This window comes from Anopheles marshallii, chromosome 2 (genome assembly GCF_943734725.1).
Source record: "Anopheles marshallii chromosome 2, idAnoMarsDA_429_01, whole genome shotgun sequence".
Classification (NCBI taxonomy): Eukaryota; Metazoa; Arthropoda; class Insecta; order Diptera; family Culicidae; genus Anopheles; species Anopheles marshallii.
The window spans coordinates 28,156,638-28,300,816 of NC_071326.1; the positions used below are offsets into that span (position 1 = coordinate 28,156,638).

General features: G+C 46.9%; 4 protein-coding genes and 1 pseudogene across 4 annotated transcripts; 2 read left to right on the forward strand and 3 right to left on the reverse strand.

Annotated features, from left to right (window-relative positions):
* Positions 1 to 6,178: 6,178 nt before the first annotated feature.
* On the reverse strand, positions 6,179 to 14,010 carry LOC128717806 (uncharacterized; annotated as a pseudogene).
* A 6,950-nt stretch (positions 14,011 to 20,960) lies between these two features.
* On the forward strand, positions 20,961 to 23,505 carry LOC128706830 (uncharacterized). The gene is made up of 5 exons (XM_053801770.1): positions 20,961 to 21,027; positions 22,585 to 22,747; positions 22,837 to 22,979; positions 23,058 to 23,199; positions 23,271 to 23,505. The coding sequence occupies exons 1-5, from the start codon at positions 20,961 to 20,963 to the stop codon at positions 23,503 to 23,505; spliced, it is 750 nt and encodes a 249-aa protein (XP_053657745.1).
* Positions 23,506 to 24,984: 1,479 nt separating this feature from the next.
* LOC128709279 (uncharacterized) lies at positions 24,985 to 25,649 on the reverse strand. Its single transcript, XM_053804268.1, has 2 exons — positions 25,189 to 25,649; positions 24,985 to 25,120 (listed from the first exon to the last, which is right to left on the reverse strand). Exons 1-2 carry the CDS (start codon positions 25,647 to 25,649, stop codon positions 24,985 to 24,987), a joined length of 597 nt encoding a protein of 198 aa, XP_053660243.1.
* A 2,526-nt stretch (positions 25,650 to 28,175) lies between these two features.
* LOC128719835 (mucin-19) lies at positions 28,176 to 36,193 on the forward strand. Its single transcript, XM_053813474.1, has 6 exons — positions 28,176 to 28,664; positions 29,793 to 29,891; positions 29,985 to 30,665; positions 30,852 to 31,445; positions 31,511 to 35,972; positions 36,135 to 36,193. Exons 1-6 carry the CDS (start codon positions 28,176 to 28,178, stop codon positions 36,191 to 36,193), a joined length of 6,384 nt encoding a protein of 2,127 aa, XP_053669449.1.
* Positions 36,194 to 42,327: 6,134 nt separating this feature from the next.
* Positions 42,328 to 51,479, reverse strand: LOC128719710 (tetratricopeptide repeat protein 28). Its single transcript, XM_053813339.1, has 5 exons — positions 51,318 to 51,479; positions 46,950 to 50,977; positions 46,736 to 46,875; positions 46,475 to 46,657; positions 42,328 to 46,391 (listed from the first exon to the last, which is right to left on the reverse strand). Exons 1-5 carry the CDS (start codon positions 51,477 to 51,479, stop codon positions 42,328 to 42,330), a joined length of 8,577 nt encoding a protein of 2,858 aa, XP_053669314.1.
* Between the last annotated feature and the right edge of the window lie 92,700 nt (positions 51,480 to 144,179).

Sequence of the window (144,179 nt, forward strand, 5' to 3'; positions counted from 1 at the left end):
CGATTGGCGCGAACTCTTGGCTCGGACAACTTTCATTATTAAAACCGGGAGGGGAGGGGGGGAGGGTTGTATGTATCAGCTGCGGATGTGGCTCGTTATGGCCACCCCGTTTTTGCATAAAGTAATCAATCAACATAAACTGCCCACGATGATTGATGTTTGCCGATGGACTACTCCACTCCGTTACAATATATGTCCGTCATGGTGCGTAATTGCGGGTGGAGGGACTGTACAAAATGGCTGTGATTTTGTTTACTCAAAATTAGAATGTTGAGGCACACTCAATTATTTGTTGAGTTTGTATTCTATTTATTAGTATGTGGAAAAATACCTTGGACCCAATTCTTTTAATACAGCGAAGAGCCGTCATAATTATAATTAATAATAATAAAATAATAAACAAACATACATTTTAACGTCAATCTAACGGTGAAAGAGGAACATAATTTAAACATGCGAACATAAAGGAGTGTAGATCAGGAACAGAGGGAGATAGACAGGAGCGAAAAGATACTAAGAAAAGCTTAATGTCACAAAGGTTAGCCAAGTAATTAAAGGATTGGACTACACGGTGCAGAGGTTTATCATGACCAACGATAGAACGAAGAACTGAACTGCAACATTAGTACAATCGAGAAGCAGGGTAGTAATGAAGGAAGACTGGCACGACGGTTTTCTAGGGTTATTAACCGACATCTCTCCTCGTGCTGTGCTTATCGAGGATTTTCTTGGCGGTAAACCTAGTGAAAGCAGCTTTGCATCTACTCGACACCGTTGCTGTGAATTTTAGCCGAAGCAGAGGCAGATCGTCGCGGAACAAAATTTTTATGCATAAAGCGTTGGTGAAATCACGATCAACACTCCAAACGGGTCATCCGAGCCCCGCTGCCAATGGAGGCAATGTGACATTAAAAGGTTGGGAACAAAGGATCCTTGAACTCCAAACCTCGACCATCCAACAATGAATCGTAGTAACCGTTGGCATAATATGAAACGTCAAAATGTTACAAGCAAATGGTTCGTGGTTTTACATCAACCTATGGATAAGATTAGTGGAATATGGAATGTTCGTGAATCCACGTAGATCGCACCAATTCATTGATAAAAGCTATTACAAGCTACGAAAATTGGAGCATCGTTTAGCCGTACCGATTCACCTTTTATAAACATGTTACGAAGCGCATAGCTGTGCGTAAGTAGCGTTTACTTCCCGGTAAGGATGTGCAAAAACGCAAACAAACGATTCTATAATACGTCTGCCAGCTTTCTGCGTATCCGCAGCCGAGTGCTAGTTGTTGACATTTAACCCCGTCCGCTCCTCCCTTTTCCCCCCACACCAACCTTAACGGGACACGTGCCTCGAATGTAGCATGTCTTTAATACCATTCTCGCAATGCGGTGTACGATAGCAAATGTTGAACTACTCCGACACGTTACGTGTGAAATGCGTGCAACAATGATCCACCCTGCAAATGCGGTGTGTGTGGTATTTTCGTGGCCAAGAGAAAAGTGGGACGAAACGGGAAAAACGGGGTTCGTTCGATGTAAATCCGAATGTGCGTTTCCTACCACCACGTATTGGTAAATTCCGTTCTGGTTGGATTTGCAAATGGGGGTTAAGAAGCAATGTCTAGCCCGGGGTTGTGTTGTTACCGAGCGAAGGCGTTGTTTTTCTTTTTTTTGAGGATTTGTGAGACGGAATTTATATTATTTTCAAAGCTTCCAGGAACTGAAGCTACAAGCTGCGTGTTGATAGCAATATTAAACAAGCCGGGTGGCGTGTATCCTTGAACGGAACCGGAATCACCGTGGATATATCCTTCGAATATTTTATTTGAACACATATAAACATTTTAAAGCGTTCCAACTGTAGACACCTTGTGGAAGGTCTATACCTTTATTTAGAACGTTTTCTTTAGTGCCCTAAGCCCTTTACCCCTTGATTATGTACAATAAATTTTGGTTTTCTTAAAGCCACACGGTTGATTGAATTAATTAAGTTAATGTGTAGTAACAAAGGAAAAAAGGTCCATAAAGCATTATTAATAAAATCAACCACTGCGTAAAATCCAAGGCAAGCCCCACACAGCGAGCCAGCTTAGTTGAATGTGGAACAGCTTTAGAACGGTGCGTGTGACGATGGGGAACCCACGGTTCACGGAAACATCTCTGCGGTTGACAACTGACGCATCAAGCAACATTATTTGCCGTCTGCCGTGCGTAATTTGTATGACGTGGCAACGGTGCGGTTATCACCAAAAACACCTCAATCCGGTGTTAGCGTTGCGGAGGAGGGCTAGAAGCTGTTTACACACGGCACGGTCAAATGCAAAATCCGACAGGTGTTCTCCATCATCATCGCTTCCGCTAAAACGGCAGGAGAACCGTGAAGCTTACGGCGTTACGGTAATAAAGGAAAAGTTGCAAGGAAATCGTAAAACACTCACACACACACACACACACACACACACACAAAACGCAAGACGGGAGTTCGCGGGATGAAAGAACTGCGTGGCTAGGTGTGAAATGTTGTACGCATGATATGTTTTATGATGCCGAAAAAGAAGTTCTGTTGGCTCTTTTACGGGTTTACTTAACGGTTGAACGTATACTGTGACGGGTGTCGTGCTAATAATAATAATGCTGAGTGTGGTGTGAAACGTTAAAACGAACCTCGTCTTAAATCGCCTTCGGACAGGTAAGCATAATCATGCGGACAGTGTGTAAAATTGGTGGAATTTATGGTTTCTATGTCAATAAGTTCCTGGGGTCTTTTCTTTATGTTCGAACGCCCCAAATTTAATGGATGCTTAATTCCACCACACAATTTAATAATAAACATTTTTATACAGTCTGCAACACAAAATAGTACTTATTCTACATAAATCTTTGCCAGAAATTAGCTTAATTGAGAAAAAAATATAACTGTCCTTAAACCTACCAACAAAGTGGATCGAACTTATATTGAAGTTGAATTTTATTATGTTTCAATTTTAATTAAGATCGAAATTAAGCCACATGGCTCTCTTCAATCTGGCACTCTGGATCTCCATTTCACGATGTTTCATTTAAGCAGTCCCAAATTCAATCAACCTGAACTAATGCGCGTAAAGAAAACCTTTCAATTTGGCCTCAACTCAATCCATTCATTCCGTTATCCGGCGCCACAACCGCTTCGCGGTCTTGGCCTGCTGCAGGAGTCCTCTAAACCGCTCACGGTCGAGCGCCTTTGTCTGCCAATCCTTTCTGGCGGACGCATCAACATCATTCCATTTCAGCTTGGGCCTACCACGCCATGTGGACGCCCTAGAATGACTTTACGGGCCAGGTCGTCCGGTGTCATTCTCATGACGTAAACAGCCCACTGGAGCGTGGCGAATCTAATCCGCTGTACGACAGTAAGCTCATAGAGCTCGGCCTCAACCGTTGCACGGATAGCTCTTGATCTGCGATACCAGAACTCTTTTGTCGCAGGATTTACTTCACGTGGACCGGTTTACGTAGAATACTTATTCATCCGGAGACGGAGAGGGATTTAACTCCATGGAACTGTGTAGTATATTCCGCAGTTTTCATCTTCAAATTCAATCAATGGCAGTTATGCAAGCTCAGATGCTCAAAACAAAATAAGTTCATGTGTTGGGTTTTTTTGAAAGCTTTGTTATATATTGCATGGGAAGTATTTCCATTGTAAAATAACAAAAATAAGTAGAGCTAGTAATAATAATAAAAAGCATTTTTTTGATTCCAGATTTATCTCCATTTTACCTATTTTTCCATTAAAATAAAGAAAAAAATAATTTAGAAATAAATATGTACGCTCTGGTATTTTGGGTAAAGAATGTGCAATGGAAAATCCTTGTCGATTTGTTCACATGACTTGTTCCGGGAAATTTTGAGTAGTGATTTGTAAAACGATGCTTTGCGGAAAACACGTTTCAACATTGAACAATACACGTGAACGCATGGCGATGGATTAACTGGTTTGGCCGTAGTACCAAAACCGAGTCCGGATTGTGTTAGCAACGATCGGAAAACCAAAGTCGGCATTTGGATTCATAAATCCATCCCAATTTTTCCGTATCTTGATTACAGGGTGCCCTCCTGCCGCGACGCATTTTTATGCTTGATGGTAAAATTTCACTTGCCAAGAAACAATGAGCAACCTCAGTTCCTCGAAACAAGCCTCGCAACAACAACGAATGTCGGTCCATTCAACGTGCTCAGTAGTTGGGAATGTGTGAAATGAGAACTCTGGTCTGTTAAGAGTTGATTTCCACGTACTTTCCTTACAAAATGGTAGGCCGCTAAACAAATTATTGCGAATTGATAGGCTGCTTCACATGTGACTTATTAAAATATGGTTATAAATAAATCACTCTTTATGCGAAACACGCAAAAAATGATACAACTGTTGATTTGTATGGGTGGATTCTTCAGGTGACGAGTTGGCCTATGTCATTTTCAAATATGCAGCTAAATACTGCAAATTATCGTATTTTATTAAGATAAACGGTAAACAAAATTAACTGATTTTTATGATGTTTGAAAAGTAAAACGATAAACAATGGCTTCGTAGTACGACTATGTGGTACACCCTGTAGCAGTCAATTTTTGGGTCACATGAACAATATTTTCCGCATATTTTTTATATGATATGATCCGATTTCTGCGATTTATTCAGACAACAATTGAGGTTTCTATCAAATTTATTCTCGTGCACTGAATTGGCGGACGTATTCTGCCCGTGGGACTTACGCTTGACATGTCCTGACAGTGCAATCAAGGGACACGTCTTCACCATTTCGTTATTCATTTCTTCAATGCATAATCACATCGTACTTCGGTTTGATTTTCCTTACTGCTAATGCTCGTGCTTAACCCATTACAACCCACGGGTTGCCAACTCTTACACCAAATGGCATGAAACTTGGTGGTCCTTCTTGGAATGTCCCAAATTGATGTACTAACCGTCTGCGGCAGTCAGCCTATCTCGAGGGTAAAATTATTCCTACGGCTGTGTATGGTCTATTATCATATTATTACGGTCATATTATCTCAACTTAATGCAATATGGAAGCCTTTTTAATTTTTTTGATTATCATTTCTTAGATTTCATTTCATGGGGCCTGTGGTATCCAAAATCCCATCCGGACCAATCCCCCATAGGCAGCATTGACTATCCAGCTCACACGGGTAAATAAATTCAAAGTAAACCAGCAATGGTACACCTATACATCTCTTGAGCTGAACGCTTCAGTTTGATTAATACAGCCTTTAAAAAAGGTACTATTTTTGTAAGGACATATAATGGGTTCAAGTTGATACTAATGTAGCGCTAGTGCTAATGTTAATCGTAACATCTTTAGCGATCGACAAACACCATTAGTGTGACGAACTTTCCAGCACACCCAATCACACCACCAACGTACGCACCACCAGCGTGTGCAGAAAGTGCAGAAGCCACCGTTGAATGTCAATAAATCGTAACAATCTTGTGTTTTACCAAACTATAAGCCCGCAAAAACTATCCGCCCAAGAAACATTCCGCGAAAAGGATCGTTCCCTGCGCCGTCGCTCGGTTTATCTCCCGGTCACGGTTGCACATTTCGGTGAAAATTTATAGCCATTTTCCTGTTGGCAAGCTCGGTGGTAATATGTTTAACGTTGCGAGCACGGTACAACCGCTGCAGTCCGAAAATGTAGTCTACACCGGCCGCACCGAGCTCGAGCTTAAATGAATGTGTAAGTGCATTCCCTTCAAATGTCGGCCACCGTGTGGTGGGTTAATTTAATTTCCCGCCGTTTTTTTGCCGTTGTTTGTATCCATTGGGGGCGATGCTTGCGATGCGATGAAAGAAGATGTTCAAGAAGAAGAAGTGAATTGGAGTGGTCGTGCGGAAGGGAAGTGGAAATTATCATACTTGAACTGGCAAGCAGCAAGTCTAGGGACAGGACAGGGTACCATCACCACTCCCACTGGTTTGTCTTGCCAGTCAATTATAGTTGTATCATGTCTTCTGCTGTCATCATGCCGGATGCCAAAGTCACCATTTGGCCAGGATGCAGCATATTGTCCTTAAATAGACCCGTGCGACCGTAATCGCATCGTTGATGAAACCAATAGAATCGCTGTTGTGGATAAGGCAAATTTGAATTTTCTTCCCACCGGTTACCGTTAGCACGGACGCAACGTTGGGTTTTCTTTTTTCTCCATCATTTCCTTCTCGGCATCAATCTCACAAAGGGCGTGCTGCGGTTGATGCTGGAGAGGCTGATGATTGATTTTTCCACTGGGACGACTGGTGCAAACCGTCAAACGGCAGACACGGGACAGATGGTTACAGCACTACCGTAAGGGTGATGGTTAGAAGATATTCTGCATGTCTAGCCAATAAATCACGGCCAGTTTCCCTTAAATCTCTAGTGCAGCCTCTGAATAATGCGCAGCGAATATTGCAGAGTAGAAATTTTGATGGAATATTCAACAGGGAGAGCTTCGGCGAACGATCCGCACGGAATTGACGCAAAAAGCATTGCCTTATTTGATGTTTGCTTAATGAGGTTTGTGTTTTTTTGCAATGCTGCATGCTGAAATGAAGTTTAATAGCGTTTTGAGTTTCTTTGTGAAATTTTGCAATGAGCATTAAACATTCATAGCACTAACAACGCTGGAGTGAATGACTCACAGTGAACGCGTTACTTATCATCACATTAAAGCTCGCAACTCGCGCAAAACCAAGGGACAACAGTGCTTGTTCTACGGAGGCACAACGTGCTCCTTCCCGATCATTTACTGAACACGGATACCGACGGTTGTTATTATTTACCTGTCGAACGGTTCGAGAAGATGCGGTATAAAACAACGGAGACGGAGAGGGCTATCAGGCGAAGAAAATAAGGCAAAAGGTTCGGGAAATGAAAAGGATCAAAGGTAGACAATAAGGTGGGAGGAACAAATTTTACGCTACCTTTGGAGCTTAATTTCGTCAGATGCTTCGGCATCACTTTTTCCGTAACTTAATCTTTTGCCAAAGTTTATACACGGGGGTCCAAAGAGATCGTATGTGTACTTATTGGAAACTTAGCGCGCTCAAGTAAATATACCTACTTGGTTTTTGTTCTGTATTGGCACAATGGTTTTTTTCACAGCTTTAAGCGTGGAGCGAGGTTTTGCATGAGTCAAAACGTGCAAATAAAACTTCGGCAATGCGATGGTGCTTTTATGCATTTGTGTATTGTATATATTGAGCGTTATCCCGTTTAAATAACTTGGATTCAACCCTACCGGATTTATTAAAAAAATTCTGGCTGCATTTAAAAGAATTAATTATTTGTTTGCAAAAATTAGACACCAGGCGCCTCCATTAGGCATAAAGCACCATGCGCCTCCATTAGGGATAAAGCACCATGCGCCTCCATTAGCTTCTAACAAACGTCATCAAACGTCAAGGCACGACATTGGACAAAATATTTATGCTAATTTACTACTCTCGTTCATTGTTCATCAACGGAAAAATTGGCAAATATTTCAACATTTGTTGAAAATTAAATTTATCAAAAAATTAACCTAGAAAATCAATCAACATGACATATTGCAATGCGAAGGAAACGGATGGAAACAAACAAAACTCAATTGAATAGAATAATTCAATCAACATTTTGATCAGTTCCTAGTATCGAATGTATATACAATTTATCAATACTGGTCGGAGAATGATCATAGGTTGAAACAGTGTGTGTGTATTTTTTGTAGTACAGAAAAAAAAACAGGTGTAACGAATATGTAGCGGTTTATTGTTTATTCATGAGAAAAACACCTTACATCATCCGGATGGTATTAATTTCACACAAAACTTTATGTAGCACTCAAATATGCTTTTGAGTGGTCGACCATAACTAATACTTTGCACGATGGAGGCCTGTAAAATAAATAACTTCTTTGGCGAAAACTCATCCCATAACCCGGCTCGGGAAATCCCGCTAATATGATTTTGCGAAACTTCAACCCTGCCATCATGGGTTTTTCCCGCTGAAAGAGAGAAGTGTATAGACAGGGAGAGTGCGAGAGAGAGAGAGAGAAAGAAAGACAGAAGGAAACAATAAATCTACCACTGTTTGTCATGTTTCGTTGTTTCGCTGCCTGTAACTTTTGTTTGGCATGCTGCCAACGTTGTATCATCGCAGCCTGATGCTGTGTTGGAGGACTGGAAAATATGTTACAACAAAGCTGTCCAACCACGGTTTGCACGGTTCTGCTTGGTCGCTTCCTTGTGCAGACAGAATGCAGTATGGATTAATGTGCTCAGAAACACACGAAATAATCAAACGAAAGATGTAAAAGTAGCGTTCGCGCATCCATTTTCTTTCTTGCCTTTCTTGCCACACAATTCACAGCACGGTACCGGAAGCTTCGATTGTATTAAGTGTGTTTTTTTGTGGTTTGTTTTATTTCACCATTCCAACTACAAAGTTAACACATTGTCCACGCTCCATCTTTAACAACTAGCAATTCCTTACAGGACGCCAAAGCACACCAACGTTCCGGAAACGGAAGTGACACTGAATGTACGATTGATCGCCGTGTGCGGAGGGGGGGGGGGGGGGGGGGGGGAGGGGCTGACAATCGGATTACGCCGTTCAGCTTCATGTACCGCCGATCGAATTGGATCCACATTTCGCATCACTTCCTAGACGGTAACTACGAGTGGTAGCGAAAGCATCAAGATGGCTACGGACCACCATTCGACGGCAAGAACCGTCCGGCCGGAAGAGCAAACTTCATTTTCGATCTTATCACAGTTGAGGAAGTGCTTCTCGGTGGACATTAGCTTGGCGATGCGGCGTAGAAATATGGCCGAGCTCGGTTTGCACTTGTAGCGGGCACTGTTGTACACACAGTTCTCGTACGCATACCGAGCACTGGAACATGTGGAGGGGAATACGAGGGAGAGAGAGAAGAGAAGAGACACGTAAAATTAACTGAATGATTCGAGAATATGTCGAGAATGCAATATGCTTACCAGCAAAAGTGCATGTACTGTTGGTTGAAGGACTGTTTGGTGGTTTTGGTCATTTCCTCCTTCAGGATGGAGACGAACCTTTTCGAACAGGAGTCTAAATCTCGGTGCACCAACTGGAAGCATCCTTTGTGCCAGAGGAATTCTGTAATTGAAAGATACAGTTCGACCTTTGATGCGTGTCTCACTGTTCAAAGGTTGGGTGCTTCGCAACCCTCTAATGCCTCTCAATAGCTGCCGTCCGACCACCATCCGAAACATAAGCCTCAAAATAACACCATTTTGTTAGACGCATTGCATACATTGTGGGGATCTGCGTTGAGAACCAAAATGGTCTTATTCGGGCTTTATTTAGCAGCCTGTTTGCCACATTCAACAGGGACCGTGTGGCTGTGTGGCCGGTTAACGCACCTTGCTGGAAGGCCGCATCACGGCATAGGAACTCGTACAAACGCTTCGCCCCGTACACCTCATTGTCAATGATGAACCGCTCCTTGGCGTCTACGCACACGTCTAGGTACCGCTGGACGCATTCCATGCCCCGATTGAACAATCTGGAATTTACGTAAAACAACCGGGAAATGTGCAAAAAAAAAGAAAAGGACACCTTGCGGTTGCGGTGGTTGCGATGGTATGTTGCTCCATCGTGCAAACCACACGCAAAGACGCACGGAAAAAGGGCCGAATGATGCAATGAGTCAAGCAGAACACGAACAAACAAAGCAAAACCCATCCTGCTACGTACAGACATCGGCCGTTGATCTGCTCGATGGTTTCCGGAATCTGCACACTGTACAGCAGCTCCACGGCAATGTTGGGTGTTGAGTTGTGAAAGCATTCGTCAAGCATCTGAGCAATTTGTCCGCAGACCGGTTCGGGGAAGGCTTCCGGTGCGTTGCCCGGCTCTGGAATGGCAATGAGAAAAAAGCACTGCTAAAGAGGGGTGTTAAATACACACACACATACGGAACGATGATTCTTCCGTTACGATGGTTTCTTGCCGCACGAAATGAAAGAACTTTCTTTCCGTTGCAATGAATTTTGCGTTGCATATTCTGCCCATGCGGCCGACTCTTTCGGCGGGAGTTTTAATCCGGTAAAAGTAGTGCTTTGAGTTGTGTCAAAGAGCAGCAAAAGGAAATTACAGGCGGACAAAACATCGTTGAGCGAATACTATTTGTCAACATCCATGCCATCCATCACAGCACCGCCGACTGGCCGAATCGAACAGGTGACAGCGTTATTTTTGTCGGTGGCCATTGCCTTCTTCCGTTCCATTTCCTCCAAAAAAAAAGCAGCAAAAAACTTCCTTCCCGAAGTGGCAGCAATACCATCTGTCGTGATATTTTTACGACCACGTTAATGCTTGCTCGTTGATCCCTCCCTCTCGGCCTCCCCCGTTACCATTTCAACCATTCCCCCAAAGGCTTTGGCTCCGGTGTGTTTGATCCCATTGATGATCAAATACTTTTCTTCCGGCGTGTACTTATCGGCCCTCCTACTCCGAGTGTTGCGTTCGGGAGGGAAACACGCACAGACCGCACACGCCACACGCGTCTTGTGGATGGCCCGTGTGGGTGGAACGTACTGGGTTCAAAACGTTATTATCATAGGAATTAGAGGTAGCATCATGGGTGAAGTAACAACAAGTGTGCCGATGACAGGACCCAACCCAACTCGAAGGGTATTATTTCCCTAAGTTTCTTTATGGCTTTACTTCTTCACCGCGTGGAATCGTTTCAATTGCGGGACACACAAACCGCAACCACTACTTTCGACAACTGTAATGCAAGCTAATGCAGTAAAGCGGTAGCGATGATGATGATGATGATGCTAGCAGTACATGCAATAGCTTTTTGTACGGCATAAACCTCGTATGTTACCCACACTAAAGGGACGGCTGGCATAAATCATGGTAGAAGTGTCCTTTAAATCATCAAAAACCACTGTAAAGGTTCTTCTCGCCTGTACCGGACGGACGCTTGACGCTTGAAGCCGGCTTGTAGGAAAGATTTCAATAGTAACATTGTTAAGGATGGAAGAAATGAAAGGCATAAGCACCGCCCAGTCGTGTGCCCGTACAGTTAAGAATCATCTGGGCGGCTTTATTAGGACTGTCTGAAATAGTAAAGGTTAAATAGATTGGGTACAGTAAAGTAACGACGACATTTATGAATAATGCAGTTATGTTTTGTACAGTCAAGTCTCTTCCAAGGAGTTTGATCCGTTTCAGCGTTTTGGTCGTCGTACGAAATGCTCAGTATGCTGGAAGTTCTTTACCATACAATTTCAATTCCATCCGTTAATTCGTTCCGTACCGAATAAAATGCTTTTTCAGAGTAAATACAATTTGTTTCTAACTCTATCAAGTTGATACAGGGTTTTTTGAGATGACAGGACAACGCAAGTACCTATCACCACAAGCGATCATCGTCTGGCTGTGAAAATTCAACCTAGGGCCTGTTTATACTCCTCGGATTGCAGGCTGGATTGGTGCGGATGCTCCTCAGTCCCGCGTAGGCCGGATTGGTCCAGATGGGATTTAGATGAACGAACTGGTGTGAAAACCGGCGCCGCTACCATCATGCCACCGGGCCGCCCCGATTGCGTTGTTCTGTGGTCTATAAAACCCTTTATTCTATCAATTAATTCTAGTAAGTAGTAATGAATGTACCTCTGCGATTCCTGAAAGGAACACAATTGTCTCATACTCGACATTCCTTTTGTAGAGTCACTACTTCATCTGGTTCTTTAGAACATCTTTAGAATGTTTTCTAGAGACAGGGGATTGGTTCATCAGTTGACCTCACAAGTTGTTCAGGTGATTCGAGGGAATGCGTTGAGCTTCGTTAGAAGCTCTTCAATACCATTGTTTCTACTGTCTAACCTATGCTAGCGTTGAACGTCACAAGTACATTAACGATTAGTTTTCCGCTGGTACTGATCTGACCTGCTTCCTAATGTTCCATATTAGGTGTATTCATGGTTTCCATTTCTATACACCAAGCAAACAAAAGAAGTCGATCCAGAAACTAAAATGATTGTTTTGATGATTGATCACTTGCTAATTGAAAGGGATATTTTCACAGCGTATAGATTTGCCCGTTATGCGAAAATCTCATTAAAAGGGACGAGTATCCGTTGACTAGGCTTAGGTTGAGTGGGGTTGATTTTAAATGGACTGCTATACACGATATTCCCCGCTATAATGGCAAGCTCTATGAGCTGTACGGAAAACTTCCAGTCGTACTGCGGATTAGACTAGCCAGGCTCCGGTGGGCTGGTTACGTCATGAGAATGACACCGGATGACCCAGCCCGTAAAGTCCTTTTAGATCGTCCACGTGGACAGAGGAGGCGTGGTAGGCCCAAATTGAGATGGAGTGATGTCGTTGATGCGTCCGTCAGAAAGGTCGAGATAATGGATTGGCAGGCGAATGTGCTCGGCCGTGAGCGATTTACAGGACTCCTACAGCAGGACAAGACCACGGAGCGATTGTAAAAACGCCGGATAAGTAAGTAGTATACTGGGTATTTCAATATTTATCAGTTCAAATCAGTTCGTTTATTTACCTAATTTAAAATTTACGTTCTCGACGTATTCCTCAAAAAAAGCTTACCAAACGCGTGCGTGACTTACTCTAAAGCAGTCTGTTTATTTTGTTTAAATTATTAAACATTGTATAAGTATTATTTTCAACTTAACTTTCAATATGTTCGTAACAATGAACAAACAGCCAAGTAGGAGAGATTCCTACGAAATAACATGCACTTTAAACGTTAATATAACGACGAAATTCTAATCGCATCTTCAGATATTATCAAATCTTTCCAGTTATTTGTTTGTTTTTTATCGAATTATAGAAAAAATTTAGAATTTTTTTTTTAGAATTTTATCGAATTATAGAAAAATAATAGGCATGAAGTTTTCACATTCCATTGTAGTTCGTACTATAGAAGAGATTTGTAAAAACCATGCATCAACTACCTTAGTCTATTGTTTCAACTCGAAAAGTAATGTATCTCAAATGAGCCATTCCAGAGAATATTGATGGACTGGTAGGTCTTAAAACTATCCTTAAAAGCATTAACATTGAACAAGGTTCAATGTAAATGTCTGCTCTATAGAGCAGAGCTAATGATACCGGCGGCATCACCAGTAGATTAGACCTTTTAACACCTGGTAATGAAATTACAATCCGTTGATAAGAGTGTCGTTATTAGAATTGCAAATTTATTACATTTCCCGGTTGATTTGTTAGTTCAATTGTTACGGCCTTTCGGGTGTGGTATCGTGAAAAACATTCTTTGTTCCATTCCGAGAACAGAACGGAAGCTTTAGGATTCAGCCTACGCGCTTGAGCCACCGTTGGGAATCGCGGTAGGTAACAGAGCACTTTTCGTTGAATCGTTTGCTGCCGTACTTTTCTTCGCCTCGCAAATATCATAAATTTAATTAACATGGTTTCCAAATATATGCTCTTCCAAAAGTAAATTTAATAAAAACATTTGCCTCGCGAGCCGTTTGCTTCAAGCATCACGCACACACAGGGCTGGAGAATACTCCCTTATCTTTGTTTGTTTACTGTTGCCGCACACCGCGAATGTTCGCATTTCGCCATATCAACACCCACCGATAATGCCCGATGGGCATTATTTCCCGTTTACAGCAAGGATCAATGAATTCCATTATTTTGGAGGTTATTTTTCTTGTTGTGCCGTTACGGGGAACGGGAAGATCGTTGCACTGTTTGGTGATCCTGTCCTGGAGGCACTTCACTGTCCACACGGTGAATGTTTCGCATGGGCTTCGGTAGTTAACCACGGACCAGGAATGTGTTTTGCCCTCACGCAAACAGAACCTTTATCAGAGTGTCACGTTTTCGGATGCGTTCTAATCTGCCATTCTCGGCTTTTGTTTGCTTACCACAGTAAGTGATGGAAAAAATATAGCAAAACATTGCTATCCTTCGCAGGGTGTGCTGTTGCATATCTGCTTCGTATCCGTTATGATGTTGTAGATAAGCTTAAGATGAGCGTGAGATAAAATGTTAGTTTATTTCACTTCACTGTTCACCAACGCATTTGTGGTACACAGACAACATATTTTAACACACATTCATTTTTACATTATACGTCGTAACGAGCATAACAAGTAATTCCATCAAATCCTTTCGCTCGAAACAACTGACACGATAACACTATTGTCGTAGTGGCTACATGCGTATCTTAGGGACCGGATGCTGCACCGACCCGTTTCGATAGAGTGAGTAGTGGAAACTGAGCTTTTCCATGAAAAGCTACAGCACGCTCGGTACGATGATAGCGCGTTGCCATGCCTACGGTCGGGCTGATGAACATATCACTCATTCGTTTCTGGCTCACACTGCACAGTGAAAGCAGGCCGGGACAAACATGATTTTTTAATGTTTCAGATATCGGTACTGACCGTATTTTTCAATTAAAGTAGATAATTTACAGTAAGAATGCCAAAAAATGAGATGATGAAACCCCGTACTCCCGGAGAAACAAATGTACGAAACATGTCTGAACGATAATATTTCCTAAAGTACAGCTGCGAATTCAATGAATGGCACTGTTTTAGAATGGTTATTTATCATCCTTTCAAAAACAGTTCTTGAATTGAAAATTAATTACATTTTGAGATAGACAACAGATATAAACGTTGTATATAATCATATAATTGTATACACAGGTAGTTGTATAAAGTGCAGAGCAGGAAGTCGATTCTGTAAGTATGAAGTATAAACGATATTGCACCAGGATTCGTCTTTCGCGAAAATTCTTGATATGCAGATATTTCCCGGATTGCCATAATAGCGTATTTCAGGGGCTACCTGTATTGGATTTACAATTTTCTCTCTTTGACATACGGAAAATAATAGAATTTTGTTCATTTGCGTATGCCCGTCGTAATATAAGTTAAAGAACAATTAATTATAAAGCTTGTGCCCAAAACTCAAGTTGCATTATTTGCATGTTTAAAAGATACTTCACTTTGTGTAGGTATGTCCTAAGAACAATGGCGCGAGCCAAACCAAAAAGATAACAGACATCGGTTTAAGCTTTATTAAATAATTTTGAAATCATCTTAATGCAGTAAAATAAATGTTCCTACAAACACAATACAATTCAAACCAAAACTACAAAAATTCATGAGCGCATATGATTGGATTATCGTTTTAAATCAGATGTAATGCAAAAGAAAAACCATAACAAATATAAACCGTCCTAAAATTGCGTGAAATATGAAACGATTTGGCCAACAAAACTATGATGATTTTTGGACATTTCTTTAGCATTTTTAATTTTTTTAAATCTTTGAGATTATAATTTTTGGTTTTTATCCCGGTGTTTATGTAGACAGCGCTCACTGTGCAGTGAGTTACCCGAACGTCCGGAACAAACTCGCAACAAATCCTTCAAAGAAAACGCGTATTTGTTGGTTCACATTGGAACGGCTGTGTGAAGAGCGTTGGTGGATAACTTCGGAAAAGTAAAAGAGAAACAAAAAATGTGACCAACTTAAAGCGAAATCAGCAATCAAACACTCACCGCTCACTCGTACAAACAAACGGCAGTCTACAATCGACAAGTGCTTAACGCCAGCTTACTTCGGACGCGTGTTATCGCTTACGTGTGTTGTTGATTGATGGGATTGAAACAACAAAAAAGCGTTTCATCTTTACTGCTTTTACGAATGGCAATTTTTCATCTGTTTCCGCACTCCCGGAATGTCTAGTTGAATTTCAAGCTAAGAAAACTGGTTAGAAACGCCCTCACGTCACGTATAAGTACCGACACAGTGGCAGACCACTTCTAACAACAACATTGCCCTTTAAAAGGAAAAGGAGCTACCCAGAAATTTCAAACTATATGATTTTACATTTTCGCAAATCAGATCCCTGTCCAAAAGAATCAGCAAATTATCCATTCAACACAGTTCTCGCCCAGTCGGGTCGGAACGGATTCCGCATTTTCGTCACGTGCCTGCCACCGTGACCGTTGGGATGAGAATACTCTGAATTCACTTGTCGCGCGTGAAATCAAATGAGCTACACGGTTGGCCCAGGGTAAGCACAGCAAGTGCCATGGCTTTGTTGTAATCAGCAGACCAGAACCGGATGTGAAGATTTCTTCTGCGTTTTTATCGTTATCGTTTCAGCTCCTTCCCCCATTTCCGCGAAGGGCTGTACACCGGTACATTTCCGGTCAGTCTTTCGGGTACCTTGTTTAACTTTTTTTGTTGTTGTCGTCGTTTTGTTTTGACCTAGCGCGATGATAGGTGGGGCGTTGTTTGTTTTCCTTTCTACGAAATCTGAGTGAAAGGTAAGTTAATTAATATATACACCATTTGCGAGGGAAACGTGTGGGCGGCAAGCGTGGCCACAGCGTGGCTGCAAATGTGGTGTGAAAAATGTTTTAATGAAATGAAAAGCGGACGCGCACCACCGTTCATATTGCCTGGTTACTGCGTTATTTTTATGACGGCATTTGTTTTTTGGGCCAATGTTCTTTTTTTTTAGATTTAAATTTTAAAGTTCCCTTGCTGCAGCTCCGTCTCATTTTTTAAAGCTTAGATTGCGCTCTAATGATTAGCATGCCACAACCGGTGTCTGGTTGACGTGTGTAAAACTATTCGTAAAGCTACTTAAGCAACCATCTGTTTGCCCAACTAAGTGTAAGCACATAAGGCGGATAGTGCTTAAAAGTTCTCCTGAACGATAACAAAAGTTTGATAACCAATGCAAAGCGTCGCATATGTTGCTCTCCGGGCATTGGTTGGGAAAATTCTTTGCTAAATTACCTCGAGCCATGCTGTGTGATTTGTGCATGTACATTATTTTTCGGAAACCATGTGCACAAACACAGTTCTTCCCCGCTCGCACCATAGTTCCGCGTAAAAACGGAATAGATTTAATTATCGTTACAGTTTCAGTGAAGCGTTGCTAACAAACAGCTTCCAGCAGATAATATCGATATTAAAGCTGATTCGTTCGTTACCCACTTTCGGGGGGGGAGATGTTACACAAAAATATAGCGCAAATCCAAAATTTCCCACACTATCGCAGACATTAAAATTAATTTCATTTTATCTTGCTTGTCATAAACGTGGCGTTCTGCGAATATTCCCGAGAGGATGACAAAAAAGCGCTAGCGGAATGTTTTTCGGCGGAATACCTTAACCGTTTGCTGATGTTGCACGAACCGTAAAGGAACTCGGGTATCTGCTGTGAGCGAAGTCCATGCTGTGAATTGTAATGGACGGTGGTGCTTTCTATCATACATCTGTCACGTCTCGTTACCGATTTTGGGATGCGTTTTTTTTTTGTTTGCTATTTGTTTTCGATGTTTTCAATCAAGCAGGATGAACTTTTCCTGTGTCCTTCACTGTGCCGGCTGTTGGTTCGGGAGCTTTAATGGCACTGATGCCATTATCTCACTGTTTGGATGGTTCTTTGGGTGGCAGAGACTTAGTAGAAAGAAAGCACGGGATTTATTTGTACCCTTCGTAAGAAAGGTTCTAAAAACGAATTCGTTAGCAATGGGTAAAGCACTCTAACCTCTTGTTGAGCTAAAGCAAACAATTAGGATGAGGAAAATTAATTCAAACCTCTGTTTGAAGCTTATCATTACCAACGAAGCTTTGTGCAGTTGAAATTGTAATGAAAGAATATGGCATATAATGTCAATTTATCAATGAAGACACCTTTACATACCAATCCCCGGTCACGATTAGATGCGATTGGGATTAAATATTCGCTTATTGTGCAGTACAGCTGGTTTGCATGGCGGTAATTTATGCGTGTGTGGGACACCGTGAGACATTTAATTTACGGAAAATGTACCATTTCCCCCTGGGAGTGCTAAATAAACGCCACCTGATTAATACGTCCGTGTTCGTGGAGCTTTGGTTCGAATGAATGGAATTTGCTAAGATGATGCGTGCGGTAAGCGACATGCAGCAAATGATCGATATCGAATGTATGAGATACAAAAAAAAAAACAATATCAATCAACCATATACATACTGTATCTAAAAGTATGCGAAACATCTATGTTGAAGCAGCAAAACACCCAAATGAAATTCATAACCTTTATAGGCCCCCCAAAAATGTACAAAAAAATGACCTTGAATACGCAGTGAGTTTATGAATGGTTGAATATTTCGTCGTCGATTTCTATTCTTAACACTTTGTTTTTGCAATCTTTTCCCGCTATCGGTAGGACACAAACGGAACAAAACACAACCCATTAAGGAAAAGTTTCATTCGACGCCGACATCTGGAGGGAAGATTAACGTTTGGAACTGGTTGCTTGTCAATCAGCGTTGCCCTGCAGTTTCCACCCAGCATCTGCACCGGACAGATTCACCGAGATAGCTGATGGTAAAAGTTTCACGCAATTCCATTTGGCCATTGAAATTGGGGTAGGTTTGGGGCAAGTTTCGACTCGCTTCCCGGTACGCTTAGTGCGCGTAAAATATGATCCGTCTAAGTTAAGCAGCTACGTTAAGCTGCCTGTCAGGCAGCGTTACGGAAGCAATTTATTAAAAACGGGCAGAAAAGCGTTGGAGAAGCTTCTCCTAAGATACGTTTTGTGCCGTGTGTCCGGCAAAATGGATCTGGTTCACGATATAATCACGATCGTGGGAGTAATTGTTCCGTGGTGGAAGATTTTTCAAGGTTATTTTTACCTCGTAGCTCATCGGCCATTTATCATCAGCACCATACTATGATGGTTCATTATATGCTAGTTGTGGATCAATCAATGTTGATCACGGTACAGTGATGTATAGAGCGTGCATCGATCATGGTGTGTGGAGTATTAAAAATGATGCTCGGTTCCATAGGGTTAAGCACGTACCATCCTGGTGGAAGACGAATGTGCATTATTAGTTGAAAAAAATATATAAATATAAGTGATTGCAATCAACACTAACTAACCAACTTCAATGTTCACCATCGTAAAGTTGTCTCGTGGTGCCTCGATAAAACGGCCAGGTAGTAGGTTCCTGGAAACAAACCGGATGCTTACCTTCAATAGGTTCTTTATCTTACCATATTTATTTTGCCACTTTTCAGCAAAGGAAATGTGGGTTTTTCGCAAGAGTCTTTGAAAACTTTATTGTTGTACAGTTTCTACAGAAACAATCTAAACACCAATCTATAGCCTACGGCAATCGGCGAGCAAACATAGTGTATCAGCCTTTCACTTTCAGACCTTTCCGAAAGCACGCAATAAGTGTGGGCATGAGCCCATGGAAACGGGTTTATTTCGCAGAGAAAATGCTGATGTTATGTTATGATTTCGTTCGCTAAGGGTAAGGTGATACAAACGCGTGTAATGATACTTTTTTTTTTTGGTCAGAAGGAATCAATTGCCAGAAGGAATTCAATAGTTCCAATGGTTAGTGCTTTTTTTTCGATAGTAAGAATTTATCTCATTCATTCATTTTTTCATATTGTGGTGGTAAAAATGTTCAAATAGAAATAAAAGTGATGCAAGATGAAATGAAGGTAAAAGTGATGAATGAAAGGTGTCCCTCTGCACTTCATTTATTCAGCAAATCAGCCGACTTTTAGATAGAGTGCATTAAAATAATTAGAAAACAAATATTTTAAACAAGAAAAGAAGGTATTTTCGGCCAATTTGTTACATTTTTGCTTCGATTGTGTGCTATAAACTAACCCAGCTGTCTGCGTATCTCCGAAACTGCGTATAAGAGGAACCGTGTATCTCGGGGACTGTCTGTATGTCTAATATAGTGAATATAAAGTATATAGCTATAGTTTTTAATGTAAGTAAGTTTATCAAAGCTTAGCACAAAGTACAAATAAAAATGTAAACGAACCTTCTAAAATTGAAACAATCGAAAGCGAGAAAACCCTTCGCAGAGTCGCAAAAATTATAGAGAATCCATACAAAGTACACAAGAACCTTTTTTGGTTGGTCATTTGCAGTAAGGTTTTTGAACAGATCTTTTTGCATATGCAAAACATCATAAAAGCAACAAAAAAAAGTCAAACGATATTACTCTAAAAAGCAGAACAGAAAAGGTTCCAACCACACATTATAGCGTGTACCTTTGGCCTAATGATGCTATTCTATATTCAGCTCAACCGCAAAACCGTCCGTAATTGATGAAGTTTTCACATAAAATTAAATACTGAAAATGAGGCGATGCTTTGGTGAGGTGAGGTGGCGTTTGTAGCAGCATGTTTAAAAATAAACTAAACTTCATGAAATTGTCAGCACACTGATTGGGTTTTATTCGAATCATTTGTTTTACCAAACAAAAAACACAATATAAAAACCACTCCGATAAGGTTTAATTGTTCTAACCGTTCTTGTCTAACCCGCGAATGATAAACCAATCAAACGCACAAACATTCACAACTTTCACGTCCTTTCCGAAAGCACACTTGCCGGCAGGAGTATGCGCGCGATCACGGTTGAAAGAGCAGGATGCAAGCAAAAGAAAAAGCCGTTCGGCACACTCACGAACCTTCGGTCTACGGTTCGGGTCACTTCGGAAAGCGTGCCGGGTTCGCGATGAACCCTGCACACTATGCTACCGTGGCCATTGTATTCCACCGTGTGCCAGACAAATTTGATGCGCGATTGTGAGTGGTAATAAATTTTCCTTCGCGAATGTCGATGGGTTTCCGGTTGCTGATTAACTGGCTCGCGGATACTTGGTGTGCCGTACTGTGCCAGCACCGTTCCACGAGTGATAAATGTGTTTAAACGCAACGTTGTTGAACGCCTTTGAATGAGCAATGTGCAAATTAAGATGTGGAAGTGGCCTCCGGATTGCGTGTCAATGGAAAGGGGAAAGATCATTGTGTTGTAGAGTACATTGGGATTGAATTGCGCACGTGTGTTGATCATCATCATTCCATCCAACTGCTAAACAATGTCGGGTTATCGTACGCAGCATCGATTGCGAACCATTTGGTGGATTTGGTGTACATTGTGGGGATGTAAGTATAGCAACGGGAGCGTCTTTTAAACGGTTTTATCCGTCAAGAAACAGCAATGTGCCACCGAAATGCATTCAACAGTTAGTGGAAAAACCTTTTTCCCATCAAACAGTGAGCCCCAAGTGTTTAATTGAATGACTAACGAGACGTTAACACCTTTCGCTTTTATAGCGTCCCACTGGGAGTGCTGTGTAAAGCATAAAAGAGGACGGTGTGGCAAAAACAGCAAGTCCCAAGCCGGGCTTGCTCGAGGAAAGTTTCACTTGATTAACTACGGTAAATTATCTGCCCAGGAAAACGACTCAATTAGTGTGAAACAATCTGATCCTGAAGCTTTGTGGGGGGGGATAACTGGCAGGCTGCAGGCACACTGAATGATGTTTTGGCATTTGTTATTGGTAAAGCGAACGAGTTGAAGATTTTAGCCGTGAACGGTGGCGCCGGTAGTCAAAACTATCTCATTTTTGCCAACACGCCGCTGGCGGTGGAATTGTCAATCGACGAAGCGTTTACTCACGCTAATGCGAAACATCTAGAAATATGTTTGGTTGAAAGCCCTAAACGATGGACGTAAAGGTAATTGATCCGTATCGTTCCAACACGTTCGGATGTTCGGTTACGATCCAGTCAATCAATCGATTACGCACTGCTTCAAAATTCCCGGAAGCCTAGACGCTTTGTTAATCGATTAAAGTAAAGTGATTAAAAACTTACTGATGGTAATTTGAAAGTAGCTTCAAAAACCTTTTCACATAACCCTTAAGTATGCATTTAAAAATTGGACCGTTTTCAGAGATTTTCTCTTTTCTTGAGAGTTCCCTGTCACCTAGTGAAGTACCTAGCAGTGAGTCGTATTTTGTAGCTATGCTGAAGTGTACAAACAAAATGTGACAACGTTATCAGTTTACTGGTAATAGTAAAAGAAAAAAAAGTTAGAAGAAAGTAAAGCAATTGCTTTATAAACTTTGCCCGAACTGCCTGCGTCGCAATGGGGCGAAGAACTTGGTAAGACGCATCGTATCCGTTAGATATAACCGAAATGACATCGATGATATTTTACCCATGTGAAGAATGAAACACCAGACGATACCAGAAAAGGTAGCAAAATCTAAAGCTGTAGATCGAGGGCAAATTTTGTAGCTCGAAGCAATTGGCTGAACAGTGAAGAAGTTATCGAAAAAGATGAACTTTGATGTCTGACGTATCTGACCAACAGCAGCACCTGGAGAAACGTTTAATAAAGTCTTAATAATCTTCCCAATAAGATGGGTAAGATGCGAAGGACAGAACTGTTTTGGGCGAATTCTTCAAACGGAGCATCTAATCCAATAGTTTCGAGATCCCAAGCGACGTTTCGTTTGCCGACAAATATTAATGGAAAAGAAATACTTAAGCATACATTACTCAAATTGTTCACATTAAAAATCTCCATTCGGCATAAGAATTGCCGTCAATCGGCTAATCAAATTTTTGCAAAAACCTACGACTCCTCCGTGACAGGAATTTACCTACAAAACTGCAGGCAGCTCCATCAACTGTCATTAAATTCTATTTTAGCCTACTTGCCGTTCGCCGACAGTGCCATTTCCGAAACGGTGTGTGGCCAGGCCGGACATCTGCTGGGCAATTGTTTCCGAAATTTCACTCCAACCGTTGCCGTGGAGGCGTTGCACGCTAGCAAAATTCCCGACTCGCTAGAGGAAATCAACCACCGGTGTCTGTAGGTATCGGGCCCGAAAGCAGGCTGCCCAATTCCGATTCCGGTCAGCATGGTATTTTATTCGTTCGTCTTGTGCTCTCCGCCGGCAGGATCTTCAATCGTGGAATGGAATGCGTGGGCCAGTATCTGAAGGAGTGTGTGAACGCGCGGCAGCGGAAAATAATTGAAAACGAAGTGTACGGCGCCCAAAAGCTGTACGAGTTTTTATGCTACGACCAGGCATTCCAGCGAGGTATGTGTCCATTCCATGTTTCGGCACGCATGAGCGACCAATGCGCTAAATGTCCTGCGGGCGACGCTTCCGTTGCAGAGTTTTTACGGCACAAAAGCTGCTTCCAGTTGGTCCATCCCGAGTGGGATCTCTGCTCGAACCAGTTTATAGGCGTGCTGAAGGATGAAATGACCAGAACCACCAAACAGTCCATAAACGTTCAATACATACACTTTTGCTGGTAAGCTGGTTTGTTCACCACCGGTATTCTGTTACTACCCTTGAGCATGTCTTCGCTGCTTCCTCCTACAGTGCCCGCTACGCGTACGAGAATTGCGTGTACAGCAGTGCCCGGTTCATCTGTAAACCGGACTCGGCCATATTTTTGCGCCGGATCGCGAAGCTTCTGTCGACCGATAAGCACTTTCTCAACTGTGATAAGATTGAAAATCAGCTTTGCTCCGGTGCGATACGACAGCTGGCCGGTGACTGGACGGTGTACGCCACATTCCTTGGTTCGGTGATCGTACTGATGATGGGGCGGTAGTTGAGACCAGACTGGTGAGCTTGTGTGGTTGATGCAAACGGGCTTTTTTTTTACAGGGTGTTATCTTATAGCTGTGTAGAATATATTCCCTCTGTACGACTGAAATGATCATCAGATAAATAAAATATATTGGTATGTGTCATATTTTAAGATGTAGACAACTTTAAAGTAGACGAAAAATAAGGGTAAGGTAAGGTTGTATAGTTTGTACTTACTACCATTAAATGGCGCAGGGTCATCTTATACATGTGGCTAAAGTGGGCTGCGGGGGGGATAGTGACCCGCTGTGTAACAAACCATCCGCAAATATGTCAACCTTTCCATGTTTCCATGACAGCTGTCCCGGTTCTTCTCTGGGACATGTTCGTCTTGATTTACAATTCGATTAGCATTCCTTCGTAACCATTTCCCCAAACAATCTACACGGTAATGAGGATGTTCTGAACAGAAAAGTGCTCTTATTGCCCGACCATACCAACACGAACTCCGAAGGATGACGAAGGGAACAACCAACAGGGAGTGTAATGTGCAACGAAACAGGAAATTGAAACCGAGAGCAATTTACGTACCTCTTCCTTCAGATGTATGCTGTTTCCTGTTCGTACGGCATGTCCACGTTGTGGTGGACAATGACCTCAATTGCTTTCAAGACCGTTACCTTGTTTCCTTGCGCGTGTGTTTTTTTTTTGTATCTTGACTCTCCTTCTCTGATTGGTTATGCTTGGTGAAAAATGATATCACATAAATAGACAGGCGGCCCACATGCAAGGATACTTTCCTCTTGAGCTTTAGAATTAAACATAATTGTGGTAGGGCAAACGCGTTGGCATTAACCAGGACACGCAAATTGAGTTTTTCTAAATCTCCAAGTTTTTTGCTTATTTTTTCCTCGCGCAATTTATTATTTTCCATGCACCTCCAAACATTTGGTTCCCGTACCGCAGGCCATAGGTTGACGCTCACTCAATAATGTTGTTTGTTTTTCCTACAATCATCATTCATTTTTCCTACAATCATCCTACAATCGCTTATTCATAAAAAAAAAATGTTTACGGCCCTTTCTATTTGGCGACTTGTAAAATGTGTTTCTCTCCCCACCAAAACGGCCATGCATGGGGAGAGGCGTGCTTTGAATGATGCTTTTTTTATTGGTTCCAGTTCCGAATGGCATTGGCACCATGCTGTTGATCTGTTGATGGTTTGCAAGTAAATTCCCACGCGTAGGTATAGATGAAGGATGCAAGTAGATTGGTTTTTTATAGAACCATATTTCTATAAATTAAACAAAAGAATAAAAAAGAATGTCCTAGAGAGGTGTACGCGGTTAAAGTTATTGGTGGTTAAATTCCTTTTATTTTGTTTCAAGAGAGCTCTGGTGTTGGATTTATTTCTTAAGCTACAGTACTACAGTACAGCGCCGAAAGTGTTATTGGTGCAAGCTCAGCACCAGATGTGTTATTAACATTGTTCAAAATATGGTTAAAGAGTATTCATGAATTCGATCAACGAGTCACACATTGGATTCGATAGATTTTGGTTAAATAATAAAATATCAGCCAAAAGACTCATATCTTCGTCTATTGTCGGAACAACCGATTCTAAGTCGGGTGGAAAACTAGAAAGAAAGAATAAATAGGTTGCTACAATTGAAGTCACAAGCATTGCGCAACTGAGCCAACTTACCAAACTTTTGGAGGAATCTGCCCATATTGGTTCACGGGATCCTGATTTTTCTTCGGCACCGCGTAAAAGCTTTGAGTACCGTCTGCACTAAGCTCCGAATAGATATCATAAAGCACGGGTATGCTGGCCGGACCGTGCACGGCTTTGGCCGCGAGTTTGCGTTCCTGCTGCTGGATGTCATGTGTGGTCGCGATTCGCATTGCCGAGTGTCCCTCCGCTTCGAAAATTCGCATCAGTATAGGCTTCATTATTGAAAGATGTAGCATACCGAACCACAGCTCGTCTTGAAGTTGGTTCTGCATTACCATTTCCTCCAAAAACGGCAGTGCCGGTAAATCAATCAGCAGCCCGAGCGTACTATGATACCTACGGTAGTGTTGTTTAAATAGGTACATTTTACTAAACCAATAGCAACAATTTTCGCATTTCAGTCCTTCGTACGGTTTGTTATTTTGCTCCATTTTTGGTAATTGCAGCTCAATCGAGACCCACGTTGAATGTAAGTTTGAACAATTTGATAAAATGCTGTCAGTCAGTCAGGGTTGCAGTCAGTTGTACCGCGGCGCCAGGAGACAGTTTTCAAGAAATGTCAAAGAGGTATTGGTTGTGTAGGAATTAGTTGGTGGGAAGAAATTAACTGTTGCGAAGGTGGCAATAAGTTTAAGTTAATAAGGTAACATTATTCAGTTTGACCAACCGTATGGCATAGCACAGTAAGTTTAGAGATCGTACGACGAAAAAAATATGTTTTCACGGCGGTTCTGATGAAGCATTTGAATTTTAATTTGCTTGAAATTATAAGCAGTACAAGATATTTTCCTTTGCGATGTTTTTTTCCAACGCGATTGCACAATGGTTTACCGTGAATACGCAAGGAGAAATGAATTAAACTGGTTATTTTTCAAGGTTCTTTATTTCTCAATTTAGCGGAAAAAATAAGCTTCGTTTCAGCGCGTGAAACGTTCCGGTTGTGAGATCCGGACAATTCTGTTTGGTAAAATAAAGCCAAATTTCGTAGACGTTCGTTTCAGCTGTCAGATTTGACATCAGGCAGAATTCAGTGGTGTCATGTTTCACGATTGCAAATTTGCATCGTCCTCAGTGTGTAATTCGGTAAAAAGAACGGATTTCCCGTCGAAAAAAGCTGCAAACTGAACAATAGCACCGTGTGTGAAAGGGGCCGCTATCCGGAATTGTGTTTGCGTGCGACCGCCAGACGACGGTAGAAAATGCAGCAGAAGTGAACCATCCGTGCAGTGCGCTTCTTGCAGCAGAGATGTGTCAGACAGGGAGAGTGTAGTAGTGTGTAGAATTCTACGGCCATGGCGGGTTGCCGTCAAAGTTGGCCTAACGAGTTAGGAGCCCTATTTCTTTAGCTCGTCGCGAACCGCAGAACGGCAGGGCAATATTTGGTGTGCTTGCTTCCGCTGCTGCACGAGAAACTGTATCACTTCCACGGCATTTCCTACTCGTGCACCTGGTGGGTTCCGGAGCGAGAAAAAATTCCAAATACGGGTAATGTCTACGGCTGTGGGGCAACCCGTCTACCCATAGTGGTGTGGTGGTGGTGGTGGTGTTCATCGGTGGTGTGTGCGAAAACGTACCGTGCCCCCAACCCCGTGCATTTTCAGTTGGTAGATATTTGGGGGGCAGGCCCAGTCCGATGCGAAAGAAAAATAAGACGATTGGCATGGAAAACTTGTGGAAGGAATAAATGGTGTGCTGTGCGCGATAGTGTGCGAGTGTGTATATGAGTGAGTTCAGTTGTGTGTGTGTGTGTGTTTGTGTATGAAGACGTCGCGGCGCTGGTATCAGCAACAGCAGCAACAGCAGCAGCAGCAGCTAGCAAGCGAGTGAGGTAGACCAGACGCAGGAACGTTGAAAAGGGGGCATAGAAGAAAAGGCAGGTTTCCCGAACCGACGTCGTCTTCGAAGCGTACCAACACTAGCACATCCCGTACACGCACACGAGCACGTACACAGCCACAACTGATCTAAGTAAGTGGCGGTCTCGCGCGGCTGTCAAGTACGTAGTGCGATGAATATTGCAAACAGCAGCGGAAGTGCGGGAGTGCGGATGGATGGTGGCAAATGGTGAGGAGTGATTTTCTGGCACGTCGGCTTCTTCTCCGAGCAGCCGGTGGTGTACGGTGGAGACAGCGGCAGCAGCTGCAGCACTGCCAGGAAAGAACACATACGAACGCACGCATAAGACCGTCTTCCCGTGCGTGGAAAATGTGCTGAAGCAAAAAGGAAGAAGCATTTTACCAAGAGTTTGGGAAATCCGGATCCGGTGCGTTACGAGCGGAAAACCCACACAGGAAATCGCTCGCTCGACGTAGCGAGAGCTTATATATATGTACATTAATATATAGCAAGTATATACATATATATGCGACTGCGATCTGTGTGTATATATACGGGACACATCGGGTGTCAGCAGAGTGTCGAGTCGAAATTGTTGTATGTGCCCCGAAGTCACCCGGCTGTGTATGCGTTATAGCTGGGGTTCAAGTGGAGTTAGAAACCCCCCGGCCAGTATAGTGAGGTTACGATGAAGATTTCATCCTAAAAGGATTAGTTTCGTTTCGATCTCTTCTTCGCCGGAAAACCGAACGTTTGTGCCTAATGTGATGTATTAGTATGTAAGAGTTTGAACCGTGGCGAATACCGTTTCACATTTACCCCGCAAACTGTGTGGAGACTTCATGGTTGAATTTGTATTTTCCATCTAGGTCGTGACGTGCCTGGTTGGTGGTTAAAAGACATTTTTGCTAGTAACCGGTGCAGGATAGCGAGCTAGTGGCTTGGTGAGTTTATCCGGTTTTATTTGTACAACGAAGGCACGTGCGGGTATTGTCTAGTGGTCGGGGTAATTGGTTAAGACAAGACATACACCCTTCAGCAAGTGGTGGGCGATTCCCATACGGGAGGCGGAGGACACTTCCGCCACCGGACGGTTGTGGAATCGTTGTCGGAATCGTACGATGGCACCCTCGCCAGAACTTGGACAGCCGAAAGCGCCCGACAAACCGGGCACAGATGAGGCACAGCATGTGGAACCATCGACTTCCGGCGAAGTGACCGAACGTACGTGCACCACAGCTGCTCCTGCAGGAAGTGCTAGCAGTGAGCCAGATGTTAATAATAGCTCCAATGCGGTAGGCGGTACCACGAGCTCTTCAATCAACAGCAGCAACATGAAGGCTGGTACGAGCGCTGCCCCGGTCGGAGTTCCACCCGTCATTAGTACGATGGCCATGTCGGCAGCAACAACGACCACTACCACCACTCCGGCTACGGCGGTGAAGGTATCATCGTCTACAACATCATCCGCCCTAACGCCAACATCTGCCGCATCATCCGCCTCCAATAGTAGCCATGGTAAAGCTGCGGAAAGCAGTAAGAATTCATCATCCAGTACCGCCGGTAACAACAAAGACAACCACCAGCAGTCCTCGTTTGCACAGGAACCGGTACGTAGGATTCCGTCCAGAGAGTATACATTTTGATGAAGTAGAGGGAAGACAAAATCGACCCTTTACTGACACCTAATTGTTGCTATTGGAAGTGGAAGAATGTTTTTAAGAAAAAATGTTATTTTTTAGCATGAAATAGCAAAAAATCGGCCATATTTGTTGTTTGACGTTTGAAGTAACACACTGTCAGATGGGGTTCTGCTTTTTTTGCCGAATGTTTTCTGTTGGCTGAATCGTTGTGTATGGATGTTTTGTGCGTGTGTGAGTGCGCCCATCTTGTCATTCTCTTTCAAATAGGTTCGATGCAATTTATCGTATTTTGTACATCGTGTTGTGTACAAATGTACGTGTGTGTGTGGGTAGCAGGTTGCATTTTTGTTCGGGAAAGAGATGAAAACACATACATACGCCTCCCGTCAAAAGTGCATTGCAGAAATGTCAAAAACATTTTCCAATTTGGCGACGTGAAATGAAGAAATTAAATTAAAGCGAATATTTGTCTGTATCATGAAAATATCAAGGTTGCAAATAGCGAAAAATGGTAAAATAGGCTTTATTCGTATATTATTTTTGTGTCGGATAATACATACACAACGAAAGAGATTTCTCTGTGCGATGAATTCGATGTTTTCATGTGTCATCAACCATATCAGATGAATGTGGTTGTGTGGTGTTCGGGACAATGTTGGTTGGTGTGTGTTGGAGGTTTGGATTTTATTTTGAACACCTTCAAACTAGGATACGGCGAAAGCAGGAGGATGTTCACAGCACGTGCCTGCATTATATGCAATTTTGGACCCAGATGCACGAAACCCCCTTCTAAGATTTCTGCACAAGATGGCAATCGTGGTAATATTAAAATATAGCTATACAAATAAAACCATTTACAGTGTGTAATTGTATCTTGATGGTTTCTATTTTTTATCCATCTTCATATATTTTGTTGTAACTCCAAAATTTAAATTTATTTTTTGTTAGGAATTGTACGAAGGCGGGTTATTAAGAAATATTCTCCTTTCGTGTGCCTACATTGGCTATGTTAATTGCATGTTTTTTCTTGTTTAAAATCTTTCACCTAATTCCAGATTCTTTAATAATGAACCCTTTCGCACAATTTCATTTCAGCTCGCAACCATGAATGAAGATGCTCTAAAAGCTTTGCTGGATGAAGCGATCACTTACAAATGCCCGAAGGATCGTGAGCATAAGAGCGCGACATTTAATGTTCGTAATTTTCATTACAATGATCTATATACTGAGGATTAGAAACCTTTATTCAATTCTTTCTTTATCCCTTTGTATCCTTAATAAATATAGGAACTGTTGAGCAAAACGGAACGCGAAGACCAAGAACAAAATTTTTCCTTCACCAGTCGGCCAGTACACAGCAAACGAGCCTCCGCCCGTCCGACGCAGGGCGGTTCACTGCAGGACATAACAGAAGCCACCAAGCAAGAGTATGGATACACAGAGTACTGTTCTGGTTCGAGCCTTTCTCACAAACGGCATGGTGGCGGCGGTCATGGTGGTTCCCGCAGCAAGCGTCAAATATCGTCGGTTTCCTCGAGGCAGCGCGAGGGTGGCAGTCTGCCTAGTAACGTGAACGAAACAACCACACCGTCCTACATCAGCGAGCAACCGTTCCTGAACGAAGTGCGCCGTCCGCTTAAATCGACGTCGGCAAAGTTTTCCGCCAAAAGCAACGACTATGGAGCGCTACTGCAATCGGCCCCGCTGAATGCGATCGGGGCAAGCGATTGGGGCGGTATTAGTGGTCTGGCTGGTGAGGAATCTCAATCGAATGTTGCCAGTGGCGAGACCGGAGTTGAAAGCACGAGTATTGGTTTTATACGGGGTGGCGGGGTCGTTGTTACGGGACCTGCAGCAGCAGCACATACTGTCATCAATATGGGCGAGCTAGATTCAGATGAGGGGCCGTCCGGTAATCGGGGTTTCCGGGAGATATTTTCCGGTCACGCAAACAACGCACTACAACAGGTAAGTAAGAAACGCTGGGCATTGGCGATGGTGGTCAGATGTACAGGATTCGAACAGTCACTGTTGAAACACATTGCTACTCGGAATTCTCTGTCTGCATCTGGCTACATCAGCATTACCCGCGTTGGCTAGGCATTAGGCGGAAGGTAAAAACCACACCCACACCCATCTGGTTAATGTATTCAGTTGTGTATGTTTGTGTCTCAGAACAATCACTACGAATCCAGCGCGGACGAAATCGAAATGACGGGCATGGGCGCTTCCGCCAACAGTACGTCTGCGACCGGCGGCATAGGCTGCACTGCTGCGAGCGCTGGCAGCGGCAGCGGGATTGGCGGTGCAACTGTATCCACCGGAACAACCATTACATACGGCGGATCGGGAGCAGATACGTATGGCAACGGGGGCACTAATAGCAACAGCAGCACATCCAGCAGCATCAGTAGCAGTAGCGGGGCCAACCTTGTAGGATCAGCTCCGGGAGCGGGCGGAGGACTTTCTTCGTCAAAGAAAACGTTCTGCTACTCTAAAGCACAGTACACGACGCAGGCATGCCTGGAAATAGGGCAGGCAACTAATAGGCCGTCGGCGGTACATCATGTTGATACGACCGTTTCGTTACCGATGCTAGAGGCAGTTCAGCTCGGTTCCACATATCCGGCGGTAAAGTGTATGATAGACAGCAGCAAAGTGGATCAATCCACCATTAAGTCGGTACTTTCGTCAAGCAATCAGTTCATATCGACAACGAGAAGTAGCCTCACTTATCCGACAATACAGGTAAGCTGGAAGAAAATCGAAAATATCCATTATTACTTGACCGCTTTCTGTCTTCTATTTTTTAGCAAAAGTTTGATGAGAATGGAAACTCTGTTTCGCAGTTTGGCGGTAGCGGAAGCGGCGGTGGTCTCGGTTCATCCGGTAGCGGCAATCAGATGGGAGTCGGTGGTTCGGGCAGTGGCTCTGGAAGCAAAAAATCTCGTAAACCTAAATCCGATCGCAACACGGTAGTGGTTGTACCAGAAAATATAGCCGGCTATCGAGGCAAATCCGATATCGAGGCCCTCGTCAGCTACATCGAAAATACTGATAATGATAAGTCACACCAACCGCAACATCAACTATCTCAGCAGCAACAATTGCAGCTTCAACAGCAGCAATTACAATCATCGCAACATTCGTCCTCGAAAGGTGGTAGTGTCGGTGGTGGCAACAATGCGCCTGGTGGAGCTTCAGGAATAAATTCCAAAAATACCAACGCCAAACAGATGGGTATCGCGAGCAACAGCTTAACGAGTGGTGGCTTAGGAACGGTCGATAATGGAGGGGAGGAAAAATCGAAACGGAAGAATGATAAGAAACGTGATCGAGCGGCCAAGATGAAGAAAAGCAATTCTCTCGAAGAGCTAAGCAGTTGTAGCCGGAAAAAGGTTGAGGAGGAAAACACACGACAGAATCATGTGGAAAAGGCCCGTGCACAGGAAACGGATCCGGCCGTAACGTTGCGCAACAGCAAGTCGAAAAAGTCTGCCCAAACTGCAGCGAATGCCGGCAGTGCAAGTGGTGGTGCTTCCGTTGCATCTGCATCGAGTCTGGCCGGAACGAAGGACGCTAGTGGAGGGAAACGTTCCGAGAGAAGATCCTGGGGAACGGAAGAGTTGAGTTTCTTCGGTAACGATGCAACGGCTGCATCATCGATTCAGGCGAGCGGCGACGATGGTGGTTTGTCAACGACTGTTGCTCCCCCAGCTGTTGGCGGAGGAAAGGGTAAAAAGGCCAAAGATCAGAATGTAACAACTGTTGTGCTGAATAGCAATAACGGCAGTAAGAATAGCAGCTCCACTGCAACCGTATCCGATGTGTGCGCAGCGGTAAATCATAACAATAAGAAGCGCGATTCGTTGCGTATGTCAGTGGAATCATTGTCGGCCCTCGGTGGCAGCGTCGGCGCTAGTGGAGAATCGTCCGATTTTCTCGTGGTAACAAAAAAGAAAAAAACGAAAAAGAAGACTCAAGCTCTCGGTTCGGAGGAATTGAGTAATTCTAACTCAGCCGGCAACTCGTTGATCAATCGCCGATATCAAGGAGCGGGTATTGCTGGCGGAAATTACGGACGAAACGTATCCAACAGTGGCAACAACGGTGGTGGTAATGGTGGCAACGGTGGCAGATATCAGCCCAGCAGCCATTTCACCGCAGATCGTGAGGTTTACATGAACAACGACGTATCGAGACGAAAATCGACGTCTTCTGTGCCACCTTCCGAGAAGTCAGATTCCAGCGATGCAGATTCGGTCCACTCGTTACCGATCGAAACGAACGCGTCCCGTAAGCAACAGCAGAAGCAACAGAATCAACAGTCTAAAGGTAAAAGCAATCAGCAACAGCCACAGCAACAGCAGCAGACTAGTCAACAGCGGCAGGGTTCGGGCTTGGCGGCAACATCCCAATCCTATGCAGCAATTGCACGGATCGCGAATGTGGAAAAAGCTGGAACCGGTGCCGGTGCGAGTGCCAGTGGTTCGATTGCTGGTATTGGGGATGGTTCGGGTAATCATGCCGAAGGCACCTCGAACGCGTCCACCAACGTGAACATGATACAAGATCTCAACTCATCGGAAGCCTTCCCGCAACTAGTCGAATCGCAGCAATTCCATCCGCATCCGGCTTCGTTGTCGTCGAGCCAACAGCAAGCTCAGCTGCAATCACTATCGCATGTTTCGTGCAATAATAGCGGCGGCAATGTACATAGCAGCGCTCCAAATACCAATAGCGCCGTTAGCAATAGTAGCATAAGTAATAATAGTCATACACTAGTGGGTAGTACCACAACACGGGCGACGTACTCACAAAGTTTGCTCACGGCTGTGAACAACTCGAACGATGAGGGTAACAAACAGCAGTACGCTTCGACCAGTAGTGCTGCCACGGGTACAGCAGCAGGAACAAACGGCAACAGCAGCAACGAAATGGTGATCGTTGGATCAGCCGCTGCAAATAATGGAGGCCATCCATCGAAGAGCGTTCCTGACAGCACCAAAGCGTCACTTCACAAGTCAAAGAGTGTCGATAATAATGATATCTACTACTCGAACGAGCATTACCCAGCGCTGGAGAAAACGGTTAAGAGCTACCACCATACCAGGGCGAACAACAGTGCCGATCCTAGCGCGGTTGGATCGTCTGCTGTGAACCCCACCAATATTGCCAATAGTAAAAATGCATCGAAGACATCAGCTACGGTAGTATCTAGCAGCAGCGCAAATTCCTCCTTGAACACGTTAAGCTTTGGGCAGGTTGCTGCTTCCACCGTATCCAGCACACAATCGGCAATGTCTAGTGCCACTGCGACAGTCAACCTTGCCGGTACGAAGAAAGGCAAGGCGAAAAAGGATCTCAGTGGAAACGTTATGACGGTAGCTACGGCAACACCAGTACAGCAACAGCATACAGATGCTGAATCTGCCAGCTGTAACGAATCCTGGAATCATGCCAGTGCGATGGTGATCGACACTGACTCACAAACTAGTACCATGTTACCGTTTGATACGCGAAGCCCTATGAACGGTGGTCCGGGTGTAAATACTATTAATTTCATTCAAACATCGCCCCAACCGCAGCAACAGCTTGGGCCCGCCGTCAGTGGCATTTCATCCGGGTCGCAGAATGTTGCTACGAACATGAACATGACGGGATCTTCAACAACATCGGGTAAGCGGCAGAAAAAGGACAAACATCAGCATCACTCCATCTCCACGTCAGTGGCGGATAAAAAGACGGGAGGTAACTCGGCCAGTTCGGGTACGGCAATCAACAATCCCAACAACAATCAGGTAACCAGAAACAAGAATCGTCCTGCCGTAATAATCGTGAACGACAACGAACCAAAGTCAAACGAATTTACGTTCGGGTTCGACATCGATCAGGAACTGCTTTTTGGCGACTTTAGTGAGGAAGATCGTAAGCTGCTCGAAGGTGATGATAATTGTCCCGAACCACCGAAAAGCAATGGTAAACAACAGCGCCGTAACAGTGCGGCAACGGGTGTCGAGCATCCGGTTCAGTCACAGTCGGTAACGATTTTGCCGAACAACAACAGCAGTGCTGCGGTACAAACAACGGACCTCGATTACGCGCTGGTGCAGCAGCAACAATCAACCGCTTCCTTATCGCCAACTGTGACACTAAATGATACGCGCAACAGTAGTATCAGCAAAGCGTCACCTTCATCAGGATCCTCATCCGTTTCGTCTTCATCGGCTTCCCTCTCCTCGGCTACCACGTGCAACAGTTACCAGCAGCAGCAACAGCCACAACCTTCACTCCCGATGGTACAAATGGCGATCGTTGATCAACCGATCGATGCAACCGAAACGCCAGCTGATGCAACGATGACGGGAACGAACATATACCATCCGCCTCCACCGGTTGCTTCCACCTTGCTATTGCGCGCGATTTACACACAGCCACCACCCACTCTTCCACCACAACATCTGACCCCACAGCCCGCGCCATCGGCCACCGCGACCGGGCCAGTACGACATCATCAACAGCAACCTCAACCGCCATTGCATCACCAGCAACATCATCACAACCAGTACGCTCTTCCACCACCGGTAATGACACCAGTGGTTGGTGCTGTACCAACGGTCAGCGCTACCGTGGCAGTACCGGTTAAGGATGTGAACGCAAACGCAGCAGCCCCTCCCGTGGTTGCGGTACCAGCGGGTCATCTCATCACCGTTCCTCCACCACCTCTATCGTCGCTGGCAATTGTTCCAAACTATGGTGCGGCAGTACTTTTGCCAGCAGCATCCGCTCTTCCACCGATCGCTGTTACCGCACCGCTCGTTGTTCCTGCAGCGCCTACCACCACGCTGATCGTTGCCCAACCGCTAGAAAGTAGTAAAGAGCTCGTTGCGAGCACGGCACCGACTGTGCAGAACGATATAACAAACAACAACTGTGCTCCACACAACAATTCGTCGCAAACGAATGCAGTTACACACAACAATAGTGTTGCTCAAAGCTATCATCAACAGCAGCAGCTACAGCAGCAGCAGCAGCAACAGCAACAACTGTCCAAGATTCAAATAATGACAGTTGACACTGCCGCACAGACCCAATCGATACCGTCACCATCGCAACAGTCTTCGTCTACGTTGACCACTGTGGAACCGACGAAGACTAACGCCCAACCGATGGTGCTCGAAAAGATGAAAGAGATCAATCTGCGATTTATCGCACCGGAAGATGTACACACGACGGAATACAATCATGATAAGATTGTGTTTTTCGTAGGAACAGGTAGGTCACGCAATGATGCTTTGTTCATGTATGGGTTTTTTTTTTGTTTGCATGATGCTTTTAATGTAAATCGAACAAATTTGCCAAAAAGAATGACAATTAAAATTGGCTTAGAAAACATTAATCAAACCCAGCACACTAATCCATTCTCTATTGTTTCAGCATGGGAGGATGCCATCTGCGGCAGCAATGGTACCACAAAGTACTACGAAGGCCAGTAATCGTGTGAGTGCCGGTATAAACTAATTCAACAGCAATAGTGTGTAGTGCAAGTGGGGTTAAACATTAGCCGTATCAGTGTATCCAACTCGCTAAGTCAGATTAGTTTGTAAATACAAGAGCAACAAACAGTGCGCGCTTGCTGTGAAACGTCTAGGTCAAAAACTATGGTTTACGAAATCGAGACAAAAACAAAAAAAAAATGCTTAGCATTCGCAACATAAGAAACAAAACAAAACAAAAAATGGGGAGGGAAACGATAAACGAGCAGTCGAAGAGCTGAAAATTGAACAGGGTTCAGGATGCACAACAAACTGCGGGTGTGTTGTATAGTTTAAGGGCAAAAAGTATATATATATATACATGTAGGTAAACATCATAAGAGTACGTTTAAAAACGCTAAAAAGCAGCAAAACCAGTATGCATCTTCGATTACGCACGGAATGAGTTGTTGTTTACTACTAGCGTCGCAGCGTCTCCGTTTGCGGATGCGGTGAGCGCACGGAGAGAGCAAATCATGTTTTTCGTATTTTTTTTTTTATTGTTTACACAACATTGTAAGTTACCCTCACACCCGATCTGTTTCTTTTATCGTTTGCACGTTTGCATCAGGGTTCGCTATCCGCATCGTACCATACGCCACATGCCCTATTGTAATATCCTTAGGAATCATGCTACAAGGTTATATACGGATAGGCTCTCCGTATCCGTGCCATTGTCGATTGTCGGTGTTGTCTCTTTGTGGCGAAAAGGATTTCTTCTATGCTTATGCAAACAAAGAACAGAGATGCAAAAAATACCAACCAAAATAAGTGCTGTTATCCCCGATTTCGCATTGTACTGAAATTCAACTACACAAACCACACACACACGTACACATTTAAGTGACTGCTAGGGAATGCTCGAATGGTAGGGAAGAAAGGATGACCAATTGTTTTTTTTTTTTTACTTTTCGTTGTTAAACATGCTTATCAATTCTCTCGTTTGTTTCGTATTGCTTTGTTTTAGACAACCCTGAAACAGCGTATTGTTACATGGACAATATAGGATACGTTTACAGATATAGAAACCCTACGTTGTGTCCGATGTAGATTTCGGAGTTGTTCTCCCGTTGCTTCACAGTATGTTGTTAGGGTGAAGCGATGATAAATGGAAGTTAGAGAACCGACAAGCAAAGAAGAGACGTCAGTTTGTGGATACTAGGCACCTGCATACCAAGTGGTGGGGCATAAATGTGTAGGATGGCTATAAAATAAGCAAAAACCCCAACAAAAAAAAAGCTTAAGAAAAACAGCTTAAAGTCAAAAAGCTAATTGAAAAGCACGACGTAACCAGTTAGTATGTTTAAAACACAAAAAGAGAGGGAAATATGTTCAATGTCGCATTGGCGTGTGTGTGAGTGAACAGTTTGTGTCGGTAATCTAGAATGAATGCGAGAAGCATGTGTGCGAGGTTTCGTCAATGTGTACCGTACCGGCAGAACAAACAGCAATCGGGTGCAATGTGTATTGAGTTTTCTGAAAGCAGCGATTGTGGGTGGTACGAGAAAAACGCGCTCTGTACATAAGAGAAACCGCGTGTGTGCATGCGACTGTTGTGTGTGTTTGTAAAGTAGTGCGAATAAATTATTAATACTAAAAAAAAAGTGGAAAAAAGAAGGTAACATAACAACCAATGTGATTTTAGTAACTAAACAATGTAGAGACGAGAGCAAATACTGAAAAAAAAACTTATTAAAGGAAGGAAAAACACGAGCGCCAGGTAGAGAGATAGGGTTATATAAAATATTACACACTAGGAGGATGTAAAAATATATGGAAATGCGATTGCGGGGGATAGTAGCAGACGTGCAGCACTTATAATCTGCCGAGGCACCATCCAGTGGGAAAATTAAGATGAAAAAGATCAAACCGTGCAAGGTGCAACAGCAGCGTGATAGGATGTAGAGAGCGATTTTCTCGTAATAATGCAGAATCATCATCTTTTCTCGCGTGTCGCACAAAACGGTGGCCAAGAGTGTATAATAGGCGCCTCCGGTGCAAACGACCGTTAAGGCGCAAAAGTTTGTGAAGACACGGGAAAGAACAATGAGTCAATCAGGAAGAAAAACGAAGCTTGTCCAGATAAGCTGCGTCAGTGGCGACGACGAGTATCGAGTTAACAATCGAATTTGTGTAGTCGTGGAACGAAAGCGCATATGAGGCACACAGCCGAAAGTCGTAGTATGCTAGTGAAACACAGTGCGCGATGTGCGCTGCTAGGGGTTAATAAGGGGTGAGGAACGCGCATACATAGCAGCATTAGGGTAGTACCGGGGGTAACGCGATGGAGGTGAATGTCGACGTGTAGGCAAACCAACACAGCGAGAAAGCAACAGTGGCAAACTCGTATTGTTCAGAAGGAAAAAGCATTCTTCCTGCCGGGATGCAGCATGCCTTGCTGAACAGTATAGAGCTTTTGTTGTTGTTTTTTTTTTCTCGTGCAACAAGCCATGCCCCGTAAATAATCGATCTATAAGGACTGCAAACCGATCAGAGCTACTGTAACTGTAATTAAGAGTTATATTATATATACAATATTTAAAGCGAAAACTTTCGTTACGGTCCCGCTGGGTAGGCAAGGGAGGGGTGGGGATGTGGGAGCGGCAAGTGTGTTACGGACAGGAAAGGAAAGTAAGTCAAAGGTTTGTAGAAGCTTATTAGTGTTGATGTGTAACGTGTAAAGTTTATGTACGAGCCAAGAAACATAACACGTAAAAGTACTCAAAAACAAAAAAGAACAAAAAAAACAACAACAAGAAAAGTGGTTATAAAAATCATACAAAAGTAACAAAAAAAAAAACACTCACACGATAAGTCACACGGAAAAGGGCTTTTGCTAGGAGAGGTTATTAGAGGGAAAGCGGATCGCAAATGGTTTAGGACCGACGGTGAAGGAGAGAGAGAGAGAGAAAGCTTAAAATCTATTACTATAGTCATTAGGAATCTTAGGAAAATCGATAAAATCAATGAATGACGGCAAAAATCGAGAAGCTAGGGAGGAAAGAATTAAGTTGAATGAATAGCAGAGCGGATGATGGGGTCCGTATGTGTTCGATTAAAAATAAGCTACCTTCACGCTATCAAAGGTGGGAAAAACACAAAAAAAAATCAAGTAAGGAATACGTGAACCCGCAGCCAAAACCACCAAAACGAGAAGAGAATTAAAGTCGTTAGGCGAGGTAGAGAAGAAAAAGTGTCCCCGGAACTGGATAATATGTAATATGGGGTTGAAGAACAAAGGAACAAAACAAAGAAAAAAAAAACGAAAGGAAACAAACCATACCGACACAAAAACACACACTCATATTAGGAACCAACCCTTCATGAGTCACAGGATGAATGTGTGTGTGTGTGTGAAATACGGAAGCAAGAAAAAAAAAACGTAAAGGTAGTGAAGGTATGCGAGACAAAATACACACATTTATTAGATAGTTTCGGAAAAACAAAGCAAATGAAATGAAAAAAAAAAATAAACGCAGCGGAAGGTAAAACCAGTAATAAGTTATATTAGGAAGCGCGAAACTGAAACAATATAAATACACAATATGTAACGAAAGAGAATGGAGAAGAAAAAGAAGAAACCACACAACACATACAGATACACACATAAAACCCTTCCTTCCCGTGTAAACGTGTGCACACGCACGCACACACCCACACACAAATGAATGCGCATCCACAGCGTTGCAAAATGTGACGATGGTAGATGATGGTGTTCTGCATTGTAAACCCAAAGCTCTGGTGTAAGAAGTGTGGCTAGTGTGTGGCAAGAAGTGCGGGGTGGTAGGAAGGCAAGGGAAGATTCATTTTTTGTTGTTGTTGCATAATGGCAAAACGCGCGCGCTATTACGAAGAAGAAAGGGGGTTGAAAGAGGGGGATCGCATCCGGGGGGTAAGCTAATGAACCGGACGAAGAAAAAGTAAGTAAGTTAGGAAAGAGAATAAACTGCGGAAAAGTGGAAAGTGAAAGAATGAAGAAGAAAAAGAGAGGAGAGAAGAAGAAAAAAAAAGAAAGAGAGAGAGCAAGCAAGAAACAGATAGGATATTAAAAGTCAGCTTCAACAAAAACCAATACCGCAATAGACAACACTGCAATAGAACAGCGCATACACACGTGCATGCACACACCAAAAAAACACACATACAAACGTACACACATAGACACAAGTGCAGTTTGGGTCGAAAATTAAAGTCACAGCCAGGATTCAAAATCTAATGTAGTAGTTAAGCTGACACGTTAAAAGCGGAAAATGGAAGAAAGTTCAGTAGGAATGGAATACTACTGCTGCACATTGCAAGCCCCTCTCCTTATGCTATGGATTTAGCTTTCATTGGCTTTCACGTTCATTATCAAGTGTCATTAGCACGTTATGCTTTTATCTGTTTCTTTTTTTATCGTAGTTCTGCTACTATCAACACTTACACAATTTGTTATAAAAATCAACCACTTATTGGTAGTTGTTACATGTATGTTTTCCCCTTTTTCTACCTCTTTTTGCACGCCGCAAATACACTTCGTACACACTACGAAGGAGTTATTTTGTTCTGAAACCTTCACAAGGGACGTTGAAGTAATTTTCTGGCAAGCCAAAACTGCTAAACGATAGCAGAGTCTTAATGAGTAGAAGTGGTTGAAGTTAAAAAAAAAACCCATTAGAGATGTGCCCCCTCAACTGTTTGTTGTTTTTCGGTCATCCCATCTTTTTGCCCACAGTTGTGTACGTGTGACATAGATAACGAGTGAGAAGGGGGGAATGTGCAGCAGAGAATTCCAAGGAAAAGAGGAAAAATAAATGGAAGAAACTTTTTTTTTATTTATGTTTGTAAATTATTATTGAAGAAAAGAAAACCGCAAGAAAATAGAATAAAAAAAAAAAGTCAAAGCAAAAACAAGTGGTAACATTGTGTGGTGCGTTCGTCATTGTTCTAAACTGCTATACATCCAGAATTGTTCCGCGTGTTCATCGGAAAGTGTGTTCGGTACGGTTAAATCCTCCTGTTTCGCTGGTGGATCTTACTTACGTCCTTGTATCCTGTCAATCGTGGACCATTCCGCGTTTTATCCCTGACCGTTTATTCAAAAAAAGATTGACGTTTCTAGTAATCGACTCAGCTACAAACAAGCTACAAATATCCTATGCAAACCTAATTAGAACTCTCGAGGAAACCTCCAATACCGTATTCGAATGCTTCGGAAAACCCAAAAAAAAAATGATCGAAATATTTTCTTTAATTCGAAACTTCCAAACTCAACTAACACCCCCGTCCTGTCGGAAAGCTTTGCAAGCGCGTGAGTGAAGAAAACCGTTCCACAGATTCCATTGGTCTCCTGCAATTAGTGCAAAAGTTGCCAACAATTAGCAATGATTCCAAACCTACCTCGTCACATTGCACCTTAACTGGTACAGATAGTGGCGAATGAAGCTGCCCAGCTCAAAGTCTCTATAAAAACAATAAACAACACCTGGTACAGATTCCAGAAATTGTTCCCACTTAAACAATTTAATTGGAAAACCCTGTAATTACCAGTTTGCGCTTCATAGTAGGATATCTATTCACGAGTGTTTCTTTCGATTATGCGGGCTTGGAAACCAAGTAACAACCGGTTTAAAAAATGGGATGGATTTTGTTGACCCATCTGTAATCTTTAATAACTTAACGTAAGCGTTTAAGTACAGCGTGGTACCTCAGCCGAACATAAATATCATGTTAAACTGTAGTTTAATAGTCATTCCTGCGCGCGAACTTTACGCTAAGTAACGTGTACCGCCGTTTGCTACCGAAAGAAGTCCAGTTACCTGAACAATCTCTGTACAGAAATGGTTGGTGGGGTCGGGAGGATAAAATACTTTTTACGCGCTACCTAGCAAATGCGAATGGCTACGTTAGGGTGCTTAAAAAACAAACTTATAAAACCTTTCGTATATGGTACACAATGCAACTCCCTTATCTACACAAACAAAACACAATGTACACAAAACATTTTTATAAAACAAACAACGCACTTGCACGTATCCTACACCTAGCAGTCTTTCTCTATCTTGGGCAGTTTGCTTACAACACACACGTAACTAAAACCTTTCTGCTACCATCGATCACGTATCGATGATGTACTTGCCCCGTTGCTGCGTTACGGTCGTCGTGGTGACGGATGGGCCGGTTGCACTGTGCTGTTCACTACCACCAGTCTGCTGTTGCTGCGATGGTTGCTGTTGTTTCTGGTGTTGCTGCTGCGATGGTTGCTGCTGTTGTTGCTGCTGCTGCTGCTGGGACGACACCATCTGTTGCTGACTCTTGGAGGTGGTTACGGTGGAACCGGTAATGTCGGTCCGGAAGCTACCGGAACACTGCGAATCGGCAACGCTACGACCGTCACCCTCGTCACGGCGCGATAAATCGGAAAACGGTGAGCCGCTCCGTTTCACCACGGTCGAGAGCGAGTTCTCCGTGGAGGAGGACAGATTGCTCGTCAGCCCGCTGCTGACGGACGATTTCAGCTGCTTCTGCTGCTCGAGTATGTCGGCGGTGGTAAGATCGCTCGCCTTCACGATGTTGGGCGACACGTTACTGAGCCAGGGTTTGTTGGAGCTCGGCTTTTTGGCCATGGTCGTGGTGTTGGCACCGAGGGCAGCCGTCATGGCGGCAACGGCCGCTACGGTCGAGGTGGCACTGCACCCGCACAGCAGATCGGACGGCGAGTGACAGATCGCACAGGCGCCCTCGTCCAGCTTGCCCGCGGTGGTCGCATTCATCTCGATCTCGTTCATCGCCTCGGCCAGATTGCCCACCGTCAGGGCGGCGCTCGGTTTGTTCAGCATCGAGGCAGCGGCAGCCGCAGCCGAAGCTGCCGCCACCGTCACGGCGTTGCTACCCTTACCACCCAATTCCGGCGCTTCGTCGTAGTTTTTGCTGAGCAGCAGCTTGGACAGTGACGGTGCCAACCCGAGCCCGATATTGCGCTCGTGGTACACCTCCGAGATGGTTGGCGTCATCTCGCGCGACATATGGCGCAGGATCGAGTCCTGGATCGTTTTCTGGTTCGATTTCGTACCGTCCTTGGCGGTGGTGCCCGGTACGCCGAGGCTGCCGACACCTGCCGATCCCACCATCGGTGGACCGATGGACGGGGCGTGCGATTTGGTGCCCAGGCCCAGGTCGGATGGGGACGCTTCCGCCAGCGGAAGCATCTCGGCGTCGGTCGGTGAGAAGTAGAGCTTGTTGGCGTTCAGGTTGAGCGTCCGCTCATCGTCCGGAAGCGTGGAGAGTGGCTTCCGGGGTGGGGCAACGTGACTGCCGAGGGTGGCGGAGGAGGAAATCTCCGTCCGGCAGCTGAGCCGGTCGAGGAAACCGAACTGATCGACCGGGTGCTTCGAGCGGGACATCGTCGTGGCCGATCCCGCCGACGTACCGTGCAGCTGATGCTGACCGTGCAGCTGGCCGTGTGATTGCTGTTGGCCGTGCAGTTGTTGGTGTTGTTGCTGCTGCTGCTGCTGCTGTGGCGGGAGATGCTGTCCGTGGGGCGCCGGACCCAGTTTCAGCTTGTTGCGCGTTCGCATGCTCTGCAGACTGTGCGCCAACGATGTCAGCTTGCTGCTGATGGACGCAGCATTGGACGCACCGGAACCGGGCAGATCAAACGAACGCTCGAACTCCGAATCGGAACTGGTCGACTCCAGCACCGAGAGTGATTTTTGGCCCCCGTTCGGGACGGAACTCTTGCCGGCGGGACCGGCCGGACCGACCGCACCGTTAATGTTGTTGTACACCGGGGCGAGCGGTGCCAGCGGCCGTAAGCTTTCCACCATCGGGAGCGTTTGGCGCGGTGGTGGCAATGGCGGCAGGTGATGGCCTTGGTGTGCCGCCCGTCGCAGAACGGTCGCATGGCCCGAACCCTCCCAATCGGTTGCCGAGCTTGCCGAGCTGGAACTATCCGGCCGCCGGTGATGGCCCGGATTCGGGTGATGGTGAACGCCGTCGCGCAGCGTATCCGGGAGCGTGTATGACCCGGCGCCACCCATCACCATACCGGTGGCGGTCGCCGGACCGTGCACACCATTCAACGCACCGGCCACACCGTGCACGGTGCCATTGTTCGTGTAGAGATTCTTGATGCGCGTCTGGTGCGCCAACGCCAGCGACACGTTTTGGTCCACGTTCTGTATCGTTACCGGTGGGCTCGGTGTGAACGCGGCATCGCTTTCCCCGCCGCCACCCGGTCGCGACACCTTGATCGTGCCGCGCAGGCTCGAGTACCCGAGGCCCTTCGCGAGATGGTCGCTTTTCAGCAGTATCTGCTGCGTCGTATACCCATCGGACAGCTCGCTGTCGGTCGTGTTGGCCAGGCTCGTATCGAGCACGTTCCCGTTCGGGACGCCATTCCCGTTCGGCACGGACTGCGCACTGTCCGTTTGTCCCCCGTCCGGTTCACCACGGCGCCGGACGTACGAGATGAAGGCACTGCGGGTGCTCAGGAACGGTACGCGACGCAGGGGTAGCGGTGGGCGCGAGAAGTTGTAACTCGTCTGCGACTTTACCGTCACCGCCGGGGAGATGCTCCGCTGCTGCGAATCACCGCTCGTCGGCGTTGGGCTCGCGCCGGACGACGGTTTCAACTGCTGCTGCTGCTGCTGGGACTGTTGCGAAGATTGCTGCTGTTGCTGCTGTTGTGCGGTTTGTTGCGATTGCTGCGACTGCTGGACGGATTGCTGCTGGTGCGCACTTTGCTCGTCGGCCTGCTCCTCTTCGTTCAGCGACTCCGAGCTGCTGCTCGACTCGATGCCCAGGCTCTTCGGTGCTTCCTGCGTGTCGAACAGCGCCAACAGGGCTTGCAGCACGAACTGGCAGTTGCGCCGGTTCGCCTGTTTGCCGGTGCGCAGTGTCACCTGGTCTTGGCCCACCTCCATCAGGTCGAAACCGAGCGACGCGAGCAGCTCGTGACATCCGGACACACGCCACAGCCGTACGCTGAGCGGTACATCGATCGCACCCTCGCTATCGGTCGCTTTCGATGGGAACTGTGCGACCACGTTCCGCATCACGCCTATGATCTCGTCCGCTATTTCCGCCCCGTGCACCAGCTTGGACAGCGCGTGCAGTGTCGTCGGGGACAAGCCGAGCAATGCCTGCAGGCTGGCGGAACACTGCGACAGCCGGTCCTCCGGATCGCTCTGCGGGAAGAACACGCTCGACGGGATGCCGTTGGCGGCCGGTTCGAAGCGAAACCCGACCGCCATCAGCAGATCCTTCCACCCGCTTACCGGGCCCGCCTTGTTGTCGATGCTCTTCTGCGTGGTGTACATCGCGTTCTTCTGTCCGCGGTGTATGCGCTGCAGGCTCTTCTCCACCAGATGCAAACACACGCGCAACGCATCGCGACACTTGTCCGGGGTGCGCATCAGCTCGCACAGCGCCTGCCCGATGAGCGCAACCTTGTTCGAGAGCCGCACGTTACCGCCGATCAGTATGAAACCGGCCCAGTTCGCCGGATGGGCGAAGTGTTTCGTGTGCTGTACGGTTTGCATCGCTTCCGCTAGGGCCCGTGCGGCGCGCGTACCCTGCAGCAGCGCTGAGTAGAAGGCGCGCAGCAAAATTTTGGCCGCCGTTTCCGGCACGGGCCACAGCGATACGAGTACGGCGCCCGTACCGGCAAACAGCCAGCTGCCGGCCAGATTGGCCACACCACTGCCGGTGATGGGTTCCACCGAATGGTACGAGCTCAGCACGACCAGCTTCGCGGTCAGCTTCATCGATAGCAGATCGGCCGCACTGAGAATGAAGTCGGACAGCGGCGGTATCTCCATGTTCGAGGTGGACAGATCGGTCGTCTCCTCATCGTTGTCGCCGCCCAGCAGCTCGCCGGCCGCGTTCGGGTAGAAGCGCTTCTGCGACTGCGAATCGAGCACCTCGCCGGGGCTGAGCACGACCGCACCGAGCTTCCAGCTAACGTTCGCCGCAAAGTGGACACATTCCGCCGCGGGCAGCTCGGACACGATCGACTCTTTGGTGGCACTCGAGCTGACCAGCGGTTTCGTGTTGAGCATATCGGACACCATGGCCGCTTCCTGCAGTGAGGCGGGCGAATCCGACCAGCCCCAGGTTTCGGACAGCGCGGACGGTATCTTCGGTCCACCGATTACGAGCGCACTGTTGAGTCCGTCCGCTTAAAGGGGAGATGCACAAAAGGGGGGGAGTTGTTAGACAAGATCACACGACAAAAAACTAAGCGGAGGTCAAACGTCTTACCAGGTTCACGCGTTTTGATGCGACTCTTTTGCCGCAGTGTGTGCAACGACGGGACGGTCAGCAACGAGCAACGTTCGGACAGATATTCGCCATCCTCATCGCCGCTGCGCAGGATAGCAAACGGGACCAGGTAGAGTTCCTTCTCCAGTACTAGAATCAACTCGCGACGTCCAATTCGAGCAGCTGCAATAGAATGCGGGTGCGGTTAATTTAACGGAGGTTGGTGCTAGAGGTCCACAAAAAAAGGACGACCATTCTTACTTGTGCTGATATCCGGCAGCAGATCTTCGAACGGAGCTAGCAGCAGATTGTACAGGACGTGTAAACAGGACGGTCCTTGCCACGGTGGCAGCATGTTCGACCGTCTCGACCGTGTCGATCCCTGCAGGCTTCCAATAGACCTGCGGAAGATGTAGAAACTTGTAGCTGGGTTCTCCAGGCCCCAACGAAACGGTCGGGCGCTAAAAACACCTACCTTGTTGAACCCTGCAGACTTGCGACCGAGCCACCGACACTGCCGAGACTGAAGAGCGAACTCAGCGAGTAGTTGCTCGAGTTGAGCAGATGGTTCCGGTTGACCATGCGCAGAAACCCAGCCCGCTCGTTCGTGAAGTCATCGATCAGGTTCTCGTTCGACGACTTCCACCCGCTCCCATCGCCCTCCTGCAACACGCTGCCCGAGTTCACGCCCAAACAGTCGCGCACAAAGTTGATGTACTGCTCCAGCAGGCTGTGGTGCTCACCCGTCCCGTCCTCCAGCGCGGTCGCTTTCTTGTCCGACGGAACCGTCCCCGACGCCCCTAGCAGCGCCTTCTTCTTCACCATCGGTAGCGTTTGCTCGTCGAGTTTGGTCGCGTGGAAGCGCACGATGCGCTTCTGGGGCTGCAGGAACCACGCGTACAGATCGGTACCGGCGAGGCTGTAGTAGATGATGCTCGTCTTGCTGCGATTGACCGTGTCGAAGATGTACTCGCTGCAGGTGAGCAACGTTTTCCGGTTGTTGAGCGAATTCTCCGCGCTCTGGTTCGAGTCGGCACCCATACGGGACCGGCAGCGTTCGGCCGCGACCAGCGCCTCCTCCGTGCGGCCCAACCCAACCAGAACGCGCTGCAGCGTCTGGTAGCAGGACGTTTGCAGGTCGTACAGCTGGGTACGCGCCTCCGGCGTGACCTGGTCGCTGCGTATCGACTCGAGGATCTGTGCGGCACTCTCCATCTGCTGGCGTGCCGCATCGTCATCACCGGAGGCGACCAACGAGAGGCCGAGACGGTACCGGAGCTTTGCCTCGTCCTCTAGCTTGTTGAGCGATTGGGCGATGGCTAGACCCTGGCGTAGGAAACCGACGGCTTGCGGTACTTGCTCCATCGAGTGATAGACTCGGCCCAGCGCGAGGCAGGCGTGGGCCTTCGTCTGCCGATCGGACGTCAGCGTGAGTTGCTTCTCGTAGTACCGGGCGGACTCCGCGTAGTTCCGCAGTGCATCGTACACGGAGCCGAGGTTTCCGCAGGCGCGCGCCTGCAGCGTGCTATGGCTGATGGTCTCGCCCAGCTCGAGGTCCTGCTTGTGCAGCCGCAGCGACTCGTCGTAGTCGCCCATCTGCTGGAACACCGCCCCCAGGCCACTGATCGCGTCCGACGTCAGGACACGATCGCCGAGCTCGCGGGCAATGTCACGCTGATGCTCGAGACAGTTGATCGCCTGCTCGTAGTTGCCCAGCGCACTGTGTATGCCGCCCAGATCACCGTACGCAGCCGCCTTTGCTTCCGGGTTGCCCAGCTCGTGCGATACCACGAGCCGTTTCTCCAGGCACACAAGCGCCTCCTGCAGGTTGCCGACGGATTTGTAGCAGTTGCCGAGCCCCCGGTACGCCCGTTCCTGGTCACGGGGGCTCTGCAGTGCGATGGCGAGCTGCAGGTGGCGCTCGTGACACTTGATCGCTTCCGTGTGGTAGTCGCCGAGCGCGTCGTAACAGTCGCCCAGATGCCCGAGGGCCCTCGCCCGATCGTGCTGTGCCGTGGGGGTGTTCACCTGCTCCAGCGTGCCCAGCTGCTGCTCGAGATACCCGATCGCATCCTCGTAGTGGCCCATATTGAGCCGCGCGATACCAAGGTTGCCGAAGGCTTGCGCTTCGACCGCAGAGTCTTGCAGCTCTTGGGCGCGTTCCAGCTGCTCCTGGTAGCATTTGACCGCGTGCGTATAGTTACCGAGCGCCATGTGCACCGCCCCGAGATGCCCGTGTGCCCGGCACTCGCCCGGCAGATCGCTCATCTCCTGCCGCAGCGTCAGCTCCTGCGTGTGGTAACCGAGCGCCTTGTCGAGCTTTTTCAGCAGCCGATGGGCGAGCCCGAGTGCGCCGCAGGCTGCCGCTTCCATGCCCCGCTCGCGGGTTTGTCTGGCGAGTGCCAGCTGCCGTTGGTACATCTTGATCGCCTCATCCACATCGCCCATCCGGATCAGCACATCGCCAATGTTGCCGAGTGCCCGAAACTTCCCCGGCAGATGGTTGGTCATGTGGGCGATGGCGAGGAAATACTTCTGGCACTCCAGCGCACCGCCGGTGTTGCCGAGGGCCAGATGCGCTAGCCCCAGGTTGCAGTACGCCCGGCCCATGTTCATCTTGTTCTGGAGATCCTTCGCGAGCGCCAGATCCTGATCGTAGTACCGCACCGCTTCCCGGTAGTTGCCGATGCAGTAGTGTGCGTAGCCGAGAAAGTGGCACGCCTTACCTTCGGCCGCCACATCACCCAGCTCCTGCGAGAGCATCAGGTACTGCTCGTAGTACGGCACGGCTTGGGCAAACTCTTGCCTCGAGCTCAGACAGTTGCCCAAGTTGAGCAATGCGCACGCCTCGCCGGCCGTGTCTTTCAGCTCGCGGGCAATGTTGAGGTGGGCCCGGTAGTGCATCAGCGCCATGTCGTGTGCACCGAGTGCCTGATACGCGACCGCCAGGTTCCCGTGCGTGGACGCTTCCGCGCTACGGTCGTGCACCTCCTTGCTGATGATGAGCTCCTGCTTGTGGTACTTGATCGCGGACTCGTAGTACCCGGCGGCCGAGTACGCGTTGCCGATGTTACCGTACGCCCGACCCATGCCGGCCTTGTCCTGCAGCTGGCGTGCGATCGTGAGATGCGCTTGGTGCAGCTTGAGTGCCGCATCGTGCTCCCCGAGCAGCTGATACACGATGCCCAGGTTGGAACAGGCCCGCCCCTCACCCACCTTATCACGGGCGGCCAGCGCCATCTCGAGCTGCTTCTCGTGCCACCGCTTCGCCTGCACAAAGTCATGGCCGCAGCGTGCCGCGTGTCCGAGACCGGCGTAGGCCCGCGCCTCGATCGCACGGTCCCCAAGCTGCTGCGCTATCCGCAGCACGCTTTCGTGGTAGGTGATCGCCTGCGTGAAGTTGCGCTTGTAGTGGTAGCTCGACCCGAGATTGCTGTACGCCCGGGCCTCCTCCACCTGGTTGCCAAGCTTCCGGGCCAGCCGCAGATGCTGCGTGTGGCAGTCGACCGCAGAGTCGAACTCGCCCATCGCCAAGTACACTGCACCGACGTTGCCGATCTCGCGCGCCTCCTGCAACCGATCGCCCATCTGTTTCACCAGCTGCACGCACTGCTTGTGGGAGGCGAGCGCATTCGGATAGTCACCGATCGCCGTGTAGACGTGGCCGAGCGAGGTAAGGGCAGCGGCAGCCGCCTGCGTATCCTTACACTTCATCGCCAGCACCAGCTGGTACCGGTGGGACGTGAGCGCCTCCTTGTACGAACCCTGGCTGAAGTAGGCCGAGCCGAGGTTACCGTGCGCCCGACACTCACCCGCGGTATCGCCGAGGCTTTTGGCCACCGCCAGGTCCTGCTGCATGTAAGCGATCGCCTTGTCCAGCTGGTTCAGCGCCCAGTGGGCGGAACTCAGCGCGGAAAACACGGACCCGCGCAGCTTCAGCGAGCAGGAACCGATCCGGAGCGCCGACTCGAGCACGGTAACGGCGGCGTGGTACTGACCGGCACCGAGCAGCTCCTGCCCGACCACCGATATCACGACGAACGGCGACTGGTCGAGTTTCATCGCCTTCAGCTGCTGGAACGTTGGTTCGAGTGCGTGCCGCAGCGGGCTCTTGATCGAGGCCTCCACCAGCCCGGCCAGCAGCTGTTTGCTGTTCGGATCTTGCGCGAGGCCGGCGCTGAACGCGGCGAGCGCCTCGCCGTACCGGCCGAGACACTGCAGCGCGACACCCTGCCGGAAGTACGCCTTGGGCCACTGCGGGCACAGTTCCCGGGCGCGCGTTGCGTCCTGCAGGGCGAGCGCAAACTGGCCCTGCTTTAACCGGGCCGCCGAACGGTTGCTGTAGAGGATGTGGTTGCCCGGGTCCAGCCCGAGCGCGTCCGTGTACAGCTGGACGGCGGTACTGAAGTCACCATTCTGGCACGCGGTATTTGACTGGCGCACCTTCTCGAGGAAGAGGGCCCTGTTGGCCGCTGGCAGTTCCGGCGTACCTTCCGGTTCGTTCTACGGGCCGCACACAAATGGGGGCAGCGAGATGACAGCGAGAGTGCGGGAGAAGGAAAATGAAAATGAAAGAATGCAAGAAAAACCTCCCATTAGTTGCACATTTACGGCCTTTTTTTTTCTTTATCAATCACACGCACACAATCTCATTCATACACGCACACACACACACACACACACACACACACACGGGAACGCTGTGCTGCTGTGCCTGGGCCAGTCGACGATAAGGACGAGCCAACAGAAGGCAGCAGCAGCTACAACGGCTTCACCGCGCACTGTATAATTAGCGACCAGCGCGCGGACGGCCGGGCCGAAGAGAAACGCGCGATTACGGTACCGAAAGGATCAGCTCGGCGGACAGTATCTCCCAGACGGTGGGATGGATGGCGGGCTGCTGCGCTGTGATGGCGGTGGCCGTGATCGCGTTGGTACCGCCGGTAGTCTGATGCCCGGTCACCGTACCACGGCCCCGATGGCGATGTCGCCGCTCCGTGTGCATGGTAGCTGGTGGGAATTGATGGCAGACTCACACACACACACATACGTACAAACGCACAACACCCGGCACTGCACACAGTGGTGTCCGTGTCTCGATCGCGAACGCGCGACCCCGGACCGTCCGGCAATGACGATCGTGTTCACGCGGCGGTTCACCTTAAACTGAGAGCGCGTACGCGCTAGAAATCGCTTCGAGCGCGTACCTCGTGCTCCATTCGAGAGATCGAGAGAGACACAGAGAGAGAGAGTACCCGATCGATGCGAGAGAAATCTCGCGATCGCATCTTTACCGAGGGGGTGTGTGAGTGCGCACCCCCGTGTGGCTGCCTGTCTGTCGCTCGCTCAGGTATTTCTTCGCATTGTCTTTCCGTCGCCACAAGATTGCCCATCATCCCCCAAACCCACCTGCTTTCCCTTACACTTTGCTGTGTTGTTCCGCAATTTTTTACTCTCACCCACTCTCTCTCTCTCTCCCTCCTTCTCTTTATTTTGCTCTTTCTCATCCCGTTCGCGGGTCCGCTTTTTGAACGAAAAGTCAAGCCAAACGATTGGAACGATGGGAATGAAATCGCTCTTTTCTGGCTGTGTGTTACATTCGAGACCGCCGTCCTGTACGGAAATCGGTTGCCACCGTCATCTTTGTCTTGCTTCGCTTCGCCTATCTATCCTATCGCATTCCTCCCCTGCACCCGCTGCTCGTCCCAAAACCCCGGCTCGACTGTCCGGTGGCTGAAGAAGACACACCGCACTGTGTACCTTCTTACCACAACCACACACACACACACACACGGTCGGTAGTACCTGTCCAACTCAAGGGTGAGTGGTGCACGGTCTTACGAATAGGGGTATCGATGTTGATTTTGCCCTTCCGCTGACGTGCCTTTTCGGTACCGAATGATGAGCGTGCGGATGCCCCGGGTGCCTCGGAAGTGTTGCCAAGTCGCGTTCTCGCAGCAAAACCCCTCCAAGCAGCATGGAAATGTGCTCCCGTTTTTTTTTTTTGTTGTGGAACCGTGAGGTGGCGGGTGGCAGAATTCTGCGCTCGGGAGAAGAATTTTGATTGCTTCACAGTTTTGTAAATTTCGGTTTCATTCAATCATGAAGCAAACAAAAAAACTATGCCTTTGCCAGCTGAACTGAGCGGTTTCTGTGTGGAAGTTTGTCATTGCGTACCAACTATTGTTTGGCTTAGGGACACTTTTGTGAGGGACATTGAGGTACACGAATCGATACTCAACAGATTCATAAGAAGGTTCATGAATCTTCAAAGTTCCTTGAAACCCCAGAGAATCAATTTATAAATATTCGTTTAGAAAGGTTAAATCATTTTATTTAGCCGCATTTTTAGGGTTTTGATTATGACGTCTAAGAAAAAATCTTCGTCTTTGAGGATTAATTAATCTTTAAGGATTCTGCATCTTTGAGAAATCTTGAGGACTTCTGTATCTTTTTGGTCCCTAAACCTTTGATGGATCTTCAAAGATTCATGAATTTTTGAGGATTCCAAAATCCTTCATGTTGCTGAATTTTAGAAGAATAATGAACCTTTGAGAATTTCTAAATCTTTGAGGTTCCCAAATCTTTGAGCACTCTCAGTCCTTCGAGGTTCCTAAATCTCTGAGAAGACTCAGTCCTTTAATGTTCCTAAATCTTTGAGAATTCATAGACCTTCAAGGATACCAGAATTCATAAACCTTTGAGGATTCCTGAATCTTTAATTATTACTGAATCGTTGAGGATTCATGCATCTTTAGAAGAGAGTTTCGGAATTATTCAGTCGATTCACAGATTCATTGAGATTTATGAATCCGAATCAAATCAATAGTTCCACCTGCAAAAGAGAAGCAAGAATTCTTGTAAAGTTCAACCTTTTTTTTTTGTTAGCGTCTGTGTTTAGCAAAAAATAAAAATAAATGGGACGCTGGCACGGTAAAGATAACCCAGTTATGATTTTCTGTACGAAGGTGTGCCTCCATCCATAATACAAAAATGAGTTACGACCTTGCTCTAGGCATCAGAATATGTAAAACATGATCAGGGCCAAACACACAAACACACACACACACACAAACTGGCCGATAATCAACCAAGCTTCTATCGCAGTCGGTGGAACACATGGAAGAAACGAGCGCTTAAAAAAACGCACCCAAAAGTAATACATCTTCACCCAGCGAACAGAATCGTGCCCGTAACGCTGCGGCCCCACGGCTGTGGTACAGTTTTCGTTTGCTCGAGATCGAGAGCACACTGTCCCGGTATATCAGTGTAATGGAATTTGGTAGTAATAAGGCGCAGCACTGCACCGGACCCGGGAAGCAAAGGAAAAAAGCACTCGGCAAACGTGCATTTGCAAAGCATCGCGTCCGAAAAACAAAAGCAAGGCACGGGGGAAAAAAAAACAACAACAACGCCAACCAAACCAAACGCACAAAATTTAGGACTCTTTGGAGAAGAGAAACTAGTGGTGGAAACCATCACCACCTAATGCAGCCACAGACACATACACCTACCGGTGGAGTTGCGCGCACACAACCGCAACCGGGGTGGATTGCTTTTTGGGGAAGATTTTGTATAAATAAATTGAAGGAGGTATACGTGTAATCAATTATTATGATTGCTATCATCTTTGCCGCGCACCGTTTTCTGCGTTTGTACGTGGTGGTGCTTGTGTACGGGAAACGTAAGCTATTTCCACCAACCAGTGCCAACCGCATCCATTCCGCGCTGTACTCGATTTTCCCCATCACCATTGGCACAGGCAAATGGTTCCACCGGTTTGGACTCATTTACCGTGGGCTTTCGGTTTTAAGTCGGGTCATTTTTTACGTTTTCCACAGCATTCCACCCGCGCGGTTACATCTCCACACCATCGGCACCGTGGCCGTGGGGGAATGGTCAATTTCCCTTGCGGGTGAGTGAGTGAATCGGAAAGAAAAACAGACTCTCAAACACGCATTAGTTTGTATCGCTAGATAAGGGATGTGTTTTTTTTTGGTTCTCATATGGAGGAAGGCCACCGTGAAGCGCGTTATCGACAAAAAAAAAAGGACACCAGGACGGAGGATTTGTTTTTCACGCCCCTGCACACACATCCACGGCCGGCGGAACGGAACGGTTGGCGGAATGTTTATTAACAAGCCGATAGATCGGTGGAAGTAAATGTTCTGCACGCGGCCAAGGTGACGGAACGTTTCATCATTTCCACCCCGGTGAAGGGGGTTCGTCGCTTGCCGACATGGCACGGCGGTGTGGGCAAGGCAGCAAATAATGTCGGCAGTGGTTGGGAACAATTTTTCAACCCTTTGCACCGTCTAGCGGGGCCGGTGTGGGTAGGAACTGGAAACGGCACCGTGCCCAGATTAGTGGCCAGTCGATGGTGGATGCGCTGCCGTTCCGAAAAGGGACATTGCGAGAAGGTGTGTGCCGGGTCGGGATCGGTCGGCCGGCACCGATTTCCGGAGGTAACGATGATCCTAATCATTGCTAATTAATCTGCGGCCGGCTGTTGCCGGGCGCAATCACAAGCACATACACGCACGGGCACCGGGAAAGCTGAAACCGAACTAGATAATGGAATTTTGATAACGCGTGCGAGTGCGCGTACTGACCGAGATGATCTCACTGCCCCCGAAGACGACCGACGGCCGGGCGATCGTATCCCCGGGTTGAAAATCAATTTAACCAACCGAACGACCCTGAAAGTGCTTTGTCTTACGCCGGGTGTTTGTGGTGTAACTGTCGCAACTCCTCCGGGTCCGAAGATCGATCGATCTTTCGCGCAGAGCCGCCTCCCCCGATCGGTTGTCCCTTTTTTTTTTTGAGGGCCCGTGATTGCAAAAATGAAATTAATTTGCAACCAAATTGCAGCCGACAATCTAGCTGTAACTGTAGTGAAAGGTGTTGCATTCTACGTGTGTTGCTTGAGCAAAAAAAAACGGGACAGATTTGCAGTTTCGTCGTTGCGAACGATCTACCAAATCGTGCAGCAATCATAAACCATCCTGCGACCAGCACCGGGAACACCAATATCGATAGGAATGGGCGCATATTAACTCTGCTCCGAATAAAGTGCACTTTTTCTCATTTGGCCGCGTACATCGCACAGCGGCATCGTCGGTGGCGTCAAGCAACCAAGTTTGGTCCGGTTTTTGTTGTTGTTGTTAGTGTCTTTATCTTTCCCTTTCCAGCAGGACTCCCTTTAAAGCCACGATGTAATTACACCTTACCCATCATCAGCCAGCACAATACCGGCACGACGTCCCGGGTGCACCACCGGCAACTTTCCTTCTGTTCTGCTAGCAAATCGGCGGCAAAAATAATAAAGCCCACATCATGCGCGAAAGGATCATCGCACCCGTGGAAGCACCCCAGGAACAGTAAATGAAAAGAAATTCCACCCTTCGCTTCGGGTGATGAGGTGAACGCGTGTTGAAGCGTGCAAACGACGCTTTGCCACATACACGAAAAATGGAATATGGAAGTGGCCAAAACCGCGAGCCAAAGCTTGCCGATCGGTTGGAAGCTCATCCTTAGATCAGGCGCACCGGACCGCACCGTCGTGGTTTTGTGCACCGGTAATACGATCGAACCCCGATCGCCGTTTTCACTCGTTGGCTTCCCGTACGGGGGCACCGAAGAATAGGGTACGAATCCGCGTAGGGGGAGTGCAAACGGATGATTTGCTGGATGAGGATGCATCCGTCCGGATGACGATGAATTGCACTAACCGCAACAGATGGAATCTCTTCGTTCGTTTCTGTCCCGTTGTCTTGTTCCTTCGGTTCCCTCCTCCACGCATGGACACAGAACAATCGTGGTGTTTTTTTGTTGTTGTTGTTTGGTTCAACAACTCTGTGCCTTCTGCTTGCCGACCGCTCTTTGCAGGCGGGTTACGAGCGGCAGCTATGCTCCCACAGAGGACAGGACGGTTCGTCGTTTGTCCATCATCGTCGCGCGGTAGGTCACGGGAAAGTTGAATGAAATTCATCAACACGTTCCCTTTTTCCACCGTAGCATCGTTCGGTGAAACGTCAGAACAAAGATTCTTGCCCAACGGCTGGGGTTGTGGCGCTGTTGTGAAGGCGATCTAATGCTCTTGGTCATATTGCTGAAGGTATAACGAAGGATTGTTGATTGCAAAAAGCCGCTGTAAAGCAGGAAAAACATCATGTTTGTAAAATTATTTCTTGCCAAATAACACATAAAGAGCCAAATGACACATAGAGAGACGAAATATTAAATTTAAACAAAAGGACTTCAACGGTGCATCAAGCGAGGAACTTCTGCAATAAGTTTTATGGCTTTATCGTAGTAAATCATTTCCATTTAAATGTAAAAAATTGGAACATGGCCAGGAAGTCCATTGTGGAAAAAATGTAAAGTTTTGGTAGTTTGAAATAGAAAGACTTCAACTATCAGGCAAGCGAGGAACCTTTCCAAATGGTTTGTTTCACTGATCATACAAACTATTAATATTTCTTCTGCATTATAAGTAAAAATATGTGCAAAATTCGATCACACCGTCTTTCTTAAAAAAAATCAAAAAGGAAAAAAAGTGGAGCATTTTTAAATTCGAATCGAAAGACTTCAACGACGCAGCAGACGAGGAACCTCTGGAAAAGATTTGTTTGATTTGTCGTATTGATTTTTTATTTCTGTGAGCATGGTCAGGCATATAAGTTTTAATAGTTGTTTTACAATAAGAAATGAAAGGAAACCCCAAATGACTGCTCCACTATTGTGAAGCACACTAGAAAAAAAACGTTCATTTAATCCTGTGAAAATAGAATCTGCCTGATCATAGGTTTTGCGGTTTCACTTTCTAGCTCTTCTTCAATCGCTCGCGTTCCTTTGCCATTGCCTGGCCGGGTATCGATTACAGGAAATCGAACCTAATGCTAGCGAGCGCCCTAAAGTGTCCGATACTTGAACCGTATAAAGATGCTCCATCGATTGCAGGACGCTACTCCCTCCAACCGCATTGAGAACACAGACCAAAACAGAGACACACTGAAGAAAAGAAGGAAAAAAAGTCGATTACGCCGAAAAATGGTAGTCTTATCCCGTGCGCGCATATCCGTTTTTGCCTGCCGGACCATTCCGGGGCTCGAGAGAATGATTAAACACTCAACCAAAAATTAGAAGCCTCCCCGGACCGGGGACCGGGGCTGCCACACAGCGGTTTAAGTGGTCGGCGGGCAGAAAAACGCGAGAGAACCAACATCAAAGCATCCCTTTTCGGGAACGGCTGAGAAGCTTTTAAAATGCCGGGAAATCGGAGTGACGACATAACCCGGCGAAGTGGAGTGGCGGGGAAGGCGAGCGATCGGTGCGGATGGAGGGATGCATGTATGAAAACGAAATAGAAATGATTACGCAGCATGATTGCTGGTTTGCCGTGGGTGAAGAAGCCAACAAGTCGCCGAGTCATGGTTCGGGTCCGCGGTTACGGTGGCGGCCAGCAGAAAAGCCATCACCAGCCGGTACAAGAAACTGAAACGCTTCCGCGTGTGGATGTGCGCTCTCGATCGCTTTGTGCTTGTCTAGTTTGTGCAAAAATTGATGCAGGTACCAGCGATGTACAAACAACCAAGCATACAAGCAAGCAAGCAAACAGGGATCATTTAGAGTAAAGGGATGTCTTTTTTTTGTGAAAGCAATTATTTTAGATTTCACGTGCAAAACAAACAAAAGCGCAAGATTCCGCAAATGGTTTCTTTTACTTCGGCAAGCAGGAAAACGACCGTCCACCTTCACCACCGGCGGGAAATTATGCTCCTTTCGCGCCCACTTTGGTCGGTAGAAAACTTTGCAACGGAGCACAACGGGAGAAAACGGTTTTAATTAATGTGAGCAGCGAATCAAATGGTCAATAAATCACTTCAATTTTAATTGCCAGCTCACGTCATCGTTAGCCTGAATGAAGCAATCTATTAGCCCGTATGGGAAAGTGCAAACAAACATCGGGCGGACAAGCGTCCGGCAGGGAAGGCAAAAGAATTTTAACATATAAGCTATTACTCTTTTTCGATTTGAGGGTTGATTTTGTGGCACCATAAGGTAGGGTGGTGCTTGGAAAATACCATGCCAGTGAAATGTAAGCCCAACGGCCGGGGACCGCATTGGGTAGAATGGAATGAATTTTCCCGCAATGCACTTTTCCCGCATTAGCAGCGGCAGGCGCTTTCTCTCGCTGCAAACCTGGCTATTTTCCTTCTAGAAGTTGAGCTTAATTATACCATCATACACACAGCCGGCAGGCAGGCAGGCCATCTAGCATACGGCAAAATAAACACATCATCATTTCCAAGCCCATCGTGGCCAGCTTCTTTGCCACGATGAAAGAAATGCACCACGGTGGAGCTGCAGGGCACAACGCACGAGCCCCAGCAGCAACAGCACCATCCTTGTTAGCTACCACAATCCGGTGGCCAAAAGCGAACGCAAACACACACAGTAATTAGCATAGTTTTGCGTTACGGTGGTTCCCTGTGCCAAGGGCAGACAGTTGTGCTGCTGTCGACATTTCCACCGAAGGGCCAATTCATTTGTCCGACAAACGGTGCTAATGCAGTTGCACAAAGGGGCAAAAACGAGGGCCCTAAATGGATGAGCACCGGCGGTGCACTCTATGGTTCGACTTTTCCACGCTTATCGAACAGATCACGGGGATGGACTGTGCTGGAGCGAAGAAAAATGTCAGCACAAACCCGGCGAAGGGTCAGATGGGTTAAAACGCGGAAACGCTACAATCAATTCTATTGCTTTCTTCACGAGCTACGCGAGGACAAAAAAGAGAGTCCTGGGGGGAAAGACAACACTTGTCAAAGGGCATAGATTAATCAAACAAGTGCTAGATTATCGTTCCGTGGCTACGAACCGTGCTCCATACACCCCGGTGGTGACTGGCGGTGGTGTTCCAATTGGCGGACAAAAAACAAAAATGCACCACAGAGTGGAGTGCAATCCTACCCTTGCCAATCGATAATTACTGGCGCAAAATATTTGCTTCCTCTGTTAGTTTTTTTTTCTTCTTACTTGGTGAACTTCAATGAGGAAAGTACACTTTCTCCCGGGAAACTGGCTTTTCACCTGCGCGCTGCGAAATGGAAAACGGAGAAAAGATGATGGCATCGTGGAAAACTGCACTAGCGACCGTTTGCAATCTATTTTCCCGCCCTCAAGCCAAAAAGAAAAGTTCAAAAACAAAAAAAAGGCCAGAAACAACAACAAAAAAGATCCGGAAAAAGTTCCTCATTGACCGCTCAAGGTTACACCCTGCTTGATGAGGCATTCAAGTCTTTCGTTTCAAACTGGGTCCGTCCTATTGGTTTGGACTCGCTCTGATCCGATTGGAATGAACCACACGGACGATCGCTTAGGAAGAGAAACGTTACATTTTCCTTCACTCAATACCACCTCCTCTTCCCTTCCCTTCCCTACCCTACCGCTTACTCCACCCTTTTCAGTGGACCACTTGAAGTTGGCATCATATCATGTAGCAGCATCGGGAGCGCTTTACGCGCTGGCCGAAAAATGCAAACGTTGCCCAGCACCGGACAGGTATAACATAAATGAGTCTTAATGAAACGCAAACATTAACACCGGCGGTGGCAAGTGCGGTCGATTGAAGGCCAGAACCGAAAGCACAAAAGCTGAACATGGTCGTAGTGGGTGAGCCACTTCCAGGGGAGCAAAAAAAAAACACACAGAGGAATCGAACGTTCGGAACTATTGTAAGATGCTTTTGCCATCATAATAGTAGTGGAAGCGATACATAAAGAGCGAAAGAGAGATAGAGAGAGAGAGAGGGCAACAAAAATAAAGCAAAAGACAAAAAAAAAACACACGGAAAATACAGTAAAGCAGACACCGTTGGAAAGAAGACCGGTTTCAAATTAATCTATTAATGTACCATTAATTGAACCATTTTTTCTCTTCTTTATTTCTAAGCGCACTGGTCAATAGTGGCTGTTCTAAGTCATTTTTTTTTCGTTCGATGAACGATCGACTAGACACTCGCATATGTGTATGGGAAACGTCACTAGCCGACTACGCGCCGGCACACTGCGCACTACCTACTACTCCATTACAGGTTCGCCCATACGAGAAGTTAAATTGAGGATGCGCTCTGATCAAGTGACACACTTTGCCGCAAGGGGGTTGGCGTGGTAGCCAAACGGCAGATAGGCCCCTTCCTTCCTGGGAGCGCGCAGCAGCTAGCGACCGTTTCCCGAAATCATTAGTGCACTAATAGTTCCCAAGGGTTCCTTCTCATCTTACCGCCAGATGAAAACGATGATGACGATCGCGATGATGACGACGACGACGACGAACGCCGGTGGTTCACCTGGTGGCTGCTGCTACACCCTAACCTGTCGTCCACCCTAATGTGTTGCCCGGCTTTTTCCCCTGTGCTCGGGTGACGCGATCGCCCGAGAGTGAGTGCTGAGTGAGGGGGCAATTAAAAAATTGGAAGCATTCTTCCACCCGAACGCGCGCTTTCTGAGCGCTGGGTGGTAATTAAGCTTCACGTCGGTTGATCGGTTGGCGCACAGCATAGGTACGTGCTGTGGGAACAAATTTCATGTATGTCACGTCGACCGATTGTGACGTTAACCGCGTGTATTACCCCGACTTGCCACCTTTCCTCATTTGTCCCCATTGGCCGTGATAAGGGGGAGGCTTTCTGAACGAGAAGATAGGGCAGGAAGTTCACAACTACAAAACCGGTGACATTTGTTTGCTGCAAAGTAAGTGAACTGTGGCCTAATACGGAGCAGCGAGTTTGCTACAAAGTAGCAGCAGGCACACGAACGCGAACCTCGACAACTCAACATCCATTACCCGGTAATCTTCACCGGGCGATCGACAAATCGCGTCGACGGTGAGGCGAGCATATTTTTAATACCGATTTGACAGCCGGACGGGAACCGGGTGCTCCGGCGCAAGAAAGTGATCGCTTCTGCGCGAGGTCAGCTCGTGCGATGTAATTCATTTATCATGCGTGCCACCTCTGCCCTGTGGTGGTGCCCCCTTGGGTCAATCAAACGAGTTCCGCACCACATTAGTGCCGTGGCAGTTTAGAGCTGTACCGCATGCGCGAATCTAGTGTGTGGGTTTGATGCCGAACCGAAAAAGGGACCTCCGGCTCCGGTGCGTGGAATGGAATTTTCAAACTCGATCATCAATATCGGTCTAGGCGTAACGTATGATTTTCCGACAGGTTTCTTCTGCATCATGATGCGCTGTTGCAATTGCAACAAATTGTTGCCACCGACCGTTACAATGAACGGGCAACAAAATGACCGGTGAGAGCTTTCTCGCTAACCGGGCGGTGACTTGTACAAAATAAATAATTTGCAATACGTGTTATGATGGCGTCGTTGCACTCACCATGGGAAAACCTTTTCCAATTTCATCATAAATACTTACTCGCGGATACCATTAGCTATCCGCTCATGCTAAGAGATGAAAAGAATTTCTAGCGATTTTAGTGACTAATACTAATACTTTACTAATACTATTATGAAAAGTACGAAATTTCTGGCGTATCTTGAGTTTCGGTCAGTTTTCAAAATGACAGCTAGAGGAAGAGAAAACCCGAAGATGACACTTCTAAATGGAAGTGTTGCCAGATTCCACCAAAACTGAATAGTGGGGTTATTAGACCTGACCGATTGTGCCAAATGATTTAGTCGTCTATCTGTCAAACCGGGCTCTGGCAGGGCGATTGACAGATAGATGCTGTCCGCTAGTGTAATAACGGAACGAAACGCATCATCAATAAATTTCGTTTTATCACCGATTTTATATGACAACTATTTTTTTTTTCATTTGTTTCATTGCGTTTCCGAGTAGCCAGAATTGTCATTTGCAGCATTTCACTGATAATCCAGGAGCTTTAGAAACTGTTAGGATAGATAGGACTTGCTTTAAAAAATTCCAAAAATGATCTTTGAATTTGAAAAAATGATCAAAAGTGGCTTGGAGGTTTTGAGTGCAAGTCTTCCGCTTCAGAGTAACGATCATAAAATACCCTTTTTCGCATATAATATCATCTAACGATGAGAAGTTAACATCAAACTATTTCTTTTGCTTATGGAAAGAATCACACGGATATCACTCTCACTACATTCTAGCCAACGTTAGGCACAACTCGGCGTAACTCAACGAAATGGGTTCAATCTTGTTCACGCTTCACGCGTGTGTAACACTTTTGAACTTCTTGTGCTGTCTGACATTCGAGGTTAAACGGGCGGTGTACCGCATTTTCACGATCTCCATTCTTCGTGGGTTGTTTTTACGCGCTCCGGCTACAGGACGTTTGCCTAGCAGTAGCGCACACTACACGCTGGTGTGCCCTTCCATCCACTCCGCATGGTTGGAAAATCTGAGCAAAAAAAAAAAAGCAAACGGCAAAAGTGTCTTTACTTAATGGGCTTAATTGGATGTTAGATTGCCGCAGAGGCCGATGCTGTCCGCCCCCGAAGACCACTCTCGCGACCCGAAGAGGTCAACTCCCGGGGTATCCGGATGAGTTTTTATTCAAATTAACTCTGCACACACTGGATGCGGGGTGAAGCCACAAAGCCGTTTGGAAAACTTTCCATGTCCATGTGCGAACGAACCATTTCTATGCGGCATCGGTAACTTCCCATCGATTGAGCAGCCCACATTGGATGCGGAGTACGTTGGGAGAAGGGAAGGGAGGAGCAGTTATATTTGGTTGGACTCGTTTGGAACTCACGATCCGGACCGTTGGGGGCACTGTTCTAGGATTGCAGGATTGGGCTCTGACCTCTTCCCGGTCCGCCACCACAACCTCGACCGTGGCAGAGGAATTCTCAGGAGGATTTGTGGCGAGAACAAAAAAAAAAACGCTCCGTAACCAAAGTCGCCCACCGATGATGGCCTAACGATGGCCGCATGGGAGGTTCCATACCGGTGGTTTCGCATTAGCTACTTCCTCTTCCCCCTCGGGGGTCACATTCTCCACCCCAGCCTTTCAGCGCTTGTCGTGATGGGTGCCCTGTGCCCACCGGCATCCTGCCTCCTGCCCCCGTTAGCTACTACCAGTGTGGCCGCACTGGAATGATTTATTAGTTGGCCGAGAGTGTACCGAGTTGGAGAAGAGAGCAGCAAACAAAAATCCTCCCAACCAGGAGTTCGATTTCAGTGCCAAGGGGGCAAGGATTTTGCTGACGCAGAAACGGAAAAGTGCGCCACACGGGCGGCGTAATAGAAGCGCGTGCCCACGACCGTCCGTCGTGGGGGCGTGTAAAGTTCGTGCGCTGCCGAGCATGGCGGCGGCGACGAACCCTAACTAGACGCGAGACCGCGCTCGGTCGCGCGCACCCTTCACCCGGAGACAAACCATCGATGCGCCTTTGCCTTTGCTAGTGCGATGAAAACCGGTAAAGACTGTCTTTAAAGAGCGATGAATTATAGACGGTTTCTGTTCGGAGCAGTGGCCCATCCTTCCCAGCTCCGGATTCCCTGGTGGATGGCGGGTGGAGTCCCGAACCCGAGCCGGTGGTCGTGCTCTAATTTACAGACTACCGACCCCATCCCTGCTGGATGGGATCTTGCGGGTGCCCGTTGGCACACGATGATCAATCCAGGCATCCACAGCGAGATGATCATCTTTCGCCACCTTATCCCGCAGCAAGGCAGGGCAGGGATGGTTTAAATGGTCACTTCCGAATGATCACGATTTGGCGTTCCCTTGTCCGTCCGAGCAGCCGATCACTCATTGCTGAAATCCGATCGATGTGCGCGGGAAGCAATGCCAACATCTCTGCCGGCCGAAGCGAATGCAATTCTGCACGCCGATGGAATGCACCTCACGGACCCGGCAGGTTCAGTAACCTTTCGTGAGATAGCTAGGCAGCAGCTTCTTCTGGGAACGTAGCTGTTGAAGGTGCCCGTTTGAATGTTGGACAGAGCTAATTAGCCGCGCAGTTTTTTATATGTTTCGCAATTGCACGATCCGGCATCTCGAAAGTGCAAGGAAGGCGATAAGCTAGGCAAGCTGCTAGGTTAATTTTCGATCGTTGTGCGATTGATGGAATGTGGTTGAAAGTTGTAATTTTCTTTACTTCTTTTCTAGTGATTGGTATCTATTGAGTTAAACGCTTCTAATTACATACTAACACTAACTGGGATGTGTACTAACAAAGAGCGCCATCTACAGTAAATTCGCTCAAACACATATGAAGTCTCTTGTAAGCGATTCAAATTCAACTAATTCGTGTGCAACGTGGGCTGAAAACATCCTGCTGCTCCACTTATATTACCCAAAAATGGCCATGGGAGAAATGTTTCTCCTTTGCTCCTGTACGACTCGTCCAATCGGTACCGGCTTCGCCAAAGCATCCTAGACGTCATGGAAGCCTTTAGCCACACTCGGAAAGGTGGCAAAATTGCCAATTCTTCCACTTTCGGCAAAAAAAAAATCGGTGGTACGCTTTAGTGGTACGTCAACAGCAGCAAAATAGCATTCCCCACTCAGTGGGGCACTCGGTGGCGTCACAGACACGGAGAATTTCACCCCGTCTAAAAATCTATTAAACCAATCAAGCGTATCGAATTTCGGCAAGCCACACGCGGACGCGGACGCAGCAATTATGATAATCATACACATTTTGGCCATCGGGCAAATGCCGCGCAAAACCGAACGTTTTACCAAAGACCCCGGGGGACGGAGACTGATTCGGGGTGCCAGTAGGGTAAGGAGGGTCTCCACTCGCTATGCTGACCCCGTGTACACTCCTCATCTTTCCTCTCCATCCCTCTGCATCGAGTGCACCATCACCTGTCCACAAGTCCTTCCCTCCCAAACCTCTCGCACCAGATCACTGCACCGCAGGTCGTCCGCAAAGTGATCGAAAGCGCAGGGGGAAGAAAAATTACTTTTTAACGAAATTATAGATTTTCACTTAGAGCGAAGCGGGTTCCCATTCGGTTCGGAGTTCGTACTGGCAAAACGGAACGATGATGACGATGATGATAATGATGGCGATGTTAAACCAGTTGGTGAGAATTGTTTCGTTACATTGTTGCATTTTTTGTTTGTTTGTTTGCGAGCAATTCTTTTTGCGACAAGTCCGCAACGACGGCATAGCAGTGAGTTGTTGCTGTATAGATTTTCGAAATGCAAACTGGTAAGCATTTTCAACATGCAAGCGTTTTGCTGGAATATTGGCACAGAAATTACTGACCGGGTTCCTATGATCTCGTAAAAAAAAACGAAAAAAAAGGTTCCTATGATCTCGCAAACTATTTCACTATTTTTTATTAAGGCAGGGGAAGAGAGCTGGGTACTTGCCATCTCCTGAGAACAACAATATTCATTAACTCCTTGTCAGAGAATATAGCTTCTGTAGGTGAATAAATTTATTAGACAATCCTTACAACGCTTATAACACCTGTCTATAAAGATAACAGCAGAATACATCTGTTTTTTTTTTGGCAGTGGTTTGTCCAGCCCAAATGCTAGTTTGTCTGTCATTTGAACTAACCGCAACCAATTAGTTGACCAATCTTGGGTAAAATGGACGAATGGGCATCGTCCAAAACTGAGGAAAAACTCTTGGTCGAGTTGCAGAGGAGTCCTTCTACTGATGAGGTCTACAAGGTGTACAATGACCTCGCTATTGTACAACGATTTATACTCGCTTGGTTTTGATAGGCTGGTCATGTCATCAGAATCATACCGGACGACCTGGGACGTAAAGTCATTTTAGGTCGTCCATATAGTTCATAAGTTGCTTGGAAGGACCCAAATTGAGATAATTGGCATTGTCTGATGATGGCGCTCGCTAGTATTTCTGTAGTAAATCAATAAGACGATGCGATTATCGTCATTTCTTCAAAGAAAAAAGAATGCTTATCCTTTAGTGGAGAACTATCGTACAACTTATGCTTATTTATGAAAAAAGAATGCTTATCCTTTAGTGGAGAACGGTCGTACAACATTTAAAATTGGTATTATTTTTGCAGAAATACGGTCCCATAGACGAGTACAACATATAATCTGAGCGTATTCTTGCCTATTTGCTCTATTCGTCAAAGGTATTTCGGATTGATTTTAAGTCGGAAAATTGTCTCATTTGCTCTTTCTTCCTTCATCGCTCACATCAACTCGCTCGCTCGCTACGGTAAAGTCTCGAAAACGGTTCCCACCACTAACTAAAGCTCCTAAACGCACGCTAGCGCTTCGATCCGTGTAGGAAGTGTGAAACGTAGAGGCCGCACAGCGTAGTATCGTTAATTTATCCGGTGCCGCTAGCCCGACCCGAGCTCCGTTAGCTTGCGCCAAACTGTTACATACGGACAGCGGTGGCTCCGGTTCCTTCCCGTCCAGCACCGCGCGCGATTGTTGATTTGTGGCAACCTTGCACGTACAAAATCCCTTGGATCCCCCGCGTAATCGTTATTTACTGAGCAATTTTGATAATTTATCTTCCAGCGCTTCCATCGGCATGGAAAAAAAAATAAAACCGATACACACACACACACAAACCGAAAAGGAGTCACTAGTCTAACCCGATTTGTTAAGCTTGTTTGTGGAGCAACAACAAAAAAAAAGCGAGACGGGCACAAAAAAAAAACCATTAAAGCACACAGGGGTATAATTTTTGGAAGCACCAGGCAATGACGTTCGTGCCGATCGAACTGCGGAGGACTCGCGTACAGTACAGTACACAACTGCCGGCTACCAAAATGCGATCCGCTTCGGTTCGCAGTTCGCGTTTTCGGATCGTTTTGGGGGTTAGTAATATTTAGAAAGAATTCAGTTGTGCTTATGTCCGGGCTGGGCCGGCTCCCCCTCCCTATTCGCTGGGAGCCGGGAGGGTTAAGAGGGCGCAAACATGGCGAAATTCTTTTGCACGGACCCTGACAGTAATCAATTTTCAATTACCACGGCACTTACAGAGCGTTTGGTGCGTTGGTATTACTCCTACCAAGGGGGAGTGAGAGATAGGGGTGAGAGAGGGAGCGAGAGTGACGGCGAGTTGGTACGATCGAGCAGGAACATAGATTAGGTATTGAATGGTTGAAATCGCGCAACCTCAGCCAAGCTACCATTTAAATAATTACAAGCATGAGATTAAAACCGTACTGGCACTGGGGTCTTGCTGACCCCTGCCAGCCACCGATCGGGATGATAATTAAATTAATATTCTATCCCAATCGTCTCCGCGCAATTAGCCGGAATTTTGTTCGTCTCTTACTATGGCCACGGTAAAGCGGAAGCGCGCAATTAGCGTGGCAGTATCAAAAATTGCAGTACCAGCTGTAAACGGAATCGGTTAGAATCTCGATACCAGTGCGCACGTGTTAGCTTAATACACCGATCGGTAGGATGGGCGAACCATTATTAAACCATTAAACCACACAATGAGGTACGCTGTATTGCTTAGCCTGCAGCCGTCCGCACGAGGTGCATACTAATTTCGTTACCAGTCTGTTATCGCTTATTCGTCATGCGAATTTCTGGTTTGTGTCCTTTTTTTCCCCTTCCTTTCCCTAGCTGGGTATCTCGTAGGGGTGGGGGGGTTTTGCGGGGTGAATGATTACAACCGCGATTACCACCACCGAAAACCACCGTCAGCAAGCAGACGCGCGCACGGGGGGGCACTGATCTACCCTGCCCGTTGTTTGCTTTTGCATAATACACACTGGGGTTTGGTGCGTTGTTCTGTATTATCTTTAGCCCCTTTTTTCTTATCGAACCACTCATCTCGACCGTCCATTCCACCAACCCCTCGGTCCCCGTGGTCTGGAAGAAGCAGCACACACATACATCTCATTATCCCTCCGGTTCGATGCCGGTTGCATGTGTGTAGCGCGGTAGCCATCTTTCCCCAGGCGGTGCACTGGCGCATGCAATTGTGCATTGCAAAAACTCGTGGCTCGCCGACAACGGATCGCCGCGGCTCGAAGGACGAACCTTTTTTTTTTTGCTTGAACCCGATCCCGATCTGAGGACCGTCCGTCCGGGGTTCGATGTGTAAAATCAACACTCCAACGGTGCACAGGACGATCATCATCATCATCACGAGGCCGTATCGAGATTAAATCACTATCCGAGTACCATTCTCCTCCCGAAATCTTTCAGAAATTCTCACCTTTCGCACATTTGGACGGGCCCCGAAGGAAATGGATAGGATGCTCGTCCGGAACTTCTTCGCCAACCGATCGTTTTTGTTATGCTTTATTCAAATTGGAACCAGGCAAACCTTTCTCTTCTACGCACCCGTCGACTTATCTGGATCTTTCCCGCTCCCTTGCAATCAGATTTGATATCACATTTATTTTAATTGCAAGCAGCATCTCGGCAAACCCGAACCGAGAAGCATAATTCCAAAATCGTGCGGCCTGACGGTGCACCGAAGTTCGGCGTACGTGGAAAATGTTGAATTATTATGCTACTGCTGCTCTTGCTGGTGGTGCTGCTGATGCAGTCGGAAGCTATCCGCTACAAACAGCTACATCTGTTGTGATGCTGTTAAATCAACACCAGTCCAATCCGAGCCCCCGGGAGCCTTCATCACCATTCGCGGCGTGGCGTGTTAACTGCGGAGATGCGCGGCAACCCGGGACGGTTCGCTTATCTGTGTGTTCCTGCGCTGTGCTGTAGGTAGCGTGTTTACTCCAAACTGCGAACAGCCATGTTTTGTGGACCGAAATGCACCGCTTTTCTGTTTCTTGTTGGTACAGCGAGCGAAATATGCTGCACGCACGTCTCCCGCGACCAGGGAGACCACCGAGAAACGCAACGAGAATTAAAAAAAACGAAAGACACAAGGTGTGGCGTACGAGAACGTCCTTTACATGTCGTTATTTTTGGTCTTATTAGCTGCCGAAAACGAATGGCCGAATGGGAACCGTTGGCCCGAAAGGTGAAAGAGCTGCGCAGGCGATCAAGCGACGAACGCCGAGGGTTCGACGATCGGATTAGATTAGATACAGATTAAAATTTATCGTGCGCAGGTTTCGCTGACAAAATAACGACTGCGGAGGTTGCTGCCACACACCGCAAAAGGCGGTGTAGGCGATGGTGTAGATTAATTACAGCAAGGGAACACACACCGCATTGGTTGATTGTTACTTTTTTTTTTTGACAGAAAGGAATTCGTTTGTACAAGCATAAACTTTTGGTGGAAAAATTGTGTTGATACCAGTGAAATTTGAAGTCCTTTACGCCACACAAAACATCCCAGGTTGGCATTGCTAATGGTAGTGCGGCACCGTGATCCGCGTGACGGAAAGAGAGATTAGACGCTTTGGTAGAATTAATCGCTGTGTTGAAAGTTAAAAATGCCTATTCGCTGGCCGTGATCTATGTCCCGGCGATGGATTAATCTCATGCTCCGCTCTAGTGACATCATCACAACCAAGCGAACAACACAGCATCACGCTCCTATTTTCGTTGCGGGGTTTTTTTTTTAAATAATGTGATCATTTTGTTAATTTCCACCCTAACTAGCACCGGCAGATCGTCCGGTAGATGCCGGTTGCTTAATGGCGTGTGATACGTTTTGTTCGCCTGCTCCACGGTGGGCCTAGCCACGTCCCGCGATCAATCTCTGTCGGTGGTGGTAATCGATCCGCCTATCATCACTCAGGTTGATGATGATATCCGCTATCACGCTTGACATTTTGCTATTGGAAACGGGCAACGGAGATCACAGATCGGTTTGTAAATGCGTGCCAGATGGAAGAATAACGCATGGGATTGACACATTTGTTTTCGAAGAAAACGAATGCATTTGCACGATATAAATTTCGCACCGGAATTTCTTCCATTCTGCGGTACTATTTACAAACGCCAAACAGAAGGGCAAGAACAAAACAAGAGACAAAAAGAAAAGCCAAACAAAACAACAACAAAAAACCACCCCAACACTCAAGAACATTTCGCACGATCAGTCTCCCGAACCAGTCATTCACTAGTCCGTCACGATTTGCTTCGTTTGCTGCCCTCCCCGAGTTCCGATATACCGATCCCCGCCCCTCCCGGGGAAACCAGTTAGCCGCGAAAGGCAATCCTTTGTGAGCTGGGCGAGCGAGCAGCAAAGTTTCACCGTTCCCACTCACTCCTCCCCATGCACGGGAGGGTGCTTTCCTTTGTGTTGGTGCTGGAGTTTCTTAAATTGCAAATAATTACCACCTAGGCCGTGTCGGGACCATGCTCCCCCCTGCCGGCCGATTCCTTGGGTCACCGGCAGCATCGTTACTGGCCGGCTGCATCTTCACGGTACTGCATTCTTGGGACGCAGTTCCGTCGAGTTTGGTTGTTGTTGTGGTTGTTGCTTTTGTTGCCTCCCCCCACAAGGCTCCCTTTTCCTCCCATCGTTTCCCGTCCCGTCCATCGATTTCGCACGCCAAGCACTGGGAGGTTAACAAGATACGAAAATTACATTCCCGATGGAGCGCGAGCAAAACCCCAAAGAAAACCCGCGTTCGACCATCCTTCTCACGGTTCGTGTGGTTTTTTTTTCTGTACTTAGCCACCCCAAAACAAAGCGCCATTTGGATGGAAGGCTTGGCCGCTGCAGGAGCGCGCCCGTGCAGCGTGGCTTGCAGTTGGATAATGCACAGCAGCTCAGCATCAAATAAATTTCTTCTGCTCCTTTGGACGCTTTAGAAATTGCGCCCGAAATAACATCCGACTGGGGGGGGGGTTCATCGCTTATCCCGAACGTGTAAATCGTTACGCAGCGAAACAACATCTGGCAATCGCGTAAAATAGGCCTAAAATTACAACGTCCTACAACGAGCGAGGGGTTTGCGAACCACAACTGTTTGCATCGCCAAATGGCAGGACGAGAACACTAGGTGCGATATATAAATTACGTAATACGAGGGTTATGTTCGCTAAATTCCATTCCACGGGTAGTTACACACCCTAGAATCTCGGCACCTCGGCATGCGTCACCACCCCCTGCCGGGAACCACGCATAGGATAGGGGGCTGCCTCTCTCTCCCACTCTCTCCCACAGACGAGCGAACTTTATCGCAATTTTAACACTTCGCATAAATAGCGGAAACAAAACAAAAAAAGGAACGAAGACAGAAACGAACATCAGCATGCACCGTGTAGGTATCTTCTCGCACAAAGGCTTGTAACTGCACCGGCCAGGTCCGATACCGGGGCGGAAATGGAAAATAGCTTGACGATCGACGGACGCCGCACAACGAAAAGCACTTCGGACGGTTGGTGTTTGCTGTGATATTTTGTGTGTGTTGGCCACATTAGTGTGCTTATGTGCTGGAGAGGGATTTAGGTAGCATCGATCGCACCACTGCGCGAGGACGCGTGTGGGCGAGGATAATGCTACGCCGGCTCGCTTATGCTCGCATGCCCGCGGTCCTGCATCCTGCAGGCAGCCATCGCGCACCATCATCCGGGCCTGTTATCTGTCGCTGTAGGTTGTGCGTTTGTTTGTTCACCCACCGAGCGTCACGTGCGCACTGGGGGAGCGGGTTTTATTGGGATGACTCACTCGCGGACAAGCAAAAACCGTTAAGGTACCGTTGCAGTTTGGCAGGTCGCGGGAGTTATGTTGCACTTACGCGTACCGGCGCGTTCCATCGCAATATACGACACCGATAAATGGGGGATGGGGGTGGGAACCTTACCTGAAAGGGAAAAAAATAAGGAGATGAAAATTATTGAGCTGTTCAGTTGACCCACAAATTGAAATGGATGCATTGTGGCCGAACAAAGCCAGTCCACTGGGTGGAAAGCGGCGAATATCGCCGGTGGTAGATAAAGTAAGATGATATGTAAATCTTCGCTACGAGTTGTTTTGTTTTATAACCCCGGAATGTATAATTAAACTGAGCATTTTTGCTGGAAAAAGAGCTGACCAACATTGCAGACCTTTGAATAATAAAAAAAATATAACATTTCTCAGTAAGTACCGAGTCGCTCAAACTTCAACAATTCCGCCAAGTTCACCGAGCAAATACGATAAGAATGTCGCATCTTCTAGGCGGCAGGGCATTGTCACAAGCGCCTTTCATGAAAGCAACCTTACTGTAACCGATCGCATCTCAGCTCCCGATCGTTCGTCCAGATAAACACATCGCAGAAAATCGCAACCGGCACCGGTTATGGAATGCGCAACGGAAATGGTCAGGGTGACACCTGAATGCAAGCGTCCTGGAGATGGTACGACCACCCATTACAGAGTACGTCACCGTTCCGTCGTGCTAATCTACGTGCATCGGGCGAAAATCGGGCTCCGCGTCACCGTGATGGAAGCCTGATCTGATGATGAGCGGTCCTCAAAGTGTCAATCATCGCTGTCATAACACTATCGGTCCGTATCGGAACGCGCGGGAGCCCGACCCCAAAAAAGGGTAAACATCCTTGCGCGCGGAGCCCTAGACGAGGCCACCCCAACCCTCCAATATCTTTCGCACCGCTATGAGGAATGGGGAAGGAAAGGGCTTCGTTTGGCGGTAGGCAAAGTTCGATCACCTCCAACATGGACCTGTAAATGCTGTAAATGAAAATGCAACACTCCCCAGCCCTGATGGTGGCTGCCAAACGGGAGTTTTCCATCGCGTAAGTGCATGCCAGCTGTCAAGGAACTTATCACTGATCCACACCGGCTACCTGTTGATTCGATTCCGAATCATTGCTGAGCTGCGGGCACGAAGGGACACACACGGCAGGACGTTTGAAGATGGACGTGTCGATGCTGTTGTTGCTGGGAGGTTCGCGTTGTTCCGCCCGCACGGTTCCCTCCTCACCTACCGACACCAATCCTCTTCTTCATGTCACACTGCCCCGTTTGATCGACATTTCAAAGGAGTAATCTACCAATGCGGAAACATCTGCCCTCCTCGCGCATCACCGATCGCGTGCCGCAACTGCAACGGCCTCCCGGTGGTGACAAGTTTCCCAGATTTCATCGACGAGATACGCGAACCGGGGTGCCGGGTTCGTGTAAATGCGCTCGCGCGCGCTTGTTTCCACTAAACAATGGGTTATCGCGTCCCATTTCCCCCACTCTTCCCACCTTCCAAACGTCGATTTCTGGGTTGGAGGGGGAATGGGAAATGTTGTCCTTCACCTTCACAATTCACCGGCTGAGACGAGAGCTGAAAGCTGACACTAATGAATTTTCCGCACCTTCACCCGAAACGAATCGATTTTCGCTTGATACGGGCAGATGCAGTGGGGTGCACCGGGAAAGATAAAACATCATAAAACAACACTCGGTGCACTCTAATGAGCCCCTAATAAACAATGCTATCTGGGAAATTTTGTGCTCTCGGGCACGGCCAGGCTTGCGGGATCTAGAATGCACCCAGTGGTCAGACCTTCTATATCGTGGTGATCATAATCCGGCATTATGTGGACGGGTCTCCACTGCAGCCGAATGGAACAGTCTAACGCCAGAGCGCAACAGACAGAGAGAGAGACGAAGTGTCATATCTTGTCGGGGAGGTTGATAGGCGTAGATGTGTGTCACTTAGGAATGTTTTACGACAGTACTAAGCTTACCTCACTTTAGAACCACTTTTTACCCCAACAAGTCCACCCCGGGAGCGACCCGCTTGTGCATTGCAATGGAGAACTATCTGACGAGCTGTTAGATAATTCGTCCAGCAGTTCAACATACGACCATAACGATCATCGGTAAGATATATTAGCAGAAACGGCATTTGAATAAGCGGTACGCAGAAAGCTTAACGACAACACGCGATCTAGATTGCGCATTCACTGCACCGGAATCAATCGCCGGTCCGGTGGAACCGATTTACCATTTTCCAATTTTCAAAAGAAGACATATCTCCTAACTGTATGACTTCGTCCGTAGTAGTGCCAACCGGACCGGATCGATTGTGTAAATCTTGTCAAAATGCACACTCGGCTCACGGGCGACGTTGGCCATTGTGGGACACTGATAATCGCGGTACGCGCGAAATGAAGGGCTTCTGTCAAATCGTCAATCGTAGCAACTTTATGCATTCGGTCCGGATTCTATCATACACCGCCGTACGGGAGGGGGATCGGGCGCGCACAATCGAAGGAAGCGCAAGAGCGAGAACTAACGTGCAATGTGTCATGATCGGATCATCATCTTTCATCATGCGCCCCGGATGGAAGCATGTGGCGATGAGAGCATTTGCCAGTGCACGTTACGCGGCCTGTCTTGTCTTCCGTGCGCGTTTGCCTGCAGTCCCGGATCGACCGTCCGCAGATGAAGAAAGATCAGCACAACAAACAGTGCATTAGTTATTAATTTCTCAAGCTTATCAAATTTATTGCTTTGACTGCACCGAGTATAAATCCAAGGCTTGTTCCGCTTGTACACACGGGGCGCACTCTCAACCCAGCGGCCGGAAGGATGAACAACGGTCGCTTTCAGATTGCGAACCCAACAACAACACTCACCACCAAAGCCGCTTGTCGGGTTGAAGCGTCGTGAGTAGACGTAAATAAAGGCACTATTTTTATCGATTTATTTTATAATTGTATGTCCATCAACATTCCGCAGAGCATTCCACACCGGCACGGATGCCTACCATCAGCATCATCATCGTGCCCGGTTTGTGGGTTGAGGCGTGGGGACGTGGGGAAGAAAGCGATCGCAGCGAACGATTCTTGGCGTTGGGGTGTATGATTGCAGCGCTGGCAGTGCTGTACATCGAAGTACACTTCAGCCCGTTGTCCATCAGTGCAGCATCAAACTGTGCGCCCTCATGACGAACCGTTGCGCCTTTCGTCGCTAGTGCTTCTGGCCGAGTGCACAAAAAGGAGCTAGCGAAGCAGCGATAGCGGATGACGGGGCCGTTGGATTTCTGCATTGCGAATTGGGTAGTACGAAGTGCAATGGGGTTGATATTCGAGTGCATAACATATGGCCATCTGGTACGAGTATTGGGCGGTAGCAAACACTGGCACTGGTACGGGTCATTCTTCTCGTTGGGATTTATTGTTAACTAGTTTATTTTTTAAGTTTTTTAATACTGCGTTTCTGCTTGGTTTTTAAAAAAAACCTTGACCAAAACCATAGCACAATAAATCGTCCTACAGTACGCAGCAAAGATAATGTGCACTGTTCGTACAATCTTTCCGAATCTGATGGGAAGAATAATATTTTTGCCCCGTTATGATTTTGGGTGGATTGATGTATTGCCTAAGAGGTGAAAAGCCGTAACCGTTGGCTCCCGCTAGCTCATCCCGCCAGCACAACAGGTTGAACCCTCTTACCCCATCTTAAGCGATAAGCCCTGGCGCAGAGTACAGCGCGCAAGACCCCGTTATGGCCACTCAACATAAGCCCCGCAAACCACACGAAGCGAACCAAATCAACCACAGCAACAGCGAGCGAGCGCTGGCGACTTGGGAAAAATGCTTGCAAGAGAGAGAGAGGAAAAAAAATTATTTCACGCTGGATTAGCCCTATGATAAATGCATTTTTAATTGAAAATATATCTAATTGATGTTATTGGCGGGCTAAAATTATATTTTATGCCTTCACCCGACCCGGCTGAAATGGCTACCCTGCTTCGGTTCGTGGGGTACTTCGGATTGGTCAGGGGTACGCGACCGGGGCGAATTCTTCGCGGTGGCTTTTTACACTGATTGCGGAAGATTTATACCCCCTAACTATCCTCCTCCTCACCCATGCTATCGTGCGGCTGATAGTAACACCTTCGGACCACGAGGTACGATGAGGTGCTGCTGCAGTCATTATGACCCAACGGGGCGGACACAATGCAACATCTTCATAGGCCTTCCCCCACTTTGGTTAGTTATGGGACAATAAAGTTTTACGACTCACTGGCCCCCACGCGATGCAACCTTGGGCCGCCGGTGCAGATGTGCAGCACAACGCAGTAGTTCCACAAACGAGTAGCAGGTCGTTTTAGAAGCATCAACACCTCTTTATCCACCTCAGGCCGCAGGTGCATTATTTCGCGAATATTGGCGAAGAACATCAATGTCGCGAATGGTTGTTACCCGCTGTTGGTGGTAATGATGCGCATTCGCTGCTTATGTTTTATCGCAGCCAAGAGTTAAACAAAAAAAAAAAATGGATCAAAGGTTGTGCCAGCACAGTGGGAGGGCAGTACGTTGGCTGTGTGATACGTTGTAGTCAATTGTTTTCGCTGATTGGGCTTTCTTGCTTGTCTCTGCTGCTGCTACTGTCTGCTAGCACGTTGACAATTGTTTGACCGAATAAATCAAGTCAGCTGTCAGCGTTGTCGGCTGCGCAGGCTCCGGAGGGTTTCGGTTGACAATTCTAAGCACCGGAAGGGATCGATAAATCAGGTCGATCTGCAGGTTGAACCTGGAGCGATTTTGGCGCAGCATTAGAACAATGTTCGCGGGCAACTGTCGCTTGACGTCAGCGGGGAATGTAGCGATTTTATTTATCGACTTGCCGCGGGCCGGTTCAATCGGTCCGCACGCCTTCCGGTGCAATGGGAGCAGGCTAATTTGTAGCTTAATAATATTTGCTCGTTGAATAGAAATTTCAATTCAGCGTGCAATTGATTTGCGATCGCGAAGTCTGCCGATTTGCCGGGAAAGAAAGACCCGACCAACGATAACGATCTGTCAATTATCGAAAGTACCAAGAGCAGACAAAAGTCGACCAGTGTGCCCAGCAAAAGGGGGCCAGGTAAGGGGACACGAACCTATTGGGAACGGAGTTTATGTACGTTTTAAGTGCGCATCGCCTTAGCACAAATTACGCGCGCGCCGATTATCGAATGAGGAGCATCACATTTAAATGCAATTGGATTGCAACAACAACAAAAAAAATACCCCCGTGGCAAAACATGCCCACGATTGTGCTTTGATCACCTGCTGCTGCGCGGAGCGAATAGAATGTCGTTTTCGGAACCGATCGTTCTGCATCAAGATAAAGCCATTCTGTTCGTTTTCTACTTGCTGGTAGGTTCAGGTAGCTTAAACAAGCCGCCAAAAGAGTCGCCACAACTGCGCTAGGCAAACACAATGAACCATTCTCCCCGGTGGGTGATGATTTCGTTAACGGTTGGCTGCAGGCAGGTTATTGCACTTCCAGACAGGCAGCAAGATCATCCGACCCTTTTTAATCCTGCTGACTAGTTTCTGTGCTGAACGTGTCAGTACGACAGAAGCGTTCAAAGTTGCTACCCCGGGTTTGCTTTACCGCACGGAGGCAGCGTTGCTGATAGTGATGCAGTTTTTTTTATTGCACGAAATCGTAGCTCAATTCCACCTCGGCATTTCAATTGCTACCACAATTATGATACATCATTTGCGCTGGCGACTTTCGGATGAGTAGCAGCCGCGGCCGGAACGCTCCCTGCATTTGGCCCGGCCCGGGAGCGTTTGGCGCGCAATTACCATCCCGACGGGTTGCAAATGCAATAAAAGCGGTGGCCACATTGATTGAACTATCGCTGGGTGGCAATTAAATAACGCTCGATCGTGCCCGACCGTGTGAGGAATTCGCCGACCCCGGGGGAGAGCCTGGAATTAGTGCACTAGCAATCATCGGACGATCACGATTCGTACGCATCATCATCAATACGCCTGCGCGGACGCAAAACTCCATTGCCTGCACCATATACAATGTACCACATCGATATGTATACCACTCCGTGGTTGGCCGAACGAAGAAGAATCTGCTCCGCATTCCACACGCCGATCAAGATTGACCTTCGCCGACAACAACTGCAGTGTCGGGTGGGAGCTCAAATAAGCATAATTTAACACCTTTTGCATTCCCCTTTTTGCCGTTTGCACCATGCAGGAACAAAATGCAGCTAAAGCATCACTCATCGGCCATGATATTGGGTGTTGTGCAACGGGACGGTATTGCCGCGTGTAAAAACGCAGTCGTCGAGATGAAAATGGCCGGAATGGAACCCGCATCCAGCCGGCCGGTAAGCTGTGCTGTGCATTTTAAAAGGGGCAAATGAAAATTCTTCATCGCGCGTGTTCCTCGCCGACGGTAGCGTTGAAGTCTCTGTGACCAAAACAACGCGTTTCCTTCCTGTGTCCATGTTGATATGGGTTTCCTTTGGTCGATCATTATGCCCGTACCCTGTGCCACTGTTTCAGATCAAGAAGAGAGAGAGAGAGTGGGACAAATGGATAGACACACGGGTGCAACGATGTTTGGCACCCGGGTCGTGCCCCGGGATGATGCTCCAGGAATTTCAATTAGTCCGACAGATAATAACTGTATATCAAGCGGGTTGTGCGGGGTAGCGAACCAACCCGTTCTGGCATCTCCGTTTCATTCGTTGTCACATTCCCATCAGATTCCAGGCTCGGAATATGCCGAATCCCGCATCGACATCTCCATCGTGCATCCGTGTGGGGTTTTTTTTTCTCCCTCTTAGGTGAGCCAAGACACATGTCACGCCACACCCGCGAACGGTTCCGCGATCGCAGCAGATTATCCAACCCGGGGCCGTTTCGCTTTGTTTAGATGTCATCAGCACATTGTGACGATGCACGGTGTTCTTACATCGTTTTTCATCCGACGCTTCCCGGATAAAGCTTCCTACGACACCGAGCGCGCGAGATGCTAGTTCCAACTAGAATGTCGGCTGGTAAAAGTTCGCCAATCCGCCGGCTAGAGGTAGCAAACAAAAAAACCGAAAGAAACATCCCACACAACGCCCTCGATATCTTCATTATGATTAAGCGGGCGGGCCTCGATTCTGCCATCGATGCATGCTGTGACGTGGCTTCCGTTCCGTTTGGGGTCGTCGGTTTTACAAAAGCTAATGTTCTCTAGTGCGGGCGCCTAGTGCGACTCCTCTTATCCACGGTGCAACCCGCTAATGGAACTCTAATCTTGCCACCTTGCTTGCTGCCCGGAACCGTCCAGGCCTTTGTAATTGGTTGGTTACGGAAGCATTACCCCCGGCACAAATGATGTCCGTTATCCTCCGGAGCAAGACAAACAAAAAATAGCTTGCACAAGCGCTGCACTCCGCTGGAACGAGCGCGCGGCACGAGTTCTTATCGGGCCGGTCCAATCGGTTCCTAGCAAGGAAGGCATTACACGGAAACGTTCAACCTTCCCGGTTCGCATCCGTTCGCATGTGGCAAAAGGAATTCTTTGGCCGTTTTTTTGTTTTGTTTTGTTTTACTTTCGTGCCTGGTGTATCTCAAAGATGCTGGCCACCTTACAAAACACGTGGCATTGTTGCACCGTTTTGGGGGGGGGAGGTTCGGTTTGCTGTCCTGAGGGTGCGAAGCAGTCCACGGTGACAGGTGGCACACGTTTTCTGTGTAATTAGAAAATGCCGACCGGAGGGAGGTGGTCGCCAGGCTTTGCGGGCATGCGGACGACACGGGTTTATGTTTGTAATGACATGTGTTCAGGGGGTTTGGAATTTTCACCCCAACCGGGGGAAGGTGTTTTGGGTATAATGTACTTTTCATTAGCAGTGATATGCTAACAATTAATTATTTTAAGCCTTATAAACATCAACTCTCTATTGTTAGCTGTTATAAATTAATTCCAATAAATTCCAGCACCAGCATTAAAATGGAACCGTCGATGTAAAACAATTCTACACAACAAAAAAAGAACTCCCCTTTTGTACAGCACTAAAGAAGCATTATTTATGTTTCCCCTCGTATGCTACGGCAGACAGCGCAAACCGCTGCTTAATCCGTTGCGCTCGCGATATGCACGGATTAACGAATTAATCGTGCGACCGGTCGATTCTGGTGCCAGCTTTCCCACCGATAAGCACGCGATTCGAGCACGAACAGGCATTACCGAACCGAACGTGAGCGTCATTACCGTTGACTTGGGTGCGCAATGCCACAAACAAAAAAAATATTCCCCCCGTTCACTCGACCTTGGGCAGAGGGAAACCATTCCGGCAGCGTATCAATGACGACCACAAAGCGAGAGACTGCGACAAGATAAAGGTAATTATTGCTAATAATATTTAATTTTCAATCGTCGGTAATTAATAAGTTTGAATAAATGCGTACTGGTACTGTGTGTTCGTGTATGCGCCACAACACAAGACAACCGTTCTTCCTGCATTCTTCCTGCGCGCGAACACAGGACGGGGCCTGAGAACTAGACACCACGGCCAGCTACGGCCGGTGGTTTGGTTAAGCTTCTTGGCAAAAAGATTCGCACAAAACCCATCGAAAGTCGTATTTCAGTGCTTGTAAATGCGACGGAGTTAGTCATCAATTAGATCTAATAGATATCGCCGCGATCATTTACCAACCCGAACATCGCGTACTTGTCGCTGCCTTAGGGGGGACGGGTAAGATGGTACGGCGGGACAAGGACATCATTGGTTCGGTTTTCAGCTTTACCGCCGATACGATAGAGGATGACTATCTGCCGCATTGCCGACAGTGCAGGGTGTGGGAGCTGGAAGGATGGCGAAGATGTTACCCTTGGCACGGCTCGGAATATGTGCGCCTCCACAGCTCCGGCTCGGATGCCGTTGTCATCGTAATTGTCGTCGTCATCGGATTCGTATTCGATTTTTATCGATGCTGAAAACTACCGGAATGGATATACTATCGATGACCGAGGATCGCAGGGATGGGACTATGCACGGGGAGCACGGGGAAAACACAAATGCTTACAGAAACCATGTCCCTTTACCAGCCGGCCGATCGAACCGATACCGACGTTCCGAACATTGCTTCCTGCCGCCTCTTCTGGCCCGTGTTATCATCGAAAACCACCCCTCTCCGCTGGACGAAATATTATCCCGCGATCGCGACTCTATGCGGATGAAGAGCTGCGCTGTTGGTAAGTGAGTGAGTATTAAGGCATTAAGGCGCATTCGATTTATTGATCAGCCTGCAGCCTCGGCAAAGCGAAGCGGGAAATCGCACCGCACGGGCAAACATGACAGAATCATTCCATAGCGGCGGCAGCATTCCGGGCGGCTGAAACGATTCGCACAACCGAGCGCGAACGCGTTTGATGTTCGCCACGGAATTCTGACGCGCACGGAACGCGCACTATCTGCGGGTGCGCGACGGCTTTTTTTTTGCGTTTTGCTACGAGTAGAAGCGAGTTCAACGTAAGGAACGAACACAGCGATGGCAGGAAATCAAACACAACCGAGCCTGCCTGGGTGTCCCCCGGTGTCCAAGCGGTTTTACGATGGCCAGATCGTTTCGAGAAATAATTTTTCAATCACTAATTTGATGTCTCCCGCCGTTTCGAATGTGCTGCTTATGAGCATTGGTTCTTTGTTTAGCTAATCGTTAACCCGTCCGTGCGTCCTCCGCACTGTTAGTTTCCTTTTTGCATTCCCCCACCCTATCCCGAACGTGCGCGCGATCGTTTATGACCGTCCGGAGCGCGAGCCGTTTCGTAGTTATTATGCATGAAAAAGCATTTGAATTTTATGTCCGTTTGCTAGCCCTATTAGTATTAACCATTCTGCAAACGGTTACGGTAAGGGTAAAATTAAACAGAAAAAACACACACACACTCACGGGTTTGCAATCGAGAAAAATAAATGAAACAAATCTGTCCGTCGCATCTATCTCCGCCATACTATGCATTACGCATCCGTGAGTTTTAACGACTTATTAATTAAGTGCTGCACCGGGACGATGGAGCGATGGGACGGTGGTTGGGCCAGAAGTGAGTCGGAAGGTTGGTGAAGGTGAATTAATAAAATCCTCTTTCGCAGACGGGCAACGATGGCAATGGGATGACGGAATGGCAAAACAGGACTTGGTCGCCCAAAAGGTCGCACACACAAACGAAGACATAAAAGCAGCGGGCTGGTTGCAGTTCGCATGGGACAGGAAGTTCCAGCTTGGCCCAACTGGATGGGTTGCAGCACGCGCACGCGAAAATATAAAACACAAAGAAAAACGCACACACTCACGGGAAGAATTTATTCACCCATTTTATGGGGCACCATGAATCAGCGATAATGATGCTGTGAATTCTAATGCACGGACAAATGGTGCCCATAAAATAACACTTGCTGCACACCTGCGCAGGTGTGCGCGTTGGGGTTCGGGTCCATTGCACATTGCGCAGGAGAGTATAAACCAGTCAATGAGATTGGTTCGTATCCATACGGCCACATTCCTAAGGTGAGTTGGATAAGGGAACTGTTTCGGTTGCTGTTCCCAAAATCACTTTGTCGATCGTTTTCTCAAGCCCTTAAAGAACTGGCTAAACGAAAAGGACATTACAAACAGAAGTGCCTTACGGAAACGCAAGTTATCAATGTAAATCCCCTTTTTCTCATACAATATGGTAAACTGGCACCCAGAAATTCACTTCACATTCTTCACCAGATTTACTAGTTATACGTAGTAGTTATACTACTAGGTTAAAATAATATTTCTTGAATAATTTAAGCATTAAAATAATGAACAAATTTCACCGATTTCCATTCGATTTCCCTGCCACCTGCTGGGTGTTCAATAAGTTCGGATGCACTTTTAGAATACGGTTATAAAAACTAAAGAATATCACGGACGATGCATTTGGGAGGCGTGAGATGCTCATATTCAATTCAGGAATGATTTTCTCTATCTAGTCCTGATCATGTTGCACAACATGTAGCTGCTGCAGCACGAGCAGTGTCTCTGGAGTTGTTGTGGCCATCTTATAATGCATAGCCAAATTTTGAAAATGACATCAGTTAATATGTAATGGAGCCACCACGTAGAAAGTAACACAATTTCTTTCGAGGTTTTGTTCAACCTGCGTTGTACATAGTCACTCGCTATTGTCGATCTGACTGTTTTATGTCTCATCCTATCTTAAGAAAGTTCTGAGTGCCTAGTAGTAGTATTGTTCTAATCATCACATCACAGAACGCCACGCTAGCAGACATAACGATAACGTGCATTAGATCAAACAGATAAAGATCCAAGGCAAAGTGATTTCTACAATTCTCCTGGAAGATGGAGTAATCTGCGACAACATTAAAAAAGTGCATGTGCAATATTTTATTTATTTTATTCATATTTTATTTTATGAAAGTGTTGGTCAAGACCAGTGGCATGTGACCGACAAGCAATCTGCCAGAAAATTTCCTTTCGAATGGTGAATTATAACATTTTAACGAATACCACCAACTCCGATAATGAAAAGGAATTAAATCCGAAGAATCAAATCCAATAACTTTTAGACCTACACGTAGTTACAGTTCATAGCTATAATGACGAACAGGCTAAAAAATAGTAACATTTTGGTTTCAGGTGATGTTAGCTAAGGTTTTGGCCAATTGGTGTATATGTCCGCCCGGTAGGGTATCACTTAATTTTTTCCTGGATGCTTATAGAGAATAGGATTCAAGCGAACTTTTTTGCATTCAATTACCTGTAATGGTTTGCAAATACTTGCGAGCTAATATTTAAGATAATTTTTCCTTCTAAAAATAATAAAATATTTTTTTGTTGGCTAATAACATTTTGTTTTAGCTTCTTAGTCATCCTCCTTTAAAAGGCAATTTTAAAATTAGTCAAATAAAACACATTTTGGCCTTCACCTCACGCTTTTATCCTTGAGCGGTCACTCGGTAATACGTGACTTATAAAAAGCAACTTTATGACCACCGCCTTTAAATGCTCGCGTCATTCAAATCCCATCAACTCCCATCCATCCAAGGTGCAAGCTAACCGCCATCAAGAGCCGGCACCAGAAATGATCATGTGCATATGACAAAATATTTTCCCAAACGCACAACCGTGTGTGTAAAAACAATCTGCTGGATTTGTAATGGATACATCTTCAACCCGTTAACACAAAACCACCACTGCAGGTGATGCTGATGCACCGGCAAAGATCACGATGCCGGTGCGACGAGTGACGAGTGGTAGTAAATTCAATCTCAATAATGATGCCATCGTATTTGCAAATACTGACGGATCTGTCACTGTGTCCATCGTGCAGTTGCGGGGTAGCAACGTATGGGGCAGGGAAGCTTAGCCGTCAGAGCGCATCAGTGCATGCGGATCATTCCGCAAACACAGCTGACAGGCCGGTGAGAAGCCGACTGAACCCGTCCGCCAATGTCCGACAACGATGGGTGCATCTATTTTCCGCATCGTTCGCATCACACAACAAGCAAGACCGCAGAGAGCGAACGGTTCGTGGTAATCTATCTTCCCATTTGCCGATCTCCAGAACATGGGGCCGGCTGGTTCACTTATGGTCCAAAGCAGTGCAGTCCGTCAGCGCAGTGGAGCCCGAGTGCCTCGGCTAAGAGTAAGTGGATCAACCTGACCCCGTTCGCCGCAGAGCATTGCCTCCGTTCGGGCGCATTACGAGTGCGGTGCCATCAAATATCCTTCAACCGCGTTGGATGCGTCTTCTGCCACCGTCCACAGCCTCCCCCTCCCTTGGCCTAATGCATTTGTTTAATCGGAAATCATTTCGCTCGTTTGTTGCGCATCGCCCGGCGAGGCGGTGGCACAGAAATCGGAGGGGAAATTATGAAAATTAGCACCGGATTATGAGAAAACATAGATAAGCAATCTTGACGAAATCGGCTCACGCCATCCGGCCATTCGACCGGGAATGGCTAGATCTTCCATCCCCTCTATCGTACGCGGGAAAGAGAAGCAAAGATAGAGATAACATATTATAACTATTATTGACTTTGACAAGAGCAGATATGGCAGGAATGCCGCACCGAACTGCATCGTCAATGTGCCGGGCTGTGCGTTAATCATGGAGTCGTTGAAACACAGGGCCCTGAACCGAACAAGAGGGAGAGAGAGAGAGTGCGCTCTGTGTGCGCCAGATTGACGGGTGTTGCTAGCAGATCTGTGTGCTTTGTGCGGCCGAAGACGAGCAAAACTCTGGCAATCGAACGATTTCACGATTGCATAAGTAAGCGGAATAAATTATTCATGTACGCACCGCGACTTAAAAGGGTTCTGATTCTCCGGTCCGGGCGCAACAGGAAAGCAGATCGGGCATCGGGGCCACCGTCGGGAGGGGTTTTGATTTGGTGCTGGCAAAACGGGTGAGTTGTCGAATCGATTCGGTCTAATAACACGCATCGTTGCGTCCAGCGTCTCACACTTCGATCTACGGGTCGCCCTCCCGAGTGGCGGCTTTTAGGAGCCCCAGCTAATGACTGCATTGGGCAGATGCAGGTTGCGGAGGGTACGGTAAGTGCACTGCGCCGGCCGAGTGAACAGATTCACACATTTTATTGCGAGCAATTTTGCTGTAAGTGTCATCGTCGATTTATGCACCCAGATCGTTGGATGGATGGATGGTGCTAAAGAGCCTAGCCCTATCGCCTGCCCAGGGCTGCTAAGATTTACGATCTCCAAGGCATTTTGCGCGATGGCCGATGATGAGGTGATAATTTGGTGCGAACGCAACGTGGCACGGAATGGGGAGCTATCAGCTGCACTCGTGTGCAAGTATCGCAAAAAGCGAAGTGCATTTATGCTACAGCAAGAAGAGAATGCACATGCACTAAACGGTTTATGGATAATTATTCTTTTTTTTCCCTCTGTACCTTTTTTCGTTTTACTATCAATCATACATTTTAGAATAGAGATTTAAAAAAAAAATGCGGAGTATAATCATTCCGTAAGGTTTAATCGGAGTTGTGCTTTTTATTTTTAGCTCTCCTCTTCGTCGGTTCGCTCAACCAATTCCAATTACATCATTTTTCCCCCCGGCGGAACATCCCGTTCAATCTAAACTTTGAAAGCTCCGATGCATTTCGATGCGTTGAAAGCGGTGCGCGCATCGCGAGAATGAACTTCCCCTGAGCGATGGCAAGATCGTGTTGACCGCGCTGACAGGACAATTCCCGATTCATCCAGCGAGCGCACCCGACCGAATGCCACGATGGGAAGCAAGCGTTCACACCGAACGTACCCCTAATGTGTGACCGTTTCACACCGGGCGGAGCAGACACGTCTCGTCCTCGAAACCTTCGAGTTCCCCACCCCCCCCCACCGGTTGGTTTGGCATGATTTGGTGGCCGTTTTCGCACCCTTCTGCCACTATTATCCCGTTTGGTTTTTTTTTTGTTTTGCACAGCTAGGAAGGGGTCACCGTGTGTTGCGGATGAAAAGCTCACGAACCGCGCGTTGGCTTCGCGAACTGCGCGAATTAGATTTCGTTTTCAATTAAAAACGGTCGACCATCGTTTTTTTTTCCCCATTAATTCTTGACCACGATCTGCACATGGCGAGAAATGGGAGCGTGAATGAAGAACTCGAGCCGCGTGAAATACATGCCGCCATCCGGCTTAGCCTCCGGTGGTGACCGGACATTTCGTGCTGTACCTGTCGTCGTCGTCGTCGTCCCGTTGATATCCCGTGCGTAGCTTCGTGGCTCCATCACTTCACGACCCGCTCGCCTGTCGCTGTGCGGCTTGGGTGTGAACGGCCGTCGATCAAAAACCCCAAGCGAGGGTGCGAACGTGCGCACACACACACACACACCTTCCTTCACTGTCGGGTGTGCTAATGCTTCGAGATCAAAACTTCCGAGCTTATGGCTCGAGCGCAGAGGGCGTAAAAGCCAATTGACATAAATCCAAACATAAATCAACTGTGCACCACCACAACCAACCGGGGGGGTGCGGTGCGCGCGCCTGGGAAGCATAGTGGCGATCGAATGATCGTGAGTAATATTTCATAACAGATAGATATACACACTCGCACACCGTTGTGTCATGCGGCAAACGGAACCGGCGGCACCATTCAATGATGCATGCGATTCGACATCCAAACGCATTCTCAGCGTGCTGATGGGTCAAGAATGAGAACATTGGGCGCGGGGTTGGTGGTTGTGAAGGGCGCCGAGACGAATCGTGTCCGAGAAGGATGCAAACGGAATGGGACATCAAGCATTCGTGTCGCGTGATCTTGTTTCAGCCATGCAAACAAAGGGGCCAGGGAGGGGAAATAACCGGCGAACGGTGGTACGTAACGTAGCGGACGTATTAAACATCGGAACGATGAAGGTGTGAAACATACATTCACAAAGCCAAGATAATTAAGCCCATCGGGAAATAATGGAAACGTAAAATAATTTTGTACAATAATAAAAAGGTATTCGAAAAATAGCGTCTATCGCAAGACTTCGACAGTCGCTTAAGCGACAAACCCTTTTATGTACGTGCCGTATCTTAACGTGGTAAAATAAAAATGCAACGAAAGAAGGTCGCATCTCAGTGCAACCACAAACACACCGGACAGTCGCACCACCCAATAATGAGAGGCAAAGCGAGATAACGCAAGATAAATTGTAAAATTGATTTCTGGAAACGGGAATATATTATTCGGCCTGCCCGTGTACGAAACCCACAAGACAAACTTGCAGGGTGCATCTTTGGCGAGTGGTTGCGAATGTGGTCGGTGCAAAGATTATACACTAATTTTCAGATTTTTTTTTTGTGAACATTTCCATACAAAGATTTCGCAGCCGCGTGCAAATACGACAAATGCACGGAACGGACAAAAAGAAGCCAAATACACATCTGGCAAACCCCAACCAAACGCCGGAGATTGTCATAAATTTTCGACGAAAGTAAATATTCCTCATCTCGCACTTCGACGTCAGCGGTAATTATACGCCAAGCATATGTGCGTGATTTATTTGGCATGATAATCCTCTGGTCCGGCCAGGCTATGGACCGGTGGGTGGTAAAGCGAAGGGATGTTCGCTATCTTAGCGACCCCAGGGATGATGGTAGGTGTTGTTGTTATACGGCGGTGTGCGATGCGCCAATGTGGGAAAAGTGGCCGTACCGAATGAAAATTACAACAGCGCAAATAACGCGAGACAGAGAGAGAAAGGGCCATCAGCAATGAATGGGGGAAAGAGTAAGAGAGCAAACATTTTTTGCAGCCGAAATCGACGCGTAAAGATATTTTTTGGTAATTTATGTGTCCGTTAGTACGTTACGCCACCTTTCACAGGAAATACGGCCCCGTGGTGGCGTATGGCATAGATTAGAGCGTACGGTACATGCGAAGCAATTATGAGGGGATAGAGTCACACCACTTCAGGAGGGGAGGGGGGGGGGGGGGGGGGGGGGAGAAAGGGTGGCACATGTGGGTTTGCATCACAAGCACTATGTGGTTTGCAATTATTGAAAATACGAATGTTGTGCTTAATGAGTCTTTTGAGGGGAGTCATTCATATGAATCTGCAGTGAGTAGCTATTTTAATCATGAGCCTATACTTAAAAGGTTTTTTTATGTACCTCCAAAAATTCTTCATGATTCTGTGAGCATTCATGTGTAGAACATTTTGTGAGGATTTACGAATCAAAGATTCTCAGAGTCATAATTTCTATTAGGATTCAAGAATTGAAGATTCCCTGAGGATTCAAGAGCCAAAGATTGAGTGAAAGATTCTATGAGTATTCACGAAGCAAAGATTCTACGAGGATTCATTAATCTCTGAAGTTACATATTTGAGGTTCTATGAAGCTTCGAAGGTCTAAGTATCTTAGAGTATTCATAATTTTTCAAGGATTCATTCAGATTTATAACTTTGAACCAGATTCGAAAAATACTAGACAAAATACATTTCTGGACATATTGTTTTGATACACTAGACCCCGTTTTGCTGTAGTACCGATTGAGCAAGAAATCTTCAGCACAGACACACCAAATGGATTGATGGTACCGCCTTTGATTATGTGTTTCGATTGCTGTCGCAATTCATCCATGGTTTTTTCTCGTTTTTGCTTTGTTTTCTTATAGTTTTGCAGCCGAAGAATGTTAGATTAATGGTCGCACACGAATCACAATAGAAACGTACGCTGATGAGGTAGTTCAAAGAATGTTAAAAAAGATTGTTTTGCCATGTCCTTGAGCCGGTGACAGAATGAGTTCAACGAACGGAGGCCAAACCCTGCTTGAGAACTATGATCTTGTAGCCTACTTGAAGGGGATGACATTTTTGTGTCGTAAAACTAACATTCAAAGCTGCTGGTAAACCAATGTTAAGTGGATTGTTTTTTATTTGTGCCGTAGTTATTCCATCGACCAAAGGAATCCTTTCCAATTATTTAAAGTTGTAGTTATTTTTTCTGATTTTTAGATTGCGCGTTAGACGCTAGCTCACAAAAAGTAATATTTTCCATCAATACACGTAAATGCCGTGTCAGCTAACGAATGCACCTGCACCGCAGACGCAGCTGATGCATCGTTAGGGAAGAAAAACTTGAAAGTTCATTTAGAATGAGCGTTCGCGTGCAAAAGCAAGTTGCGTTGCAAAGCTCACTTTCGCAACATTTTGTGCAAACTTTAAGCAAAAACACTCAGGACAAGATTTGAGAGGGAGAGAAGCTACGAAACAAACAAACAAAAAAAAAGAAGGAAACGAACCCAATGGTTATGATTTTGAAAACCAAACTGATTTCCAGTCACGGACAGGCACGGGGGCAAAGGGTTTTGCAAAAAGGCGTCGAAGTGTAATGGCCTTCGCCTGCCAAATGCCAATTGATCACGGGGCTGTGATACGACGAACCCTTGGGGACGGTTGCGGCTATAGGCTTCACTAAAGACCGGGAGAACCGGCAACGTTAGGGCTGGGAATAACCTTCTCTCCTTCACCATCGTCACAGCACGGTGAGACCCAGTAGACTGTGGCCACACCAGGAAGAGGGAATGGTGAAACCGATTCGGGTTGGATAGAAACTAGAAATACCACCCACCAAGCGGTGTACGAAGTAGTTTAGCCACTCCGAGCTCCTGACTGCCTGCTGCCTACTAGCGCACAAACGTAACGGAGGTTTTTCTTCCGTTCCCTTTTTTTGTACATTTCGTGGTCACTCCACCCTTCCTTCGTCATCCTTCCCCCTCCTCCGACCGTCAATGATGAATCTTAAAACATAATTCTATTTTCATTCTTGGTATGTGTGTTTTTGTTGTTTAATTTCCGTACCATCCGCAGCACCGCCTTTCCAAGCCACATAATGCACCTTTTCGACCGTGTGCAGTGTGCGGCGCACGCATCGCCATCATCAAGAGAAACCACCACCGGGAGCCCCAGGTCAGGAGGTTCCTTCCTCGGCTATCTAATGGGTCTTAATTAACTGTTTGTTTTACTACCGTTGCACATCCATTTCTTCTGCTGCATTCCGGCGAAAGGGGGCCGGGAAGAGAACGCGTAGCAGAATTCTTCGGTCAACTCTTAATAGTCTTTGGGAGTCTCTTCGGACCCGTGTAGTGCTGGCACGGCAATTTGCAGCGAAAAGTTCGATTTAATGCCACCGATAGTAAAATCGTAGAAAATCGATTCCATACCCACCCGGCCCATTGATCATTGGGGGTGATTTATCGTACATTAACACATTTGTCGTTTTTTTATTGGAATATCGCGACGTTGTTCGGAAAACGTTACGGTGCGAACATGGCTTGGGATGTTCGCCATTAAAAGGTACCTTCTCCAGCAGATGGGTAAAATTTAACCACCCGTTTTGCTTCACACAGCGTACTTCCGCACTCCGCAACGTGTCGAACTATTTTGCACAGACAGGATTGTCTTTAAATGGCGGTGATGATCAACGACTAATCAAATTCTCTGCCAACCGCAGTCCGAATCATCCATTTTTGGGGGTCGTGTTACCACCGCTTTCTTTGTATGCTGAGAAGATCTGTTGTGCTGACCGTGTTGGTCCACTTTTTGAATCGCTATTGAATGCTATTTACCAAGCAATTGCTGCATATTTGGCTGAATGTGCAGTCAGGGCGAAAGAATTTCCATAATCCACGACACGAGTCGTGGATTTGCTGCTGAACAGGAAGAATGGGCAAAGGGGGACTGCAGGGCGAGCGAGAGATAGAAAGAAAGAGGCAGTAAAAAAAATCCAAAAAAACACGATTAAAGCGAATTTCCTTTCGGTTGAATCCTGCGCTAAGGAGTGTCCGCCCAGCATCTGGTCAGGCAGGGTCCCCCAATATATCGCCGGAGGATTCGTTCTGTTACCATTCGATGCGCGTCTGGTGGTTCGACGATGAAAGGGCCCATTTGCACTTTTGCTTTGTTCACAAATTATTCGCATCCGTTCGCATTGGCAGTTTTGCGCGGACCGTTTGTTTGCCGAACAGTGGCCCACACTCGGGAGGTCGCGAGCGCGTACTACAGCGCAACAACAACAACAACAAAAATTGCTCTACCGCCTGGTGACGTTAATGTTCTTCCTCTTTCGTACCACGGTCTGAAGATGGTAAAACGTAAGGTTGAAGAAATTCGTGATTTATAAACAATTCGTACGGATATGCGAACACACACACACGGGCGCGCGCGCTCTCAGGACGTGAGTGCATTGTGAGATTCCTTGCGCAGTCTTTTTCCGGCATTCGGGGGCCTGATTCGTGTTCCTCGCTAAGTGTTGTACGCTTTTACGCTACAGGCTTGTCCGTTTAGTTCATCGAAAAAAAACAAACGACGAAATATTTGTGAAATTCTTTCCGCAAAGGCATACGGTACATGGTAATGGCATACTGTACGTAACACAAACAAGCTGAGTAATTTAAAAAAAGTACATTATTTAAAGAGAGGTTTTTTTTCCCCTGGACAGGTAAATTATGTTTTCATTCGCCTAGTCATATCGTCATAACCCGTTTCACCCCGTGAGCCAGAATGTCTATCGTGACTTCACGCCCGTCGGTTCGTCGCTTTGGCTCGCGTAGAAATCTTTCGTTCATCCGAACGACCTTCCTACGCCGGCATTCCCACACTATCCTCTCTGACGGGGTTGGAATGCTACACACACCGCTCACAGTCCACCGAACGGGGTACCAATTGCTTTCTCTTTACATCGCTGCCCCTCTGCCGCGTACCCTTTCCTCTTCCTTCGACACTCGCGAGGAGCGATATGGAGGTCTTTCCAGAAGGTCCACACACAACAAAAAGAATCATCCTCACGTACCGCGGTGCGATAAACGAACGTGTGAGTGAGCAGCCCGGGTTTTGCGAACGGTCACGAGAAAACGTGAAAAATAATAACGAAAACGATAAATTAAATCAAAATATTCAATTTACATACAAATGGCACTGGAATTAATTTATTCAAATTCATCCGGCAAAATAATAAAAAATAATAATGGCACTATAATGCTGTCGCGCGTAAGGTGGTTCTCGCCCGTCGCCCTGTAGTAGAAGGTGGTCGCGCGGATACAAACACACAGTCACAGAGCCCTGCAGCATCCCCAGCCACAGCCTAGCCGGGAATGACGATTCGATGACAGCGTTGACGATCGTCGACGTCAGTTAAAAAGGTGGCCCAAGAGAACGAGAGGCGGCCATGGTTCGGTGTGTTATCCGGTGCGAGTGGATAGGGGAAACTTCCCGCGTACCTGTCCATCCCGACCGGGACGAGAGGTTGTTGATAGTTCTCCGGGCGAGCAAAGTGCCCTCAATCGAAACGATCGTTTACAAGCTGTTGTGAATCCACGGGGAGGAACGATCGTAAATAGGCTGGCTGGAATTCGGGGCACATGTGGTTGGAATTTGAATGAATTCATAACAGATGGAACACCTAAACAACACGGTGAGTTTTCTAACATAAAGTTCGAACTATTCACAATAACTTCGCCAAAGTTTTCGTGTAATATAGCGCAGTTTGATCGCATACACCACGCTCGACAGGCCATTAAACTCCTATCTTCCAAATCGAAACCATTTTCGGTGGGCCACATTACAACATCGTGGGCCCAATTAGTTTTTGCTCTCCCCAGTGTGGCGCGATATCGAAGGGATTCATCATAACGCTTGAGGGGGACTTTCGAGCAACTTTATGCCTCCACCGGTTGACATTTGGCTGCACCGTTCGTACATGCATGTGGGGCCGAGCCAGGGCGAACTTCGTAACGTTACGCAAATGGAACCGTCACTAGCGATCGCGGAGCCCACCATGTGAAACTATTTAGCGGTGAACACCGTTCACCCGTTGGCACTGGAAGCCCTGGCTGCATCCAAATGCTGGAGCGGAGTGCAATATCTTTGTCCCAGTGTTGCGGACTTCCATTAGCACCCACCGGCACTTGGGCACCCCGAAAAAGTGTGCACACGATCGCTCCGCTAATCGTACGATCGTTTCGGAGTACCATTTGACACTCGGTTTGGGGCGGTTTGACTTATGCCTCTCGCACGGGGTGGTAATTCGTAATCTCGGTGCTTCGATCGATGGGTTTTTCGTAGCTGAAAGGTTCCCGCCAGCCCCCGGTGGACATCGTGCCGGCAGCAACTATGCTAGGGTAATCGTAGGAAGAGATTGCATTGCCGTTGGGCCACCTTCAACCTGAACCCATAAGGACCAAAAAGAATGCCAGAGGAGGCGGATGTGTGTACCCACGATCATTTTTCCTACTGTCGCTGGATCGGTTTTAAGGATGGGATCCGCGCTAATCTTGATTCGTGCTCGATACCTACACCCTCTCACACGTTGCAAAGCAAACCGATCCCATACCCTACAAAGTGTGTCAACGGTGCACACATCGATCGGCAGGGGTTTTAATTATGTTTCCACCTGGTGCTGTTGTTGAAAATAAAAAACAGAGCATTAGGGAAATAAATTATCATAAAACATCTGCAAAACCGTTGTGCACCATCTGAGTGTGCCATTTTGCAGCTGAGCTCTTGGGAGCTCATTTAACCACACGGCGTTAGGGGTTACATTTTACGATAAATTTGTATCGGGGGGAAATCAAATAATATTATGTTGCCAAGTTGCATCACGCGGTGCATATTGTTTGCATCCATGTTATTAACATTATCTTTTGATTGCGATTAAAATTTCAACTTCACCGATAGGCCGCGCTTCGTCCGCCTGCATCTGCCGGGCGAAAGTGTTCGTGCAAAAGGTAAAGGTCGTGTGTTTAGAAGCAGCTAGGGTTGTAAACACGCAACAAAAAAAGAACGGCATCAAGTAGGATAAGGAGCAAAGAAAATCTCCCTCAGTGCGCGTTTAACGCGCAAAATTGTGCAGGGCGCGATTCGAGTAATTGCCACTTTATTATCGAACGATCAAGCCCAACGATCGGTAAGCGACGAACCCGATCGGCATGGAACGGATCGTCGCTGCCATTTACGCCTGTGCGCCGGGCGGCATACGGCCGGTGTCAAATTATGGATGTTGTAGGAAGCAGTAGTACCTCACGCCCTCGTTCGTGCCATGCTGGTTGATTGCCGGGCCTGTGTCGATGCGTGGAAAAAGTAGCATTTGTACATATCGACATTAAAATAACAAACCGAATATGAGAGAGAGAGAGAGAGCGAGAGCGCAAGTGGAAACGATCGATATACACACACGTGCTACACTCTTCAGGGAAGGCATCATGATCATGCACACCCGTGGTAAATGCGCATGAAACGCGCCTCGCAAATGTCGTGCTGGCGCATCGAGGCGTTAAATCGAGATGTGGTACACGCCGACCGCACACACAAATAAAGATTGTGTGCAGCTTGCGTAATGCATTGCCTGGCGCTAGAAGTGCAAGAAGTTGTGCGATCACACGCGATTTGGGTAGGCAAATGACGGACCCGGCAAACCACTGGTTGAGTCACAAATTTGGTGGACGGTGCAACGATCCGCAACGGTCCATCTGACCATCTGTTTGAGAAATGTGACCATTTCAGCAGCTATGACAGCAAAAAAAAAACACACACACACAAAACTCCCTGAAGAGGTAACAAATGTAGCGTACACACCATTTTGCTATTTTGCAAGACAAGCGAAATAGTTTCGTACGGCTAAGCAGCTCCAGGCATAAAAGCGCAACACTTCCCGCAACACGAGATTAGCGGTGCGGCGTATGCAGAGTGTTAGCCGTGTGTTGGGGCGCTACAAAAATTCCCTTGTTATGGGACGCCATTTTCGGACGAGCCACCTCACGAAACGCCGTTCCGTCCTGTGAACCGGGGCAGGGTATACGGGAAAGTGTCACCGATTCAACCGGTCGAAACGTGACAAAATCATTTATTTTGCCTACTTCGGCAGTCGCACACGGCGGGCCCTGCGATCGAACATAGCGCGCGCACGCCCCACCGATGGGGCCAGAAATCATCGCAGTACTTAACTTTTACGATTATGACCCCGGTCGTCAGCCGGTGTCCGCCGAAGCATTAGCCAGGACAGACGTGCGGTGTGTAGATAGTGTGTTAGCTTACCGTAGATAGGAGTTTGAATTTCCCTTGGGAGACATTTTTACCGTACCGTTTGTGGCCGTCTCGTTGTTTCCGGGATGGGAGGCACACATACGCAAACGACCTGTACCGTCCCCGTGCGCGGACGGAATCGGAAAGTCTTTGGGACATTTTGTGTGCCCGAAACGGGATGACATTTGCTCGAGGGAGCACCCTTCTGCTGCGGTGCCTTTGAAACCCCGCGTGCCTGTTGGATCGTGGCAGAAATCATCGCCGATTAAGCTACCCATGCGGTTGGTGCGCACACTATGGTCCGGCTGGAAGGACAATTTATGTCTCAATTCGCGCAACAAAGACGACACAGCAAACGGTACCCAGTTGCGATACCGGCAAAGCGTGGGCCAAGCGTGAAATGTAAACTTATTGTACCGCGGAAGAAGATCGCAAGACTTTGTGTTAGGGGGCGGTTTTTTTAAGAGGTTAAGCTGTCCGGTGGGTAGAAAGCCATCTGCACACGGTGTGCGTTTGTCAAACAAGCAAAAGAACGAAGCTAATTGGAAAAGTTTGAAGGCGATGATACTGTGAAGAGCTATAGGCGCTTTCGAAGCGATTGTGTAATCAGTACTCAAAATTAAACACTTAACCCATTGCATCCCAGCGTATGAACTTTCATGCACAAAAATATTATTTTTTAAAGATCGGTATTCATCGAACTAATGTAGGCATGTTCACTAGTTTTTAATGGTATTGGATGATAATGGAGCAGATCGTATCATAAGTTAGAAAACTTAAGCTTGAATCTGTCAAATATGCCAGGTAGCGGTCTATATTAATCTGTACAGATTCGTAAAGAACATTGACATAAAGAATGACATATCAGATCATTTTTACGAAACCACAATTTTAAAAAATTTATTAAAGATTAGAAATTTAGCTTAAAATTAATTTCCTTTGAAACAATATATAAATCTGATTATTTAAATAATATTTTTTTAAATTGTTATCGTTTAAAAAAATTGTTTACCTTTTAAGCATACAAGAAACATGGTTTCATGGTAACCAGGTTTAGACCTGCTAGAAAAATAGTTTGCTTTGACATTTGAGTAGCTGACCGAAGCTTTCATTAGGAAAACAATCAAATATTTACTCATATGCTGAATTTGGCTTGTCATTTGTATGGAGAGCTGTAAACGGATAAGCCTGGAAACATCAAAACGAATACAAAAAAACTGGCTTTGTGTGTACTTATGATACAAAACTCGACATGACATGGCACAATGGAAATAATGTACTAAAAATAATGATGAAATGTTGGGTCATCAATAGATATAATCCAAATTTCACGCCAAGTAGGTTTCGTTCTCCTGCGATATAAAGGGTTAAACAGAATTTTAAAGAAATAACTTAAATGATTTTTTTTTGCTTTGCCAAATTATCTGAAGAACTTGAAAGAGATTTCGTTTCCGTCTGAGAAGGTATTCCATTCCATCGTCATTGCCTGTCGCCGGATTTCATTAATTCAATTATGCCCTATCAATAATACACTGCGCCGGCGGGTGTTGTCCCGATTGGGTAAGACACAAAAAGGATTCATTCTCCCCGTTTTGCCCGCTTCACGTGCGGATGCGGATGGGTGGTGTGTTTTTTTTTTTATTATTATCATCCTTTCCTTTCGCCTCCCTGCAGACAGCCGCAAGTGGTTGAAGATACACACTTCGTATAAAAGGATTTCGGCGGGTCTTTAGCTCCCCAGCCAGCACAACGAAACAAAGATTTGTCTCCATCGGTGTCGCATCATCCACACAATTTGTACCGGCTGGATGGGTTTCAACATTGCTCGGGGTGTATGGGAGCGCGCTCCCAGGCACCACGATAAATCGATGAATCCGCGGAGTACAAGCCAAACACCCGAAATGTACCGTGGGCAACCATTCGCGGTGCGGAATTTCACGCTGCAACTTTGTTGCAGGGACCGGCTAAAATCGAATATAAATGTAATTTTCGAATCGTGAGGTTAAACTTTGTCTGTCTCTCCCTCTCTCTGTCTCACACACACTCTCGATGAGGAAACGATCATGTGGGCGCCGTCGGAAGAAAAAGCTCACCCATTCGGGCAAGAATGTACCAGCCGACAATGAAAAATGTACATTCGCATCACTCTTCGGACTTCCCTCTTCCCTGCACTGTTTATCGTTTCGGTAGAGAGCTACACGGGGAGGATTTTTTTTTTCGTTGTTCCCTGAAATCCACACACTTTTATAGCACATTAAATCGTTCCCAGTGCCAAATGGGGGCAAATGGCGATGAACAATGCCTTTTAGTTACAACCGTGCTTGCGCATCTCGATAAAGATGCCGAACGTTTGAAGAAGCGGAAAGTTTAAGGGCACGAGAAGGTGAAGCAGCAGCGGTGGAGACTTTATTTTTGTTGTACTTTATGTAGACATCGTTTTGTGCTACAGTTCCACCCCGGTACGAAGGCCCGGTCGACCGAATGCCGTTTCGGCGAATTGGAGATTTATCGCGAATTAAGACTAGGCCGAAGAGTTGCCCGGTCTTCGCGCAAATGGCAGAATATCATGTTACATCCAACCGTTCATTTCAGACGACTGATGATCATTTCCGTGCGGATGTGTGTTCCGCTCTTTCCGGTCCACTTTTCCTCCACGTCTTATCCCACCGGCAAAACAAAAAAACAAAATCAAAACCACATTAAGTTGGTGGGCCCACCAGCGACACACATTTACTTCCCATGGATCAGGCGACGATCAGCCGTATCAGCCGTTGGTGGGGCTAATAAGGTTCGTACGCATTTACTGGAAGGGAGCGTAGCACGGCAGATCAAAGCACTGTAAGCACGTCCTTTTGTATTGCCTGTTCGGCTGCATTTTGCTAAATTTAATTTTTCCTCTGCACAACTACAACCGGATACACCAGAACGGATGTACAGGATGTGCATCTGTGCGTGATGATGATGGGAATTAAAGCCCGGTTTTGCTCGGGGTTGGGACAGACAGGTGGGATTTTGGAAGTGGGACAGATGCACTGAAGCGCCGAGCGTAAACATAAAACCACAAAAAGTAAATAATCCTAGCAAATAAGCCACCCCTGGTGGGGGCTGCGTAATGAGATTGTGTGGTTTTTGTGCAGCAAAATTACTTACGGAGTGCAATCGTTGGTGGTCTTCGAAATCGAACCTTGTTTGCCTAATGATGCACAGTTTCTTTGTAGTTGTGCAATGGAAATAAAAAAAAGTTGCTCTTCCCTCATCTAGAAATGACAAACCAACGTACCTTTCCACCACGTTGCCACGTTTTCCGATTGGGACAAATTTGAACAGCATTCTTCACTGCGGGAACAGTGCTAGCAAACATTATTCAACGCAGCAACACCCAACCCGTTACGGAGTATGTGCGTGCGAAACTCATCACCAGTCGGTCACCGGTTCGGTCGGTTTGGGCCGGAGGAATTAAAAAGCGATTGTGCTGGAAAATTTCTGCAATCAAGCGCCAATCCTGCAACGCACCTGCGACGCCAAACTCGAAACACGTCCGTACCGATCAGTAACCGATACCGGGAGCGCTCCTAAACCTCTTCCCAACACCCTGTGGTGTTCTAGCCCCGCTTGGTTGATTGGGTGGTGGTGGTAGAAAATAATAATAATCGAAAACGCACACTTCCCGGTTTTGTGATGCGAATTCCATCAAGCAATATGGCGCTGGCGGTGCAGCAATCTGGCATCCGCACACACGGCTAATGATCAACCGGGCACTTCCAGGGGCGGTTCCAGCAACCAGGCCCGGTCAGGTACGGACCGACGATGACGAACGATGACCGGAATGATGACGGCGACGATTGAAACAGTCGACCTTCTCCCCTTGTCTCACGGTCTCCGGTCCGTCGGTTTGGGAATCGCCGGGGAAAAACAAGACCATCGCACCAAGGTGAGTTTGTTTCATCGAACCAGGTTCTTGGTGTGTTGCGTGCACATTTTTTTTTTCGTATGCTGTTGTTTCCTTCATTTCGCGTTTACGGTTCAGCGGCCAACCTTTCCGTCTCGGTTACAAACATCAATATTTTTCCCATTGCTTGTACGATCGGCCAACGCAATCGGTTCGTTCGGTAAAATTCAGAATGGTGGGGGGAAGGGTGAGGAAAGGGGGGGGGGGGGGGGGTGATTCTCCACCAAACCCTACATTCCTGCCCGATAATCGATGAGTTAGAGCGTTAAGAAAGGAGAAGCGAGAGGTAGGAGACAAACGGTGATATGAAATGCTGGATGCAGGGGGCGAATGAAGAGGGAAGGAAGGAAGAGAAGGGAGTAGCGAAACATGTCAGCAGTAAATGCATCCATCCTGAGATGAGTACGCGATCGCTTCGTTTGGTGAAGTACGGTGTTGAGATTGTACAAAAGATGGGGCACCGTTTTTGTAAACCAATAATGGGGCAAATCGTACTTTAAGTTAGAAAACTTAAGCTTTCAGACAACGTCTGTCAAATAATCCATCGAACCAAGTTGTATCATTCTGAAGGGGTTCGTAAAGGACATATAATTTTTACTTCAAGAATGACATGGGATTGGCTTTCCACGGAATCAAAATTTGAGGTTCAGACCTGTTAAAAACAGCTTTGTTTTGACATTTGTCGACCACGTGACCGATAAGCCTGAGAACGTCAAACCGTATACAATAAACCTAACTTTTAGTATGATTCAGGGCAATTCTAGACCTGATCTAGGCCAAAAGATGTTGTTGTTTGGTTAAAAACAAGCTTTTACTTTAGAAGACGCTATAAGAGCTATAACTTTTATAGAAAGCACTTTTAATTTATGCTTTGATCTATAAAAAAGATATTACAACCCATCAGCAGCTAAACCTTATCGACAGAAATAATGCAACCGTACCATGCAACAGGGTTCGTCGCTTTTACGCACCACTCAATCGTTTGTTGCCGTGCTGTGTCGCATATGGGTTCCGATGTGTTATGCGAAACTAGCGCGAACCAATTATTAGCAGATTAACTTTCTCCAATATAGCACTTCCGAGGCAAGATTGAATTTTTGCTCTTGATTGAACCGTAAAACAGAGATGATCTACAGATGCAATACACACACCGTTTTGCGAACAGAACACCACGCAGATGGAAGCTCATTTGGGCGCGTTATCCTTTCTTCATCCATCGTTTTTATTAATATACGTTGCCGGTTCAACCATCTGCACGGAATAGGCATTCCGGGGATCATCAAATTGAGCCCATTTATTGGACGCTTACCACAAGCAGGAGGAAGGTACCGGTTACGTGTGGTCGACAATTGCTTTCCGAACTACCTTCCAGTTGGTTGTTTTTTTTTGTTGTTGTTGCAGGAACTCCTGAACCGTCTCGTCGAAGTCGGTCGGGACAAAAATAGTAATTTCGCTACCATTTCATTACATTGCAAAAGCAGGATGATTGTTATCGAAAATTGAAGCACCAGCACTCGGTTGGTGCTCGTCGATCCGGGCGAAAAGTAATACAAAAAACCTTTTTGCGCAAAAATTCCAAACCACCTTCTACCGGCTCGGACAACAGGCGCACGGTAGGGTAGCACCATTTCTGGCTTCCTGTCTGGACGGCCGTGGTCAGGTTGTGTTTTTCCATCGCTTTCCCACCCTCTTTTGCACGGTTGTTGCCCACTGTACCCTCGGTCATTCGCGGAACGAAATCGAAAAGTGGAACTCCCTTCAAGCCGGGGTGTGCACACATACACAAAGGTGAAGTTTGTTGCTGTACACATTCTGGGATGCAATAACGACAACAACAAAAAATACAGAACCCTTCGCATCCACAACGTTATACAGGCGGGTGGGTGGATCATGGAAGATGATGATCAACAAAATATGACAACGTCGAAGCAAACGACAGGATGCAGCTGCGGAATAGGCAAAGGTGGAAGTGGTTGAAGGCGACCGTTTCTTGCCAAGCGTCAGCCAAGAATCCGAAGGCTCGCAACGCAATTGGATCAACTGAAAATGGATAATGTGAAACCCGGAGGGAACGAGGTTGGGTGGACAACGTGTGCTGCGCACGGTACCGACAGCGCTGAAGCAAAGTTGGCAAACGCTTCGGACGGCTATCCTCACCGCGTTCGGGCAGGATGACGCCGATGCGAACCACAGGATATGTATCAATATTGGTTTTTTCAAGACATCATGTACGACGACGTTGTTCATCGTTGCCCGGCCGCCATTCCCGCCACACCATACTGCGCATACACCCGTGCTGACAAGTGCCCCACTCGACCTCTGCCCCATAGCCCCCTCCACCAAAGCGATCGATCCAAAGCATCGATCCATCCCTGTGTGGGTCGTGACGGTTCTGGTTTGGATTTCTTATTAAGTTAAGATGTTCTCCCCGGCATATCTACAAAATGTTTTAATGGATTTTTCCTGCCTCTCTCCACTCGCTTTCTTGCCCTTACCCCTTTCCGCCTTTCCACGGGTGGGGAAAAGGGTTCCACAGTCCACTTCCCTGCGCGCGGTTACCATTTCCTGCTGCCGCAATCGATTAAAAACGCGACGATCCGCGACTTGTCCACGGGGAACGGGAGGTCGAAGAATACGAACGCTCATGAAACCGTTTATCCGAACGATCATCCAGCGTTGCAGCTGCAAAAGTGGAGCTACAAAGTTGAGCTCCGGGTTTCGGGGCCACCTCGAACCAGAGAGCGCGCGACCTTCCGCCGTTACCGACCACTGCAGAAATGTGACGGACCTTATCGATCGTTGGTGCGACCTTCGCTCGGACGCAGCAAACGTTTCGCCCTTGCGCAGACGCCCATGTACCGTACTGTATCGATTTTCTTGCAAAAGCTCCCCATCCGAGCCGAGACTGGTACCGGTTGGTCCCGGTGGGTGGAAAGATAGAAGAAATGCTTCCCGAATGCATACAATGTGTCCGACATTTGACCGACTGGACGTCGGATTTTTCATTTCATTTTGGGAACAATGTTGTAGCAGCCAAACATATTTGACATTTTTATCCCATTTAACCGTGCCGGTCTGTCCGTTCGGTCCCATTTCGATCCGTCCGTATCCAGTTGTGCCAGAAACTTACACATCTTACTTTCCTTTCACTGGAAAGGTAGTTTTGCTGTGGTTGTTTTTGTGTTTGTTTTAACCGCCCCAAACGGACGCAAAAAACGGACTTTCTCATCGTCAAAATGCAACAAAATAACACATCAACTAAGGGGTGTGCTAGGAAAGTAACAAATCCCCATGTTTCGAACGATCGATAATCGATCGCGCACTATTGTTCTGTGACCATTCCTCAGTACCTGGAATCGCGATAATGCAGAGGTGAGGCAGACTTTCTCAACCCCCTTCGGGGTGGGTTATGAAAAACAATAATTTAATATAGACCTTCTACTGCCGGATCGGTTCCGTTCCTCCTTCGCCGAACAACCTTTTCAAGAGCAGGCTTTTTGTTCCCGCATATCCACCAGAGCCTGAACCTGCACGTTCGGTTTCGCAATTATTTGTTAGTTTAAAAGATATCAGCAAAAGGTTATCGCCTGGCACTTGTACATCGCGATATGGAATCGTTAATCGGTGTTGTGCACGTCTGCAACGGTGCGAGTTCTGCTCGGGAGTACATCCAGTCAGCACACCACGCTGCCACGACCACCATCACCATTCGTGATCTTCATCATCGGCAAGCGCATCGTCGCAAACATTGGATAACGCGCTGTACAACATATTCTGTAAAACATATTTCCACCCCATCGAGTCCCTTTCCCTCCCTCCCCGGTTACCCCTATATCGGAAGGACACTCGTTCTGCGGTCCACCTACACCGGTGATAGGTAGACGGGGGCCTGCAGCCAACGGTTACATCGAGGCGAAGATGACAAATTCGTAAATTATCCGAACAAGGTGACAACCGCTACATGCCATTGTTGCAAGCCGTCGGATTTTCTCACCCAATCCTTCCCCTTTCATCCCCCGAGCGGTACACACGAGATCGAGGATATCTGCCTGCCAAGGTGATCCAAGCATGGTGCACAGTCTCAGATCGCTAGATATGTTGCCGTACGACGGTGTAACGTGCCAGCGACACACAACAAGACATCGGATCCCATTGGGGTGTCGCGAGATCAGTAAAGATCAAATCGTTTACTTTCACTGATGTCGACGGAGTTGACGGCCCGGGAAGCAAAGGGAGGAAAGATTAACTAAAGAACGAGCGGCGACGACACCGACGCCACGGTTCAGGAGTGCAAATAAGTTGAGAAAATCTAGCATCGCATGCCACTGCACGGGTCGTTGCGGATCCATGTAAAACGGGGATTTCATTACCATAAACAAAGGATTAGAGAGCACAAGTGATACGGTGGGAAAGCCGAGTTTAGACCCTTAGATGCACTCTACGGGAACCTTTGGTCTTTAGAGGTTCGGCGTTTAACTCGGTGCATCGACGGTACAGTGTATATGGCAGCGTAAGAGTAATTTCTATCGTAGTTAACTTGACGTGAAATTTGATAAGCACAGTTGGCTGGTTTGCAGTTTGTCTTTAAGCGGTTTTGCTGTTTTAAAATAAAAAAGGAAAGCTTATTCTTCTGATGTCTGATGGATCAAAGGGGATGGCTTAGGCGAGTTACACAAGCTGCTAGGAGAACGTGATGAACATTGTGAAATATGTCTGTCGATATGAAGGTGGTCTATGAGGGTTTTAGTAAGAATTAATGTAGATATAATCACAAGTCGAAGTGAAAAATACCTACAAGTAATAAGAAATAATTCTGCCTCAAAATGCAGTCTAACCATTGGGCAGCAGCCAGCCAATGCCTAAGTACGTAATTCTGCAGACCATTTTATTAACAGAAATAACTGCTCCATGTTGACAGCAGTACCTACATTATCCTTCGCACAATTTACTCGTCAGGTGGTCCTAGCCGCCAAATGACGGCTTCGGTAAGTTCTGTAACTCTTTTGGTCGCTCATAATCCAGCTGACCCCTAGCACGGCAACTCGTAAACATTGTAATGTACAGCCACTCTCTTAAGGTCTTGAAGGTAAAAATTAGCAACATACGAGAGCGCACAAAAAAAAATTGCAAAATTAACAATTAAGCAAAACTTGTGCAGTGAAACCAGCTTAATAGCATGCCTTAAACCGTATTACACATTATTTAAAAGCGGCACCCGAAGGCCTAATGGAAAACTGCGTCCCGGTACGGCCGGGTGGCGCATTGTGGTCCGGATGAGGTGTTTGTTGGACCAACCAGCAGGCAGGCAGGCACGCAAGTCACGCGGCGATGAAGCTGACGCTGAGACTGTATCATTGAAATCAATTAAACAAAATATGAGCGGTATTTTAATTACGAACGTGTTCGGCGTCAACCTTCCACCGCCGGGTACCGGCGTGATGATTGTAACCATTTGCCGATTGGTGCAGGAATTTCCACTCATCACCGCATTATCGTCCTTCTGGACGTTCACCACACTTCACCGCCAGATCCCGCAAGCAAGCAGCAACGTTCCGTTCAGGGGTTTTCGCTGTGTAACTCACGGATTATTATGGCATCGTATTATCTGCTTAGGATTACGCTGTCTACGTGCAGTAACCAAGGGTTCTGTGTAGGCCTTACCATACATACCTCGTCCAAGCGCCACCATCGGGTTGCCCACGGCCGAGCCCTGAATGGCCAATGGTCAGATGCAATTAAAATGCCTACCGGCAATGATTCAATTATGACGGTTGCATCGTGTAGGTCTCTCGGTAGTGAGAAGCCACCCGTTTCCCCTCACGACACTGCGGCAACCCCGCACAAAGCTACCGCCACCATTCTACAGGAAGCATGGGAAACTAAAATCCTGTGCGGAACGGTACGAACTCCATCAGTGGACAAATATAGCCAAATAAACCGTTTGCTACAGTAATGGAATGGAGGCAGTTTGCAATTAAAGTCACCGACTATTAGCTATGTTTTTTTTCCGGTGCTACCCATGGTATCCGCGCACCCAGAACAAAAGAACATGACGCTGCTATGCTAAGCTACAAGGGCCGCAACAACCCCTCGGCAAGTCATCAAATAGCTTAACTAGGCAGAAGGTTTACCAAAGGAATATCTGCCGGCAGCAGAACATCCCGGATCTGCCTGTTATGGGTGCAATTTACATACTCGCGCAAACACTATCCGCTATTCAATCGTACGAAGCCCGTCTCGACTAGAACCCGGTGTGTCTCGCTACAAAGTTGCACTTCTATCGGGGTACGATAGCACTGTCCCGTGTCGGGTCCTGCTGCCTCAGTGATCATCGGTTGCAAATACGCTGGATAAAGAAAAGCGGTTCCATGTAAGATGCACTCTACCAGCAGCTATGTCACAGAATCTTCGCCTGCTGCTGGTACGCTCGATACGGTCGTTGATAGAGGGCGAAATGCTAATACAATTTAGATAGCGATGCTCACTGACTCACCGAACGCTCGGCCGTAACAAATTATCATACATTTACCATCCATTTTTGAAACGAGCACGAATTGCCCGGACTGGTTTGGGCTGGGAATCGTGCTGTTCGTGTAAAGCCAGTAGATCCATACCAATATCTGTACCCAGAATCATGCCCTCCGGTGGCTAATAGTCTCGAACATTCGCACAAATTTTGCAATCTTACTGGTTCGTCCCCGCCGTACGTTCGTGGTGATATTTCAACGGGTTGTCAAAATATCAACACCCAGCCACACACACACGCGAACGAATGTCAGGGCGGAGGGTGCCGAAAGTGACACGGAACACACGCTGCAATCTTTCGGCCTGGCTTCCTGGCGGAGATTTCACTGCCCGCAAGGGTTGGTTTTCCTCGCTTGCACACAAGCATCTCGCCATCAGCTGCCAAAACCATTGGCCTGCTCCCGGTACAATTTGGACCGGTTGCCGCAACACTTGCAACACTGTCTTCCACACGATCAGGGTGTGCGCTGTTTGGACTGCCGATGTGTGAGAAGGCCGGGTTCTTTCACACTTCGCGATGGCGGAACGGCAACACCTGATCTTTACGCGTTTTCACATATCGGTTACGCCGGGAGGCTGTGTACTTTCCGGGCGGGCAGCATGATCAATCGGTACAGCCGTCAGTTTTGACAGTCTGAAGCCTCGGTACAAGGGAAAGATAAACCACACCACCCGTGCCGTTGTGTGGCAGTGCAAATAGTGAACGCAAATGCACGCCCGGCAGCTAAAGAGTAGTTATTTAATAGAGTAACGCTATTGCGTGAAAGGTATACCATTTAAGCGGTAACCTTTAGGCAGGTGCGGCATGCATATCCGTCTGTAACAAACACGAGAAACTTTCTACGGGAAATGTTTCGCAGGTTAGGAAGGCGCTTTTATATTTCTGTACCTTTTTTATCATGTTATGCGTTTATAATAAGAAAAAAAAAATATCATGTGCAAGTGCATCTGATTCAGAATAATAAAACTTGGAATACATTTAATAACTCTGATTCTCTGTTCAGAATATCCATTACGCCTTATAGGTTAATGAATCTTTGCGGATGAATCGTCGAAATTTTGTATAGTTTACGGTGAATTTCCAAAAGTTTATGACTCTCTGAAGATTTAACGGACCTTAAAGTTTCATGCATGCCCTGAAATTCTAAAATCTTCTAAGATTCATTACATATTTCATATGCATGGAAATTCTTATTTCAAAAGCTTATCGTCTTATCGATTCATTCATCGTTGAGTAAGAATTCTTGAATCTTGGTGGATGCATGAATCCATGTGGATTTATGACTTACGATTTAAACGATGGTTCATCAAAGTTTAAAACGAATTAGTCTTATAAGATTTATTAGATATAACACTCGAAATAGCAGCAATTTTCAAATTGCCATAGGAATCATTCTTATCATTAACATGCGTCAACCGTGTACTGAAGAAGGGTGATATCTGTGAATGAGATGCACCTCTATTTCTGAAAGATAAAAATTGAATAAAAAAATTGCGTCCTATAAACGAGAAACTGCGGTATTTATCTTGTAATCCATACGTTTCCAAAACTTACACACGACATCGAAACATACCTTAGCCCTCTATTAATTGTGGGTAAAAATCGCTAACTGTATCATCGCGTTCTTTCGGGTTTCGGGGAAGCAAATTAAATTTAACAACAGGCCATTTTCCAAAACCCAAAACATTCTATTTATACCCACAATCCTTAAATGTGTTCGTGCCACACAGCCCAAAATCACATCGATATCGTTTCGATAATCTATGTCATCCATTTAGCGCAATCAACCGAAATCGACCATAAGCTTAATCAAAAATTAATCACAAAAAATGCACTGACGTAATGGGCAATCAAACGGAACGGGACGGGATGTGGACGAGCATCCTTTCATCGTCTGCCCAGGTTGCGTGGCCAGAAGGTAACGGTCACGAGAGCGCGCCAGGCCGTTTTTTCGGGAATTCGTGAATTCGCTTTTCGCACACGCGGCTACACCCGGGACTCATTTGCATAATGCAAATGAAGTCAGCGTCCACCGTTGCCGGCCCGTTGTTGCTCCGAATGCTGCTGGCGAAAGATGTCGCGATGACAACCTGACCAAACTGGAGCGTGTGTTTTGGCTGTTGTGTCGCGTTTGGTTGCGAAGATTCTGCTCCACCGTACCGATCGTATCGTCAATCATCACTTTGCCGCTGATTTGTGTCACGAAGCGAAGGCTTTCAACAGTTCGGGTTCGCGTCGGCTGACCTTGGCAGACAGCACCCGCAACTACATGTCTGCCGGCAGCAAAAGGGTGATTAATTTGCGTTTGCGGGGATGTTGGGTCTGATAAGCCGTACATGGTACGATCCTAATTTGAGAATGTCCTTGGTGCGCACATGGGTATGTCTCGGTGGCGTCTCGGGCGAGTGGTTTAAAAAAACTCGTGCCTAAAGCTCCCGAATCGCTAATGAATGCTCATGGCAAGATCGATTACTTCACCCGAAAGAGAAAACATAAAACCGAAAGACCCTGCGCCTTTCCAATGAGGTTTCGTTTGTGGTGCGGAATCCTGTATATTGGTGACGGTTGCGCTGCGTTACACTTTGCTGTAACGAATGTTCCCATTAGCGTGGACCGTGTTGCAAAAAAAAAAGAAACAGCACCGTGTGTTGATTTATATTGACCACTCTAAACCGTTGCGCCATGTCCCTTTCGGAGCATCCCTGCGACATTTTTGGAATTGTTAATCGTTGTGGGAAATCTATCACAAACAAAACCGTATGCTTATCGCAGGATGAAGTAGTGCGGACAGAAACAAAAGTCGAACAGAAATTGGCTGAACACGGTCCAACATCCACCCACAGCGGAACAAACGCACAGACGGAACGATGAAAACAAACATCCGTGCGCAACATCGTGCGTCACCGTAAGGTGTTAACGACTGAAGGCAAAGACGATAAAACGGCTCGGAAAAAGTGTGCCAAAATCCAACAACGCGAACGAGATACCAACCCCAAAAAGGGTTGCTTCCTTTTTTCGATGCTTGTCGCATCTCGTTTCGTTTGCTGCGCCAAACACCACGAACACCAGGAACGCGTACCAAATTGTGCGCGGCTGTACGTTAAGCCTAATGAAACATGAAATGAATTAATTATTTCATTAAAACCCGGTCAGCAATATATCAACGGTGTGGCAAACGGTGCGAGAAAACGCGAAATGTGGTTACGCGTGCTAAATGATCGTGTGTCCTTTACCGGGTGTTCTTCTTCAAACACTCCTCCGGTTGGGGAGGGCAAAGCGTTAGAGTTTGGGGCATTGTGGAGAGTGTTCGTTGGTTTTTGTTTTCCGTTGTTAGTTGTAGCGTAAGAAGGATTGCAATATTAAAGCAAAAATCGAATTTTGAACCTTTTCCCTCTTGTCTAATCACATTACAAAACTTTTCAGTTTAATGATAAAATAACCTAGAATTCAATTAATTTAAATTAAATTTTGATCAATTTATTTGCCAATAATAGGTAAATATTGTCAAATCTGACCTTTTTGTTACCCTTCACTTGACGGCTAAAAAAGGTTAAATAGATTGTCAGTATGGTATGATTTTTCAAGACTGAAAGTAAAAATCCTTTCTCAAAAGATTGTTGTCCCCATATGTGTGGAAGGACAATGGAGGTGCCGCCCCAATATCGAACTAAATGAGCTGTACGGCAAACTTACTGTCGTACAGCGGATTAGACTCGCCAGGCTCCGGTGGGCTGGACACGTCATGAGAATAACACCGGACGACCCAGCTCATAAAGTCTGTTTAGGTCGTCCACATGGACAAACGAGGTGTGATAGGCTCAAACCGAGATGTAATTATGGCGTTAGAAAGCGGTTTAGAGAGCAGAAGGCAGGAGCAGGTCGAGACCACATCTTTCGCACGTGAATTTCAATTCCAATTAATTTAAAACATTGGATTGGGTGGGAAATCTTCCAAAAACTACTTAGTGACTGTCGTTTAACATAACAGTCGATCCACCACGATAACAGGGAAACCACCAAAATGACCACCACGTTAAATTTAACACATTAAAATACCTCCTTATTTGGACTTTTTCTAACGTTAAAAGTCGGTGGATACGAGGTTCGAACATGCGATGCCGCCAACACATCAATGCTGACTAGGACTGTCTGCTAACCATTCGACCACGAGACAAACGCTTAATCGGTACACTCGAACTTGATCAGTATGTCTCCATACGCATACCATCACTCTAAAAAAACTGTAAAAAACAAAATAAAAACAAAACACAAAACGAACGCAACTGAATGGCCCAAAACTGCTTGCGGCACCACAAATGGTATGCGAAAACGGACACAGCTCAAGATAAACAGACTCGTGCAGCGAATATATTGAGGGAGTGATTCGATGACTTCCTCATCTTCCAAACAGTCTCTTTCTCTCTCTTTTCTCGGTCTCTCTCTCTCTCTCTCTTCTCCTCCCCCATCGCACCACGTTAATTACAGTGTTCCAATGTAACTACACAGAATAAAAAACACGAAAAGAAACACACTTCCAAAGACGAAAGGAATGATCCTTACCCCTCTCAGGGCTTTTGGTTGGTCGTATTAAAAAAAGGCAAAAACAAAACTCATGCAAGGGAAGCTTGCGGGCTCATAAATTCGTAACGTCGCAGTTTGCAAGCGACGCTACTGCTGGCCGTGCACTTTGCATTTTGCGGTTTGCAGTTGCAGTTGTCGTCAGCATTCATTCGTGGTCGCCCTCGTCGTCTTACCGAGACGTACGTTTTATTGCACATAACTGCCAGCGCTACTGGTTTTTTTTTCGGGGGAGAAGAGCTTTCCGTTTCACAGTGCTGGCTCCCAATGCGCGCCAGCGGTTTTGTGTTGATCGGTGGTTGAAAGGAAATTTTTAAAACATTCTCCCGCAGCCCGCTTTGTTATCGAGCCGTTTTCGATTTTCTCATCCAAACGATACGAGCGCATCCTCCGATGTGACAAAGCGAGAAGCAGCGAGCGAGAGAGAGAGAGAGAGAGAGAGAGAGAGATAGAGAGAACTCAAAGTCTTGAAGAGCGAACCTCCAACAGCCGGGTTGTATGCAGATTTTTTTATTGCATTCTTGTCTGCTGGCCCGACGGGACACACGGGACAAAGCAAACACAGAAGGGAAATTGGATCGCAAGGGAAGGAAAACAAAACAGCTGATTTGCATATAATGGTGTCCCGTGCATGGCCAGCCCACAGCCCCCGTCCCCATTCCAATCACCCGACGATGGCTCCCCTAACGCGGAGTGTATTAATAGGTGGTTTTTATTGAAATTTTATAGCTATTCAAAATGTGCAGTGCCGTCATCGCGTCGCAGTTTCGCATCGTTCAGAGTTGCGCTTTGCGAGTTGAGTTTTGCGAACAGGGAACACAGGGAGGGATTAAACGGTACGCACAGGCACACAGGCCAAGCTTAAGGATTGGCTTGAAAAATGGCGGTTTGCTGGGCCAATGAAGCTGGCCAAGAATCGCATCGACAAGTCTGGGTGGCGATAAACAAAATCCTAAGCCCCATATACCCACCACGCTTGGTAAGCGCGATCACGAGCGATCGAAGGGAAACATACGAAACATAAGTCGGCCGGTTGAAAGCAGCAAGATCGGAGGAAGTATCGATGTAGACGCCGGTACGCAGCTGGCCCTGGCTTGCCGATTGGTGGCCACCGGCGCCGTGATAGGATTAAAGGTAATTTGGCGTAATACGACAATCAATAAACTAATCAGTTTATAATAAAAAAAATACCCCAAGTAGCAGCAAGTTCCACGGGTGAGACAGCGCGATAAGCGTGGAGGACGACGCGTCCCGCGTGTGAGAACGTGGTGCTGTTGTGGTGTTTCGCCATCAGCTTGTCCACACCGCCTGGAACTTCACCACGATCACGTGTCGGATTCATTAACATGTGCCTTGAAGATGAGGGACGTGTCTTACCTGCAACGAGAAAAAGCGAAGAACAAGCATTCCATAAATACATGTACCTAAACGGTATTTGAGAGGATGTAAACGTGTCAAGCATTCGATAATGGATGAAGGAAAGTGGGATCCCTGTTGTGGACAGTATGGGAAAATGTTGCATTTTAATCGATGCTGCAGGAGAAACCCATTCTCCATTTTAACACTCTTTTGTGTTGTCATTCATTGAAGTATACCATGGGCTGCAACAGTTGAACGTAACATACAGAGGGTTTATAGCCTCTTTTTATAGTTTATAGCCTCTTTTTTTAGTTAGATAGAGGGAGAAAATATCTAGCTAGATATTTCTGTAATGTTCTTGAGATACGTTGTTGTGACATAAAAGGTTGCAAAACATAAAGATTACTGAGGAGAATATTTTCATGTAACGTATAACGTTTTGGGGAAGGTAATGTACTATAGTTTATTGTTTGTAAGGAACAGTTTATAGAATATGATCTACAAAAATGTCGCATAAAACATTCAGTTCACACACATATATTGTTTACGACCTCACCAAAAAGGCATTATTCCATACCATTTTGCATATGATACGGAACGTACCGGTCGGTCAGTCGATCACCAAACGGTTTTACTTGCATGTAAATTATCCTTCCACGGCCCGCATATAGCTTCCGTGTCGCAAACGTTCAAAGATGGAGTGAAAAATAATTTCCAAAAAGCCGCCCGGTCACATGCACATCAGAAGCGAAACAGCGCCACACTTCAGCCCCAGTCGCGACGACAGTTGATCTGAATGTGATTGCAACCGATTTGGCTGTACGCGAGATTTGGCGCGGGGAAATGGTGATTTTTGGGGGCCAATTTCGTATTCTACCGGGTCGCCTGGCTGAGTGGCTTTGGGAATGCCGCAAGGGAGAACCCGACCATAAGCCGACGTGCCGACGTACGTGATGCGCGGTGAGATTTCGTGCGAAGGAATTTTAATTTTTTCTTGTCACCGTTCCATTGCATCCTCCCGCATATGCACACGCCCTGTTTTTTTTTTCGTTCTTGTTTGTGGACATGTCTGTGGACACTCACGGCCGAGGTACGGGAGCAGAGGTCACCGGGCGATAGAACGGATTCGACGGGGTAGCGGCATCCGTCAGGTCGGAAGACGGAAAGTCTTTCGCATTTTTTTGGGTTCGCGGTCCCGTACCAAAACTTCCATCGCTCGCGTTCACGCGTGGATGTTCCTCGAGTTTTTTCACCGGCTGGAACCGTTTGCTCAGCGCTTGTGGTACGGTAACGCTGGTGCATTAAATCAAGCAAGAAGCCACCGACAAAACCGCGGTTTTGCCGGCCGCACCAGTCGGCAAAGGGGGGACGTGTGAATGTGTCGTTAACAAGCGGATTCTACCCCTATAAATCACGATGATCAACCGGCAAACGATGAGTCGCACACTGGGGCGGACGGTGGACGACGACAGGGCTGCCACAGGACGTGACATGTGGACGCGAAAATGTGTCCACCTCCGGATACAGCAGCAATCTGCCGCCGTGTACCTTCCGTGGCTAACCTGTTTCGATGCGTGCCGGTAAATCCGGAGGCGGATAAACAGGATTAGAGCTGGAGCATGTTCGTTATGCAAAAGAGCTCTGGACTGCGGGGGGGGGGGGGGGGGGACCGTGTGTGTCTCCCGCTTGGTAGGGCACAGGACACGATCTTCGGGCCAAAAACGTCGAACGAATGAAAGTTATGAAATTGAAACCATTGCACTACAAATGTCGTACCGTTTCGGCGTACGTGCTGACTTCCCGTCCGTTGATTTGATGATCGATCTCTGGACGCGTGGCGCTGGTTGCGGTAGTAGCAGGCGAGCAAACATCATCCGTACCAGCGTTAAGACAAATCTTTGAACAGGCAATAATTTATTGAAGGTATGTTTCACTGCGATAAAAATATGATGAATGGTGAGGTTTGCTGCTATCGATTTGTTTTTCGCGTTTCGATTAATTCACCTTTTCTCGGACGTTTGTTTGACGTTTAATTTAATTGATTTACGGCATGTAGTGGAAATTTATAATTTCCTGATGATAGCATTGTTTCTAATCCATTCTCAATGCTATTATAACACCTATAAACATATTTTTACGTGCTTGCTCACGTCACTCGTTTTTAGTCGTACAAAATGATATATCTTATTGGGATATTCTTTTTTTATGATTTAGCGGACCTAAAGACTGTGGATATTGACCAATATAGCAGCGAGATGAGAAAATGAGATGTAAAATAGGTTGTTTTCAGCATCAAAAACCAAATGGCGATATCAGAACAAGGAAGTCAATACTGTTGGCGGCACCGGTCCTCCGTAGCTATATTAGGCTACATGGTAAAATAAGTTCAGTAAACCAGAAATGGCAGGCATGACCTAGTAGGTCGTAACGCCAAGATGCCGAAGTATGTTTCATTGAGGGGAAAATCTGCACATGAGTTCGAAAAAAGGCCATTCTCCTTATACTTACAAGGATAACTATTACAATATTGCAAAAGCAATTCTGGCTTTCTTAAAACCATTCTGCGGTACAAGGTGGGTACTTGATCATCGAAGTATATCAATTGATGACAACATTGAGAATGTGATTATGTTATGGACAGTGTTTTGACGATAACCATGAAAAATTGAATTTTAAAATTTTGTTAAGTACACATGGTAAAAATATCCAAAGCTCCAGGTCTTCACTATTCCAGTACACTATTCGTAATATTATATTATTCGGAATATTAATTTAAAATTTTTTACTTATTGAAAGAGATGTTTGTTTTTGAGGTAGAGGTTTGAAGAGGTTTGTTTTTTTCGAACTTTTTTCCGTTGTGTTTGTTTGCTGCGGATATAACAAAATATTTAACTATATAAGTAGTGCATCTGTCGATGATTCTTATCGCTGAAGCATTATTATTCCATCAAAATGTCGGAAATAAAACCATATTTGCAGTACACAGATTGAATAAAACGGAAATAAATCTCATAAAAATCCTACCCCCCTTGACGATCAAATGTCCAATCCGGCACGTACTGAAAAACGATCACTTGTTTGAAGGCACCCATTTGCCCTGACCGCCCCAGGCACCGCTCGGCACCGTAATAATGAACACTCGAAAGAAGAATCCTCCCGTTGCTCCCGGGTTCCATGTTTGCACCACTTCTTGGCGAGATGCCAGCACCAACAGCAAACAAAACTCATCCCTGGTGTGCGCTAGTTTGAATATCGGCTGTCTTGTTTGGTTTTTTGATGATGAAATGCAATGCCCAGTCTCGACCGTCCCTTCGTTCGGGCTAACCGTTACGGGAGCCAGACCGTGATGCGAGTGTCCTGCGAATAGCCGGAGAAGCGTGAAGGGCGAAAAAGAGCCCCCATTTCCTAGCGCATGTCGACCCCGCAGTCGTTCTCCGCAACCCGGGAACCGGAATGGTAGCAGTGCGAAAGGAAAATGACCGTTTATCATTTTGACTACTGGTCTGCAAAATTGCCTACAGGGCTATCGATTGGGCTTGTAGCTCATCGATTCGATCCGTAACACTTTGACCGGCGGCTTGGAAGAGGGGTGGCAATGAGGTGGATGGTTGATTTGGATGCCATGGAGAGTGCGAAAGAAGCGAGGAAATAAAAAATAAAATACGCCGCGAAAACAAACGTGCCAATTTTAACCATTTGGCCGAGATATAGGCGTGAGTTGAATGACACAGAAACAGCAGCATAGTGTTGAAAGTGGCTAACAGTGCCACCATAGGACAGTACAACTTAATTATGTTTCTCTTTACCGAGGACTAAGGAACTTCAGTACGGGACGCTCATTTGGCTTCGCTACCACTCGCCTCAAAGAGTGATAATGGTCAGCCTGTATGCGCGGTATACCTTCTGTACGCGAGTTGTACATTCCTCTTATCGTGGCATATCTAATCGCTTCGGGAGGTTGCTGTTCTAAGGGTTTCGCAAAATTCCTCTCGGCTGGGGGCATAAACATTCCGCGCAACGGTTTATTAATTTATAGAGTTAATGCTATAAATAAGCGTTTAATGGCCGTGTGCGGGACACCACACAACGCTACAAAAGCACACACACAAAAGCACCCCACAATCAACTTCAAACAATGGCTGCCAAGACAAGCGCTATCGCTGCAGCTAGTTAAAATAGCATGTTTCCCTTACGGGGCGAAAATAAAACCGGATGAGTGTCGGTTGCGAGTTGCAACCGGAAATCAAAGGACAACGTTAAACGATAAGCATAAATATCTCAATCATCGTTACGCCCGGCCTTTCGTGAGGTTCTTCTTGATTTTTTCATCTCGTAATTTTCTCTCCGCTGCTGGCTAGCCGTGGCAAACCGAAAGTAGCGATGCAAAGTAGCATTAATAAAGAAATCGCTACAAATCACCGTGACGATACTTAAGGTTGAGTCTAATTTAATGGTAGGACTTCATTTACTTATGGCGTGCCGCGTTCCGCGATCATTCTCGACCGAAAACGGCCCGGTCACACAAACTGTCGCACACTTCGTGCGGCTGCGGGACGACAGACGGCCAACAGGATCCACTCCATCCTACCGGTGTACATATTCCGGCAACCACGCAGCACTACTAACCATCTGTCGGTTTTCGGTAATGTCTCGCGTCGCACGACCTACACAACGCGCACAGCCGTTGCTGCACTCCTAAATCCCGCCCAAACACCCGGTAACGGGCGGACGATGGACGGCTGCGAAAGACGACACCGTTTGCGAAATTTATTGCACATAGATGCCGAAATAAATTACCGACTTATTGACATTTATCCCATCGAATGGTTCGGAGGGCTGATTTTGTTGCGCTCGGCCGGTGTGCCTGTGTGAAGCGTACGCACGTACAGTGTGCAGCAATCTTACGCAGATCTGTGTTAAGGGTTTCGGCGATCCTTCCCCGGTACGTACACGCGTCGTAGCAGCTACAGAGCAAAGAAAAAAAGATGCTTAAACGGGTCAAACGGCCATCGGTAAAATGGCGACGGGCACTGCATTTGGTGGCCGTTTTTGCATAAACGCATAAACTAATAATATAGCTCGTAGCTGCAGCATCACGGCATTGAACGTGATCCACCGTCCGGTACACGCCGGCGCATACCACCAGTGCCCGGGCGAAATGCCGTCTGCTCACATTACAAATTTATCAACATTATCGAAAATGCGTAATTTACAAGCGGCAAATCGGAGGGGGGGAATTTTAAACGTTTCAATACAATCGGAATTTATATGTCCGTTTGCGTTTCCGCGCCCGTTCCCAATGACGCCACGATCTGCACCGTGCCAGGGAGAAGGCTGAGAGTTGTTTTTTTTGTTGTTGGTTTGTCCTCCCCTTTTTTGAACGAACGTGTATTTGTTAAAGGGCGAAATGAAATGGACGCCCAAGGGACATACATAGGGCCGGAGGATCATACTGCCTTGTGCCGAAATACCTCCCACTCACTCCCAGCCTTCCACGCACGATCACACACACACATACACAATCTCATTGATCGTGACCTCCTCGGTCGCCTTTCTCCATCACTTACCCTTAACCCGGAGGAGCCTCTTCGGCTCGCAAAGAAAAAGAGTGTTATAATTTTTTCCCTATATCTCCCGTTCCTTGCCCATCGTTGCGTTGAAGTCTTTCGTGGCAGTGCGTCTCGATGACGCAGACCTACAAAACCAACGTTCCTTCTGGACGGTCCAAATCTTATACTACACCCCGTTGTACCGTCGTACACGCGGAGTAACAACGCCAGGAAGCGAAAAGAATTGAATTTATAAAGAAGTCTTAATTATATGGAATTATTTCGTACTTTAATTCCTTCTGCTTTCTTTTCGCCGGTTTGGTTTGCAAGGTTTGGATGGTTTGTTTTTTGTTTCTGCTTCCCTTGTGCGCTACCACTCGCGGAACGGTTCAGCTTTGCAGGGTAGCAGTAGTGCTGTGTCAGCTTTGAAGTTCTGCCCGGCCAGCCAACTGGCGTGTGGTAGGATGGAGTGTTACGCTTACTACCGATTACTCCACCCGTGTCCCGCAGTGTATCCTGCAGACCGATTATTGTCTTAGGCGTGACTACCTATCGCGACCTATTTCGGGAGATGGTGATGCTCAGCGCTGACGACAAACGATGCACGCGGGCCCGATTTCCGAACTTCATGCCCAACGCTGTGTCGCCCGGTTGGTGAGTGAATTTTGTCCGAACAAATCGTTTATTCGTGGCATGTTTTTTCTTACCACGCTTGGTGTGTATGTTTCCCAAGTAGCCGCAAAAGAAACAAAGCTCAACCCAAAAAAAAAGGGTACACCAAGTCACCAAGGAGAAACAAAAGTACACATACGCGATTGCATGCACGGCGCGGTTGTTGTGTTTTTGCCCGCAAAACGCTCGGGCATCTGCATTCGACCGATGGTACCACAGATCCGGCCACAACGATGCGACTCTTATGCAGATGTGCAGCACATTCCTTTCGGGTGTATGGCGGGCAGCAATTTTTATGCACTCACAAAACGGGCACCCGCGGCGGGTCCGTCTGTCGCGGTGGCGGAAGTTTTTCAGCCAAACCGAACCTAATTCCAAAGCAAAAACAATCCTTGGCCATTATTGGGAAGAAATGAAGAGAATGAAAAACAAAAATTACTTGTGAACAGGACTCGCGCATACCACAGTGATCGTGGTACCTTCGAATATCCTAAAGAAAACCCCCACTTCTCTGCTCCCAGACACAATATCCGTGTCCGTCCATAGCGTTTGTTTTCAAAATGAATATTCCCTAGCAACGGAACGGGAATATTTTGAATATTTTCACCCATCTCAATCAGCCCACCTCAGCCCCAACCCCCCGCACCCCCCCCCCCCCCCCCAATTTGCCGGTCCATTTTCCCAACCGGCCAGAGGCCATTAACCTGCAATTATTCGGAGCTGCGGTATGCGCTTTCCCAGGAATCGGAAACCAAACGCACAGCAGCAGCCAGTAAGGATCAACATCTGGGTGGGTTGCAAGTCAACAACAACAACGAAGAAAAGTGGCTCACACACACACACACACACACATAAACCCGGTAGACACGCCATATCCGTGACGGTGGATCCGTAATTGGAGCACAACATCAATCAGAACACGCACGGCACAGGAAGGATGTAATTGGATGTAATTTGGTCGTGATATTTGCCTGACCGTTCCGGACGGTTATCGGGAATGATTTATAGCAGTGGTATGCGGAACGAATGTAGCCTACCTGCGAGAGTAAAATGTTACGCGAGTGTATATTATTTCATGTACCAAAGCTACCACCATTGGGGATGTCTTATTTCGCGCTCGATGAGCTAAAAAACCCCATTCTTCAATGAATCGCATTGCAAGCGATGGTTGATAACAATCTAAATCGCCGTGTATTGCTCCCCGTTTCGGCCCCATTCAGCTGCCACGGTGAGCTTCTTTATTGCCTTATCGTCATCGATCCTTCGATCGCTAACGATTCAATAGCGTTTGAAATTTCTATAAATCGATTCTGTTCGTTTTCGTATCGATCTGCGGAGAACCATCGGAGACAACCTGCTGCACACGAGCAGCAGCATTGCAAAACTGTCGCCCTCTCCTGCTACGATCCTCCGAAATCCACGATCCACCGGAAATGGAACCGTGTGGAAAAGGGTAGACCATATACATGCGCAACCTCTCACAAGCCGTGCTTTCTCTGCTTGGTTCATCGCTTTGTGCTGTTTGTGTCCCACTATCTTCACGTCCCGTGAGGGGTCTGTGTTTTCCTGCGGGAGTTAACCGTGCCCGTTCAACGGCCAGAGCCATCCCTGTTGCAAAAGCATCATCATCACCCCAAGCCGCTAAACAACATTGTATTGCCGCGTGGCAATAAATCAGCGATTGATTTTGGGTACCATCGGACCCTTGGTGGCGGGGGCGGATCTTGGTGGATCGTTCTGCGCGCCCGGTTCGGTAATTGGCAAGATTTATGTTCGTGCCGTATCAAATTAGGTCTCCCGCCCGGTGGGACTTTAGGGGAAGCAAAAGCGTATGAGGGAGTGAGATAGAAAAAAAACTGTAGCGACGGCAGGGAGCTTTGGGGACATTTGGTACAGTGAAGAAGGAACAATCTGATGGGTATCGCGTAATTAGTGATCTGATTGTAGGGTCTTGGGATGCGGCATATGGCAAATGGGGGTTCTCTTTCTTTAACATCTGCGATGTTAAGGAGAGAGAGAGCGATATGCAATAGATGGGCATTTGAAATTAAACTAAACGACACGTAATGGAGATCGTTCACAGTAATCTTCAATTAATTGATCTGACGGCGGATGTTTTTATAAAAGTTGTTACGAATGGGTAAACCGATGGGCCATCAAAAGTGTTTATTGAGAATTAAATTTATTCCACTTGTGAGGAAAGCGTATGACTGACTGTTCTGCACAATAACATTAACAATTAAGTACGACAGGTGGAGAGCGAAAGCAGATCCAGTGCCATACACATGGAAAGAAGTACGCTGAAGAGCCTTAATATTGAACGGTGCGTGTATGACATATGCTGATGACAAAGACGTCATAGGTTTACGGCCCAGAGGAAAGAGCAGATGGCTGAAAACCTTAGAGAAAAAATAAATTGACGGTGACCTCAGTATCAGCCCTACTAGCAAATGTCAACTTAAGCAGGAGTCTTGTACAGATAGAAAACTGCACTTTTGAAGTAGTCTAGAATGCCACCTATTTTGGGTAAGTAAGTAAGTAAGAATAGTCGAAGGTGGAACTCTTTAAAACTGATAGAGATCCGTAACTCGCGAACGGACGTTATCCAAAACAGATGCTGCAAGATGCTCAGAAGGATTTCAGGACGTACGTGCGGATAGACAATAGAGGAGTCGCTTTATTGCCCCGGTCTACAAGATTTACGATGAATTCACTGTAGAAATAGACTCGTCAGGCTTCGGTGCGCTAGTCATGTCATTAGAAGGACACCGGACGACTCAGTCCGTAAAGTCTTTTGAGAACATCCACGTGTGTTGGCGATGGTGGGTCCGTCAGAAAGACCGGGAAAATTGATTGGTTCACAACTACGCTCGTTCACGAACGGTTTGAAGTTTGTCAGTTGTGTTTAATCTATGAAATAAACAAAGAGTATTTTCCACAGAAGCGTTCTTTACCTAATTCGCGTGATGGTTAAAGTGGATCACAATAATAGAACATTTTGGGATGCTTTCCTTCCCACATCCTACAATCCAAACTGAAGCTGCATTTAATGAAGCATAAATTGCGCCTTAATTTACCGTCGCCAACAGCACTGGCCAACCGTTTAGTGCACCTTAAAATGGAAAAGTTGCAGAAAAGTTGCAAACCACCCTGCCATCCTGCTGCCCAGTTCCCAACCCAACACCGGCCACCCATTCGCGGACTGTGTAATTGGAACCGTCTCAACCCCCCCTCACCCTCAAAAATGAACCGGTCGTTGGGACGCAACGCCATGATCGATCACGAAACGATTCGAAAATCACATCGGGGCGACACATTTTCTTTCGCATCGCGCGCTCGCATATCATATTTTCAAACCACTTCTAATTGCGCCCATTCCGGACGAGGCGCTTTCACTTCTGCCTCAAATCATTCGGTGTGCATGGCTAGTGGTTGTACGGTGCAGACTGCTCACCACGCCGCACAATTTAAAGCCACGGTGCCAGGGCCGGCCTTCTTCGAAATAGTTTCCGTCACCGGGTGATGCGGCCACAGAAGTGCACCCGCGTCTGGTCTATTCACAGGTTTTCCATCCCGGGACAAGCGCGGATGCAATAAACGCGGGTGCAGATGCAGATGTGGACGCGTTTACTGGGGCACCAGTCAAAACGGTGTCATGCCTGGCGTGGTTATCCTCCTCCGGGCGGGTCCGAACCGGGCGCAACATTTGCGCTCATAAACGACAGCTGTGTGTGCTAGTGCTGTCACGAGACAGGTTGATGCCACCTTACGGTGGAGATGCGGCGTGTCTGTGAGGCCATCGTAAAGCCTAACGATCATCGCTCGTTCGCCCACTTTCGCCCGGTTTATGGCCGACGTCGAATGAACCGAGAGCTGTGGTACTTGAGCGTACATTTTACATAGCGCAGTTCTCACTTGTATCGGTTGTTATTTTTCACCTGAAACACCAAAGTTGCCGATTAGACAGACGGTAAACAGCCAAACCGTTGACACATTGTTGTTGTGCGCGTTAATTTTTCAATTCTCGCAACGCGAAAGTTAACCACGGTGAAAGTGAAGGATATTTTACGATCCCAAAAATATGATGCTACCGAACGTATTATTATCCTGCAGAGAATAAGTACCTTTTTTGTGCCACGGAGGTAAGACAATTGAATGGAATAAATTCGTTTCCGCCAAAAAAATACTGCCACAATCGTAAACTATTTGCAAATTATCAACTTCCCAACAATATACACCCCTGGGTCACTCCTGACCAGCATGCCTTCGTTCGTCCAGCACAGCGAAAGAAAACTCTTAAAATACACCCTTGTTATTTTGGGGTTGCAAAAATCGAAATATCTTCTTCTGACTGGCACGAAGGAAACATTTCGGTGCACAAGACATTGCTGGGCAGGAAATATTTCACCGAATGGATAAGATGGGAACCATTCGGATGACTTTATCTCTAGCGAAATTATACATCTTCGGCCACTGCGTGGACAGTGGGGGTGCTGGGGAAAGATATTTTTGCGGACCTTTTTTTGCCCCATCCTACCAGGTTTTCGATTCCACCCTCTGGAAGTATTCAGACCCTCCACCGGAGACCCCTCTCACGGGTCATTCTCTTCCGGAATAGGAAGGTGAAAACAATGAAAATTCTTTTCCCAGTTCATCCCATCTCGTAACCGAACAGGGAACCCGGGACCGAAGAACACAACAGAAGGAATTCCCTTCGCCGAAGGGTCTGTGTTAATCGGTACCGGTACGTTCGTCAACGGGTTTCTTGCCGGACAACGCCCGCTGTTTCGACAAAGTGAGAGGGAGAAAGAGAGAGAGATAAGAGAGCCCCAACAGAGAGGGAGAGAAAGAGCAAGCAGTTCGGGGAGTTAGGGAAGATCAACGGTGTTGTTGGGGCGTGTTTTTCTTCTGAAGATTTTCCTCTCATTTCAACAGTCTAGTAATAACGGAGGGGGGGAGGCGAGCAAGTTCCGCAAAAGGGAGCTGTCGCTGTCGCCCTTTTTCCTGTCCTCTCCTTCTCTCGCTCATCCCCACTATCCCACCGGGGGGGTTCGGATGAGGCGGGTAATAATAGTTATAAAATTTAAGTACCATCCAATGCCTCGCAGCACGGTTTGATGGTGAGCGTTTGGCGAGCATAAATTACTTTCCTGCGAGGTGGCGAACCGAAACACCGGGACAACAGGGGTTGGGGGGCGAATAGTGGGCGGCGGCCGGTTTGCCACATTATCATTCGGCCCGCGGGTAGGTCGAACTGGGGCTCAACCCGTTCGAATACCTTACCATCCAATTTAATCCCAACCGAGTGCCGAATCGAACGCATTCCGATTGTACGATTCGGGGTGTGGGGGGGGGGGGGGGGGGGGGGGGGGGGTTGTCCCCCGGGATACGGGGTGTGGTGGGATTTTGTGCTTTCGTTTAATCGCTTAAAAACGGGCATTGATGGGTAACGCGAAAACCACGAAGGAAAATTTGCAAACAAGGCATAAGAGTCCAGGGGAGGGGTGATTCATCGTGCCTCTTTTAGACGATCGGTTCTCACTCATCGTGCCAGATCAGCACCGTCAAAGTCATCATCATCATCGCCGCCGCCACCGTCAGATTTGACTCAACCCTTACCTATGTGCGGCACCGGACCGGGCGATCGACTCGCTAGCTCGCGATCTCACGCGCGGATCGGAAAGAAAGAAGCAACAGCTTCGCCCAACAGTGCACAATGGAATGCGCAAGTGCAGCCGCGATGTAGTAGATTTGTTTGGAATGCATATCTCAATATTACGGCATTATGTCATTAAAATATTTCCTTTCAACCGGCAACACCTGCCCCTGTTTCTAGCCCACGCCACAGCGGCTTCAAGACCCGGACCCTGTGTATCGGGGTTAAAACCGGCTCTCGTCACAGAAAAAAAAAAAGGCAGCAAGGGTATCGGTAAGGGAGGAAGGTGGGCACATGTTCGATCGCGCCGAGAGTAGCAATGGAAAAATATTATGCTCTCACTTGTCCGACTTAATTAAATCAAAAAGCCCCTGACTGACTGAGCAACCCATGTCCGGGCGCACCATATTCTTGTCGTGTTGCTTTTCTTCCTTTATGAAGGTATGGTTTTGTTGCGTGTCGTCGTCACCATCATCACACGCACGAGGGATTCAACGTGGGTCCAAGGGAGGGAAGGCTGAGGAACTGGTTTGCAGGACAGAAACGGCAAAGCTTCAGCACGCAGCAGCAGCTAGTTAGCGAGACTCGGATGGCTGGTCGGAAGAATATTGTTATACCTCGCCGTAGATGCATCGATATTGGGGTTGATGGTGTGTCCTCATCCCCTCGCAGAGCTGTCTCTTATTAGCGCTGGCATCGATCGTTAAAGATCGTTCCCGGAATTAGCGGTACGTGCTGCGGGGGGATGAGGGGGAGAAGAACCGTACGGACAGGATAGGAATTCTCGTGGATCACTAGTTTCTCTCTCTCTCTCTTTCCGGACGTGCCCAAGTACCTAGGGACCTTGTGGCCATGATTAGACGAATAGGCTGGATCGAGGGAGTTCCGTACACTCCTGGGAGTACTAACACGCCCTTCCTTGGTGCCCAACCGGTAGATCAGGGACTGTTGATTGGGATTGATTTTATGCCCCATTTTGCACTTCTTCTTTAATGAGAGTTATAATTCCCACACTGTTGCAGTATTAGGCGACTGTTCCATTTCTTCGTCAGAACTTTAATCCTGCAGTAATACTTTCAGTCAAGGCAAGCTCACGCTTTCTAGAGTGGTGGGCTTGATAATGAAATTATCATCTTTTGCGTGGCGCTAACTAAAAAAACACCATTTTCCCACTTAACATCTCAACGCCGGCGGTATCCCCTCCAAAACAAAAAGCAGGAGGCAACCCAAAAAGGTCACACCTGTGTGTGTGCCAGTGAATGATGTGTGTGTGTGTGACAGACGAGAGAGTCACCACCAACATCTGTCGATACCGATCAATCAACGCAATCGTTGAAAAGTGGTTCTGCACGCGTCGTCCATCTAACGCCCGGGCCCGAGATACCGAACGGGACCGGATCCATTTCCGTCCCGACGCACGGGGCTCTCCCTCGCTGGTGGGGCAGGAAATCTGAGAAATTTCAACCCTCGAAATCGGTGCGATCGAAACCAACACGCGCGACGACACGTCTTGGCTGCTTTGCCGAAACCCCCGAAACACACGCCCCGAAGGGGCCATGTTCAATTTGGATCGAGATAACTTCATACGGTGGGAGACCGATCGACCGGACCGGTGTTGGGCGGGGTGCGCCCGTTGGAAAGCGGAACCGGCAAGGAAGTTCGTGGCGGTGGGAGGAGAAGGTGTGAATCATGAAAATGTATTAAAACAGGAAATCTATCAGATCAATAACCGGACCCCCGGGGGACCTCTGGTGTGAGGAGTTTGGCCTTTTTTTTTAACTCTTCCTCTGTTGGACGTTAGTATCTGAAAGTATGTCTCCCAAGGTCCCGAAACATGCACTAACCAAATAGCCGGATAAGTTGGAAGCCTTTCGCCCAATCATGTGCTTCATCCAACGCTCCTGAGATTCCGGACCGAAAATTAGCAAAGTGTTTGGGACCGAACCTGGATCACTATCGCACATTTTGCGATCTAGCAACACTATCCCGGCTGTGCGCGAATCCGGCCACGCCGAGGTACAACATTGCCCGAGGGACACACGTCCGCGAACGCTGTATGCTTCATTATCCAACACCACTCCCTTGTCTCTATGCCTCCCCGATCTGGAGTTTCCGGGAGTTGGGTGAAATAGTGGTGGTGAAAACATTTTTTCACAGCTTTTTCTCTAGCGCACACAAAAAAAAAATACAGATCGCGATCGCGAATCGTGATCGTTTACTCGCCAAATGAGTTGTGAACATGAGATATTTAAATAACGATTCGCTTCCTGGCGTAAAGCAACCCGTGCACCCGGTGGTGGTTGTGGTTTCCGCATTCCCGAACGCATCCAGGGGACAAAAAGGGCCGGACTGTTCGGAAAAAAAGTGTCCCCAAAAGTGAGATCGCAAAATGGACATTCCAAAGCCGCTCTAAGCCCGCACACCCCGTACACTGCTGTGGGGAATAAATCTGTTTCGTGATTACTTCGCCGGCTGCTGCCGGAGCAGTATACATAAATAAAGCTAACAAGGGTGTCGTTGTGTATTCTTTTTTTCTAAAACAAAACCGATCGATAACACAGCTATCAGCGGCCTTAAACATCTGTAACAAATGATCGAAATTTAAAAACAACCACTCCGGACGAAACAAAAGCAAAAAAAAAAGCCAACGAGAACAACTCCGCAGATTTATTGGAGTGAAGTTTGTGTAGAAAACTTCTCGGTCTGCACGACCGTTCCAACGGCAACACAGAAAAAATAAAGCAGCTCGATCGCAGCTCCCTCCATTTCTATGACAGCGAACCCGGGCAGGACGGTGGTTTGCGTTTTGGAGGCATTTGTTAGGCGTTGTCTAGGCTGCGGCCGATGATAAAGCGATTAAATAATATTTATGGAAAATGGGATATATTTATCAGAATGAACCTTTCTTCTTGTCTAGGAGGGGTTTTTTTTTTCGCTCGATCCGGTTAACGTTTCGACAAAACGGCGAAACAAATTGAACCCGCGAACGGGCTCGAGCGCGAACGGCTACGGATGCCAATGGCTCTCTGCCTCTCCATCGAAACGCTATCTGCAGCCGGTTGAAATATTACACATTTCATTTAATCTATAGCTTTCAACGCCCCAAAACCCACGAGACCCGGTCGATACTTCACCCCCACAGCAAATAACAACACAACTACGGTAGCTTACCGGGATCATCCAATCACCCGGGCGGGAAATTCGTGGGTAGTGGGACCCTAGGAACAGTCAGTAGAATCAAAACGATTTCTTTTTCTGTCTGGTAACCTTCATCACCACTGTCCAATTGGCGGCATGTGTCTCCATTGTGTGTGTGTGTGATTTTTTTTGTTTTCATTCGAACGTATCGAACCTTCCAAACCGGTCCTCTATCATCGAGATCGGGGCGCAAAGTTCGCGGTGGTATGTATCAGTAGTGCCGTGCCCGAGCCGTGGGCACGGGTGTAATTTTTCATCGATCTAAATGATGCGTTGGTTCCTGGGCACGAGATTTCACACAGGTTAACCCAATTGATTAGTTGATGTTTGGAGATCCAGCTTACGAAGTTCCCGGGTTTTTTTTTTGTTTTCCATCGTCCTCCCATCGCCCAAAACCAATCGCTCTGATCAGCCGATAAACATTGCGCATTGTTCTGCGTTAGCTCGAACGCTGCGTCGAGCTCCAAATTAGCTAATCTTATAGCGGGCTCTAACGGCATCGTTTCCCGAGCAGAGCCACGAACACCGTATTCTGCACATTGCGATCGACATACCGCGCGGTAGCATAAGATACAGAATTTTATTGAGCTTGATAGTCATCAAATTGTGGACCACCGGCGGATGAATGTGGTGGGTTAATGTTGACGACTTTGGCGAGCGAAGTTAACGAGAATCCTTTAATTAATGCTAAGCAAGTTTACTTTTCAATTTGTACGATCCGAAACAAAATTCTTCCCAAAGAAAAAAAAAGGAACGCCTTTTAATTTCCGTTCAGCACACAGAATGAGCCTGGACAAAATCGGACGCACAATTTAGGATCGGTGGTTGGGGAACCAACAAAACAAAAAAAAAATACTTCGTAAAGAACACGGGAACACGGAGGACAGCGCCACCAAGAAGCGCCATTAATCTTCTACTTAATGAAATCATCAAACTCCAGCAGGTACGCGAATGTGGCTTCATGCGACTTTCCAAAATTAGTCGTCGTTCGTTTACATTTCGATTGCTGTTCGCGAGATGCATCGTTGCTTCATTCTACCTTGCAGCACCGGCTGCAGCTAACAAGATGACGGTTGTTTTGATGCGTTTTGGAGGTTATATATCTCAGCTCGCTCAATACAAAACAACAGGTAGAAGAAGAAAACACGCAAATCGAAGCTCAATTAGTGACGATTCCCCGAGTGTATCTTCGATGGAGCGCCCGCCAGCAACCACCATCAAGATGGTAACAACAACAGGCCACGCAGGAAATGGAGGAATAATGTAGAATGCAAATGTGTCTATCTGCTGCGCGAGTTCATCAGCGAGTTATTTTTATCACGCCAAAAGGACGATTTCTTGGCGGTGCTGCGGTACGATCCTCTTCGGCAGCCCACCTGAATGTTGCGCTGTCTTGCTTTGTTTTCATCTCGAAATCTATTGTATTGTAAGATAGACATAAAAAACAAACTAGAGCACGTACATGCTCATTCCTTCCGCATCGGTCATGTCGTGCCTGTTTGGGTGGCGATATAACAACAGCATGCCTACCATCGGCATTTCTGAAGCCATCAACCGACTGGCCAACCTTTACGACTTGCCGGATTCCCGTGGGTTGGGAACTCGGGAACGCAGCAAAACCTGCCCCAACCCGGCAGGTCTGCGTGCGATTGAACGCTTTGGTTCACCGCGTACCGGCTGTCTAGGAGTGTATTAAGTTGTAATGTTACAGTTGTTCAACCGCCTTCCTTACTCAAGGTTGATCCTGACGCGTTGACAGTTGATCAGCACCGGCTAGCGTGCGATCGGGGACGTGAAAGAGAGCGAGAGGGACAGATTCGAGTTCGGTGTCACCACCGGGTTGGACGCTACACATCATCATCATCTCGCTTGATACACTCCTCCTCCTCCTCCTCGCCTGGGAACTATTCGATCGGGTGCCCCGAGAAGCAGAAGGAGCAGAACGACGATTGAACAACAGAAATAAAATCAGTGAATAAAATTTTAATGAAGCCTGTTAAGCAGGCCCGAAAACGACATTGCCCGGTCCGGACGACCATTGCATTTGCAAGAGCGACAACTATGTCCAAGGCATATGCTGTGTTTATACACTGGCGAGAGGTGCGCACATACACACACACACACTCGTCCCCCGAACCCTACCCGGTTTTGATAGGGTTTGGGAAGGAAATGAATGAACATCATCACCTAATGGTTTGCCGTGCTGGTGGAAGCGGCCCGGCGACCTGATGCGTAAATAAAACCGAACCAACCGCGTATCTCATCGCACTAGCAAGGCTGAATCACACCCCACATGCGAAAACAAGTCCTGCGCAACAGAACAAGCTTGTGGGAAATGGGATTCGAGAATTTAAAAGCGCACTTTAGTGAGGTCTCTTACGGCGAGGAAGACACTGAAGGATGGAAATTATTATGAGCGAAATTTTCATATTTATACATCTGCAAGGTGTTCACCGGGATTCCCCTCTCCGCCCGGCGCTGCTAGGATTTGCTCAACAGCTACTGCACCATTAGCCCAACAGATACACCGATCGAGCTTCATGGGGTCTGTTTGTGTTTTCGTGTGCAAATTGGCACATTTCCCGCGCAAGCTTTTCTCGCCGGTTGCGGTTACATCCGAACCGGAATCGCTCGGGGTGACTGCTAATTAATGCACCACTGAAGGAGGGGATCTTCAGCATTAATCGCTTACCGGTGAGCTTTCCTTTCGATCGAACAGCCGGAAGAGATGGTGCGTATGTATTGACGTTTTGATGGGACTTAATGTCCGTAAAAGGGCGACCGTTTGTGAATGTTTCGCGATGCCCTTGGGCTAAACAGAGTATTAGCTGTGTGGCAACAAACACGTGACGTGCGGTAAGAATAGACATTGTTGTACTAAAAAAAACTTGCAGTGAAACACCGTCCGAAGGTGACTTCCTTCACAATAAACACAATAATCCTATTGCGAAACAGTCGTTTGTCTAAGTCAGTGGTCGGCAAACTACGTATCTTTGGCACTTTTATTGTGACTTTTCGTCAGCAATGATCCATCCCATGCCAAGCTTGCTAAGAATGTAGCACCTATTGTATCTGCATTTTAACGCTATTACTGATTTATTAGAAGTTTCCAATAAACGCTAGACATAAATCAGATTCTGAGATCTTTCTACTACCGTTCGGTTTTTTCAGTTACTAGAGACTTGTGCCCTACTAAAATATGTCATACTGAAATAGCTTTTTCTATCTAGGGCCAACATGAAGCATCGGATGGTTATCAATAATTAAACAGATCGATAACAATTCAAATTGATAATGTGTCAAAATCATAGTCTTACTAAGATGACACACTAAACGAGCATGAATCGATGGAAGCAGGAAGTGTTTCAACGTCGATGCAGAATATCTAGAATGCGCAAGTTTGTCTATGACTTTATTTAGTTTTTAAACTTTTTTATTAAATTGCATCTTTAAAAAACGTTTTCCTCCGCGGCGATTACTGTTGCTACTGTCAAATCTTTCACTGATCAGCTGATTGGGCGCCTGAGCGGTAGCATGACTGGCTGGCAAACAACAACACACGGATGGAACGACACAACCGCACAACATTCCCAAATTGTGTCAACAGGAAGGTTTAGTAGCGAGTTGGTCCTTCTTAACGTTTTATTGCTTGGAAAAAGGTTTAGAAACATATTCTGATAATGTCTTCACATTGTGAACTGACGGCAATTATTGAAAGGATTCCGTCATTATATGGGAAGCGTTCAGTAGCCATGGTGAGAGCGATTTGTCACCTGATATATTGAGTAATAAACGCATCGATATCTTCAAAATAAAACCAATTGAAGCATAATCAATTTTGCAACCATCCAACCACTATTAATTAATAATCCTCCCATTTTCGTTGATATCTTGGGTTTTAGCAACTGACCTCAAAAATACGTGTGTATTTTTTGTGATATTTGGCACTTTGCGCCAAAAAAGTTTGCCGACCCCTGGGTCTGAGTGGTTTTAAATTTGCAACAGCCATGAGGATGATGCACGATTTCGGAACGCGCTGCTCTGCAATTAACGTCCACACAGAGCGTGGCTGTAAAGTATTGCACCGGACAGCGGATGCATTATGGGGCTTGCTTCACCTGCTCCGGCAGGGCTTACGATGCTTAGCGGAAACGGGAAAAAGCATTTGCGTGTTACGAAACCGCATGAGCGGATAGATGATGGTCGTTTCGGACAAAATGTTTTGCTGCCCAAAGTGCAGTGCCGATTGCCGATTCGCACCGGCCACAAACACGTAACAAGTGAACGCATCGCCCACAAAGGTTATGCAATAAGTTTTCTGCCGTCTGCCGGGTTAAGCGCTCATTTGCATCCTTAATTCTTCCACGCGGAGGAGAATCGAACTCCAGCAATAACGAAATATAGCACCACCGTTCGGTAGGCAGTGATGGTTTCGCTTATTAAGCCATCGTCCCATTGAACTTTCGCTAAAACTGGCGCTTTGCACGGTCGACAGCAACAAATGGCAGCCGTACAGAGCGATGCTCCGACTTCAACGCCAAACCGAACCGAACGTCGAACCGGAGCGAAGACGACAGCGCACTATCCTGGCGTAAAAATGTATTGCTAATGAAGAAAGTTATCTGTTAACATTCCAGCACAAAATTTGCCAGTTTAATTACCGTTTAACAAACTGCACCCTACGGGGCGGTGTGGATTTTTTTTTGGGTGAAACTTTATCTTAATTATTCGATTCTTCGCTGCTTAATTTTCTTCCGGGCGTTCCGGGCGTTCCAAACGGCACGCACAAGCTCGGCGTTTTGGGAGGTTTTGCGAGCGCGGGCATTCACGTGCTTGTTTCGCCGGTGTGGTGCTTGGATACTGTTCACGGTGACTGGTGGAACAGTAATGCTGGTAGGAAAAAAAAACAAGAAACGAGGAAACACGCAGCGGGATTCGACGGGAATCGACGTGGGAAAATACATAAATCGTCTTTATATTTCAATTAATTATTTCAATCCCTGTGATACCTGCTGCAAAAAGATCCCTCAGTGCTCATGGAGTCCTTGGGGAATTAAAAAAAAAGTTTTGCAAAGTTTTGCATTTCATCGCACTGCACACACGCCAAAACCCTTTTGGCATGAATTAATGGTTCGCTTAATCGGTTGTAATGAACCGTGGGCTATCGGCACGGAATCCACTCGCCGAGGGTTTCATCGCGTCAACTAATTTGTATGTGTGCCATACCACCTGTTGATACGCTGCAACCCAACACATCTTTATTTTCGTATATTTTCTTTTATATTTCTTCTGGTAAATTGTGAATATATGCATACGGCACAAAGCGCACCCGGGATGACCATTGGACTTACCTCTGAAAAATCGCGTTGCGACATGTTGCCGCCGATATATCACCGTCTGCGCGTGTCTACTGAAGGTGTCCCGCATTCGCGCGTTGATGCTGACCGAAAGCTATGATTGTTGTTAGCACGCGGTTTTGCTTGCTGCCGTGCTGCCTTTTCGTGCCATTTTCCCTGTAAAAGCTTTTGCTTTCCGTGTTGGCACAGATTGGTACACTTTTATCCTGTTGCTTCACCACTACGGAATTCACTTTGATATTTATCCACGGTTTCAGTGCAACACACGTACGGTACACACAATACGAAATATATCAAACTTAGCTTTAACTGAAAGCATAACAAGCACATCGTCGTATGAAAAATAATGGAAAAATGGAAGTAAAATCATAAAATCACCATATCACCAAACGATTGCTAATACTAGGGTGACACTGCACTGGCACGCCCGCTTACCGACAGTGAAAAACGCACACTTGCGCACCCCCGACTGATTTGAATGTACTCCCACCCCTCGTCGGGAAGCCATATGACTGCGGCCCCGTGAATGGCAAACGAATGATTTCAACCGGCCTAAGACGACGAACCCGACGTTCGAGTTCTGTTTTTTTCCGCCATCAACGAATTATTCATCAACGGCCAACGGTCGGATCGTCGTCGTCATCATTCGCTGTCATCAACGATTGTCAACACCACTTTGTTGCGCTGATTCTTCCCATCACCATCATCATCATCATCGTTACCACCATCGTCACAGCAACATCGTGCGATGTTCATCAAGCAGTGTAGAGCCAAACCGCCAGAACATGCCGATGCTGATCGAAGCGCACATATATCGATGAACTCGCACGCCCGGATCCCACAACGCGGCATAAAGATTCGGCTGCAAAATTCGAGCACCCACACCGCTAGCCCCCGTTCTTCGAGTCTGTGCCGCCGAATGTTCCAAATTGAATAACTTTCATGCGGTCATAAAACTTAATTGATTTTCAGCTTTAACTGTTTTCCACCGCGCGTTAGTGGTTGGCCGTTTCCCAGCTTCGCGTCCCATCGGGGTTTCGGTCGGGGAAAAGGTCATCGGGAAGAAAATGTATAAATTTCTTCCGCCTAACAGCCAGCCGTGGAGCCGTTCCGGGAAGTTGGGGAGATTCGTTTTTTTGTTGTTGTTCTTCCTCTTGTTCTCTCCCCCACAGTGGGATGAATCAGTGCCAGCGGGGTTTGGGATGAATGAGGAATGATGTGGCTTTACGTCATATACGTGTTGCTTCGTTTTATGCTGCCCTGCACGTGTCGGTTTGTGCACACCCTTACGGCTGACTGGGGCCGTTCGTTCTAGATGGCAGGATGTTTCATTTTTACGCGATGGTGCAGCTGTTGATGGATTATTATGACGATATTGTCCTCCAGGGATTTCCATTCATCGGTCGTATGCATGTGTGTGTGTCTAGAAAGAAAGGCAAGACGAAGAAGAGAGCATTAAAGATACAGTTAACAAAGAAGTTTGCAAGATGAAGTACAGAACTGGAGTGGAAAAAAAGCATGAAAGAGGAAAAACCTTTCCATTTGGGGTTTTTTTTCAAACGCAAAGGAATCACTTCTTCTGCCGGTGCTAAACTAACGGTACAATGCATGCATAAGGATATGCTGTTTCCTCCTACCCTGACCACCAATCAATTGACCCTCGCAAGAAGATCTCGAAACGATCACGATGCGGTTTCCCAAAAAAAAAAATTAAGAGTGCGCCCAAAAAAAATCCGCATCCTCCCGAAAACACTGAAGAACAAACCCTCCGGCACACGGAAGAGTTTGATGGGGGCACAGGATGCGCCGGGCAGTTCGTACCGATTTTCACACTGGAGAAAATTAAATGGGACGGCTCCTGCCGGGCCCGAGAGTAACAAATGGGAGATTTAAATTAAATGTTGCAGCACAGTTTTTTTTGTTGTGCTGCCTCACACCGACAAAAGAAACACAACAAAATATGTTGCGCATTGTTGCGGGAAGGATAGAATTGCCCGGCATCCTCTGGTGCCCGCTGGACTAATCCTTGCCAAGTGGTGGAATTTTAACAACGCAACACAGCAGAACAGAAACGCAACCGGAATGGTTTATTCACACACCGACACATCGGTAAGATGAGGAAATGGTGTTGGTTTTTTTTGTCTCCCCATTTTACTTTTTCTTGCCCTGCCTGCGAAAGCTTTCTCTCCCAACGCATTCTGACACGGTCGGTGCGCCGTGGTTTGAGAGCGCTTCTTTATGACAGAACTAATTTAAAACGCCAGCCAGAACCATCCCCAGCAGCCCGATGGGCGAATGGGGTGTTAAGGTGAAAAATGGTACACAATACCTAAACGGTATCTTTTCGGGCGGTGTTTTTTGGGTGAGAGAAAAAAAATGATTTATAAATTACCAGCCCCCAACGTTGTTGCGTTCGGTTTTCGCGTGTTGTGGAGGAAAATAAAAACAGACAAGCGGGAAATCGATCAATCGTTACATTGTTTCACACTGAAAATCTGTATGTGTGTGTGTGTGTGTCGATATGTAAGTAAAACAGACAGTTGAAGTTGAATGGAAATGCTCTTCTGCTGCCTTTCCCTACATTGATGCACAACGCCGGATTGTGTATGCGCACACCTGTGCCACATATCTTACATTCCTTACCGGTAACCGGTACCCACCAAATTGAAACGCAACGGAACTCGGAACTCGCCGCTAAACAAACACACAGAGCGATAGAGTAAAGCATCCGATCCGAATGACATCCGAACCGAGCGCGGCAACCAATCCGTCATCATTTTTCAAATCCCGCGTCAACATCAACCCGCGCGCACACGGTGAAGGACTCGCGGTTTTGCCCCGCGTGGGTTAAAGTAGCGCCTTTGCGTAGGCAGACCAAACCGTCTAGGCATCCGTGGGCCTTTTGTGGCTGTTCCGCCGGCAGCGCCGTTCGTTGAATATGGAATGTATGTTAAAGCAACCCGGGGCACCAGTGGCACGATCAATCGATCTTGTACGGCCGGGGTTGTTGCCGGTGGATGCCGACATTGCGACATGTGATTGGACATGTTTCCAAACCATTGTTTGTCGGGGTACAGGTTCGTCGCTTACCGCTTGTCACACACCACACAGTCACCCGGCTCTCTCGGCGCGGCAGCAAGTAGGAACACATTAAAACACACAAAACATGGATGAGCGACGTTATACGCGCATTTAGAATAAGGGCCAGAAACGAAGCTGATTCTTCATAATAAATAAACCAATTTCATTTCAAGCTCGGGCCAAAAGGAGTTTGATTTCAACGAAACGGTTTGTCCCGCAGGACAATTACTCGCGGTGTCGATCAACGGATACTGTAACACAAGGCACTGCAACACAAGTGCACAAGTGCACGTACGGGAAACAGTCATCTACCGATGCTTAATATGGATAATTTATCTCGTCGTTTATGCGCCTATGTTTATGACAGCAATGTACGTATGTCATCTAGAACGTACCGGTACCAAGCGGTATCGGTTTGCCGGAGATCATCTTGCCGGCTACGTTGCGTTGCTGTAAATGGTCACACACTCGTCCGTCCCACGCACCGTTTACCAGCACTCCTCGTAATCCATCCTGAAATGAGATCTTTATGATTGGTCCCGGGATCGGAAGGTACCAGCGAACATTACACACACAGAAAATAAGGCCTCTTCTAGCAACCAATGCACACCACCACCGGTGCCGGATGCCAATCGGTCTACCGCGGGCAGGGGCTGATACCGGTGATGACAACTTTAAAGACGATGGGTTCTGTGTCTTCACCGTCTCTGTGTTCGTTGGTTGCATTCGCAAAGCGATATGAATTTGTTGGTTAAACTATCTTCATTCGAGCAATGCAGCTTCTTCCAGCGCAGCCGCGATTCGTTTGTTTTTTTTTTTCGTTTGTATTTGCTGCTTGATGTCCGTACTCGTTGCACCGTTTTTTGTCTGCGCTGCAATCCCGCTCACGTGGAATGGATCGGCTTCTTAGCTTCTCGATTTTTATTTATTTCTGCCATAAATTAATAAATTTGAAGCTCGCATCGTCGCACCCGTTTCTGCTTTCCGCCCACTTCTTTTCCCCTCGTTTGTCCACACGCACACACCTGAATGTCCCGTGCGCGTTGTTGCAGGATTTGGACGCGTTGCACCAAACTCGGTAACAGATTACTGGCCGCGCGGACTTTCGATGCTCCCGGTGGGCTATATGAGACAGCGATGCACAAACAAGCGACGAACGCGCGCGTCGGTTTGTGATCGAAATTTGTGATTGGACAACGATCGCTGAGAGGTTACGAAGGGAACGTTGTGTTGCAGGACTTCAGGATAATAAAAAAAAAAACCTGGAGCCCAGTAAAGGCCCACACCACACGAACGGGTGGCACCAGGGGCGGTTGAACCTGCGCAACACCATCGTCTAGTGCAGAGTGGAAAAGATTAGCGAAACATGTAGCGATATTTTTACGAAAACGTACGTTTCATTTTGTTTCCCCCTTCCCTTCCCCTACTCACCCACCCCTCACCCGCGGTATGCGTGGCTTGAACTTCTTGAAGGAAAAATTACGCTCCACGCATCGCACCGTAAGTTACGAGTCGGGCACTAACCGGATCGGGCCGTGTGTAGACGGGGCACGCTGAGATAATGAAGATACTCGGAACATTACGCCATTGAATGGGTTCGCTGTTTCAACCGGGGACGAGTGGGGAAATCGGGTGGACGTGAAGGCGACGACAAGCGACGCAGGATTTGATTTCCGATGAAGCGATTCTTTGCGTTCCCACAGGAATTTTAGCAAAATGTCACACGAAGTGGCCGGTGTCGATGGAACGCAGCTGGAATGTTGATACAAAGTTTTACGTGGGACGCTGGTGGAAGATTTATGTGGCGGGTTGCACGATGACAGGTTTCGATTGGCCCAAAGGGTACGCGACGGAATGGTACGCGCGATCTACGAGGCGGCAATGGCTATGACGGCACAACGGAACACAATGAGCAGCGGAAACCCTGAAGTTGGTGGATCTATCGCTAAGCTACAAATCAATGAACGTTGGCATTGAACATTGGGCGCAGGTGATGCCATTGCGTATGGTTGTTGGAAATTCTAAGAAGACTAATCCAATTCGAACGCTAACATTATTTGGAAGTTGTTTAAAATATTGATTGCTTTTTCCCATTCTTTATAACGACCGACCGCAGCCGCTTTAAACCCTAGGTGTGCGCTATTCGGAGAAAAAAAAACTCCGGTGGCGTTGCAGTACATGCAAGTTTCCTAAACCGAAAGTCATTCCTTAAGCCACGGATAATGAATTACTTTCACTCATAATTGCTCTGCCGTTGTGTGTGAATGTTCCGATGGATTCCGGTACCGATTGTCCAACTTCAACCCATTATCTAGCAGCGGTCAGAAGTGACAGGCCAAATTACTTCTCCCAATCCTAACAGCTTGCGCCACGACAATACACCACCTCGCGTAGTGCTACTTTTGGCCAGCAAAACCACATCACAGCAAAAAAAACCAGACCCGAGTTGAGCATATTATTAGCTACCACTCTTGCTTAAGTGATATCGATTGATGACGCTGCTAACGATCACGGGAATTAGTGCCCAGGTTTTTTTTGGAAGGGAAGAGAAGTAACCTCAAACGCTGTGCCTTCACGAAGCCGATGGGGGGTTCTCCCGTTTAGGAAAGGCAAAGGAATTCTCAAGCAGCAGTAGCTAACAGTGAAAGTTACCCCAATCGCACACTGGCAGCCGCTTTCGTTGTGGCCGCGCTTTTCAAGCAACCAAAAAGATCAACCCAGTGAGATTAGTACACGATTGGACCTTCTAATGCATCCACAACCACGCAACAATAGCCTTTGAGAGAGGAAAGGATACAGCACTGAGTGAGTACCGCGGCGTCCGGTTTGCTGCCACCAACATCCGGTCCCGGCTGGGGAGGGTCGAAAGTGATCGTCATCCGACTATTCTTCGCCATGGAAACTTCCCGAGATGTGACCTACTGGGGGAAAAAAGCGCAACTTTGACAGACGCAAAAACGGACCGCAAGACGTGCCTTGGTGCGTGTACCACCAGAAATGGATGAAGTTAAAGATTTATAATTAACAGCCAAATCCCGCGGCATGCTCTGCTGATCCACCCCGGGTGTCCCTGATGATCATTGAGTCTTTGTTCCCGTGAACCTTCCCGGCATTATTCCAGGTCTGTTGCTTTTCATTTTGTTTGTTTTTCTTACCGATTCACTCATGTTCGCTCTCCTTCCCTTTTCTCCGGAAGGGTTGTTAAAATGTCCAATAAAGCCGAATAGAATATACAGACACGCACACACCCATGCAGGTACCGTGCGGCTGTTCGTCTTCATCTTCAACGACCCAAAAATAAAACGAAAGATGATGTCCACCCCCCCGAACACACAAGGGTCGTATTTACTTTGACCCCCGGTATGCGCAGAGGAATCCTAGAGCCCTCAAACCAGTTGCCGGTTAGAATCGAGTGTGTGCCGCGCTTTCCAACAAACGGCCAATGTTGCTACCGTTCGGTGTTTTTAATTGCCCGTGTTGTTGTTGTTGCTCCCTGCCACCCGCCGTTGTTGCCCCTGTCACGCAGCATAAACACAAAGCGTACCGATAGCCGCATCGCAACCCCGCGGTCACTAATCGGGTGTTGTGGAATGTGCCGGTTGGTGTTGGTGGAAGATGGACGCTGTTTTTTTTTTTCTCTCGAGTGCTCGGCAAACGTCGATGGATTAGCTTCACCACCGTGTCGTCCCGCGACCCGCGGCTTATGCGGTGTAGTTATGTTAGATGGGTTCTTTGTTAACCCGTTTTTATTGATATGCTCTCAGATAATTCCCCGCGGATAAAGAGATCTGTGGGGAGGAAGAGGGCGGAGGGTTTGTTTTTCCTCCCATTTACCTCTTCGTCCACCATGGCCACTTTTCACCGACGAGGGGTTTCGTTTCCTACGAGCTCCTAATTTCAATTTGCAACCAGAAAGGTGGTCGTTTCTTTTCGCTTTTTCCTGTGTGGTGTTCTATTCAAGCTTGCAAACAAAAGACTTGAACTCAAGCACCAGCATGTAGCAATGTAAATCGCTTCTTTCATTTCGGAAGCGCAAGATGACACCCCACAAAAAATTTGCCTTTAGCCTGCCTAGATCGTAAGTAGATGATTTCGAAACCCACCAAAATGGATGTTCTATTTAGATGATCTTCAAATGGATGTCCAACAGCCAAAACTCCAGCGTATTGACCGCTTTCGGTAGGAAAGGTTCGGGCGTGCTCATTAAACGTAACGCAATTCTCTACCGACACTTGTTTTGTATCGCTACATCAACAACGGGCCAGATCATACTTTAAGCTAGTTTTTCTATGAGCGCTCTGACGTTTGGAGGCTTAACCGATCCCACCACCGTATAAATTGCCAAGTTAGCCTTAAGCTGCGGGGCCATGAGCGTTGAGACTGCGTCTCAAATCTCCTCAGTCACTCATTTACCTCAAAAAGTCACTCAAAACCAAAGTCTCCGTTGCCTCTTGAGGATTCCCACAATTTCAGTACAGTGGTGACCTTACTGGATTTGACGTTGACAACATACAGTGTGTGACGAGTAAAATGTTTTTCATGTATTTTTATATCTTGTTTCTACTGTATTTTGTTTCAATTTTATGGAAAATATGGTCAAAAAAATTGTGGTTTGTTGATTAAAAACTAAATCATCATTTTCTTAATTACAGGAGATTAATCGATCAATCATATTGCAGTTGAAAAGTATCAATTCAATTATAAAACATGTTGACAACTTTTGTCACACATTGTTCCAAAAAGTACGTTGCGGAGGCATAAAAACATCATACCGTACGCCAAAACATTGTGCTTGTACAATCATAATTACGCATAAAACACTTTCAGAATGTAGTTACATTCATAATAGTACGCAAAAAGTGTACTTGTATAAAAAAATAAACCATTGTTCGTTCGCCATACCATCGGCAGATACAACAGGTTTTGTTTACATTTTGAGCTGCTGACTGGCCGAATCTGTCAAAAAAGTCTCAAAAATTTTTGAGACTTTTGTAGATGAGCCAGGTTTCCCTCAAAACTCAATTCACTCAATGTTTAGAGTTTTGAGGGAATCCTCATCGCTCGTGGCCCCGTGGCTTTACAAAAGAAAGTTACCCAGCCAGCCAAATTTCGTTAGCTTATGCTTAAATCATCCTTCATATAGCAGGGAAATTTAAGCTTAGGTCAGCTGCTCCACAAATGTAAAAGAAAAGCATTTCTCTGGTAGGCCTGAATGCCCGTATGCTAAAAAGCCCGTAGAAAAACAAAACCTAACAAATAAAATCACATAAATTTTCCATTTTTAGTCGTCGGAGTCTTTGAATAAATGAGCAAAGAGGAAAAGAGAGAGGAAAAAACTTAAGATGATTTTCCTCTAACTGTGGTTCTTTAAAAATGTTACCAAATGTCATTCTTTATGTCCAAGTGCATTTGTCCTTTGTGTATCTCTTCAGAATGATACATCCAGATCCCTGGATTTTTTGACAGTTGCCGAGTTAAAGCTTAAGCTTTCCAATTTAAAGTATGATCTGCCCCGAATAGTGGGCGCTAGAGACTTGTGCTTGTAATGTCTTCATTGTAAGACCGAAAGCTATGTAATTAAGCGCATACACACACTCACAGCGGTTGATGAAATTCCCATCCAGGGGTGGCGGTTCCAGTTCCAGGGGCGGTGGACACGCGGTTAGCGGGGGCGACGAAAAACGGAAACCTTTTATTCAAATAATACAGCTGCAACGCAGGTTTACGATTGGTATGAAGGTATGTAAATTATTTTTGGTTATTCATCCCCCGAAAAAAGATCCCTTCGCGTAACACGCTGATCGAGGGCCTAACACACAAAAAGGGCAACAACTTTTTCACTGAAGTAAAAACGCTTCCAATGATCGTGCCACTACGGCTACTGGTTGACATTTCCGAGCGAGGAAGAAGGAATGCAATTTCCGTCTCCCGGGGGAACATTTTTCGTGGCCAACCATTTTGGTGAAACAATTTGAATAAAATGGTTTCCTTCCAACGCCGGTGCACCGGAATGAGGGCTAACGATCAAATACACACAGTCACACACACACACACAGTTCGGATGACGGTGACGTGAGCGGATTTGATGCATCCGAACAAGGCGTCTGGGTTTTGATAAAACTGATAGCAGAAAGCAGAAAAGATGAAAATGAAATTTAAATGAAACTACTCCAAATGGGGTTTCGTCTTCCTTGTTTCAATTCCACCCTTAAAGATGCGGGAGGGAGCCTTTTTTTGTTTGTTTGGGAGCCTGAATTTTCTTCGATATGTCCCATATGCCCGTTTTTTTCTACCCTCAGAACAAAGCAGGAAACTTTTAGTGGTAGTGGAATGGAGACGAAGCTCTCCCGGCACTATTCGCCAAATATTTGTGGCCACCAGGCGGGAAATTTGCCTACCCTTGTAGCGGCTTGCCGTCATCCGACATCCGTCGTCCGGCTTGACAAGCCCCTTCATCAGCAGCGAGAGATCAACGATTGGGTCGGCAAAACTCCCGGCACCCGTCCCTGAAAACTCATGGTGACGAGCGGTACCACCACCAGATTAGGGTCCAGATCCAATCCATTGTGCTACGAGGTTTTTGTGGAATCCTTTCTCCAGCTCCGGGGAGTTTGTTTTTCCACTTTGTTTTTGTTCTTGTTCACTCTTCAAACCACCGTTTGTTTGGGCTTTTAGAACGCGCATTCTGGTGAACATCCCGCGAAAACGGGATGGGACCCGGGGCAGGAAATATATATGTTGGTGGTGCCGGGACTTTTTGAGGCTTTTTGTTTGGTACCGTTTTGTGATGTGCATCAACGGTGCATCAACGCTGCATATGCAGCTGACTTTATCGGATCGGTTCGACCTTTCCGGGCCGTGTGAATTCGCTGCCGATTCGGGAGCATCTGTGTGTATGTTGTTTGTTCTTATTTTTCGGGCAATGGATGCGGTTGGATTGGATTGATTGGATGAAATACGTGTGCCGTCGACCGACGTGCCCGAGCGAATGTACGGGCAGCGACTGCATTTCGGAGTTTTGTGCACCGTGGCGGCTGTGAGAAACTGTTGTCAAGAAAATTGGCTATCCAATTAAAGTGAGCCCATGGTTCCGTTTGCGAGAATCAAAAACAAAGAAAAAAAAAAACACACAGAAACAAAACATGAAAAAATGAAATTGTCCCAAAATCTCTCACATGCTTCTGATGGTAGTTTCGACCTAGAGGGTAGGTAAACCTTTTGGTATGTTGCATTGTTTTTAACCGTATTGCCTTTCAACTACAACGGAGTACACATACAAGAAGTGAAAAAAAAAATCATTTTGCATATGCTATTTATTTAATTTGATTGGCTACAGCAGGGACACATGGCCGAATCTCTTGGTTTCGTACGGTTAGAATTCAATAGATGTGCTTTTTTACAGTAACAAGATAAGACATTTTTTTTTAAATGGGCCTTTTATTGTGATGTAAAACATTCCAACTTTCCAACGATCAATCGCAAAAGTTTGCATCCCAATTGTAACAAGTATTTCGTGACCAGAAGTCGAGCTTGAGCAGTAGCTCCGATAAACTAAAACTAGCCAAGAAATAACCAATAATATCCTATAACATGAAAGTGTATTCAACATTTCAAACAGAAACCATTAATGAAAATTACAACAAATTTATTTCATCGAAAAGATAAAATGAATCAATGCCTTATCGTATGGCCAAACACCAGCTGGCCAGAATCTTAGCTAATCTCACCTAAAGCAACAATTTTGGAATTTTTATAAATTTTGCGAGGCCAACTCTTTGTTGTCCCCCAAGTTAGCGGATTTAAGGACCCCCTGTATTAGGAATATATAATACAAGAACCTCGTGCAATGTAGATATATGAGATTAAATTACCAATAAATTAGCGTCACATTTGGATGTATTAATTAGGCTTTAATTGAATTTTTGTGGATGATACTCACATGAAGAATTATGATAATCAATTGCGTAAAAATTATTTTCCTAAAAGTATCCAAAGACATCCAAAACGAAAGGAAATTAGCGCGAGTTCATCCAATCGCGTACCAAAAACGATCGAGGTTTGCAAATATTAAAATGTTTTTGGCTCTGAATAATATGAGAACTCAACTGCAATACTTTAATCGCAAAGCCGAGATACGGCTGTAGTTTGTAGCGAAATTGATTTACGTGATAATCCCCGAAAAGGAAGATGTTAATAATCCAATATTCATGTGTTTATGAAAAAGAAATACATATACAAATAAAAATGCACACGCAATCAAGCCCCAAGAATATTTCTCTTTGCCCAAGAAACGAACGATGATTTTGGACACAGCTGATGGCGTCTTAAACCGTTGGCTTGAATTATGAGTTAGTGGCAAGATGATCGAGGGTTTCGCTAGAAGAAATTTAACGTCACCAATTTGAGGACGAGTAGTACGGCGGCAAATCATTCCCATGATACAGAATATGGGAATGATATAGGGACGTGTTGGATGGGAACGCCCGGCCTGTCACAAGTCACATCACCGACCTGATAGGGAGCATTGCAAGAGCAAAGCAAAAAAAAAAAACGAACCCCGTTGGCGACATGACGAACTCGAACAGGAAACTCGCTACCTTAATGAAGACATTAGCCTTTAAGTGCACCTAAGGAACTGCATTACTCTCTGGGCGATTCCCCGGCA

What these genes read in the sequence shown, in the direction of transcription:
- LOC128706830 (XM_053801770.1), top strand. Translation starts at nt 20,961, where the DNA reads ATGTCGGGTTATCGTACGCAGCATCGATTGCGAACCATTTGGTGGATT. An exon ending in CGACCAGGCATTCCAGCGAG is followed by an intron (nt 22,980 to 23,057) that starts GTATGTGTCCAT and finishes CTTCCGTTGCAG; the next exon opens with AGTTTTTACGGCACAAAAGC. An exon ending in CAATACATACACTTTTGCTG is followed by an intron (nt 23,200 to 23,270) that starts GTAAGCTGGTTT and finishes TTCCTCCTACAG; the next exon opens with TGCCCGCTACGCGTACGAGA.
- LOC128719835 (XM_053813474.1), top strand. Translation starts at nt 28,176, where the DNA reads ATGGCACCCTCGCCAGAACTTGGACAGCCGAAAGCGCCCGACAAACCG. An exon ending in CCTCGTTTGCACAGGAACCG is followed by an intron (nt 28,665 to 29,792) that starts GTACGTAGGATT and finishes ATTTCATTTCAG; the next exon opens with CTCGCAACCATGAATGAAGA. An exon ending in CAAACAACGCACTACAACAG is followed by an intron (nt 30,666 to 30,851) that starts GTAAGTAAGAAA and finishes TAATGTATTCAG; the next exon opens with TTGTGTATGTTTGTGTCTCA.
- LOC128709279 (XM_053804268.1), bottom strand. Translation starts at nt 25,649, where the DNA reads ATGGAGCAAAATAACAAACCGTACGAAGGACTGAAATGCGAAAATTGT. An exon ending in CAGATTCCTCCAAAAGTTTG is followed by an intron (nt 25,121 to 25,188) that starts GTAAGTTGGCTC and finishes CTTTCTTTCTAG; the next exon opens with TTTTCCACCCGACTTAGAAT.
- LOC128719710 (XM_053813339.1), bottom strand. Translation starts at nt 51,479, where the DNA reads ATGCACACGGAGCGGCGACATCGCCATCGGGGCCGTGGTACGGTGACC. An exon ending in AGTCTGCAGGGTTCAACAAG is followed by an intron (nt 46,876 to 46,949) that starts GTAGGTGTTTTT and finishes CATCTTCCGCAG; the next exon opens with GTCTATTGGAAGCCTGCAGG. An exon ending in GCTGCCGGATATCAGCACAA is followed by an intron (nt 46,658 to 46,735) that starts GTAAGAATGGTC and finishes ATTCTATTGCAG; the next exon opens with CTGCTCGAATTGGACGTCGC.